Genomic DNA, 144179 nt, shown 5'->3' on the forward strand with positions numbered 1-144179 from the left:
TTTTTGCTATGATTGAGGCTGTTGAGCAAGATTTATTGGCTAAAGTATACATGTTGAACCAAGCCATTTTTGTCACACCCCTAACTTAACAATACATAATATATATCTATTACAATATTTAAAAGAAAGTAAATACAACTGAATCCAAGATCTTACAGTTTAGGTTTGGAACAGCCCAACACTACTAACTATTACAACTGGTTTTAATATCGAGTCATCACACAAAATTATCTCTTATTCTACCTGAGCTCGGACATACGCATCGGCATCACAAGTCTTACGTGCTGTCTGCTTGAATCTAACCATAGCTGTCAGCTGTAATATCAGGGTTAAAGCAAGTAGTGAGCCAAATGCTCAACAAGTGCTAAACAATACGATACAAAACATAAATCGAGATATATATTAAAGAATGACAAAGTGAAGATATAACTAATAATAACCAGAGATGAACTTTTTGGTGATGGCATAATTTGCTTGTATCAAAAACTTTTTCAAAATCATATCTTCATCAAATACCATTTTATGACGCTACGGATTACAGCCGGTGATCAGCCGCGAAGTAATCCCGAACCTCGCTGGGTTCTAAAACATCAATGGGATCCCTAGGCAACTTTTAAGCCTACAATATCAGTGTGGAAAGGACTTGTATCTCAGTCCAGATCCACTATTTAAAGAAAACATTTATCCCCCTTTGGGACTGAAAATCAAAATTTTAATCATTTCAAAAACTGATGCCGATTGATAATAAAATTTCTTAAACAGTAAACATCTTTATCAAGGGATTATAGATTGACTTGAAATACTGGAATTATGTTCACTAAATCTTAGGGCCATGATCCACTAGACTTTACTCTATCAGGGTAATTGAAAGGTTTCCATTTACAAGAATTTTGACAAGGAGATTTAGTAGGGTTATTGAATAATATGAAAGAGTAATGCCAAACTAGGCTTAAAGCAATGGTTTTAGACAAGGTATAGGTATTAGAACATCAAGAAGATAAGCATTACTGGTTACAAGTATGATAGAGGTGTTAAGATATAAAGAAAGTGATCATTAGCTTAAGGTATATCAAGATGTCAAGCTTTAGGGTAAGGATAGGGTTATCAAACAATCGTGAACGACTTTAAAGAATATCTGGCTTTTAGGTATCAAGATAAAGTTTCTATCGGGTTCTTACAAGAGTTAAATCAAGCATCAGGGTGTAAAATCAAGATTTCTCAGTAATCAATAGCATGTTAATCAAAAGGATCAATCAGGTATTATAACAATTCTCTATTTTATCATGGCATCCCGATTACTTTGGTATACTAGCATGGTATGATTTTTGATCTACTTGTAATAAGTACTTGAGGGTTCATGGCATTTCTATATAATAAGAAGATAGATTTGAGAATCACTTGGTTCGGGTATAACAAGGTAAATCAGGATACTCGCATCATATATATAAGAACTAGTTATCACATATTCGCAGTGTAAACTAAAAAGTAGGTTGAATCACTTGCCTTGAGAAGGCTGGACTGGACTGGACTGGAAAGTAGGAGCAACTGGAAGCTTTACTCGACCTTTATGGCAAGTTTACCCTTGTCTCGAGATCCTACACAATTAATAATAACCTCATTATAATATATTCTCACCAACACAACCTATTTACAACCCGAAATTAAACATAAATGGCACTTAGGCCTATATGCACGCAATTTATAATCACCTTATAAACATAATAGTACACATAGCCACATATACTCACATACCATATTTTAAATACCAAACAATATCACACACACACACCATATTGCAACACTAGGCTTGGATGATCTCGTTCCATAACTTAAGTCACTTGATCGCTAAACTAGACAAAATCTCCAAATTTTGGCCTCCTAACTCGATGTGCCTTTACTAAACTATCCAAAACCTATTGACCCTCACTTGGGCCTTTCACTCTACTGGCTTTATGCTATCTTGAAACTATAGTGGTCAACCTAGGTCTCACTCATAAATACTCTATAACTATGTGATAAGTGAAGGTGCTTACTAAGGTAAATTTTAGAATGACATCTATGGTTTCTTGAGTGCATTAGACACTCTTACCCTACAAGTTTACCTCCAAATCTTCTACACTAGACTCTTCTGATCATAAGGCAACTCCCAAACTTGATGTGGCTCAAGGGCCTAGCTTGGGCCTCCCTAGGCCTAAGCTTAAAGTCCATGGTTCCCCTATTTTTCTGGGCAGAAAAGGTCCTGACTTGAACTAACTTGTGACACATTATTCTAACTTAAATCCTATGAACTATGGCTGGAAAAACTCCTCTGACACTCCCTCTAACTAAGGCCCAACAGGGCCTAATGAGGGCATACCTATGACATGGTCAAAACTTCATATTTCTAAGTTGCAACAAAACTGTCCCCTGCTGGACAGATTTTGTGATTCCACTCGTACACCTAACCAAACGTCTTACATCTTACAAACCTCCAAAAAACACCTAAAACCTATTATATACTCCTAGTGCTAGATTCTGATGGCTTGGGCCTCAAAGTTCACAACAAATGCTCATTCAAAACTTTCCCATAAACTAGTGCATCAAATCTGGAAAAATGCAAACACTAACTAATCCCTTTCCACCTTGACTCCCACTTATTAACCAAACATCCAACCTTTACCAAAGCAAACCTAGTGCATCAACATCCTAAAATAGTGCCTCAACAGGAATGGAGATCATCCATGCCCTAGAACACCAACATGCAAATAAAAATATAACATGCAACTCATGGAAAACACTTAACAAGATTTCAGCTAAAACATAGAGTTTAAATTCTTGTAAATTCGACTTGTACCTATTACTCAACCTTAATAATCATGAAATATATTTTCTCTTAACTATTATTAAGAAATATATCATAGAAACAATCTATTTCAAGCACAAATAATTCGAATTTATAGATTTTTAAACATGAAAACATGATTTCGAGAAGAGTAGCATACACAACATGGTTGATCATCATATTAACATCTTAAAACTAGCATGCATGGCTAAACATGATTATATAGTGAAATTTCAGTAGCATGCAAAGGTTCTTAAAGCATGGTTTCTCTATAAAACACTTAGTTAAAATATATATAAAATGTATCTCATAGAGAGCTCTTGAATTCATAAGAATCAAAAGTTTCTCTTTGGAGATCACACAAAAGCTACACATGCAACCATGAAACTTCATCTCCCAAATCACAAAACTCTTGGGAAGTATATAAAATAAATGTAGGTGGAAGAATTACACTAGGGAAGATGAGAAATGGGATGGAAAAATGGAAGGGAGTGGGGGAGGGGGTTCTCGGCCGAGAGCAATGAGAGGGAGGGGGAGGAGAGAAAAAGAGAGGTGAGTTGGAGTGTGGAGTGAGTGAAATGATTTCTCACATTTTGTTTTTGGTTTTGTTCCTTTGATTGACTAAAAGAAATGAGTGGAAATGAGAATGTAGAAGAATACCCTCTAGCTAAAGTTAGGCCATTTTGCATGCAAGGTTAATGTGGTAATTTGGTTAACAACAAGTGAGTTAGAGGGGTTGGAAAGGTCTCCTTTGCCCTTTAATAGAATGGAAGAGTGATTTGCATGCAAGGGTTTCCATGTAATTTTCTAATTATAACAAATAAATTTTTAAAGATTTATTTTTATAAAATAAAATACAAGTTTAAAAATTATAAAATTTATACCATAAAATAACTTGGATTTTTAGAAATTTTATAAGATCACTTTTGAAATTTGTGAATGAAATAACTTTTAAAAGAAAATTTTTCCAAGGTTTAGAATATTCCTTATAAATCAAAAATAAGGGAAATAAATAAACTTTTGCTTTGAAAAAAATCATATTCTACATAAAGCAATTTATAATGCAGAAATTTTCATTCACACAACGTACAATCATTAAGTATATTTACATTCGGCTCTAATATTATACAAAGTTCACAAATAATATTACACAAAATGCCGGTCATAACATCCTCTCCCCCTTAAGGGATTTTGTCCCCAGAATCTAAGAGAACAGATGAGGATACCGGGAACGTATATCAGACTCTAACTCCCAAGTTGATTCTTCGACCTTGAGGTTCCTCCAAAGTACCTTCACTAACTTTACCGACTTATTCTTAAGACTCTTTACTTGCCAGTCGAGTAATTTGACAGGTTGCTCCATAAATGACAGGTCTGCCTGAATTTCTACAGGTTCATATTCTATCACAAGGTTGACATCAGGATTGTACTTCTTAATTAATGACACATGGAACACATTATGCACATGCTGATACTGAGGTGGTAAGGCTAACTTGTAGGCCACTTTCCCCACTTGACTCAAAATTTCAAAAGGACCTATATATCTATGTGCTAACTTCCCTTTCTTGCCAAATCTAGACAACCCTTTCCTTGGTGACACCTTCAGCAAAACGGCTTCGCCTACTTGGAATCTAACATCCTTACGCGCTGGATCCGCATACTTTCTTTGTCTATCTTGAGCAGCAAGCAACCTTTTCTGAATTAACTTGACTGTCTCATGCAGCTGTTGTACCAATTCCGAGCCTAGAATCTTTCCTTCTCCTACTTCATCCCAACTTGTCGGTGATCTACATTTTCGTCCGTACAAAGCTTCGTATGGTGGCATGCCAATACTGGAGTGATAGCTGTTATTATAGGAGAATTCTACTAATGGGAAGTGGTCGTCCCAACTTCCTGCAAAATCGATTGCACAACTGCGTAACATGTCTTCGATTGTTTGAATTGTCCTTTCGCTCTGACCATCAATCTGTGGGTGATACCCCGTACTCATGTTCAACTTTATGCCAAGACTCTCTTGAAATTGCTTCCAGAATCTCGAGTTAAATCGGGGATCTCTGTCTGAAACTATCGATACGGGTACTCCATGTCTTACTACGATTTCACGCACATACAGATGAACCAATTTGTCCAATGACGACTTCTCATTAATTGGAAGGAAATGCACCGACTTCGTAAGGCGATCAACTATAACCCATATAGTGTCATGTCCGGATTTCGTTCGCGGTAGTGCCACTATAAAGTCCATAGCAATATTTTCCCATTTCTATTCTGGAATCTTTAGGGGCTGAATTAATCCGCTTGGTCGTTGATGTTTTGCCTTCACTTTCTGACAAGTATAACACTTCGTAACTCATTCTGCCACCTCTCGCTTCATATTTGGCCACCAAAAGTTCTGCTTCAAGTCCCGATACATCTTGGTGCTTCCCGGATGGATTGAAAATCTTGAATTATGGACTTCTTACAAAATCTCATCCTTCAATTCAGGTACATGAGGAATCCAAATTCTTGAGGAAAACCTTAGTATACCTTGCTCATCCTTTTGAGTACCAATCTCTTCTCTAGTTAGCTGATTCTTATCTTTCTCCAGTACTTCTTCCTGACATTTCCTTATCTTTTCCACTAGTGTTGGTTGAAAAGTCATTGCACGACAAACTTCTTCAACTATTCCACAATCACAAAATTCCAATCCAAATATCTTAATCTCTTCAGACATTTCTTTTGGTGTTACTATCATATTCAATCTTTCATTCCTACTCAAAGCATCGGCTACAACGTTCGCCTTTCCAGGATGATAATTTATCGAGCAATCATAGTCCTTAATCAATTCCAAGGTACGATCATCACAAGGTACGATGTGTTTTATGTGTTAATATAAATGCACCTTTTGCACATATAGATTCTTGAAACTACAGATGACTGAAATTACTTAGCTGAGAGGCAAGTAAATTGAAGGTTATATTCTACTATATTTTATAAATCTTTGCAGGATTTTTTTTTTGTAATTGTGTTTTCCAAGAGCATTTTAGTGACATTACTTGATTCAGTAATATGTTAATTTTGTATAAATAGTCTGGTTGACGTATTTTCTATCTAAATATATATTTTCTGGATTTACTTGTTTATGTTTTTAATAAATATGATGATCGGTAACATTGAATATATTCTTGAGCATCTATCTATTATCTATCTATTATATTATTAATAGCCCAACATGGGGCAATTGCTGAGATAATTAAATCCATGTAAATAATTCGTGAGACAGTTAAATCCAGCCAAGCAGCCACGTCGGCATCCATGTAAGACCTTTATTGTTGCTTAACTGTATATACAAATGTATATATCAATCGGGTGCAACCTTTCCTCTACTTCTAACCCCTCCCCCTTCTGTGAGCCAGTACCGCATTAAGCATCTACTGAATTCTTGGGTATTTATCTTCTTCTTCAGTAGCTAATAATTCAATTTTGTACACAACTATCATCATTATTGTTCGATTGCTTATGATTTAAGAGTTATACCTGATTATTTATTTCTTATCTTTATTTTATTATAGTAATTTGGTTTTTGTGTTTGCCTCAATTTAATAGATACACTTTCGTTGAATTTGGATTTGGGCTGAAAGGGTACATATAATCGCCACTGATTCGAGAATCGGAGCAGCTGCTTCAAGTTGAGTTCACAAACATTTCATGCCTTCTGACTTGGAAATTCTAATGATGTTTTCATTGAAATAACATACATAAAATAAACAAGAAGACCATTATATGATTTTTTTATACATTTTAAGAAAAGTGTGGTCCTTTAAATTTATGTCTTAAAGTAAACCCTTACCCAAATTGAAATACTTGAAGGTTGTTCTACTTTAGGAGTTCTTTCTCCTATATTGATTGTTTTGATGGTACTACATCTTACATTATTGACTCGCGTTAGAGTACAAGTCTATGTAAGTTCAACTTAGGTTGGTTGTTCTTCCAAGTAATATTTGGTATGTACAAATAATGAATGAGCACCCTATAAGAAGGGGGTGTCATGCACTCATTGTAATCAAAGAAATTTTTAAAAGTAGGTAGTCTCGACAAATACATAATTTTCCCAGGAGCGTAGGTAACTGGAGCGTAGGCAATTGAAACAAAATAGTGGCGGTAACACATTACATAGCTTGCAAATTGTTAATTATAGTCGAAGTTAATGTTGTCTCGGATTATGTCATTTAGGCAAAAGTATATTTGTGAGTTATTATTTAAATTAACGTAAATTTAAATTGAAGTTGATTTTTGTGCATTTATATTGCAGTAAGAAGATGGGTCCCTTATGAAAGGAGCAGATGTCCTATCATATCCTCTCAAGACAGACCACCAACGTTTTTTGCCAAAGGTATGCATAAGTTCATATATATTTCATCATTTAAGAGTGATGGATGTTGAATTTTTAAAAATGGCATACTACTATATATTCATAACACTCTGACAGTCCTTCATAAGTGATTGTTGTATAAAAACTTGCCTTTGGACTGCAAATGGTTTTAAATTTTCATCTTGCGAAAATCTTTGATACAGTGTGATACTTAATATAAGCTTCTTACACCTTTAAAAATTTATTATTTTATAATGGAATAATATAAATTTTAGTGTTTAATCCAAAACAAAATTTGTATGCTTTTAAGAGTTTCCTTATTGAATTTGCGAGCTTCAACAATAGCATCATTGATGTTTGTATGATAATATTTGTTTGATTCCAAAGACACAAAATATATTTGTTAAAGTTCATGCTTATTGAGCATAATGAATAACAAAATAGGAAATAGTAAAAATATACTCAATGATAACCATCTAAATTTTGTTAAAGATATGAATTTGAATATTTATCTTACTGTATATCAGTATCTTATGGCTTAATCAGTCCACTATCAGGTAATGTACTGCATATATTTTCAAGGTTGTGCAAATAATGAGTCGTCATTATAATTAGAAACACAGAAAATTATCATCAAGTAAGATTCATGGAATGAAAGTCTTTTATAAAGGTCCATATGTAATATTTTTGTTATTTTCCTGTTATTTTTCCTTTAAAAAAATTAAATTATTTTTTCAAAGCTAGCAATTTTCCAGTACATTGATTTTGTCGATTTTCCCAGGAATTTTCTTGTGTTAATCTATATATGTGTATATGAGTTCTTCATGAGTTTTTATTGTATCACTTGCCAACCCTTTGTTAGTTTTTCAGTTTCCGGTTTGTTTAGGTTATGTTATGAAATCAAAGTTCTAGATCAACTGAATGACTACTTGTCATCATTAAAGTTGTTTCTTTGAACTTTTTAGAATTAGAATATTAGTCAGCTATATTGTTTATAGATTAGCTATATTATATATTTTTTGAGTTTGCTGAAGAGGAATTGCTATAAACTCATGCCAATAATTTTAGGAACGGCAATAAAATCAGATGTTTTAACTTTATTAAGCTTAATATATCATGCCTCCGACTACTGGTACAAAGAGCCTAAATTACCAAAGTAAGCATGTCCATGTTAATCACACCTGGATTTAGTGCAATAATTGCCATACCACGTGGCAACTCCTTTGCAACTGATCTACTCAGACCTTCTACTACCCATTCGGGAAGCACAATAAGGGGCCACTTGTTATATTCAATCCAAATTAATCAATATAAGTAATAGATTAGACCTAATGACAGTAATTTCATACAAATAAATATTTAGAAAAATTAATATTGAATTACTTGCCTATAGATACAGTGCATTACCTGCAGAGACACCACGTATGTTACCCTAGACTTTATTGGACACTTTGACACTTAGAGGGTCTAAACACACTCTAAACTTTATTTTGGGCTAAGAACATGCAATTATTTCAATATACTGCTAGGTCTGACACTTGGCCACATACCTAAATAGAAACTTCCATCCAACTCCAATTAACATAGTCCACAAGATTACTATTCTATTGTTTATCAACAAAAGTAAATAGTTATAATCTATTTCTATAGTAAAAGATTTTGAAATTTCATTAAATTATTCATTGAAATTCTGTTGTATAAAAAAATGTTTTCCTTTTTCTAAAGCCAAAGAGGCGGGGATTGCCAAAACAACTAGTAATGATACGGGACAGTTTCTTCCGTGCTAGATCAGCCTCAACTGCACTATTGGTATGATTTTACTTGTGTTATATATTAGGTTATTCTTAATTGATAGTTTCATGTATAAAAAGCATGATATGTATGTGACATTTCGATAATTAAATTTGAACTTGCTCTCAGTGCCCATTATGTATTCTTTTTCTGATCAAACTATATTTTTTTGTGCTAGTTGTTCCGTAAACACGATGAAATATTGTACAAAATTTGTACTTAAAAACATAAATGAAATATTTGTATACAAACATGAATACATGATGACTATTAGTTTTCTGAGTAATACGGATATATTAGTTTTAAATAATGTTCATACTTTAAATTCATAATAATAGTCTAGATAAATATTATTAAATATGAACAAATTATTTATTTTATAGCACAATTTTCTAATAAAACACAAAATATTAGAAATATTGAAATTTTTGTTTAAATTTTCCACAAACAATTTTAATTTAGAGTTAAGTAACAGAATAATGTTGTTTTACTTCTTATATCTATAAGTACAAGTATTATTGTTTTTTCCAAAAAAAAGTACATCAATAGTAATAAATTGGACCGGGTTAAATGTTACAACTACTAGCATAATGATCAAAGAAATAAGCACTAATTGCTACACTTGTAAATTACCTATGTCAAATATCTTGTAACTAATAGACATTCCAGGAGGAAGTTAAAAAATTAATATGAAAAATATATATTAAAGTTATTTTTGTGTCCGACCCTGTTTGTAAATCCGCGGAGAATCGAGGGAATTGGAGGAATCCCAACTTCTGAAATACCTTGTAGACTCTAATCATAAGCCCCATTCTTGGCCTTCTCTCTCGTACTCTTGAATACAACAATAGCTTATTTTGTAATCTCTCATCACTTTAATTCAGTTTGCTTTATGCTTCATTTTTTGATAGGAAAAAGGGCATTGTTTTTCCAAAAAGATAGTGCTTGGAGCATGGCAACTTCTGGAACATCTCAATGTTCCTCATACTCCAGTTACTCCAGTATTTTGGAGCTTGTAGATGAACATAAACCCATAATCTTGGAAAATAAAGCACTCATGAACTCCTAAATGCTTTTATATCTTTACCATTAACGTAACATCTCATTCTTTTGAGATATTATACAACATCTTGACATGTACTCAAATTATTTTACAGCAAAATATTTCATTCAGACAATTGTTGATCCAAGTTTTTCTTGTGCTGCTTGAAGTAGCCATTTAGATTACGGGAGCCTAGGTACAATTTCTCAAAAAAGAAGCAAACGATCTGGAAAGCACATCACTATGCTTAGTAGACTATGACATTCTAATTGCTAAGTATTTTGATCAGATTCACAATATTATTTTGCAGTTCTTATCTTAATATTAGGAAATGAATAACATACAGAAGGGGGTGAATGTGTTTTACTTTTTTGAGCTTTTCTTGAATGTTTATGGTTGAACAAAGTAAATTGATTATTGTAGTGAATTGTGATCATGCAGAATTTAAACTTGCAGAAAAGTAAAGAACACAAATCTTCAAAACTCACTTAATTTCTAGGCTCTTTGTTGATAAAGATCTTAGCTTCTTCTTGAGAGTGTTACAAGAAATCTGATCTAAAATTGTTACACCTGACTAAGGACTAGTGTTAACTTAATAACTCAGTTAACTGCTGGTTTACACAGTAAATAATAAAACATGCTATTAGCTTTTATAAACTATCACTTGTCATTTCTATTTATAGAAAATCAGATCTTCCATTTCTGGCTTAGCATATCTTTAGCATCCCGTGTTCACTTTAATCTTCCTCTATCAGTTAATCTTTGCCATTGATCTCGCACACTCTTCAAGCTGCTTTTTATAGACTTGTCCATCCATCTGTTGGATTGTTTGTTGATTATTTATTTTGGATATTGAACTGGTCTACAACCTTATACTTTGAGCCTGTACATCGAGATCTCCAGTTTAGGTTTATAGAACACTTGACATCTCGATAAGTATATATGCTTATCGAGATCTCTAGTACTCCATATTTAATTTGGCTTGTAGAGGTCTTCAGCTTGTCGAGAGCTCTAGTCTTCACATCTACACTTTGACTTATCGATAACTCTTAGTTCTCGAGTGGCTTCTTGACTTGTTTATATCTCAGAATTCTTTAGTCAAAAGTTACCTTGTCGATATCTCAGAATTCTCTAGTGAATTTTGACTTATCGATATCTCTGAGTTCTCTAGTGGAACTTGACTTATCGATAACTCAGAGTTATCTACTGAATGTAGACTTGTCGATAACTCTGAGTTCTCTAGTGAAGGAATGACTTGTCAATATCTCCAATCTTCAGTTCTTCAATTTGGCTTGTCGATATCTTCTGGAGTTCTCGAGTAGCTATCCTGACTTCTTGATAAGCCATTCTGGAGTTCTTGAATGACTTCTCTATAACATTAAATCTGTGACTTGTAGATATCTTGACTTAGAACATTTTTCTCCAAACAGATTTATTCAACTCCAAGCTTCTTCAAAATTCTTCTGAGGCATGATCTTCTTGATCTTCTTCCAGATAGAATCCTTAGGCTTGATACTATTTCAGGAAAAAGACTCCAATATGCTCCTTTGCATTTTTACAGACTTTAAGTGTTACAAGTACAAAATACAAATTAAGATAACAATACAACTTACTTAGGGTTGGCCCCAAGTTTAACTGATTACCAAAAATAACATATCATTAATCTCCTCCTTAGATCAGATGTCCATCTGGCTTTCTTCATACTTTGATCAGAGACACTAATGATATTGTTATCCCCAGTGATCTTTCACATCATCACTTATGTATTACAATCTCCCCCAACTTGTTCATTATGAAATTATGCACAAGTTCTCTCATTGATGATGTCAAAACTCTGGCTAAATGCATAATTCAATCTCCCCATCTGGTCTTCTTTTGTGAGTTACATTTAGATCTGTTATTCTCTCCCCCTTTGAAGAATAGAATTTTATTATCTGGCAGCATCTCTCAGCTATTTTGGCATTTATACATATTTCCCCTTTTTGACATTATCTTCAGGTAAAAAGATCCAACTATATGTACACTGTTCAAGCTGCTGTCATTATTCATTTAGAGCACTGTCTGTAGCTTCAAGCTTCAGTTAGATCTGTGATGATGAGTTTATCAAGTAGAATGGGAGTTTCACTTAGATCTGCAGAAGAAGTCTATCAGTAACAAAAGTCCTAAACTCTCTATTCTTTTAAATAAGTAGTCTCACTACTTTCTCACTACACTAGTCTCATGACTTTTGAGAGTAAGAGTTTCCTCACAAGAATTACTAAATCCAGACACTCATCTACCTCTCCTTTTTCCAGGAAGGATCCTACCTCTCTGACTTTCTATTTTTCTCTCAATCTTTTCTCTCATTCTCACATGAAAGGCTCAATTGTTGTTTGTCTTACAGAAATACGAGATGTCTGAGAAGAGTTGTCTGTGATCATATGATTAGGGGTAATCCATATAGGTCTAACCATACTCATTTTATCAGAAGAGTAAATTCCAGTTTGAGATTGTAAGATGAATGAATCATCAGAAATACATGTGACTAGGGTCACAGTTTGACTCACAAATTGCTCTGTGGTTTTGACAGTGTGTTGTTCCTCACTTGAAGTGGAATCTCCAACTGAGTTGGAGGGGATTTGACTGGGTTACTAACATGTACACCAGCCTCAAACCCTTGTGTGTCTTGCAACACACTGGAACATAAATGTGCTATACTTGCCCTTCTCATAACATTGTCATAGGAAATTGTACTTTTAGCTTTGACTGCTAAAGCAGCTTTTGCTAGAGTTATGAGGGGAATTGTTCCTTCATGAGGAACCTCCAATTAAATTGGAGAGGATTTAGATAGCTCCCCCTCAGGATTACTACCCTCAAACCTTTCAGTATATGAATATTATTTTGCACATGAAGGTGCATTAGAGGTGTTCATGGGATATTCAGTAGGAACTGATGAATTTCCCATGTTAGTGATGGTTTCTTTTCTCAAACAATAAAACAATCTGAAGAACATGGTGAAATTGCTGTCCTTTTATAAAACAGGTTTCTTTTGAGAGTCACCTGAGTGGGATTGTGTTTGAGTTTGTGTTTGTGTTGCTGTGCCTGGGTGAACTGCAGTTTGGTTTAAAAATGTTTTAGCTACAGTTTAGCACAAATACCTGTTGATTGATTATTTGAATTTCCTGTTGTTTTCCAGAGTAGATTGTGTAGGACCTGTAATGCATTAAACATACTTGTCTTTTTGGAAATTTAATTAGGCATAAGCATTGAGATATACAGATGAAAGCACTATGACAAGAAAGATAATAATCAATTAAGTTGTAAACACAAGGCAATCATGACATAAACAACAAGCAACAAAAAAAACTGATAGAGAAGAAGATAATTTTTCATTGATAATAAACACAGATTATATTAAGATTTAGATTACATCAAGTAAATCCTAATCCTAACTACTCTAGTTTTGGCTTCTTCTTCTCGGCCTCTATTCTCCTTGCCCGGCGCTGGTAAGCTCTGGACATGGAGTATGCAAGAGAGATGATCCACTCCTGCAACTCCAGAGCAGCAAGGCGCTGCTGCTCAGCCACCCTTGCACGTCTCTCTTGCTCTAGAGAGACTTCTCCCTCAAAGAAAAGGAAGTTGATCTGATCGTCCCACGAGAGTTATCAAAGACCTCAAGTGGAACATCAAAGGGGCTGCAAACAACCCCCTTGATACGGACACGAAGTACGATAGGATCAAAGTAAATTTGGCCGTCATCCAAATGATGAACTGATTGACAAACTCTATTTAAAAGCCTGTAGAAGACTGGGGCATCCATTGGAGAGAGAGATGAACAAGAGGTGAGTTTTGAAATTAGGATGTTTATTGAGAATGAGAGTAGTGATGGATACAGAGGAGTGAAGGGTTTGAATTTATAAAGGGAGAAAAGAAAGAGACCAAGAGACTCTTGAAATACCCGGTTAATAAGTGTAATAATCACACAAGCATACTTTACGAGAAACTAGACAGTTAGAAATGACTAGTTACTATTCCTCATGCAAGTACCCAAGAATCTTAGTTCACTTTCTAGGATAACTATTCCCATGCAAATAAACAAGTACTCCCTACACAAAAAGTTGAAGGGTTTTTAGCACATAAACGCAACGAAAACATAAATTTAAATCTTAAAAAAACCGAAACCCTCCGCAGGATCCATGCGAAAAATAATATTTAATTCGTAGTTCAGTATGTTTACCTTAAGAAGCTTTACGTTAATGGAAAGATGGAGATCTTTAATAGCGATCCAAAAACGATGAACAGAAATCCCTAGTAGCTGCTCCTCAAGTGTGAAGCACTCCACCGGTATCCACCAAGAGTACAATGTGATGGAGGAGGAAGAGGTTGAGAGAATTAGTTGCCTCCCTCTTGTTCTACTTTAGAATTAGGGTTAATTTATTTGGGTTGAGGCAAATAGGGTTTATAATAGTATATTTATAGGCAAAATTTCCAGCTGAAATTTTTCCATAAAATATTATTATTATTAACCCTTTAATTGATTATTCTTATTAACCAATTAACTAATAATTAAAACACCTTTTAATCATTAATCCCTATCTAAACACTTTAGAAAAATAATTCTCTCACTTGATTTAATTTCCAAAATTAAATTCTTAATTAATAATATTAAGAATTAATTAAATCTTATTTAATCAATTATTAAATCTAATAATTAATTATTTATTTCACAAATAAATAATTACGAGCCATTATTAATTAATTCCTCCACCATTAAATCATTCTCTTTTATGGTGTGACCCTATAGGTTCAATATTAAGCCGGTAGTAGAAATAAATAATAATAAAACTATTTTATCATTATTTATATAAATTCTCTAATTCATTAAATATGATTAATTAATAAATTAATCATATTTATTCTACATCGTGAGGGATACTTCTCAGCATATCGCGACTATTCGGATAATACGAATTCACTGCTTAGAATACCAAGAACCTATTCAGTGAGTAGTTACCGTACAATCAATTCCTTCTACCCTGCAATGTCCCGATTAAATACAAGGCATGGAACTTGTGTCAAGCCTATCTTATTTAATCATTTGCTTTCCCATTCACTATGCTTAGTTCTATTTAATGTAAATTAGAAACTCCTTTCTAATTTCATTCACTCTGTCCAGAGATTCCTGAACTAGCATAAGTGGATCAGCATTGAACATTCTCTTCCTTCACTGGAAGGGGTAGATCCTTTATTGATCATACACTATCTTCGTGTACAAATTCCTATACCCAGTAGAGCCCTTATAATTGTCCCTAGAGACTAAGAACTAAACCAAAGCATAGTTCAGTGTACACAAGATGACTATGATGACCTCAAGTCTAAGGATACTTGTACAACTATCACTATGTGAACAACTGCTGACACGTGAGTGAACTCCATCAGTTGTTCAGCTGTGTGAGTCATGTTCAGTGAACTTATTCTATAATAAGCACCTACATACTAGCTATAGTGTCACCACACAAATGTCTATGAGAACAGACATCCTTCATAATGAAGCAATCATAGTATGTACCGATCTTTGCGGATTACTAATTACCAGTTAGTAATCCTACGACCAGGAAATATTTAAGTTTAGAGTTATCATCTTTTAGGTCTCATTATTATGATCTCATTATAATCCATAAAAAGCTTTACTCTAAACTATGGTATATCTTATTTAAACACTTAAATAGATAAAGCCCGTAATTAAACCAAAACAAGTCTTTTATTAATATCAATGAAATCAAAACAGATTACATAAAAGTTATTTCTAAATCATCATACATGATTGGACTTAGGACACATCTCTTTCAATCTCCCACTTGTACTAAAGTCAATCACTCTGGTATCTAATACCCATCTTGTCTTTATGACGATCAAAGTGACTTTGAGGAAGTGGCTTTGTGAGTGGGTCTGCTACGTTGTTATGTGTGTTAACTCTCTTGACGTCTCCTCTTTCAATACAATACAAGAAATGTTATCGCGCTCCCACTAACCTTTTTGTAGATACATGGTTCATCTATGTTTTTGATAAAACCAAACTCTTTGATTATCTCATCAAAACGGATGTTCCATCTATGAGAAGCTTGCTTTAAACCATATATGGTTTGCAACAGCTTACGCACTAGGTGTTCATTTCCCTTCGAAAGAAAACCCTCTGGTTGTGTCATATACACTTCCTCTTCAAGTTTCCCATTGAGGAAGGCCGTTTTCACGTCCATTTGCCAGATCTCATAGTCGTAGTAAGCAGCAATCGCAAGCAAAATCCGAATTGATTTTAACAGGGCTACAGGCAAAAAAGTTTCATCAAAGTCAATCCCTTGCCTTTGTCTGAATCCTTTTGCCACGAGCCTGGCCTTATAGGTCTCCACCTGCCCATCTGCTCCAATCTTTCTTTTATATACCCACTTGCACCCAATAGGCTTAACACCTTCAGGCGCCTCAACCATAGTCCATACTTGGTTGGTATACATAGATTCCATTTCGGATTTCATGGCACTATGCCATTTCTCTGAGTCAACACTACTCATAGCCTCATTATAGGTCACAGGGTCGTCATCATCAATGATTGACAACTCATTGTCATTCTCAATGACAAGGCCATAATACCTCTCAGGTTGGCGAGACACTCTCCCTGACCTACGAATGGGCTGTTCCATAGAAGGTTGTTCAGTCTGAACAGGTGTTTCCACTTGATCCGTAGTAGTTTGTGCTTCTTGAACTTCATCAAGTTCAATTTTGCTCCCACTGTTTCCTTCAAAGATAAACTGCTTTTCCAAGAAGGTAGCATGTCTGGAGACAAACACCCGATGATCGGTGTAAAAATAATACCCTAAAGTCTCTTTAGGATATCCCACAAGATTACATTTTACGGATCGAGATTCCAGCTTATCTGGGTCAACTTTCTTGACATAAGCTGGACATCCCCAAATCTTAACGTGTTTAAGACTCAGTTTCCTTTCTTTCCATATCTCATATGGAGTTTGAGGAACAGATTTGGAAGGCACTTTATTCAGTAAATATGCTGAGGTTTCCAATGCATAACCCCACAGGAATACTGGAAGATTCGCGTAGCTCATCATGAACCAAACCATGTCTAACAAAGTTTGATTTCTCCTTTTAGATACCCCATTCAACTGTGGAGTATATGGAGGAGTCCACTGGGAGACTATACCATTTTCTTTGAGATAAGCTAGAAAATCTCCATTCAAGTATTCACCACCTCGATCTGATCGAAGAGTTATAATACTATGTTTGGTTTGTTTCTCCACTTCATACTTATATGCTTTGAACTTTTCAAAGGCTTCAGACTTGTGTTTCATCAAATACACATATCTGAATCTAGATCGATCATCTATGAAAGCAATGAAGTATGAAAATCCACCCATGGCTTGTGTAGACATTGGTCCACATACATCTGTGTGTACCAATCCTAGCAAATCTGCAGCCCTCTCTCCATGTCCACTAAATGGAGATTTGGTCATTTTACCCAATAGACAAGACTCGCATGTAGGATATGATTCAAAATCAAAGGGGTCAAGTAACCCTTCCTTATGCAATGTCCGCAGTATATTTTCACTAATATGACCAAGTCCGCAGTTCCACAAGAAAGTGAGATTTTCATCATCCCTTTTTCTTTTATTAGTATGTTCAATTTGTAGTAAATTATGCTCTACGTCACATACATACAGACCATTGTTTAAAATACCACTTCTATAAAGAACATTATCTCTAAGAATTGAACATTTATTATTCTGAATAATAAATGAAAATCCAGCTAAGTTTAACATGGAATAGAAATAATATTCCTCACAATCGAGGGAACAAAATAACAATTATTTAGAACAATAGTCTTGCCCGTAGGCATATGTAAATGAAATAATCCTACAGCTTCAACAGCAACTCTTGCTCCATTTCCCATCCGTAGAATCACATCCTCTTCTTTAAGAGTCCTACTTCTCCTTAGTCCCTGCAACGAATTACAAATATGAGAACCACAGGCGGTATCTAATACCCAAGTAGAAATTTGACTTAGTGACATATTAACTTCGATCATGATCATACCTGAATCAGAAGTGGTAGTCTCACTACCCTTCTTCTTCTTCAATTCTACAAGGTAAACCTTGCAGTTTCTCTTCCAGTGCCCCACCTTGTTACAGTGAAAGCAAACAGCTTTGCTCTTGGAGTCTTCAGCTTTTGGTGGAACTGGCTTTTTCTCACCTACTTTCTTCTTCTTGGAAGGGTTCTTCTTCCTTTTCTTAGGATTGGAACCTTCACCAATTAGAAGAATAGAACTCTTCTTAGGTGGAAAATTTGATTCCGCAGTCTTCAACATGTTGTGGAGTTCAGGCAGGCTGACATCCAGCTTTTCATGTGAAAGTTCACAACAAACTGCGAGAACGAACTCAGAAGTGATTGCAAGACCAAGTCTTGGCCCAGCTCCCCATCCATGGCAAAACCAAGTTGTCCAAGACGTTCATTCAAATTGATCATCTTAAGTACATGGTCATTCACTGATGATCCCTCAGACATCCTACAACCGAACAGTTCCTTCGATATCTCATATCGAGCTATCCTCCCTGCCACATCATACAACTCTTGTAGATGCATAAGGATAGTCTGAGCATCCATATGCTCATGTTGCTTCTTTAGCTCAATGTTCATGGAAGCTAGCATGATGTATTGAGCAACATTTGCATCATCTATCCACTTACGATACACAATATGTTCATCATTATGTGCATCGCTAGCAGGTTCAGTAGGCTTAAGTGAGTCAAGCACATATTCCAGCATCTCAACCCTGAGAACAATTCTCAAGTTTCGAAGCTAGTCAGTAAAATTAGGACCAGTCAACTTGTGAGCATCTAGTATACTCTGGAGTGATAGTGCAGAAGACATAACGAATATAGTAAATCTGTAAATGATGAACACATAACAACACTTAGCAAATATTTAATTTCATTTCAAAACACTATATGAATCTGGTCTTTATTCATAAGTGGCTCCCACTAGTTTATCTAATTTATACAACCCCTAAGTGAAAATTAAGCATTCATAATGCTAGTGGGAATAGGGATCCTACATTCCATCACACAACCTCGGCTGTAGCACGAAACGTCATGTGATGTTCAATAGGCGGACAACTCTTGTCAGTTACATCTTATGTTATTCCCTAATAAAAATTTAGCCTATTGAATAATTGAGTCACGGATATAGCATGACAAACTCAATATTCTAAGTCAAGTCTAACCCAACATTTCGTACAATTGAATCAGTCTCGAATGGCCCACGGCTGTAGCACGTAACGACCTTTAGATTCTAATTCAATGTACACATCTCTATGTAATAGACAAGTATTTCTTATTTCGAAATCAAAGCCCTCGGCTGTAGCACGAAACGACAATGATTTAAAAATAAGAACCACTTTCTACCATGTTGGAAGGCTATGACCGACACAAGCCCGTTATGTCATTGGCCAATTACTACTTGATATTATTTAATTTTAGAGGGATTATATTATGTTACAATCATAATCATATTATAAAGAGATTCTTCCTTTTAAATTAAATATTTCAAATCAATAATCGATAATCAGATGATTCCCAGATCGGGGGGAGCATTGTCATGAGGCGTCACTTAATACCCCTTTCTTACAGATAGAAATCTGCTTTTGATAGAATCATCCTTTCTCTCAATATTGAAAATTCATATTTAATTACGTGTTTCATAAACACAAGAATCTCATGATTGTTTTCATAATATTATTGTTAAGGCAAGAAACGATTCTTATTCTAGATTTTCTAGAGCACGCCTTATATTGATTTAAATTCACCTAAATCTATCATCGCATGGTAAACATAGGCATATATCTCATATATAAAATTAAATAAACAAGTAAATATCAAGTGCAATAAAGTAAATATGTTTGGTTATGGCCTCATCCTATGTGATCTTTATCAAGCTAATGATAAAGATCAAGGTCAATCTAATATGGTGATGGAAATAAATACAGCTACTTATTACATAAGTCTTCTTCTTTGTTTAGACTTCTTGTATGCCTCGTCTTCTTCTTTGTATCACCTCCATTGCATAGCCTTCTTGAGTCTTCAATTACATTACATAGATTGAAAGTAAAACTAATCTAATGAACTTACAAGAATAACTCGAGTTACATTCGAGATTTATGATTATAAAGATTGATGACATGCAAGTCGTATTTAAAACCAAAACCAAAACCATTACACTAAGGTCGAAAGGCGATAACCATCCACCATACTCATACAACACATAAAAGCAAGTTAAAACACATAATCTGATCTTAACATATCATATTATCCATGATCTAATCATAAAAAAATATGACAAAAATCAGAAAAATCAGAATCAAATCAGAAAAACAAGAATCACTGTTTACGGGCAGTAAACGACATCAAACGCCTTATAGACGAGTCGTTTATAGCTTTGGCTATCAGTTTTGTTCAGACGCTCGTTTACCTATGAAGTAGGGTATTCGTTTGCGTAAATCGGACACCAGACCCAGATTTGAGCAAATCTGCAGCAGCCAATTCAGAATCCGTATCTAATATGATTCTCATAATTAGAACAAACATAAATCATGTATATATCAGTATATATACATATTACATAATCATCTTAGGATTATACAACTCACATGAATATCATATATTCAAAACCATACATATATAAGCATATTATATCAACATCAAATCATGGCGAATCACGTACATGCTCATATATCGAAAACAGTTAAACACATAAACGAATTAAAAACTTTTCGCAAGAAGCTCTGATGCCATTGAAGGGTTTTTAGCACATAAACGCAACGAAAACGTAAATTTAAATCTTAAAAAACCGAAACCCTCCGCAGGATCCATGCGAAAAATAATATTTAATTCATAGTTCAGTATGTTTACCTTAAGAAGCTTTACGTTAATGGAAAGATGGAGGTCTTTAATATCGATCCAAGAACGATGAACGGAAATCCCTAGCAGCTGCTCCTCAAGTGTGAAGCACTCCACCAGTATCCACCAAGAGTACAATGTGATGGAGGAGGAAGAGGTTGAGAGAATTAGTTGCCTCCCTCTTGTTTTACTTCAGAATTTGGGTTAATTATTTGGGTTGAGGAAAATAGGGCTTATAATAGTATATTTATAGGCAAAATTTTCAGCTGAAAATTTTTCATAAAATATTATCATTATTAACCCTTTAATTGATTATTCTTATTAACCAATTAACTAATAATTAAAACACCTTTTAATCATTAATCCTTTTTCTAAACACTTTAGAAAAATAATTCTCTCACTTGACTTAATTTCCAAACTTAAATTCTTAGTTAATAATATTAAGAATTAATTAAATCTCATTTTATCAATTATTAAATCTGCAAATTAATTATTTATTTCACAAATAAATAATTACCAGCCATTATTAATTAATTCCACCACCATTAAATTATTCTCTTTTATGGTGTGACCCTGTAGGTTCAATATTAAGCCGGTAGTAGAAATAAATAATAATAAAACTATTTTATCATTATTTATATAAATTCTCTAATTCATTAAATATGATTAATTAATAAATTAATCATATTTATTCTACATCGTGAGGGATACTTCTCAGCATATCGCGACTATCCGGATAATACGAATTCACTGCTTAGAATACCAAGAACCTATTCAGTGAATAGTTACCGTACAATCAATTCCTCCTACCCTGCAATGTCCCGATTAAATACAAGGCATGGAACTTGTGTCAAGCCTATATTATTTAATCATTTGCTTTCCTATTCACTATGCTTAGTTCTATTTAATGTAAATTAGAAACTCCTTTCTAATTTCATTCACTCTGGCCAGAGATTCCTGAACTAGCATAAGTGGATCAGCATTGAACATTTTCTTCCTTCACTGGAAGGGGTAGATCTTTTATTGATCATACACTATCTTCGTGTACAAATTCCTATACCCAGTAGAGCCCTTATAATTGTCCCAAGAGACTAAGAACTAAACCAAAGCATAAATCAGTGTACACAAGATGACTATGATGACCTCAAGTCTAAGGATACTTGTACTACTATCACTATGTGAACAACTGCTGACACGTGAGTAAACTCCATCAGTTGTTCAGCTGTGTGAGTCATGTTCAGTGAACTTATTCTATAATAAGCACCTACATACTAGCTATAGTGTCACCACACAAATGTCTATGAGAACAGACATCCTTCATAATGAAGCAAGCATAGTATGTACCGATCTTTGCGGATTACTAACTACCAGTTAGTAATCCTATGACCAGGAAATATTTAAGTTTAGAGTTATCATCTTTTAGGTCTCATTATTATGATCTCATCATAATCCATAAAAAGCTTTACTCTAAACTATGGTATATCTTATTTAAATACTTAAATAGATAAAGCCCGCAATAAAATCAAAACAAGTCTTTTATTAATATCAATGAAATCAAAACAGATTACATAAAAGTTATTCCTAAATCATCATACATGATTGGACTTAGGACACATCTCTTTCAAAAGTAACCCCTCCTATCAGCAAAATATTTTACTAGCTAACTCATTAAAACAAATATGGATAAGAAATTTTATTTTGAATAAATTCAAAACACATAATTAGCACATAGTCAAATAAATTTAACTATTATCAGCATTCGAAAAACATCACATATAATGCACTAGTCTACTCACATCGGACAAACATGTTCAATATTTAAAAAAAAATACACGTAAGCACGTAAGTGTGTCAATAATTCTAAGTAATTATAGACAAAGTGTGTCAAAAGTATTTTGCTGAACATAATTTATGAATTAAATTATTTCAGTTTTTCATACTTTTTGCTTCTTTTGATATGTTATTTATTAACTTCGTATATTTAGAATATGAATAATAAATATTCAGTTTTCTTAGAATTGTGAGAAATTCCAAGAAAAAAAATATATTCGAGAAGTTTTGGTATTTATAGTAAAAGTAAATGACTTGTCGAGAACTCAAAAATAGACATTTGAAGTTAGTTTATTGAGAAGTCATTTTGAGAAATAAAGTACAAATCGAGAAGTCATTTTAAATTACTCTTTTAGAGAACTCAAACTTGACTTATCGAGATGTTAATTAAATACCCAGTTTGTCCAAAAAGTGGACTGAATTAATTCCAACTTTAATTTGAATAAATTAAAAATAAAATTAGAATAAATTTTCCAAAAGTATTTTACCAAAATAATTTATTAATTTAATTTATCTCAATTCTGACTTATAGATAAGTCAAAAATTGTACTTGTAGAGAACTCTGTGAATAAACACTATTAGAGAACTCTACAAGGACTTATCGATAAGTCACTTTTAAGCCTATCGAGAAGTCACCCGAGAAGTCAGTAAATTGACTTGTCGAGGACTCACTCGAGAAGTCCTAAAATGACTTGTCGAGAAGTTAATTTATACTTATCGAGAATTCAATTCTCTATATACTTTTGGGTTCTTGTAATTCTGCCTTGTGTTAATTTTACATATTAAGAATGTAAATTAGCAATTGAGCAGTTTACTTAGAATTTGAAAAATTCCAAGTTAATTTAATTTGAAAAAAACAAATATGCAGAGATTTCTAAAATATTCATAATTCATATTTCAGTTAATTTCCAATTTAATCAATTTGATTTTGATTTACTAGAGATTAATCTGCTGCAAAACATTAACTGAGTTCTTACCTTAGGATGAAGAGTTAAGCATTCCAATTTCACCTACAAGTCTAGTGAAAGTTGCTTCATCCAAAGGTTTAGTAAAATTGTCAGCTAATTGTTTTTCTGTTGGTACAAAAATGAGTTCAATGGTACCATTTGTAGCATGTTCTCTGATGAAATAATACCTTACATCAATGTGCTTTGTCCTAGAATAATTAACTGGATTAGCTACTATAGATATAGCAGTAGTATTGTCACACTTAATAGGAGTTTTGTGTAACACTTGGCCATAATCCATTAGCTGATTTCTAATCTAAAGCACTTGAGCACAACAACTTCCTGCAACTATGTATTTAGCTTCAGCTATAGAAGTTGATACAGATTGTTGTTTCTTGCTATACCAGGATATAAGTCTTTGTCCAAGAAATTGACAGCTTCCACTAGTACTTTTTCTGTCAACTCTGCATCCAGCAAAATCTGCATATGTGTAACCAATAGCTTCAAAACCAGTTCCCTTAGGATACCATAATCCCAAATTTAGAGTTCCCTTCAAGTATCTAAAAATCCTCTTTACAGCCATCAAATGTGATTTTTTTGGATTGGCTTGAAATCTTGCACATAGACATGTGGCAAACATGATATTTGGTCTACTTGTTGTTAGGTAAAGCAATGATCCAATCATCCCTCTATAGCTTGAGATATCTACACTCTTGCCCTTTTTATCTCCATCCAACTTTGTTGCAGTAGACATAGGTGTAGATGCAGGTGAATAATCAACCATTCCAAACTTTTTAATAGATCCTTGACATATTTAGTTTGGCTGATGAAGATACCATCACTTATTTGGCTGACTCAAAGTCCAAGAAAGTAACTCAGTTCCCCCATCATACTCATTTCATATTCACTTTGCATAAGCTTAGAGAATCTTTGACAAAACTTTTCATTAGTAGAACCAAAGATGATATCATCCACATAGATCTGAACTAGGATCATATCTTCACCTTGTTTCTTATAAAAGAGAGTCTTGTCTATTGTACCTCTAGTAAAACCATGCTTCAGGAGGAATACTGACAGTGTGTCATACCAAGCTCTAGGTGTCTGTTTTAGTCCATATAGAGCCTTGAGTAACTTGTACACAAAATTTGGAAATTCTGGATCTTCAAAGCCAGGTGACTGTTGCACATAAACTTCTTCTTCTAGCTCACCATTCAGAAAGACACTCTTGACATCCATTTGATACACTTTGAAATTTGAGTGTGCAGCAAATGCTAGAAAAATCCTTATTGCTTCAAGTCTTGCAACTGGAGCAAAAGTTTCATCATAATTAATTCCTTCTTCTTGTGAGTAGCCTTTTGCAACAAACCTTGCTTTGTTTCTGGTGACTATACCATTTTCATCCATCTTGTTCATGAACACCCATTTTGTTCCAATAATGCTTACGTTCTTTGGTGCAGGAACAAATTCCCCAAACCTTGTTCCTTTCAAACTGATTCAGCTCTTCTTACATGGCAGATATCCAATTAGGATCAAGTAGAGCTTCATCAATTTTCTTAGACTCTACTTGAGATAGAAAACATGCATGTAGGCACTCATTAGAAGTTGCACTTCTAGTCCTCACACCAGCAGTAGGATCATCAATAATTTCTTTTCTAGTGTGACTTCTAGGATCATGTCTTCACCATGTTTCTTGTAGAACAGAGTCTTGTCTATGGTTCCTCTAGTAAAATCATGCTTTAGTAGGAAATCTGATAGTTTTCCAAACCAAGCTCTAGGTGCCTGTTTTAGTCCATATAGAGCTTTGAGTAACTTGTACACAAAATTTGAAAATTTTAGATCTTCAAAGACAGGTGGTTGTTGCATATAAACTTTAACAACCCAAATCTGGGGTCAAGATTTGGTGTCACTAAATATTCTTTACATAAAATAAAGAAATAAATAATTAACCCCTTTAATTCGGATTGTTTACAGGTTACGGTATGAAACAAGAATATAACTTTTTACAATTCACACAACTACAATACAAGTTTAAATACCTTTGTACTAATTTCCATGTCTTATCTTTCTAACATCTTCATCATCTCGCGTGGCGATTTCTCTAACTTCTACCGTCTAACGAAAGCTATTCACTTTTATCCTTATTTTCTTCTGAAAGAAATAAGAATTTACAAAGCAAGAGTGAGCCAAAAATGCCCAGCAAGTATATAATTTGAGTTTCAAGCATTAATATCAACGGAAAATTCTCGGACAAAATCTTTAAATAATTTTAAATAATTCTATTTATTTGAGGGAGTTGAGCGAATAAATATTGGCTGTTACCAGCCTTTAATTATAAATCCAAAAGTGACAAGCGATTCTCAGATCCATCTCCTGAATCAGAGGTTTGTCCGGTTTTGGAATCGTAAAACTTTTCGAGAGAGAATGTCGTTAATGGCGATCAACAACAAATTAGACTAGACACTAGTTCGCACCTATATCCTGCTGATCAGCTAGGATACAATGCAGATCTATATCTCACTATATAGATCCAGTCGGGTACCACATGCACTATCGCCCAAGGGTCCGGTCCATCCCCGACCCATAGGGTACAGCTCATCGCTGGCCCTCACAATAACCATCCAGCCCGTAGAGTATTTTGATGTCAAATCATTTTGATTTCAAAACATCCCAACTCAGGTTTCGCAAATAACCCGAAAGAATGGGTATTTGCTAAAGAGAGCAATCGATAATATATGAACATAATGAAAGGAACTTGCATAATTAAGAGTAATTACAGTGAAATATTAAACAGTTAACTATTCTGAACTTAGAATAGGGAATGAAGAGATATTTGCAATATTTTATGAGAAAAGTAAGGAATACTTGCCTTCACACGCTTTAACTACCATTACTGATTGACTTTGGTTCGACTTAAATGTTCCGCTTTATCATCCAACCACTAGCCTATTCTGGATACGATTCTATCCTTCATGTCCCTCGATTGGAATCTCATCGAGTCTGACGATTAACCACTAGACTATTCTTAGTTCAACGTCACTCCTCGGTCTTCCGATTAGGACCTACAGAGTTGAAATACCCTAATTCAGTTAATCGTCTCGCTTAACATAATACCACTATCACTTCTACCCATACGATTTCATAATCCGATTCGTATTTATATGTATTATTTAAATACACATAGCAGTTATGGTCCACATCTTTGAAACTCGGTTCGGTATTTATTTTCGGAAAGTATGTATACTCACTGTTTTGATAAAATAGGGTAATCGGTTATTTATAAAATATTTTATCACGACTCGTAATTTAGTTCGTATAATATAATTATATATAGTTATTTTACGTCTCCGATAATTATAGGTTATGTTCCCGTATTTTCGGAATTATTTTCCCGAAAATCGGGCAGCGTCTCCTTTGTTTATCGGCCTACCCGTCGACACAATTCGACGTCAACAATTCAACAATTCAACAATTAATCCAATTTCAGAACTACAATCCCAATATTCAAGAATCCCAATCACCAACACAAATTCAATTATTAATTATTATTATTCATTTTTATTTCAAAATTTATTTTACAACTAATTTTATTTATTTATAATTTAGGACTCAGAATTAATTCATCACGGTCCACCGTCAGCTCATCGAAAGTCATCGCTGACGGCAGCAAAATTTGTCGGTGCCCGAACAATTTCGAGTTTCCAAACAAATTTCACCGATACGTTTTAGTACAATCAAAATTTAGAAATTCGAAATTCACAGGGTTCTTCGAATTTCTGCTACAAAATCATATGACAATTCGAACCGAAAAATAAGGCTCGAATTAATCATAACAAGCACAACCGAAATAAACAGCAGCAACCGGAAAAAGAAGCCAGAAGTTACAAATGGAAAAGAACACAGACGACAACACAGCTACATGCACACACGCGCAGCTCGAAAGTACGGCCGCCTCGCCAGAAGAAGACCAGCAGCAACCGGAAAAACGAGTGGCGTACACACACGCTTCGCACACACATACACATACATAATTATATACACATAACAGACACACATATAAATTAACACAAAGGCTATACCGGAGTTTCTCCGGGAACAACCAGAATAAGGGCGGCGATGGGGAAGTACCAGAGGCAGAAATCGATGAAAAGAAACATGGGGAGGAGAGGAAGGAGAAGAGAAATGAGGAGAAAGACTTCAGATGAGAGATTAAACCGAGAGATTAACAGGGGAGAGAGAGAGACGAGAGATTGAGGATGAGATCGGAGGAAAGGCGGTGGGGGGGTGGGGGGTGCAGGGATGAGTTTGGGGGTTTTTATTTCTTTCTTTTTTTTTCTTCGTTAATATCCTGATTTGCACCGTAATTATCGACTTCAACAAATAATTTATGGGTAACATCCATCCGGAAATTTATCAGAAAAAATTTAAAATTCCCGAGATAATTAAAACTAATTATCATAAAAAAATTTATAATTTTACAATCATTTTTGAAACGCGCATCCGACCCGTATTTTACAACTTTAACGAATACACGTGCGGTTAAATGAAAGCTAGAAAATTTCTAAAATAATTTTAAAATTCTTGAAATATTCCAAACTTAATAAAATAAAATTTTTATAATTTTTGAAGCATTCTGGAATTAAATACTGGTTTTACCATTAAATGAAATCAGAAAATTATTTAAAGATAAATATTCAATGAAATATTGATTTCTAAATTTTATAAACTCCTAAAAATAATAAGTGAACTTATAAAGCAACAAAATAATTTTAGAGATAATTTTAGCATTTATAAGATTAAATATTCAATAAAATCATTTTAAAACAAAATAATACCATATCGTTCAATAATTAATTATACAAATAAGGTTCGTATCCAACAGTTATCCAAAATTAACAATATGGTAACACACAGTTATCAGACCCATCACATATTTTATTTATTAATAATTTGATAATTACATTTACAGATTGGATCCGAAAATAGGTTACTTAGCCGCTAAGTAACTATATAACGATATAATTTTAATACCAGATTTGGATAATTATCAAAACAGAGCTTCCTATAAAACACTTTATATGAAAATAAGGTGTAAGAATACGGATTTTTATCGATCTATAAAAGGATTAACGTATCGAAAATTTCATGTCGGGACTCGTACGGGTCAAACTGTATCCCGGATCAAAAAAGTCAAAACACCGAAAATGTTCAGAATTATCATATTAGGTTAGGAAGGAGTTTTCGGAAGAGTTTCGGGTTTTAAAAACGCAAAAACGGTTGAAGTGGGACGATTTCTAATTCTAAAAAGTAATTTTATAATTACGTAAAAATAATCATTATTAATTCTATAAATTCTTATAAAATCATATAATAATCCAAAAATTACCAGAAAAATACCAAAAAATATCTATATTTAATTCTGGATAATTAGAAATTAAAACATCCTAATTTTATTAGATATCAACACCCAAATATTAATATCAACCATCAAATAATTCACCAAAATTCACATAATAATCACATAATAATTATTTATTGATAAAAAAAATTACATAATATTTCTCGGACGTTACATACTTCCCCCTTAAAAGGATTATGTCCTCAGAATCATACTAAGGAACAGACTACTAATATCACATCTATCAGTTGTCTATATAACTTGACTAAAACCTCCATTTTATACTTATGGAGCTAAATTATTCTTCCTAGTCATATACATTTGAACATCTTATGAACTCATTATACCTGTAACAACAAGGCCAACTCATTCACAATCGCTCTATATATCTCATTGTCTCAAAAGAGTAACTTAATTTATACTAATCTGCTTTTCTCTCTAATTCCAATAATTTGTGTTCATGAACTTCCTATTTTCACTGACTATTCTACTTTACTTTTTATGTCTCCTTCCGTTCGGTTAGTCTAGCCCATGATCATTTTTCAATCGTATTCGAGAATCTTTAATCGATCTCTTATACTTTTCATTCATCTGCGCCCGATATACTAAGCTCATGGCGTCTTATGCTTTGAAATGTCCTACATCTATTCAAAAGTTTAAACTTAAAGAAAAAATTCCAAAAATTGCATTTAATTTACCACTTAACAGTATATACCGATTTCTTTTCAATCACTATCAACTCTATTCACCGCGAGAATCTTTTACTCTCTGAAAGAAAATATATTAATTTGGAATGGGATGAATCATAACTTTATTCAAAACCGAACTTTTGGTAATAATACTCATTTTGTCGTCATATCAAATTAGATATCAATATGAACTTTGATGCTCACAACATTTCATACTGAAGTCAACATCAATCATCTATATTAATACCACCTTTGATATCTAACAACAAAGTAAGTATAAACCAGAACTGAGTCAAAACCAAATCTTCAATTTGTAACTTTTCAAATTCTTTTACTTATTCCCCAGTAATCCTAACGATATTCACTCTTTCTTTTCTACTCAAGACATCTGTCCTTAAATGGACCTTTCCTGTTGGGTAGTTAACCGAACAACCATAGCTCATAATCAATTATAACCAGAATTCATACCTTTGAAGCTGAGAATGCAGTTGCTACTTTTCAATCCTTCGCGGGCATATCTTCAGGCGTTCAACTTGGTCTTTCTTAGTCCTTGAATGGGCGAGGATGTTAACAATAAATATAATTACACTACCTAATTAATCATTATACACTATGTTCATTCAATCTTCAGACCTACAAGTTCTGATAATTAATGTGTAACCTCATATCTTTATTCTTTCCTTTTCCCATGACCACTTTTGTGCATAGCGCAAAACACTTCTTATTTTATTATTCCTTCATTCCACACTCATGAAGTTTTCTTAATTCATTACTTCATCTCTACTGGACCATACGATACTCGGCTATTGACACAAGCTCGACTTTGTGCAGTAACCAATGAGAAATTTAACCGTATGTTTCGAGGTAACCTTGGTAAATCATCCGTTAAAACCTTCGGGGCTTCATTTTAATTATGGAGAATCCCCATATGAGATTCATTGTAACGTTCTTCTCTAACAATTCGCCACTAATACCTTTGTTTAATCTTCCCTGTTTACACGCATTCTTGGAACGAATTCCTATCTCCAATTATCGACGTTTCATTGTGTTCCCCTATCATTTCTGGCACCACTGACGTTCACAACTTTATCCTGGATTATTTTATAAAATTTCTTTATCATCCTTTTGATTCCACTTCTTGTCTTAATTAGTTCTCCATTTTCGTTGTTCATTATCTCATTTAAACATAAGGAATTTCTTTTTCCTTGATAATACTTATCTGTTTAGTGTTAGATAGGTCATTTCTAGAGTTAACAATGGAATGAGGGCCTTTATTTATAATATTTAAATTCTTACTAACAGAATTATTAAAATTTATCAGTAGCTATTCTCTTAGCCTTGCTTAAATCAACACGGATCGCGTATTTGACTTTCTCTCATTGATCAACATTTCTTTCTCCTGAGTTCATATGCAGACTTCATCAGTCTCCGCCTTACATTAGATGCTTGAATTTACGAGCTTTTTGCTATTGTACAGCAACTTCCATTCAATCACCATTCAACATGAGTATACATTCAAGTCCTTCCTGGAATGTTATTACAGATGATAAAATCTCTTTATTTTGTCTTACACCTTCAGTTCTTGAAAATGCTCCTCTTGTTTATCGCAAAGGCCCATTCATCTAGATAAAACCTCGCACATGTCTGCAGTAACATCACGCTAATTCTACTAAACTTTCAATTCCTGCTAATGCCATCACTTCCTCCAAATTCCTAACTGCTTTGATTTCGGAACTGAAAATCATGTCAGAGTTTGACTTAATCTAATTGGAATCAACCTCCATTTAACTAACCATTAGTTGGTAAAGTTAATCAATTAACTCTTTTAATTGATCAATTAAACCAATTGCTGACTAGCTAACTGGAATCAAAGACCAATTATATAAAGTCGGTTTGGCCATAACATATTTTTCAAGAACCGAGATCGCAATCGCTTGGAGTACAACTGGGAATGAGAACATACTTCTTTATTCTTAAAAGTAGGATAATTTCTGAAAATTTGGGCAACACTTTCCCTATACCATCGACTACCCACTACGCCATAGATGGCCTACAGCAACACCTAAAAAATGTTACAACAGGCCAAAAAAATGTTACCATAGCCACCCAAAAGACCTAAGGTAACATAAAATTTAAGTTGCTTTTTTTTTAGTTACCTTTGGCCCCTAATGTAACATTTCCTTTGCCCTGGTGCAACATAGACTTTTGTGTTACAATAGACACCAAAGGTAATATCAATATATGTCTATAGTATCACACTATGTATGTTACCTTTGAACTTTGAATTTGCAAAAAAAAAATGGGGCCCACTTGTGGGCCAATATTAGGGACCACAAGTTGGCCCCATTTTTTTATAATGATTTGTATTATATTAATTTGACAGAATTTGTTTGTAAATAGAACATATATACCATTAACATGTTTTTCATATGTAAAAAGCAATACTACATGAAATTGTGCTATTCGAAATCGACAATCCCAAAATATCATTAAATACCATAAAATGTATTACATCCAAACCAACTCAAATATTCAAACCATCACATGTCTAAAACTACGACAACAATAATTATTTTAACTAAACAAAATAGTTCAAGTTCTTTATCAAACATTAGAAAAAAAAGATAAACTTAATAAAATAGTAACACTAGAAACTTTTCACATTCTCCTACAAGATCTGGAGCTTTAAAATTTAAGAACTGGTGTTGGTTTCATTTCTGAATGTTAATCTGACGCCTTCTTCAAATTTCATAGGAGAAAAGCCTAGCATTTGAATTAGTTTGCTGATGTCCATTGATATGTCAGCAGGGGACTTGACACCGCGATCAATCTGAAAAGTAAAGATTTAAATATCATATTTGTGGGAAGCAGAGGAAATCGATATCCAATTAGGTGAGTGTGATTGATTAAATGTTGCGTACTTTCTGGAAAGGGCACAACTCGCACAAATGATTATACATAAGTGTAAACAATGATAAGATGACTGGGAAAGTAACTTTTGATTCAGGGTTCAGTGTTTATGGTAGACTTACTAATGATGCCGATATTGGTTTGAGTAATGAGCTTTTATAAACTCTAACAGCTGCCACTGTCTATGCCATTTGGAGCCGTGATAGTCTGTCTGGCCCCCCAACATTCAGAACCAGTTGCATTTCATTACATCCTGGACATAACACAAACATAGTGTTATAACAAACATAAAGATAATAAAAGAATGAAACAATGGAAAATGGACCAATTGAATCATATGCACGAAGGTAAATCAGTGATGTTTTAGTGAATTGTGACTAAAATTCAATGCAAGTTATCCAGTAATCATGTGATACAACAGATTAGATTTATCATATGATGAACAGCATGGCCGATTCAATCTCTGATTATGAATAATTTATAATATAGTTTTTACTTTTATAACATGTGAAGGTAGAATATTTTCTCCTGGAAAGGTATATCTAAGTGTCCTCTTGCTGCAGCTAAAGGATATCGCAATCCAAATGGTATTTTGCAGAAATAACTTGAGCATGATATATTCATCAGCAAAACCTGATGCACTGAGATGATACTAGTGGGGTGTATATATTCCAGCTAAGCTTAATAAAATTGAACATAATTGATGAAATAATTAACTGATCTCATGATAATGATTGAAGAGAGCAGTACATTTTTTAAAGGAAAACGTCACAGCAAACAAGTGCTGGAATTTTCTTTCATGAATAAAACACAGCAAAAATTGTATCAAAGGGAATGGTACAAGTGTAAATACATGATTGAAGAAGACTGGATTTCAGAAATCGAAATAACACTTCCTTCTGATATTTATGTCAGTATATTTGACTGTTAGTTTATCGACAATCCTAGTTAGCATTTTGCAGTTTTAGACTAAGAATGTTGAGATGTTGATCTGTAAAAGCAGATGGATTGAGCTGATGATATTAATAGGTTGCATATAGCATTAAGGTAAGATTTCAACAGTTAAAACTTATATTGTAAAGGGATCACTACTAAAGAACTTCTGAATCGTCCGAATATATGGAAAAGACTATTTATGATAACTCCCAATTATGCTTATCTTAGTTATTACACAATTAATTAATATCAAATGTTAAGGAAACGGGTCAGACTTTGTTTAAGGTATAATGGGTCAGACTTTCAATTTGGCACGACAGAAATACCTGGGGACTACCAATATTGATTGATTAACAAACTAGAGAAACTGGAGCATAACAGCAAGGAAAGTCATGTGAGGAGTTATATGTAAATGTACCTGGTATCATTTGTTTCATTTGGCATTGGACAGAAGGAAATGAGATAGTTGGCAGCACTGTCACATATGAAAGCGCCAACCTTATTATCATAGACATAACTGTACACCGTGGGACACGCCTTTTTGAACACGTTAGCGTAGTTTGAAGCCTTACACTTATCAGGTGAACTGTAGTTGCCGGTACAACAATACTGAGGATCACCAAAAGCCATGCAAGCACTCTTACAAGCCACCCCTTCCCCGTCCGAACTTATCTTTAGCTCGGATTGACACACGCTGTTGATGTCCATACTACACTCTGTCCTTGAATAGTTGAGTCCACCTAATGGGGAGATCATGATCGGCAAGTTATAACCATCAACCATGCTAATGTCAAAGAAATCCCTTCCACCAGAACCATCGATCAAGAACTCAGCTAGAGTTGCTCCCCCTACAGATCTACTGCCCGTACATTCCAGCCTACAGGAGCCACAATCGCCCGTGAGGCAAGTGAAGTTTCCAAAAGAGTCTTGGACACATTGAGTCCTACCATAGAACCAACCGGTCCAAGAGGATGGTATATTGATGGTTGTAGTTTCGCCTTTCCGAAGTTTAACTAGTGGTTGGAACATGAGTAGCGGTGTTGGATTTAATGTCAGGCCAGACTGTCTGGTTACATCTGTTAAGTAATGTTACTGTTGCGGATGAAACTACTCCTGTAAAATCAAATTATATACACCAGGTTATACACATGATGTATAGAACAACTTGTAAAGTTGATCAAATACAAATTTGTTACCTGAAATTAGTAGATGTGGAATCAAGAAAGCCAAAAGGGAGATTGATGAGCAGACTACTCCGGACATTTGGTTTTGTATTAATAATATGTCAGATTTTTCAGTCATACAAAAGAAAGGGACTAAGATTATCCAAAAGATTTGTTACAATCATTATGTAATTGGTTCGAATTCTCAGTTGATTATGAATAATTTATCATATTGTAAAAGTGATGGCTATATTGAGACAAGGTTGAAAACAATCAATACACATGAAGACACTAAGTTGAACTATGTAATAGCAACAATTCAATATTTCAACAGAATACAAATAATATCAAGCTATGATCATTATCCCCGACGTGAAGGGCTATCATTTAGAAATAATATCTAGCTATGATCATTATCCCTGAACTGAAGCTTAGATTCAAATCGCAACTGATCAAACTTCAAGAAAGGCAATTTTAAAAGAACAAGAAGCCCATGATATATAACAAATAGAAGTACTGTGATCATTAAATTAACAATAAAACAAACACACTAAAAGCTTCGAACAACATTATGGTACAAGAAGACTGTAAAGAAATTACCATGGTTGAATCCTACGTGATATGCCCTTGGAAAAGTGATTACAAAATCGCCTGGGTTCTGAACTAACCTAAGAATTAAAATCATAATATATTAAAATCATTAATTTCCTTATTAGATTTTGTAGTCTTACTTGCCGAATGTGACATATCTGCGGCTGATTTTGAGGGGAACATGATAGCCCAATTTAGTTTATATAACATAAACTTGATATATAAACATAAGTTCACACAAGCACAAGTTCACTTACAATATTCAATTCAAGCTCACACACTGAGAAACTACATAAAACATATAAAAAGAGATGGAATACCTTGATGTAGAATCGTAAATTAAGCCCAAGCTCTGAATTAGACCCAAATCAAACCAAACTAACCCTGGAATAAAAAGATAAACCAATTAATTTGAGAATTTAACCAAAAAAAACAAATCACAAAAACCCCTAATTCAAATAAAAACCCTAGTTTTCTTTAAAACTTGAACCCGCAGACCCATACGCATCGATTTGTAAAAGTTTAACTCTGAATTGAATAAAATCGACTTTATTATACCCTTAATGTAGAGAATGGCGGAGAGAGAGCAGGAGGGAACTAGATGAGTGAGAGAGAGAAGAGTAGTGAGAGAGAGATCCAGAAGAGAAATAGAGTATATTGACTTTTCGAAATTTTTTAATGTATCGCCTGTTTGACAAAAATTGCCGCTTCCCCAAATTTTAGCCGCCTTGTTCAATTTACCTCATATTTTGTTTTTAACTTTTTTTAAATAAATTATTATCATAATGAATTGTAACTAAATTATTTAAAAATAATGTCACTACCTACAATTTATAAACTCAAACAGCAAATTAATTTATATCAAAATTAGTTAAATTTAAAATTAAATAATATGATTAATTTATTTTATATTTTTTTAAAGATAAATTTTTATATATTAATAATATAATGTTAATTTAATATTTAAAAAAATAATCATTATTCACTTATTTCAAAAAAGTAACATTTTTAAATTATTACTTAAATATAATGTAAAATTAAATAATTTAAATTCACATATTTTAAATATATCTTATTATTTTGTAAAATGATAATATTTTATTCATTAATACCCTATGGTAACACATCTTAAAATATGTTGCAGTGTGTAACACTTTCTATCTATGGTAACATGTTGAAAAGGCTATGGTAACATCAAATGTGCGATGTTGCAGTAGACAAAAATAAGCATAGCTAATGTAACATTAAATTATAACACTCATGATCAAACTATTGCGATAGGCCATCTATGGCGTAGTGACCAGTCGGACTCAAGCCGATACCATCAATCAAATAAATCGTCCACAATCATATCCGTCCACTTCCATCAACAAAATTCATCCATTCACCATAATTCAAACTATATCATTTTGATCAGCATAGGTATGATTAACTGGCATAACATATATCTTTTTGAAATGGGACTAAGGTCTTAAACCAACAATGATTAATATAACCATACCTTCCTCAGTTCTTTCAAAATATTACAAAATGTTATTAATGAACTTAAAGTTTATCTCATTGTTTCTCAAAATTTTATTCCGCGAGCATTTTAACTTATTTCTTGTCATTACTAATTGTGTACCATTACTTTTAAGAATTATACCGCATCCTTCAACTGATCACATCAATCCTCTATTGTTGACGATACACACTTAATTTCGTCAACTAATCTATTTATCTTTTAATAACCACGCATGGTTTTTATTATTATCGTCACCATCTGGTGGAAACTCAATTGTTAGATCATTATTTCTTAAAAGATTTCACAGTCGAATCACCATTCCTTCATCTTTACTTATGTTCCTGTATCGAACTATCGTTACTGATCCGGTTATGGGTATTAAATTCACCATAACTTATTTACTCAGGTTAGGGAGCCTCACAATTTCTCGAAGAACATGTTCAAAATTTGGTTGCAATTAAGATTTCTTTTATCTTGAATCTTCACGATGAATACCTTCCCATGATGAAGAGATGCTTCACGTATTAATTTCCTATCTGAGTTATTGTTCGGAATTCCCTTGATCTTCGATTATCGTCCCGGCACTCGTTCGCTTTGTCTAATGCATACATCCTTACTTTCTTATTTTGTAATTAATTTATTTATTATGGTTCATTAATCATTATTTCACGTCAAAATCTTCTGATTTGAAGTGCATCGCGTTAACGCAATCTACTGTACTGACGAGATCCCCGTAACAAGAACAAATGTCTGACTTGATGTCTTCGCCATGTCCACGTTATCGGTGAATTCCTTCTTCCTTGCCTGCAGATGTCCATCATTTATTGGCTTGCAATCATATCTATATTCAACATGTAATTCTACCTGTTACACGGGACTATTCCATTTCTTTTGAAATCGTCGCAAGAGGAGAGTTTGTGACTATAATTTTGATTGAAAAACTAAATAAGGAAGAACAATGCAATAAATGATTGGGAGAATCTGTAAATTAGTGAATTGAAGGAGGAAGAATGAGTGAAGAATGAGACAACCATATTCATACTCAAGATGGCCAGTCTTTCATACTATATGGCATACAGCACATGATTAGGTGGCGTCCCACCGGACTCTTCGTGATTTCGACAAAGCGTCACATCACAACACTGTTTGTCTCAATCAGGAAACAATATTTTGAGAAGAGATATAATTTGGAAGGATTACAATAAATTTCTGTTCATTCTCGCCTCATCTAATTTATCGATAAAAGAAGCTCATACGTATTTGAAAAAGAATGACATTATTGATCACCCACGCTTCACTTACGTATGCCTTCAGAATCATTTGAATGAGAGATTCACAATTTAGGTCACATTATAACTTCGAAATGTCATCTGGAAATGCCTTCACCTTAAATGCTTTAATAATTTGATCATAATCGCGTCCTTACGAAATTTATAATCACTGCTTCCTATTTCATCTATGCCGCATAGAATAACCATCGACCACGCAACGCCTCAATTTTGTTGATAGAAACACAATTCTTCTCCAATCATTTGGAAGATTCCTCCATTTCCTTCCATCATCCTCTGTCCATTCGAATCATAAATCTCGTTAAATTTTAATAATTTCATGAATTAGGTAAATAATGTTTTAACATGTTGATTCAATTATTGATATTAATAAACAAAGTTTACTTTCATCTTTCACGGAAAACTTTAAACTTTCTCCCTGCTGGTGGGTCTACTTGGTCCTTCGAACTAACAATGCTGAGTCTAGATCCATTATCCTTTTAGGTCATTTTCTAGTCTTAATAACAAGAACTTAAGTAGTAATTCAACAACCAAATTGTGAAACTCATTTTATGCAGAGATCTTTTAAAAGTTTATTAAGAAAGTCTTTTTCGAAAACTCGTTTTAAAATTTTTGAAAATCAGACATTCGGTCGTCATTACCATATAAGTTACTTACTATTCTTATAATCTGCTAATTGAAATATCTATTTGAAGGAATGCCTATATAAGGGTATCTCCACTTTGATACATCTTCCATTTCTCCTTGGATTCTGTTCGTATTCATTAGTCGACGAAATTTTCTCTACCGTCGTATACCATTTTATTCATAACTCCAATCTGATGCTGACGTTTGCCACTTTCTTTGATATTCTCGATATCGTCCTTGACGTTGTACTTAAAACCAACCAATGCAATTCCACGTCCCGTCTGTAGATAAGGTCGCATCTTCTTGCTAGTTTTACCTATACCTAATAAGGTAGATATCATTCCTCACGCAGCGCCCGGTATGCGATAAGAATCTTCTCGCAACGGTGGTGCCTCTGAAACGTACCGCTTTGGTCCTTCATCAGCTTCCATCAACTTGTTGCCTCCGGCGTAGAGCTCATCCTACTACCTAATTCTAAGTTAAATAATACTAAAACTCACTTAGCTTTTCTTATACGAAGTTCTCAAAAGAATCAATCGCATTTTTCTTTAAATCCATCTGAAAAGTAGGGCAACATACCCAGTCTCGATTGAGCTGTCAACTCCTCATTACTATAGGATCTGAGAACTCAATATATCTATAGCGTTGCTGTTTTCGCCTTACATTTTTCTCAACAATCCTATTTACTAATTCCATATCGGATCTGCTAACCCTAATTTGCACTCAACTCAACTTAACATGAGCATGCCTAGCCCTTTCCTATCTTATATGGCCTACCACTCCTATCTTACCCTCACCTATTCTTATTTCAGTGACCAATAACATGTAGCTCTGATGTCAACTTGTAACAACCCAAATCCGGGGTCAAGTTTTTGAAAGAGATATGTCCTAAGTCCAATCATGTATGAGGATTTAGGAATAACTTTTATGTAATCTGTTTTGATTTCATTGATATTAATAAAAGGCTTGTTTTGTTTTTATTGCGGGCTCTATCTATTTAAATGTTTAAATAAGATATACCACAGTTTAGAGTAAAGCTTTTTATGGATTGTGATGAGATCATAATAATGAGACCTAAAAGATGATAACTCTAAACTTAAACAGTTCCTGGTCATAGGATTACTAACTGGTAATTAATAATTCGCAAAGATCAGTACATACTATGCTTGCTTCATTATGAAGGATGTCTGTTCTCAAAGACATTTGTGTGGTGACACTATAGCTAGTATGTAGGTGCTTATTATAGAATAAGTTCACTAAACATGACTCACACAGCTGAACAACTGATGGAGTTCACTCACGTGTGAGCAGTTGTTCACATAGTGATAGTTGTACAAGTATCCTTAGACTTGAGATCATCTTGTGTACACTGAACTATGCTTTGGTTTAGTTCTTAGTCTCAAGGGACAATTATAAGGGCTCTACTGGGTATAGGAATTTGTACACGAAGATAGTGTATGATCAATAAAGGATCTACCCCTTCCAGTGTAGGAAGAGAATGTTCAATGCTGATCCACTTATGTTAGTTCAGGAATCTCTGGCCAGAGTGAATGAAATTAGAAAGGAGTTTCTAATTTATATTAAATAGAACTAAGCATAGTGAATGGGAAAGCAAGTGATTAAATAAGATAGGCTTGACACAAGTTCCATGCCTTGTATTTAATCGTGACATTGCAGGGTAGAAGGAATTAATTGTACGATAACTACTCACTGAATAGGTTCTTGGTATTCTAAGCAGTGAATTCGTATTATCCGGATAGTCGCGATATGCTGAGAAGTATCCCTCACGATGTAGAATAAATATGATTAATTAATTAATCATATTTAATGAATTAGAGAATTTATATAAATAATGATAAAATAGTTTTATTATTATTTATTTCTACTACCGGCTTAATATTGAACCTACAGGGTCACACCATAAAAGAGAATGATTTAATGGTGGAGGAATTAATTAATAACGGCTGGTAATTATTTATTTATGAAATAAATAATTAATTGGCAAACATTAATAATTGATTAAATGAGATTTAATTGATTATAAATTAATTAAGAAAAGGTTCTTAATATTATTAATTAAGAATTTAATTTTTGGAAATTAAATCAAGTGAGAGAATTATTTCTAAAGAGTTTAGAAAAAGGATTAATAATTAAAAGGTGTTTTAATTGTTAGTGAGAATAATAAAGGGTTAATAATAAAAATATTTTATGGGAAAATTTTCAGCTGAAAATTTTGCCTATAAATATACTATTATAAACCCTATTTTTGGCTCAACCAAAAAGATTTACAAAACCCTAATTCTCTCCATCTCCTCATCCTTCATTACATCATTTTCTTGGTGGATACCGGTAGAGTGCTTCACACTTGAGGAGCAGCTGCTAAGGATCTCCGTTCATCATTTTTGGATCGCCATTAAAGACCTCCATATTTCCATTAATGTAAAGCTTCTTCAGGTAAACATACTGAACTACGAATTAAATATTATTTTTCGCATGGATCCTGCGGAGGGTTTTGTTTTTTTTAAGATTTAAATTTACGTTTTCGCTGCATTTATGTGCTAAAACCCCTTTAATGGCATCAGAACTGCTTGCGAAAAGTTTTTAATTCGTTTATGTGTTTAACTGTTTTCGATATATGAGCATGTACGTGAATCGCCATGATTTGATGTTGATATAATATGCTTATATATGTATGGTTTTGAATATATGATATTCATGTGAGTTGTATAATCCTAAGATGATTATGTAATATGTATATATACTGATATATACATGATTTATGTTTGTTCTAATTATGAGAATCATATTAGATACGGATTCTGAATTGGCTGCTGCAGATTTGCTGAAATCTAGGTCTGGTGTCCGATTTACGCAAACGAATACCCTATTCCATAGGTAAACGAGCGTCTGAACAAAACTGAAAGCTAAAGCTATCAATGACTCGTCTTAAGGCGTTTGACGTCGTTTACTGCCCGTAAACAGTGATTCTTGTTTTTTTGATTTGATTCTGATTTTTCTGATTTTTGTCATATTTCTTTTTATGATTAGATCATGGATAATATGATACGTTAAGATCAGATTATGTGTTTTAACATGCTTTTATGTGTTGTATGAGCATGGTGGATGGTTATTGCCTTTCGGCCTTAGTGTAATAGTTTTGGTTTTAAATACGACTTGCATGTCGTCAATCTTTGTAATCATAAATCTCGAATGTAACTCGAGTTATTCTTGTAAGTTCATTAGATTAGTTTTACTTTCAATCGTGTAATATAATTAAAGACTCAAGAAGGTTATCCAATGGAGGTGATACAAAGAAGAAGACGAGGCATACAAGAAGTCTAAACAAAGAAGAAGACTTATGTAATAAGTAGTTGTATTTATTTCCATCACCATATTAGATTGACCTTGATCTTTATCATGAGCTTGATAAAGATCACATAGGATGGGGCCATAACCAAACACATTTACTTTATTGCTCTTTACATTTACATGTTTATTTAATTTTATATATGAGATATATGCCTATGTTTACCATGTGATGATAGATTTAGGTGAACTTAAATCAATATAAGGCGTGCTCTAGAAAATCTAGAATAGGAATCGTTTCTTGCCTTAATAATAAATATTATGAATACGATCATGAGATTCTTGTGTTTATGAAACACGTAATTGAATATGAATTTTCAATATTGAGAGAAAGGATGATTCTATCAACAACAGATTTCTATCTGTAAGAAAGGGTTATTAAGTGACGCCTCTTGACAATGCTCCACCCGATCTGGGAATCATCTGATTATCGATTATTGATTTGAAATATTTAATTTAAAAGGAAGAATCTCTTTATAATATGATTATGATTGTAACGTAATATAATCCCTCTAAAATTAAATAATATCAAGTAGTAATTGGCCAATGACACAACGGGCTTGTGTCGGTCATAGCCTTCCAACATGGTAGAAAGTGGTTCTTATTTTTAAATCATTTTTGTTTCGTGCTACAGCCGAGGGCTTTAATTTCGAAATAAGAAATACTTGTCTATTACATAGAGATGTGTATATTGAATTAGAATCTAAAGGTCGGTACGTGCTACATCCGTGGGCCGTTGGAGACTGATTCAATTGTACGAAATGTTGGTTTAGACTTGACTTAGAATATTGAGTTTGTCGTGCCACAGCCGTGACTCAATTATTCAAGAGGCTAAACTTATATTAGGGAACAACATAAGATGTAATTGACAAGAGTTGTCTGCCTATTGAACATCACATGACGTTTCGTGCCACAGCCGAGGTTGTGTGATGGAATGTAGGATCCCTATTCCCACTAGCATTATGAATGCTTAATTTTCACTTAAGGGGTTGAAAAAATTAGATAAACTAGTGAGAGACACTTATGAATAAAGACCCGATTCATATAGTGTTTTGAAATGATATTGAATATTAGCTAAGTGTTGTTATGTGTTTATCATTTACAGATTTACTATATTCGTCATGTCTTCTGCACTATCACTCTGGAGCATACTAGATGCTCACAAGTTGACCAGTCCTAATATAGCTGTTTGTTTTCATTGTAACAAGTTGGGGCAATGGAAGAGGAACTGCAAGGTTTACCTTGCAGAATTGAAGAAGAAGGGTAGTGAGACTACCGCTTCTGATTCAGGCATGTTCATGATCGAAGTTAATATGTCACTAGGTCAAATTTCTACATGGGTATTAGATACCGCCTGTGGTTCTCATATTGGCAATTCGTTGCAAGGACTGAAGGGAAGTAGGACTCTTGAAAAAGATGAGGTGATTCTACGTATGGGCAATGGAGCAAGGGTTGCGGCAATATCTGTAGGATCATTTAGTTTACATATGCCTATGGGCAAGACTATTATTTTAAATAATTGTTATTACGTTCCCTCTATTGTGAGGAATATTGTTTCTATTCCTATGTTGAATGTGGATGGTTTTTCATTTATTATTAAGAATAATGAATGTTCTATCCTTAGAAATAATGTTCTTTTTGGACGTGGCATTTTAAATAATGGTTTGTATGTATGTGACGTAGAGCATGATTTACTTCAGATTGAACAAACTAATAAAAGAAAATGAGATGATGAAAATCTGACCTATTTATGGCACCGTAGGCTAGGTCATATTAGTGAAAATAGACTGCGGACATTGCATAAGGAAGGGTTACTAGACCCCTTTGATTTTGAATCATATCCTACATGCGAGTCTTGTCTATTGGGTAAAATGACCAAATCTCCATTTAGTGGACATGGAGAGAGGGCTGCAGATTTGCTAGAATTGGTACACACAGATGTATATGGACCAATGTCTACGCAAGCCATGGGTGGATTTTCATAGTTCATTACTTTCATAGATGATAGATCTAGATTCGGATATGTGTATTTGATGAAACACAAGTCTGAAGCCTTTGAAAAGTTCAAAGAATATAAACATGAAGTGAAGAAACAAACCAAACACAGTATTATAACTTTTCGATCAGATCGAGGTGGTGAATACTTGAATGGAGAGTTTCTACATTATCTCAAAGAAAATGGTATAGTCTCCCAGTGGACTCCTCCATATACTCCACAGTTAAATGGGGCATCTGAAAGGAGAAGTCGAACTTTGTTAGACATGGTTCGGTCCATGATGAGCTACGCGAATCTTCCAGTATTCCTATGGGGTTATGCATTGGAAACCTCAGCATATATACTGAATAAGGTGCCTTCCAAATATGTTCCTCAAACACCATATGAGATATGGAAAGAAAGGAAACCGAGTCTTAAACACGTTAAGATTTGGGGATGTCCAGCTTATGTCAAGAAAGTTGACCCAGATAAGCTGGAATCTCGATCTGTAAAATGTAATTTTGTGGGATATCCTAAAAAGACTTTAGGGTATTACTTTTACACCGATCATCGGGTGTTTGTCTCCAGACATGCTACCTTCTTGGAAAAGCAGTTTATTCTTGAAGGAAACAGTGGGAGCAAAATTGAACTTGATGAAGTTTAAGAAGCACAAACTACTACGGATCAAGTGGAAACACCTGTTCAGACTGAACAACCTTCTGTGGAACAGCCCATTCGTAGGTCAGGGAGAGTGTCTCGCCAACCTGAGAGGTATTATGGCCTTGTCATTGAGAATGATGATGAATTGTCAATCATTGATGATGACGACCCTGTGACCTATAATGAGGCTATAAGTAGTGTTGACTCAGAGAAATAGCATAGTGCCATGAAATCCGAAATGGAATTTATGTATACCAACCAAGTATGGACTCTGGTTGAGGCGCCTGAAGGTGTTAAGCCTATTGGGTGCAAGTGGGTATACAAAAGAAAGATTAGAGCAGATGGCCAGGTGGAGACCTATAAGGCCAGGCTCGTGGCAAAAGGATTCAAACAAAGGCAAGGGATTGACTATGATGAAACTTTTTCGCCTGTAGCCCTCTTAAAATCAATTCGGATTTTTCTTACGATTGCTGCTTACTACGACTATGAGATCTGGCAAATGGACGTGAAAACGGCCTTCCTCAATGGGGAACTTGAGGAGGAAGTGTATATGACACAGCCAGAGGGTTTTCTTTCCAAGGGAAATGAACACCTAGTGTGTAAGATGCTGCAAACCATATATGGTTTAAGGCAAGCTTCTCGTAGATGGAACATCCATTTTGATGAGACAATCAAAGAGTTTGGTTTTATCAAAAACATAGATGAACCATGTATCTACAAGAAGGTTAGTGGGAGCGTGGTAACATTTCTTGTATTGTATGTGGATGACATACTTCTTATAGGAAATGATATACCGATGCTACAATCAGTCAAAGTATGGCTATCAAAGAACTTCACCATGAAGGACTTGGGAAAAGCATCCTACATTCTCGGTATGAAGATCTATAGAGATAGATCTAGAAGAATGATAGGTCTTACCCAGGGTACATGCATCCAGAAAATGCTTAAAAGGTTTAGCATGGAAAACTCCAAAAGAGGTCTCATACCGATGAGCCATGGAGTGTCCCTTTCCGAAAAAATGTCTCCTAAGACACCTGAGGAAAGAGAGCATATGAGTAAGATTCTTATGCTTCAGCAATAGGATCTATCATGTACGCGATGTTGTGTACAAGGCCTAATGTTGCTTATTCAATTAGAGTGACGAGCAGATATCAGTCCAATCCAGGTGAAGACCACTGGAAAATAATGAAAAACATCCTTAAGTACTTGCGAAGGACTCATGATATTTTTCTTGTTTTTGGTGGCAAATCTGGGTTGAAAATAGAGGAGATGTCAACGTCGAGAGAGTTGACACACATAACAACATAGCAGACCCACTCACAAAGCCACTTTCTCAGAGTCACTTTGATCGTCATAAAGACACGATGGGTATTAGATACCAGAGTGATTGGCTTTAGTACAAGTGGGAGATTGAAAGAGATATGTCCTAAGTTCAATCATGTATGAGGATTTAGGAATAACTTTTATGTAATTTGTTTTGATTTCATTGATATTAATAAAAGGCTTGTTTTGTTTTTATTGCGGGCTCTATCTATTTAAATGTTTAAATAAGATATACCACAGTTTAGAGTAAAGTTTTTTATGGATTGTGATGAGATCATAATAATGAGACCTAAAAGATGATAACTCTAAACTTAAATAGTTCTTGGTTGTAGGATTACTAACTGGTAATTAATAATCTGCAAAGATCGGTACATACTATGCTTGCTTTATTATGAAGGATGTCTGTTCTCATAGACATTTGTGTGGTGACACTATAGCTAGTATGTAGGTGCTTATTATAGAATAAGTTCACTAAACATGACTCACACAGCTGAACAACTGATGGAGTTCACTCACGTGTCAGCAGTTGTTCACATAGTGATAGTTGTACAAGTATCCTTAGACTTGAGGTCATCATAGTCATCTTGTGTACACTGAACTATGCTTTGGTTTAGTTCTTAGTCTCAAGGGACAATTATAAGGGCTCTACTGGGTATAGGAATTTGTGCACGAAGATAGTGTATGATCAATAAAGGATCTACCCCTTCCAGTGTAGGAAGAGAATGTTCAATGCTGATCCACTTATGTTAGTTCAGGAATCTCTGGCCAGAGTGAATGAAATTAGAAAGGAGTTTCTAATTTACATTAAATAGAACTAAGTATAGTGAATGGGAAAACAAGTGATTAAATAAGATAGGCTTGACACAAATTCCATGCCTTGTATTTAATCGTGACATTGCAGGGTAGAAGGAATTAATTGTACGATAACTACTCACTGAATAGGTTCTTGGTATTCTAAGCAGTGAATTCGTATTATCCGGATAGTCGCGATATGCTGAGAAGTATCCCTCACGATGTAGAATAAATATAATTAATTAATTAATCATATTTAATGAATTAGAGAATTTATATAAATAATGATAAAATAGTTTTATTATTATTTATTTCTACTACCGGCTTAATATTGAACCTACAGGGTCACACCATAAAAGTGAATGATTTACTGGTGGAGGAATTAATTAATAATGGCTGATAATTATTTATTTATGAAATAAATAATTAATTAGCAAATTTAATAATTGATTAAATGAGATTTAATTGATTATAAATTAATTAAGAAAAGGTTCTTAATATTATTAATTAAGAATTTAATTTTTGGAAATTAAATCAAGTGAGAGAATTATTTCTAAAGAGTTTAGAAAAAGGATTAATAATTAAAAGGTGTTTTAATTATTAGTGAGAATAATAAAGGGTTAATAATAATAATATTTAAATTTACGTTTTTGCTGCGTTTATATGCTAAAAACCCTTCAGTTTTGGTGTCAATAAATAATCTTTACATAAAATAAAGAAATAAATAATTAAGCCCTTTAATCCGGATCGTTTACAGGTTATGGTATGAAACAAGAATCTAACTTTTTATAATTCACACAACTCAAGTTTAAATACCTTTGTACTAATTTCCTTGTCTTATCTTTCTAACATCTTCGTCCTCTCGCAACGGCGATTTCTCTAACTTCTGCCGTCTAACGAAAGCTATTCACTTTTATCCTTATCTACTTCTAAAAAGAAATAAGAATTTACAAAGCAAGAGTGAGCCAAAAATGCCCAGCAAGTATATAATTTGAGTTTCAAGCATTAATATCAACGGAAAATTCCCGGACAAAATCGTTAAACAATTTTAAACAATTCTATTTATTTGAGGAAGTTGAGCGAATAAACATTGGTTGTTACCAGCCTGTAATTATAAATCCAAAAGTGACAAGCGATTCCCAGATCCATCTCCTGAATCAGGGTTTTGTCCGATTTTGGAACCGCAAAATTTTTCGAGAGAGAATGTCGTTAATGGCGATCAACAACAAATTAGATTGGACACTAGTTCGCACCTATATCCCGCTGATCAACCAGGATATAATGCAGATCTATATCTCACTATATAGATCCAGTCGGACACCACAGGCACTATCGCCCAAGGGTCCGGTCCATCCCCGACCCATAGGGTATAGGGTACCGCTCATCACTGGCCCTCACAATAACCATCCAGCCCGTAAAGTATTTTGATATCAAATCATTTTGATTTTAAAACATCCCAAATCAGGGTTCGCAAATAACCCAGAAGAATGGGTATTTGCTCAAGAGAGCAATCGATAATATATGAACATAATGAAAGGAACTTGCATAATTAAGAGTAATTGCAATGAAATATAATACAGTTAACTATTCTGAAATTAGAATAGGAATGAGGAGATATTTGCAGTATTTTATGAGAAAAGTAGGAATACTTTCCTTTATACGCTTTAACTACCATTACTGATTGACTTTGGTTCGACATAAATGTTCCGCTTTATCATCCAACCACTAGCCTATTCTGGATATGATTTTATCCTTCATGTACCTCGATTGGAATCTCATCGAGTCTGACGATTGACCACTAGACTATTCTTAGTTCAACGTCACTCTTCGGTCTTCCGATTAGGACCTACAGGGTTGAAATACCTTAATTCAGTTAATCGTCTCGCTTAACATAATACCACTATCACTTCTACCCATACGATTTCATAACCCGATTTGTATTTATATGTATTATTGAAATACACATAGCAATTATGGTCCACATCTTTGAAACTCGGTTCGGTATTTATTTTCGGAAAGTATGTATACTCATTATTTTGATGAAATAGGGTAATCTGTTATTTATAAAATATTTTGTCACGACTCGTAATTTGGTTCGTATAATATAATTATATATAGTTGTTCGACATCTCCGATAATTATAGGTTACATTCCCGTATTTTCAGAATTATTTTCCCGAAAATCGGGCAGCGTCTCCTTTATTTATCGGCCTACTCGTCGAAACAATTCGACGTCAATAATTCAACAATTAATCCAACTTCACAACTACAATCCCAATATTCAAGAATCCCAATCACCAACACGAATTCAATTATTAATTATTATCATTCGTTTTTATTTTGAAATTTATTTTACAACTAATTTTATTTATTTATAATTTAGGACTCATAATTAATTCATCACGGTCCACCGTCAGCTCATCGAAAGTCATCGCTAACGGTAGCAAAATTTGTCGGTGCCCGAACAGTTTCGAGTTTCCAAACAAATTTCACCGATATGTTTTTAGTACAATATAAATTTAGAAATTCGAAATTCACAGGGGTTCTTTTAATTTCTGCTACAAAATCACAGGACAATTCGAACCGAAAAATAAGGCTCGAATTAATCATAACAAGCACAACCGAAACAAACAGCAGCAACCGGAAAAAGAAGCCGGAAGTTACAAATGGAAAAGAACACATACGACAACACAGCTACACGCGCAAACGCGCAGCTCGAAACTCCGGCCGCCTCGCCGGAAGAAGACAGCCGACAACCGAAAAAACGAGTGGCGTGCATACATGCTTCACACACACACATACAGAATTATATACACACAACAGACACACATATAAATTAACACAGAGGCTATACCGGAGTTTGGCTGGGAAAAACCAGAATAAGGGCGGTGATGGGGAAGTACCAGAGGCAGAAATCGAAGAAAAGAAACATGGGGAGGAGAGGAAGGAGAAGAGAAACGAGGAGAGAGTCTTCAGATGAGAGACTAAACCGAGAGATTAACAGGGGAGAGAGAGACGAGAGATTGAGGATGAGGTCGAGGGAAAGGCGGTGGGGGTGCAGGTGTAATAACCCCAAAATTTTGAACTTTTTTTGTAACCCTTATGAATAGTGTTTTTGCTGCTTTTGCTGAATAAGAAAACTTTTCATGCCACCCTATATAGCAGTTCTTTTATGGATATTCTGAGATCTTATTAGTACTCTGTATGATATATAAGTGTATGTAAAGATCGTCAGAATCCAAATTCGAACATTTTGATATTTCCCGAAAATCCACCAAATACCGAAAGAATTGAGTATAAGGTAACAGGATAAAAAGGATTTAAATTAAAGGATTATAAGAGAGGATCATAAAAAGGAATTTAATGTATTGAGAAAGGTTAAGGGAACCCAAGTAATAAGATCCCGGTCATGATCCCTTAAACGATAAACGAAAATAAAAGTTAAGCGAACCGTATAACAGATCAGCGGTCATTAACCAAGTAATTAGGAGTTAATCAAAGGGTTAGTGGAGAGTGATGTCATCTCATTAACAAGAAGAGGACAAATGTGGGAGGATGACATAACATGATGACCTAAGCATGACCAAAGAGAAGTGTGTTGTTGGTTGATTAAGAACCACACCAAAATCACCATGGTTAAAAGGTAAATAATTAAAATAAAAGCCAAAAACAACCAACCAACAATTCATTTCACCAAAACACAAAGTTGACTTCACTTTTCTTCAAGAAAGCTCTCGGCCCTTTTCATATTTCAAGAAAGAAAAATCCAAAATCCAAGATCCAAGCCTTGTTAATTAGTGAGGTAATTATCTAATACTCCTTATGCATAGATATAGCTATCCTATAAGTTTGAGCTTCAAATTCCTTCACAATCTCTTCCTAAAATTCATGGAAGAAGAGGGTGAATAGTGTTTTTCAAGAACTTAAAATTTTGTTCTTGAGTTTTTGTTTAGATTAAGCTTGGGTAAGGACTTTCAAGGGTGATTCCAAGCTAATTAGTTACTCCTACTCACCAAGGAAGGTATAATATCAAACCCTAGCGCTACTTTTTTATATTTAGAGCTTTTGTGTTTAGTATGGTTCATGAGAAGATTGATTATTGAGTATTTAGAGATGTGTTGGTTTTGTGATATGTTTGGAGTTGTAAATCTTGTTGATTAGTTAAAGAACTTAAGTAAAGCTTTTAGTTCATGATGGGAAGTAGTATAAATTTGGAAATATTGAGTTGTTGGGGCTGTTGTAGCATTGTAAGTATGGAGTTTGGATGTATGGTTGAATTCTGGTTGATTGGTGGTTGATTTAGAGTAGGATAAAAATTGGTAATCGCGTAAACATAGCCGTCGTAATGTCCGATTTACTTTAGACTGTTTTGTTCTTAACAATAAGAACCCGAGAACTCACTGTTAGGTTTTGACCATTTCCATGATTAGATAGTTCATGTTACGATCTTCGTTTTGATATGTGGTTCGTTTGAATCCGATGTACGGTTTAGGAGAAACGACCGTTTTAAGTAACGGCGTTTCGCGAACGAACCATTACCCCTCGCCTTACTTTGAAACATAGGTTAAAGACCTTAAAGGACTAATTGGAGTATGAATCATTTATGTAGAGTGTATTAGGAAGTTGGTAAGACACTCGCAAAAGAATCGCCTTAAAACCCTTAATGGTTAATTTATTAAAAATGGTGGAGCCGAGGGTACTCGAGCGACTTAAGAGAATCGTTGAGCGCAAAGCGAGTGTTAGAGTTTAATTGGTTAAAGTATAGATTCATAAGCGACTTTGGTTTAATTCCAACTTATATGTTATTTCTAGGTTACCAGACTCGTCCCAAGCCATTTATCACCCCCAGTCGCTCATGCAAGTTTTCTACCCGTTATACTGTTGTTGTGATGTATACATATGTATATGCATTATCTTGTGATAGATGCATGATGGTTAATTAGCAAATCTTGCGATATATTGGAGCATGTGATATGGTATATATGCATGTCTGTTTCGTAATCTTAATATATATCTGTTGATTCAATTGCTTATAAGTTGCATAATACCTATGCTAGAGATAAGCAGTAGTTGCGTATACCCTTAGTATAGGGGACCCAAGGGTGAACATTTTCTAAAACCGGTAGTCGATGTTCCCGAGTATATTATATATATATTTATTTATATATATATATTGATATAGTTTTCAAAACTATTAATCGAATAAGTTTTATTCGATAACTTTATTTTATTTAATGAATATTAGTTGAATATTCATTCGAGGACTTATGACTCCGTTTATTTTATTTAATGAATATTATTTTGAATATTTATTCGAGAACTTAAGACTCCGTTTATTTTATTTAATGAATATTATTTTGAATATTCATTTGAGGACTTATGACTCCGCTTATTTATTAAATAATATTCTTTATTTTATTAAAGAATAATGTTTCGATAATCAAACTTATTTTCGATTATTCAAATAGAGATCGTACTTTCGTATAAGTATATCTTTGGTTATTTATTATTCATTTCAAGTATAAGTTTTAAAACTTCTACTTCAATTATTTTTATAAAGATTATTCTTTATGGGAATATTATTTAAATAATAATATTCAGATATTCTCCAACATATCGGGACTGATTTATTTTATTAAATCGGCATTACTCCAAACATTCTCAAAAATGTTTTCGAGTCTTCAAAATGATTTTAAAAGTTAGAGCGGATCCCGAAACTCGTTTTCAAATTTAAGATCTTCCTTGCAAAGGGGACTTGAATACTCGCTCAAAAATCTAAGGGATTCGGCTCTGTGGTGTATTTTATATTCGCAACTTGGTTGCTGTTTTGAGAAAACAATTTGATTACTTTCCCAATGTTCGGGAAGTAAGTCCACATAATTGAGTCGGCATAAGCGACAGGCCGGGGTACGGTCTATGAAAGTGTAAGAGGTTGGGTGACAGTCCATCCACGCGTGAGTGGCCGGGTAACGGTCTAGCGCGAGGTCCTAATGCGGGCAGGGTGATGACCTGCGAGGAATTCATCCATCTACAGTAGAAAAGGTTACTTATTGGTATCTTTGCCTGATCAGCAAGATATCGGGTTTATGCCAAAATTCTTTTCCTTTCCGAAAATTCATTGGATGTTACAAACTCTGTTCATACTTTACATGACAGAGGTCTCCAGGAAATGTATAAGAGATATATATGTGGATATATATATCTGGACTTAATGAAGTATCTCTTAACTTTATTTCATTCAATAATATTTCAAATATTTAATCTATTCAAGTCTTAACTTGTGTCTCATCTATGGGATGACCTTTTGAAACCTATAATACTTTGAACAGTGGTAGTTCAAGTAGCTTTATAAAATGGTATAAGTATAAAGAAGTAATTGGTAACTTCATCTTCCTTTAAGCTTATATCCAGTAAGTACCTACCTTACACTTGATAAAGGATTCTAGTAAGTTATCCATTTAGATACATGCATTATTGTTTACGCTATATATTATCTTGCGAGCTGTAATGCTCACTCTTGCTTTATTTCTTTATCACACAACAACAGTTAGGAAAGATGGCCAGACTCAAGCAGACCCAGCGCAAGCGCGTGGGAAGCGTCCCGCGTCTCCCCATTGATGTTGTAGCTGCTATAGCTGCAGAGGTAGATCTATTGGTAGATCAGGCATTCTACTTTTGGGAACCGAATATTGTATAATTATAACTTGTGGCAGATAATGGAAATTAACTGTAAACTTATCAAGTAATCATTTTGGGTTGTAATAACTTTTAAATTGTGGATTCAAGAACTTGTACTTATTTCAATTTCATCTCTAAGACTATAACGGGTTGTGGTGTATGTTAGTGTGGGGTCACAGCATGAGGTTATTTATTATTAATTAAGTTAAGTGATATTGTGGAAAGAAAGACCGTGACGACCCGGATCCCCGACCCCGGATCTGGGGGTGTTACAGAAATGGTATCAGAGCCAAGCGTTATAAACCTCAGAGATGATGCGACGATATAATAATAAACTCACAAAGATAATAAGAACTTTTGCCAAGTTCATAGTCGGACTACTTAAAGTAGCACTGACAGTTAAAACCCTTACGGGAACCCTTATAAGTATCTTGATAATAACTTAGCTCGTTTAATGTGTAGGCACATGAGATAGAGGACCCAGAGATTTCGAGCGTGAGCATGATGAGGCACTGCTAGATGCTGAGGATCAGGAGGAGCCTGAGATGGAGGAGGATGAGGAGGACCCCTCAGAGGAGTCAGAGACAGAGGTTGTGGCGATTTCAGATGAGGAGGACCCGGATGAGGTCATAGTAGCAGAGGAGCATGTCGGAGCTATGGTAGAGTACACTGGTACCCCTTTACCCTCACTCCCGGTGGTCAGAGCTCCTACCCCTCCACCACTATCTTGGAGCCCCTATGATGACAACTCAGAGACCCATACTCCCGAGCCTAGGCAGACCGAGGAGGTACCCCCAGCGGCTGCGGATTCACCACATCTCGACCCTGCCCATAGGCAGTCGTTGTTAGCTCACGGCTATGTTCAGGATGTACTGAGGACCCGAGTGGCTGTTGCTGAGACCCGGCTGGATGAGGTCAGGAGGGAGTTGGATGCGGAGAGGGCAGGCAGGCGTGCCCGAGCTTATGAGACTAGGGCTACTATACCCCGATCGTTGAGGAGGGAGCTGACGGGGAGAGAGCTCACATCCTGAGTGAGACTCCGATCGCTCCAGGGGGACAGGCATGGTAGGATCTCCAGGCGGCAGGCCGACTATATCTTCCGTCATGCGATGGAAATGGTATGGGAGCTGACCCGCTCCGGTGTGTGATTCAGGATCGACGATGGGATAGTCTAGTTGTCTAGTTAGTCGAGGCCATAGTAAGAGCCAATTTTCCGGGATAGTTGACTTGTATATAGCATCCCTTTTTCTGACTAGACAGATAGACTCTTGTGTATCACTTTTGGGCAGATGGCTGTAGCACTGTTGTACTTTTGACCAAGATCAAACTATGTATTTCTCGCATTATGTATATATTTGTTTCCTTTCAGTTCAGTTCCTTAGTGAAGAGATCACTGTTTTTATCATTATTATTACTGCACTTCTTATTAGAACTGTCATAAAATAATAGAATTGCGAGATACATTCTCCCCATTATAGAACTGTGCAAGGCACAATGTTGTGTATGGTTGTGACCTAACATTGAATTTCCCAAATATTTATCAGTATCATGCCGCCAAGAAAGATTGGAACTAGGGCGAACCCTCGATCTGAGGACCAGGGAAGCCATAACCAGGACGGTAGGAACCAAGAACACAGTGGAGGAAGACGAGGATTATGTTAAACAGGACGACTCCCTGTATAAAGAGGAGGAGGAAACATATGATGTTGAAGGATTTGAGATAGAGGCTGAAGAAGGAGAAACTGAGGTTGAGCAACCAGTACCAAACCCAGGCATGGATCCCATGGGTCAGTTCATGCAACTACTAAGGCAGAACTTGGAACGTCAACCCAACCCACCCCCTCAAGGAAATAACAATGATGTGGCAAACTCTTTCAAGGCTTTCAAGTCCCTTAAGCCCCCTGAGTTCCACGGATCAGCCGACCAAGTTGAGGCAAGGGCATGGTTAAAGGAAATGAAGAAATCCTTTGAGATTCTGAGTACCGATGAGGCACAGAAGATTGTATTTTCTACCTACCTTCTGAAATGAGAGGCTAACTACTGGTGGAAGGCCAAGAAAAACATGGAGACAGATGCTATCATAACCTGGGAGAGGTTCAGTCAGTTGTTTTTGGGAAAGTATTTCCCGAGGTTTACGGAGAACCAGATGGAGCTCAAGTTCTTGGAGCTAAAGCAGAATAACTTATCCGTAGAAGAGTATGAAGTAAAATTTACTGAGTTATCAAGGTTTGTGCCGGAGTTTGTGAGCACCGAGGAAAAGAAAGCTAGGAGGTTTCAGCAGGGACTGAAACCGTGGATTCAGAATAGGGTGGCAATCCTTGAGCTTAAGGATTATGCCACTCTGGTGCAAAAGGCAACAATTGTAGAAGCCGGAAGTGAACAGATGCAGAAGGAAAGAGAGAAGAAGGGAATAAAGAGGAAAAGTATGAGCATGGGTGGAGGTTCCGCAGGGGGGAGCTTCCCAACTAGATTTAATCGAGGAGCAGTGTCCCTACCAGGAAAGAGTACTGGGTTTAAGCGGCCAATGGGTGTGAATGTGAGCCAGAGCGGCCAGAAGTCAGGAAGGTCCTATTCCAACCAGTCTCGACCCCCATTACCATCCTGTAACACTTGTGGTAGGATGCATTCTGGGGAGTGTAAGGGGAAGCCAGTAACCTGCTTTAAGTGCGGTCGAGAGGGTCACTATTCTAACAAGTGTACTTCGCAACCCCCTAGTGTCAGCCCGACCACCATCTGTTATCAGTGTGGAAGACCAGGCCACATGAGGAGGGAATGCCCAGGGAATAAACCAGCAGCTTCAGGAGCAAGCAGGGCTGCTTCTAATAAGCCACCTACTGCGAGGACTTTCAACATGACAGTCCAGGATGCTATGAAAGACTCAGATGTCATAGCAGGTACCATTTCTCTAAATTCAGCTAGTGCAAATGTTTTATTTGATTGGGGAGCAACTAAATCTTTTATATCAAGAGACTTTGCGCATAAATTAAGACTTAAGGCTGAACCCTTGATAGAACCCTTACAAGTAGAAATAGCCAATCATGAAGTTATTCCTGTTAACCAGATTCACCCCGCCTGTGAGTTAGGCATAGGAGAACAATCTTTTAGTTTGATATAGTTTTCAAAACAATTAATCGGATAAGTTTTATTCGATAACTTTATTTTATTTAATGAATATTAGTTGAATATTCATTCGAGGACTTATGACTCCGTTTATTTTATTTAATGAATATTATTTTGAATATTCATTCGAGAACTTAAGACTCCGTTTATTTTATTTAATGAATATTATTTTGAATATTCATTTGAGGACTTATGACTCCGCTTATTTATTAAATAATATTCTTTATTTTATTAAAGAATAATGTTTCAATAATCAAACTTATTTTCGATTATTCAAATAAAGATCATACTTTCGTATAAGTATATCCTTGGTTATTTATTATTAATTTCAAGTATAAGTTTTAAAACTTCTACTTCAATTATTTTTATAAAGATTATCCTTTATGGGAATATTATTTAAATAATAATATTCAGATATTCTCCAACATATCGGGACTGATTTATTTTATTAAATCGGCATTACTCCAAACATTCTCAAAAATGTTTTCGAGTCTTCAAAATGATTTTAAAAGTTAGAGCGGATCCCGGAACTCGTTTTCAAATTTAAGATCTTCCTTTCAAAGGGGACTTAAATACTCGCTCAAAAATCTAAGGGATTCGGCTCTGTGGTGTATTTTATATTCGCAACTTGGTTACTGTTTTGAGAAAACAATTTGATTACTTTCCCAATGTTCGGGAAGTAAGTCCACATAATTGAGTCGGCATAAGCGACAGGCCGGGGTACGGTCTATGAAAGTGTAAGAGGTTGGGTGACAGTCCATCCACGCGTGAGTGGCCGGGTAACGGTCTAGCGCGAGGTCCTAATGCGGCCAGGGTGATGACCTGCGAGGAATTCATCCATCTACAGTAGAAAAGGTTACTTATTGCTATCTTTGCCTGATCAGCAAGATATCGGGTTTATGCCAAAATTCTTTTCCTTTCCGAAAATTCATTGGATGTTACAAACTCTGTTCATACTTTACATGACAGAGGTCTCCAGGAAATGTATAAGAGATATATATATGGATATATATATCGGGACTTAATGAAGTATCTCTTAACTTTATTTCATTCAATAATATTTCAAATATTTAATCTATTCAAGTCTTAACTTGTGGTCTCATCTATGGGATGACCTTTTGAAACCTATAATACTTTGAACAGTGGTAGTTCAAGTAGCTTTATAAAATGGTATAAGTATAAAGAAGTAATTGGTAGCTTCATCTTCCTTTAAGCTTATATCCAGTAAGTACCTACCTTACACTTGATAAAGGATTCTAGTAAGTTATCCATTTAGATACATGCATTATTGTTTACGCTATATATTATCTTGCGAGCTGTAATGCTCACTCTTGCTTTATTTCTTTATCACACAACAACAGTTAGGAAAGATGGCCAGACTCAAGCAGACCCAGCGCAAGCGCGTGGGAAGCGTCCCGCGTCTCCCCATTGATGTTGTAGCTGCTATAGCTGCAGAGGTAGATCTATTGGTAGATCAGGCATTCTACTTTTGGGAACCGAATATTGTATAATTATAACTTGTGGCAGATAATGGAAATTAACTGTAAACTTATCAAGTAATCATTTTGGGTTGTAATAACTTTTAAATTGTGGATTCAAGAACTTGTACTTATTTCAATTTCATCTCTGAGACTATAACGGGTTGTGGTGTATGTTAGTGTGGGGTCACAGCATGAGGTTATTTATTATTAATTAAGTTAAGTGATATTGTGGAAAGAAAGACCGTGACGACCCGGATCCCCGACCCCGGATCTGGGGGTGTTACAGAAATGGTATCAGAGCCAAGCGTTATAAACCTCAGAGATGATGCGACGATATAATAATAAACTCACAAAGATAATAAGAACTTTTGCCAAGTTCATAGTCGGACTACTTAAAGTAGCACTGACAGTTAAAACCCTTACGGGAACCTTTATAAGTATCTTGATAATAACTTAGCTCGTTTAATGTGTAGGCACATGAGATAGAGGACCCAGAGATTTCGAGCGTGAGCATGATGAGGCACTGCTAGATGCCGAGGATCAGGAGGAGCCTGAGATGGAGGAGGATGAGGAGGACCCCTCAGAGGAGTCAGAGACAGAGGTTGTGGCGATTTCAGATGAGGAGGACCCGGATGAGGTCATAGTAGCAGAGGAGCATGTCGGAGCTATGGTAGAGTACACTGGTACCCCTTTACCCTCACTCCCGGTGGTCAGAGCTCCTACCCCTCCACCACTATCTTGGAGCCCCTATGATGACAGCTCAGAGACCCATACTCCCGAGCCAAGGCAGACCGAGGAGGTACCCCCAGCGGCTGCGGATTCACCACCTCTCGACCCTGCCCATAGGCAGTCGTTGTTAGCTCACGGCTATGTTCAGGATGTACTGAGGACCCGAGTGGCTGTTGCTGAGACCCGGCTGGATGAGGTCAGGAGGGAGTTGGATGCGGAGAGGGCAGGCAGGCGTGCCCGAGCTTATGAGACTAGGGCTACTATACACCGATCGTTGAGGAGGGAGCTGACGGGGAGAGAGCTCACGTCCTGAGTGAGACTCCGATCACTCCAGGGGGACAGGCATGGTAGGATCTCCAGGCGGCAGGCCGACTATATCTTCCATCGTGCGATGGAAATGGTATGGGAGCTGACCCGCTCCGGTGTGTGATTCAGGATCGACGATGGGATAGTCTAGTTGTCTAGTTAGTCGAGGCCATAGTAAGAGCCAATTTTCCGGGATAGTTGACTTGTATATAGCATCCCTTTTTCTGACTAGACAGATAGACTCTTGTGTATCACTTTTGGGCAGATGGCTGTAGCACTGTTGTACTTTTGACCAAGATCAAACTATGTATTTCTCGCATTATGTATATATTTGTTTCCTTTCAGTTCAGTTCCTTAGTGATGAGATCACTGTTTTTATCATTATTATTACTGCACTTCTTATTAGAACTGTCATAAAATAATAGAATTGCGATATACATTCTCCCCATTATAGAACTGTGCAAGGCACAATGTTGTGTATGGTTGTGACCTAACATTGAATTTCCCAAATATTTATCAGTATCATGCCGCCAAGAAAGATTGGAACTAGGGCGAACCCTCGATCTGAGGACCAGGGAAGCCATAACCAGGACGGTAGGAACCAAGAACACAGTGGAGGAAGACGAGGATTATGTTAAACAGGATGACTCCCTGTATGAAGAGGAGGAGGAAACATATGATGTTGAAGGATTTGAGATATAGGTTGAAGAAGGAGAAACTGAGGTTGAGAAACCAGTACCAAACCCAGGCATGGATCCCATGGGTCAGTTCATGCAACTACTAAGGCAGAACTTGGAATGTCAACCCAACCCACCCCCTCAAGGAAATAACAATGATGTGGCAAACTCTTTCAAGGTTTTCAAGTCCCTTAAGCCCCCTGAGTTCCACGGATCAGCCGACCCAGTTGAGGCAAGGGCATGGTTAAAGGAAATGAAGAAATCCTTTGAGATTCTGAGTACCGATGAGGCACAGAAGATTGTATTTTCTACCTACCTTCTGAAATGAGAGGCTAACTACTGGTGGAAGGCCAAGAAAAACATGGAGACAGATGCTATCATAACCTGGGAGAGGTTCAGTCAGTTGCTTTTGGGAAAGTATTTCCCGAGGTTTACGGAGAACCAGATGGAGCTCAAGTTCTTGGAGCTAAAGCAGAATAACTTATCCGTAGAAGAGTATGAAGCAAAATTTACTGAGTTATCAAGGTTTGTGCCGGAGTTTGTGAGCACCGAGGAAAAGAAAGCTAGGAGGTTTCAGCAGGGACTGAAACCGTGGATTCAGAATAGGGTGGCAATCCTTGAGCTTAAGGATTATGCCACTCTGGTGCAAAAGGCAACAATTGTAGAAGCCGGAAGTGAACAGATGCAGAAGGAAAGAGAGAAGAAGGGAATAAAGAGGAAAAGTATGAGCATGGGTGGAGGTTCCGCAGGGGGGAGCTTCCCAACTAGATTTAATCGAGGAGCAGTGTCCCTACCAGGAAACAGTACTGGGTTTAAGCGGCCAATGGGTGTGAATGTGAGCCAGAGCGGCCAGAAGTCAGGAAGGTCCTATTCCAACCAGTCTCGACTCCCATTACCATCCTGTAACACTTGTGGTAGGATGCATTCTGGGGAGTGTAAGGGGAAGCCATTAACCTGCTTTAAGTGTGGTCGAGAGGGTCACTATTCTAACAAGTGTACTTCGCAACCCCCTAGTGTCAGCCCGACCACCATCTGTTATCAGTGTGGAAGACCAGGCCACATGAGGAGGGAATGCCCAGGGAATAAACCAGCAGCTTCAGGAGCAAGCAGGGCTGCTTCTAATAAGCCACCTACTGCGAGGACTTTCAACATGACAGTCCGGGATGCTATGAAAGACTCAGATGTCATAGCAGGTACCATTTCTCTAAATTCAGCTAGTGCAAATGTTTTATTTGATTCAGGAGCAACTAAATCTTTTATATCAAGAGACTTTGTGCATAAATTAAGACTTAAGGCTGAACCCTTGATAGAACCCTTACAAGTAGAAATAGCCAATCATGAAGTTATTCCTGTTAACCAGATTCACCCCGCCTGTGAGTTAGGCATAGGAGAACAATCTTTTAGTTTGATATAGTTTTCAAAACAATTAATCGGATAAGTTTTATTCGATAACTTTATTTTATTTAATGAATATTAGTTGAATATTCATTCGAGGACTTATGACTCCGTTTATTTTATTTAATGAATATTATTTTGAATATTCATTCGAGAACTTAAGACTCTGTTTATTTTATTTAATGAATATTATTTTGAATATTCATTTGAGGACTTATGACTCCGCTTATTTATTAAATAATATTCTTTATTTTATTAAAGAATAATATTTCAATAATCAAACTTATTTTCGATTATTCAAATAAAGATCATACTTTCGTATAAGTATATCCTTGGTTATTTATTATTAATTTCAAGTATAAGTTTTAAAACTTCTACTTCAATTATTTTTATAAAGATTATCCTTTATGGGAATATTATTTAAATAATAATATTCAGATATTCTCCAACATATCGGGACTGATTTATTTTATTAAATCGGCATTACTCCAAATATTCTCAAAAATGTTTTCGAGTCTTCAAAATGATTTTAAAAGTTAGAGCGGATCCCAAAACTCGTTTTCAAATTTAAAATCTTCCTTTCGAAGGGGACTTGAATACTCGCTCAAAAATCTAAGGGATTCGACTCTGTGGTGTATTTTATATTCGCAACTTGGTTGATGTTTTGAGAAAACAATTTGATTACTTTCCCAATGTTCGGGAAGTAAGTCCATCTAATTGAGTCGGCATAAGCGACAGGCCGGGGTACGGTCTATGAAGGTGTAAGAGGCTGGGTGACAGTCCATCCATGCGTGAGTGGCCGGGTAACGGTCTAGCGCGAGGTCTTAATGCGGCCAGGGTGATGACCGGTGAGGAATTCATCCGTCTACAGTAGAAAAGGTTACTTATTGGTATCTTTGCCTAATCAGCAAGATATCGGGTTTATGCCAAAATTCTTTTCCTTTCCAAAAATTCATTGGATGTTACAAACTCTGTTCATACTTTACATGACAGAGGTCTCGAGGAAACGTATAAGAGATATATATGTGGATATATATATCGGGACTTAATGAAGTATCTCTTAACTTCATTTCATTCAATAATATTTCAAAGATTTAATCTATTCAAGTCTTAACTTGTGGTCTCATCTATGGGATGACCTTTTGAAACCTATAATACTTTGAACAATGGTAGTTCAAGTAGCTTTATAAAATGGTATAAGTATAAAGAAGTAATTGGTAACTTCATCTTCCTTTAAGCTTATATCCAGTAAGTACCTACCTTACACTTGATAAAGGATTCTAGTAAGTTATCCATTTAGATACTTGCATTATTGTTTACGCTATATATTATCTTGCGAGCTGTAATGCTCACTCTTGCTTTATTTCTTCATCACACAATAACAGTTAGGAAAGATAGCCAGACTCAAGCAGACCCAGCGCAAGCACGTGGGAAGCGTCCCGCGTCTCCCCGTTGATGTTGTAGCTGCTATAGCTACAGAGGTAGATCTATTGGTAGATCAGGCATTATACTTTTGGGAACCAAATATTGTATAATTATAACTTGTGGCAGATAATGGAAATTAACTGTAAACTTATCAAGTAATCATTTTGGGTTGTAATAACTTTTAAATTGTGGATTCAAGAACTTGTACTTATTTCAATTTCATCTCTGAGACTATAACGGGTTGTGGTGTGTGTTAGTGTGGGGTCACAGCATGAGATTATTTATTATTAATTAAGTTAAGTGATATTGTGGAAAGAAAGACCGTGACGACCCGGATCCCCGACCCCGGATCTGGGGGTGTTACAGCAGGGATGAGTTTGGGGGTTTTTATTTCTTTCTTTTTTTTTCTTCGTTAATATCCTGATTTGCACCGTAATTATCGACTTCAACAAATAATTTATGGGTAACATCCATTCGGAAATTTATCAGAACAAATTTAAAATTCCCGAGATAATTAAAACTAATTATCATAAAAATTCTATAATTTTAAAATCATTTTTAAAACGCGCATCCGACCCGTATTTTACAATTTTAACGAATACACGTGCGGTTAAATAAAAGCCAGAAAATTTCCGAAATAATTTTAAAATTCTTGAAATATTCCAAACTTAATAAAATAAAATTTTCATAATTTTTGAAGTATTATGGAATTAAATACTGATTTTACCATTAAATGAAATCAAAAAATTATTTAAAGATAAATAATCAATGAAATATTGATTTCTAAATTTTATAAACTCCTAAAAATAATAAACGAAATTATAAAGCAACAAAATAATTTTAGAGATAATTTTAGAATTTATAAGAATAAATATTCAATAAAATCATTTTAAAACAAAATAATACCATATCGTTCAATAATTAATTATACAAATAAGGTTCGTATCCCACAGTTACCCAAAATTAACAATATGGTAACACACAGCTAACAAACCCATCACATATTTTATTTATTAATAATTCGATAATTACATTTACAGATTGGATCCGAAAATAGGTTACTTAGCCGTTAAGTAACTATATAACGATACAATTTTAATACCATATTTGGATAATTATCAAAACAGAGCTTCCTATAAAACACTTTATACGAAAATAAGGTGATAATATCTCGCTTTTTAAGAAAACGGATTTTTATCAATCTATAAAAGGATTAACGTATCGAAAATTTCTGGGTCAAACCGTATCCCAGATCGAAAAAGTCAAAACAAGGAAAATGTTCAGAATTTTCATATTAGGTTAGGAAGGAGTTTTCGGAAGAGTTCCGGGTTGTAAAAACACAAAAATGGTTGAAGTGGGACGATTTCTCATTCGAAAAAGTAATTTTATAATTACGTAAAAATAATCATTATTAATTCTATAAATTCTTATAAAATCATATAATAATCCATAAATTACCAGAAAAATACCAAAAATTATCTATATTTAATTCTGGATAATTAGAAATTAAAACATCCTAATTTTATCAGATATCAACACCCAAATATTAATATCAATCATCAAATAATTCACTAAAATTCACATAATAATCACATAATAATTATTTATTGATAAAAATAATTACATAATATTTCTCGGACGTTACATAAACTTCTTCTTCTAGATCACCATTCAGAAATGCACTTTTGACATCCATTTGATACACTTTGAAGTTTGAATGTGCAACAAATGCTAAGAAAATTCTTATAGCTTCAAGTCTTGCAACTGGAGCAAAATTTTCATCATAATCAATTCCTTCTTCTTGTGAGTAGCCTTTTGCAGCTGACCTTGCTTTGTTTCTAATAACTATACCATTTTCATCCATCTTGTTCTCTGAACACCCATTTTGTTCCAATGATGCTTCTATTCTTTGGCGCAGGAACTAATTTCCAGACTTTACTTATTTCAAACTGATTCAATTCTTCCTCCATGGCATATATCCATTCAGGATCCAGAAGAGCTTCATCAATTTTCTTAGGTTCTACTTGAGACAGAAAACATGCATGTAGGAACTCATTAGCAGTTGCACTCCTGGTCCTCACACCAGCAGTAGGATCACCAATAACTGCATCTCTAGTGTGACTCCTATCCCACTTCCTTGTATGAGTTTGTTGACTGGTGCCTTCATTATTTTCGTCATTGTTGGTATGACTGTTGGACTCTTCTTCTCTTTCTCCCCCTGAGTTTGTGCTCTCAAATTCAGGTGTTTGAGATGATTTTCCATTCTCATGATTTTCCTTTTGAGTAGTCTCTTCATTTAATGTCTGATGTGCATCAATTTCTTCTCCATCAGAGTCACTATCAATGTTAAGGTTTTCAAATGTCAGGGCTTCAAATTCATTATCATCAAGGCATTTGAAGCCTGGACATTTGTCAACATCAAAGATCACATATGTGCTTTCCATAATCTTCTTTTGATTAGTCACATAAACTTTGTAGGCTGTTCTTTCCGGTGAATATCCCAGAAAAATTGCTTCAAAAACTTTTGAGTCAAATTTTCCCACATATTCAGAGTTGTCTTTCAAAATATAACACTTGCTTCCAAACACATGAAGATGCTTTATAGTAGGCTTCCTCTTAGATATGATTGAGTAAGGTGACTTGCCATATTACTTATTAATGAGATATCTGTTCTGAGTGTAACAAGCAGTGTTAACAGCCTCTTCCCAGAAACTTGTTGGCAACTTGGCATCTTTCAGCATTGTTCTGGCAGCTTCAACCAAAGTTCTGTTCTTTCTCTCAACTACTCCATTTTGTTGAAGTGTCCAGGCAGCTGAGAATTCTTGAACAATGCCTTTGCCTTTGCCTTTGCAGAATTTACTTAATGTAACATTTCTGAATTCTGTTACATTGTCACTTCTCAGTCTTTTCACATAATTGTAATCTTCAGCCTACTTTTATATCTTCTTGATGTGCTCAATTATGATGTGTGTGGTTTCATCTTTAGAGTACATGAACTGTACCCAAGTGTAACTTGAGAAATCATCCACCATCACAAGTGCATATATGTTCCTTGAAATTGATAAGACATTCACTGGCCCAAATAAGTCCATGTGAATAAGTTGCAAGGGTGCACTTATAGAATTCACAGTTTTGGACTTGTGACTAGATCTTTTCATCTTTCCTTTCTGAAAAGCTTCACAAACTTCAATTTGAGCAAATTCCAGTTTGGGAATGTCTCTCACTAACTCCTTTTTGACTAAGTTGTTAATTGCCTTGAAATTAAGTAAGACAGCTTCTTATGCCATAAAATGCTTTGTTCTTTTGATGCCTTGGTATAGAAGCAGCAAATACCATCCTTGTTTGTTGAGTCCAAATCTACAACAAACAAGCTTCCTTTCCTTGCTCCTTTTAAAGCAACTTCACCAGTTTTCTTGTTGATAAAAGTGCATTCTTCTTTGTTGAATAAAACTTCAAATCTTTTGTCTACAAATTGGCTCACTGAGAAGATTCACTTCAAAACCAGCTACTAGTGCTACATCATCAATGACAATATTTTCAGAAGCAATCTTGTCATATCCCATTGTGAATCCTTTGTTGTTGTCTCCAAAGGTCACCAATGGGCCAACTTTCTCCTCCAACTGTGATAGCAGGGCCTTATCACCTGTCATATGTCTGGAGCATCCAATGTCAATGATCCATATGACTTTCTTCACTTTGCCTTTCACACAATGAGATTCAGGTATGTTTAGTGACCTAAGCAGTGTTGGGTACTTTCTTCTTGTTAACTGATTTAGCAGAAGTAGAGTGAGTTGTTTCAGATAAAATAGAGTTCAATGATTGTTGTGCATTTTCCCTTTCTGATGTAGACTCAATTTTTGTTTCTTTAAGGTCTACTCTCAGTTTGTGGCAACTCTTCATCACTTTCAAGTTGCAAGGGATGCAGTCAAACTTATCACAGAATGAGTAGGGATCATTTAAATCTGCTTCATTGTATTTGCAAACTCCTTCAGTTGGCTTACTAAGAACCTCTTTACAAAGGTGAGTTAGATGATTTGCAGAGCCATATTTTTCACACTTCTTTGTAGGAGCATCTGCAATATAGTCCAGATTATTGTTTTTGTTTATCCCTATTCTCCCATTTCTATTTTTCTTCTTCTTTCTTGCATCTTCAATCTTGGTTTCTTTGACAGGAGTCTTGGTGCTTTGATTGTTCATGAGATTATCTTCACCCTTGGAAGATTGAGTTGAGTTTGCATTTTTCTTTTCATTATCCTCATCTACAATTACTTTCTTGATAATCAATTCTTCTTCACTGAAGTCTACTTCACAAGCCTTGAACATAGGTGACCCAACCTTTTAAGCATTGCTGGAACATTTTCATTCTCTGTTGCTTTTTCTTTGTCCCTTATGTTCTTCTTTTTGTTGTTCAAAGCATCATAATCAAGACCAATAGCAATGTTTGCACATGGTTTGATTTTCTCATGGTACTGACCAACCAATTCAGATACATTATTGAAAGACTTCAACCTTACTTCATTTTTCTTGAGTTTTTCCCTTAGCACAGCCTCAATCTCATTTGCACACTTGAGCTTGTTCTTCAAATAACTATTTTCTTGTTTCAAAGCTTCAAGCTCCATTGTCAACAATTTAGTTCCTTTTTTTCATTCTCAAGCTTCTCATTTAACTTTGTTAATCTGCTAACTTCTTCATTAGCAGCAACCATGCTTGTGTGGATGTGAAACATTTATGGGCTCATCTTCTCAACAGTTTCCTTATATTGATTCACATTTAAATCAGTAGTGGTAAGAGTTGGTACCTGTGATTTAGATGAGGATGATTCTCCTTGCTCCAAATCCATGAGTGCATAGTTTCCAAATTCTTCATCTTCATCAATTTCATAGTCATCCCTACTTTTACCTTCTGCAATATAAGCTTTGCTTTGCTGTTTCTTCAGAAGAGCTTCATACTTTGATTCAAGTTCAAGATAAGCTTTATCTTTTGTTACCTTCTTGGGATTCCTGCACTCTATAGAAAAGTGACCCAGTTCATCACAATTGAAGCACCTTATATTAGATCTGTCAACATATCCAGTTTTGTAGCCATTCTTGCTATCAGAATTGTACTTCCCTTTTTCCTTCCAACTGCTGTCTTTGTTAAAAGACTATCCTTTATTCTTGAAGTATCTTGGCCTCTTTACTCTAATATTAGAGAATTTCCTAGCCAAATAAGCCATTGACTGATCTAGCTCATCCAGTTCTTCAAGAGTATATAACTCATCTTTTTCCAATTCCAGAATGACTTGTTCATGTGAATCATTTGTTCTTTGCCCTCTTGCTGAGGAAACTGGAGTTCTGAACTAATTCTGCTTGTATGTTGCTTTGGTTTCTGTAGTATAACCAGATATTCACTTTTCTTTCAGGCTGTAAAGAGGAGTGAATCTGGATGTGTGGATTAAACCTCGTAGTTATGAGCCACTTGGCCAGCAGTTTCTGTTATATTGTTTACACACCAAGTCAAACAGATAGTGTGACCGCTAATGTTTTTCCTCATAATACTTTCTAGGAGTGAATCTGTATGTGGATTAGACTCGGTAATTTTGAGCCACTTGGCGAGCAATTTTTGTTCTTGTTTGCACACCAGGTGAAATATAATGTAATTACTTATGATTTTAACCACATGGCTAGCAATTTTTGTTCCTATTAATAGGGGACAGAACCATAAAGGCGAGCTCCACCTGAACTGACCATAATATGACCTTGAAAAAATTTACCAAAAAATTTATTACTATTATTCGATATTGTCCTTTGGAGAGAGTGTTTTTTTTTCTTTTTCTATAATTAATTTTGAGCCATTGATCTTGCACACTCTTCAAGCTGCTTTTTGTAGACTTGTCAATCCAGCTGTTGGATTATTTGTTGATTGTTTATCTTGAATATGAACTGATCTGCAACCTTGTACTTTAAGACTGTACATCGAGATCTCCAGTTTAGGTATATAGAACACTTGACATCTCTATAATTATATAGGCTTATCGATATCTCTAGTACTCCATATTTAGTTTGGCTTGTAGAGGTCTTCAGCTTGTCGAGATCCCTAGTCTTCACATCTACACTTTGACTTATCGATAACTCTTAGTTCTCGAGTGGCTTCTTAACTTATCAATATCTCAGAGTTCTTTAGTCAAAAGTTACCTTGTCGATATCTCAGAATTCTCTAGTGAATTTTGACTTATCGATGTCTCTGAGTTCTCAGTGGAACTTGACTTATCGATAACTCAGAGTTCTCTACTGAATGTAGACATGTCGATAACTCTGAGTTCTCTAGTGAAAGAATGACTTGTCGATATCTCCAATCTTCAGTTCTTCAATTTGGCTTGTCGATATCTTCCTGAGTTCTCTAGTAGCTATCCGGACTTCTCGATAAGCCATTATGGAGTTCTCGAATGACTTCTCTATAACATTAAATTTGTGACTTGTAGAGATCTTGACTTAGAACATTTTTCTCCAAACATATTTATTCAACTCCAAGCTTCTTCAAAATTCTTCTTAGGCATGATCTTCTTGATCTTCTTCCAGATAGAATCCTTAGGCTTGATACTGTTTCAGGAAAAAGACTCTAGTATGCTCCTTTGTATTTTTACAGACTTTAAGTGTTACAAGTACAAAATAGGAATTAAGATAACAATACAAATTACTTAGGGTTGGCCCCAAGTTTAACTGATTGCCAAAAATAACAGTTCATTAATCTCCTCCTTAGATCAGATGTCCATCTGGCTTGCTTCATACTTTGATCAGAACCACTAATAATATTGTTATCTCCAATGATCTTTGACATCATCACTTATGTATTACACTTAACTTCAAAAAGAACTTAGTTTCTTTATCATTTAGATATAGTACGGGAATATAACTATTGTAAATTTCTTTATTTTGTTTGAATTATTAACTACCCATAATCTAATCTACTCCTAATTTTATTTTTTTCTAAATTAATCTGCTCCCAATTAGTTGCCCACGATCTTAAATCCTATAACTTTCAGTCAAATTTGATTGCTATATATATGTTTTCCAAACGGAAATTTTTTGTTATTAATTTTGCTAAAATAGACTATATATATGCGTATAGATAGATGAACTTCTGATGAACATGTGTATAGTGCTGGTATGGGTTGGTATATACTATAAGTCTATAAGTGTAATAGGGGAGGGGATGGAGGATTTTTAACTAAATTGTCCTTTATAATTTGAATGATATACCTCATTCTTCTATTCTCTTTTTTTCTTGGCCTTTGCTAAAATAGAGTAGCTAATTGAACATATACAAATATGTCCACTCCAACTACTGGATGAAGTTGGTACAGTGGATGTTTACGCTTATAATTATGCACATGTTCTCAAGAAATATGGATATTTTCTGCTTCTTTAATATTTTGTCAACAGATTGTAGAAGATAACCCAACTCCATAGCAGATTTACACCGGAAGTCGGTGTTCTTTTTAAATGGTTTTGTTCCACATACATCATAATTCATACGAGGCATAATTGAATCCTTAAAACTATCCAAGAAAGGGAAGGCCGAAAATTATACATCATAACATGTTACGCAAACCAACACTTTACACTCTCCTAGCATAATTCAATAGACAACCACTGCATCGGAGGAAATTAAAATTTATTAACTGACCATTTACTTGGTTATTTAGCTGCAGATAGTAGGAAGTGATTCAAATTCAAAGCAGGTGTAATATTGGCGCAATTTCACATTTCACACGCATCGAGTCACTCATTTTAACCTGCAAACAATTGCAGTGATTTTGTAAACTCCCCAGCTTTTTATTAATCTATTCTTTAACTTGAGTTCTATTTGGTCACACATTTTAATTATATTTTGTCGAATACAATCTAATTTGAAACAAAAATGTTAATCTTTTCATCTCAATACCATAACGAGAGATATTTAAATATTATTCTAGAACGCACGGTCTATTATGCTAGTTATTCCTAAAACTTAAGAATTATATATGTGTAAACTAGCGCCTTCCTTTTTGCAGGTGATCCACCAGGTGATGATATTGACTAATAATTCAGTGCAGCTTTTAGAGAATGATGAGCAATTTTCTCAGTTCTCTTCTATATATTCAAGCCTATGTATGTAATGTCACCTGAATTAAAACATAAATTGAGAATAGCATATAGCCAAACAGTACCTTATAGTTCTAACTGATTTGGTCATTTTCTATTAAGTTAACGTGTTGACAATTAGGACTATATAATACATTTCTATCTTGTAAATTCATTTCAATTCTAATAATAATATAATAATTCTCCCCCCCCCCCTCTCTCACTCTCACTCATTTATATCTCTCATCTTATCAGTTTATAACAGATTACCTAGTATAGTTGATTCTTTATGGTATTAGAGCATATATATTGGAAGAATCTTCATTTTGCGTTGATTCGATTCTTCGTGCATTCATAAAATTCGTATATTTCTTTAATTATAATAGAATTCTGAATAGATTTTGTGATTAGAATTTTGGTTTGTTTCAGAAATATGTTTTTGGAGATGATTTGATGAACATATGTGATAGGGATCATGATTAACTAGGAAATTGCTTAGATTACTTGATTTTTAATTCGATGACTTCATATCTATGAAGATCTTCTATTCTAGTGTTTACTAGTGTCACTTGCTTTTGTTAATCTGTCTGAAAGTATTTTTTTTGAGTAGTTTTAGAAAAGCTTGTTATTCTGAACACTTGAACGAGTTTTAATTGTCTGTTAAAATGTCTCGGCCAACATATGCACATATGTTTAGACGTACAACTGAAGTTGGAAATTCTTCTGGTGGAAACATTGAAGATTTTGGAGATCATACCACTGAGACTGCAGATAATTCAATGAATTTTAATCTGCATCCTTTGTATTTTAAAAATATTGATCATCCTGGTTTAATTCCTATCACTAAAAAATTAGCAGGTTCTGAAAATTTTGGTCTTTGGAAAAGGTCATTAACAATAGCTTTGTCAGCTAAGAACAAACTAGGTATAGTAGATGGAACTATGCCTAAGCCTGAAGAAACTTCTTTACTTAGATCTCAACGAGATAGAGTTAATGACATGGTTTTGAGTTGGATTCTCAATATTATTTTTGATGAAATCAGTAATGGAATGGTTTTTTTAGTTCTGCAAAAGAAGTTTGGGATGAACTCACAGACCATTTTTCAAGTATTAATGGCCAAAGAGTTTATTAAGTTTTGAACGACATACATGCCTTAGAATAGGGAGAATTGTCTATTGAAATCTATTATCACAAGTTAAAGAACTTATGGGATGAATACAGTGTAATAGAGCCTGTCATTGTTTGTAAATACACTACTACCTGTGAAGCTAGTAGGCAGTAAGAAGAGAGAGACCAGAGAAGGAAGTTACTACAGTTCCTTATGGGTCTAAATGATGGTTTTGCACAAGCCAGGATTCAAATACTCATGATGAATCCACTTCTTGTACTTTTACAAGCTTATTTTCTGGTTAAGCGGGAAGAGAAACAAAGACACACTGGTTTAAACTCTGGTTCTTTCCTTGCTTCAGCAAAATATGCTGGGAAATTTAGTTCTGATCATAGTTTTCCAGACAATCCTTCTGTTAATAAATCTACTTTAAAATGTTCTTATTGTCATAAAGAAGGACGTTTTAAGGAGAATTATTTCAAACTTGTTGGTTATCCACCTAAGGAAAGAGGCAGAGGCAAATTTCCTACATCTACACCTGTGAACTCCACTTCTTATACTGGTTTAAGTCAAAAGCAATGCAGGTTCATTATGTTCCAACAACATAATTGGGATCCACTATTGTTCCTAAATCTGCATCTCAGCACAATTCCATGGAACAGTTGCAACAATAGGTCAATTTACTAATGTAGTTGTTGCCAGAAGGTTCCAACATAACTCCATCCTTCCATTCACATTCCACTGCAGAGGACCATGTTATCACTATAGCAGGTTTGGCTTGTACCATATTATCTTATGCACCTCAGAAATTAATTCATGTCAGGATAGTAGACACATGAGTTTTTTAACACATTTGTTGTGCTGAAACACTCTTGAATGACGTTTATACCATTTCTAAACCTTATCATGTGGCTTTGAAAAATAATCATATTATTTCAGTCAATCGACTTCGAAATGTCATATTATCTCCTGACATTATTCTGAAAAATATTTTGTTAGTACCTCAGTTTAATTGTAATATTTTGTCAGTGAGTAAGTTTTCTGCTGAGCCTAAATGTGTTGTCACTTTCTTTGCTGACAAATGTTTGTTTCAGGATCAGAACCAGGTGAAAACACTGGTAGCTGGTACCGAACAATGGGGCATAGACTATTACACGCATTCTAGTGTAATAACTCAAGTTTTGAGACTTTGTAAAAATATTTGATGAATAGTAACCCTGACAATTAGAGAAATCCTTTTAGCTCACACTATGTTGTGCATGGGAAAATTTGTTTCCAAGTTGATAACATGATTATACGTACCAAATAAGTGTATGTAAACGTTATTAGTTTTTGAAGAAAACAAACTTTGAAAAACCGTCGTATCTACAAACCGTTAAGGAATACGAGAATCACGATATAATTAAAAATCTAAAATCCTAAAAATTTAAACCCAGGTACGAGGCTTCAAAACGTAAAGGATGTATAAGAAATGATTTACCCCTCGAACCGCTTACAAAGATTTATTATGAAAATGAATAAGCGACCGAGCGAACGCGTAAACGAATAAATAAACATATCAAGCCAAGCTAACTATACAAGCTAAGCAGGATAAGAAATAAACCATGGTTAATAAACAAATAGTAGTCTAGCTAGAGAATATGATTGCCTAGCTAGTGAATAGTGGCTTGAATAGTAACTAAGGTACTTAAGCTAGTATTATAGCTTGGAAAATAGGATAGCTACCATAACGATTGTGTTACGATGTATATATCGTAGAATATTTTAGCGCTACCATAAGCGTGATGTATAAATCATAAGACCGGGAGTCGGTCGGAGTTATAAAAGGAAAACCCGAGAACTGTCCCGGTGATGTTTTGGACGATCAAAAGTCCGTACTTATTTTATTCCAAGGGACTCGATGTCCACTTGCGAAGTAATAAATACCTCAAATTTATTTAAAACGATTCCAAAGATCGTATTCCCTCAACTATATATTACTCAAACAATGAATATTATTTCAATTATTCATTCAATATATGAGAAGTGCTCTCCAACGATTATTTGTTTCAAACTCGATTAATTATATTATTGAAGATTACTTTAATTATTAAAACATATATTAGTTGAGGAATAATATTTCAAATATTCTTTTAAAATATAATTATTCAAGGTTTAATTATTTAATAATTATTATTTAATTACTAAATATTTATTAAATGATTTAATATGATTTAAAATTCATAAAACATATTTTTAAATATTTTCTGAAGATTCTAAAAATCATTCTAACTATTTCGGATCGTCGAAAATATTATCTCGACATATTTTTAAATATTTTACCTATAGCTTCAAAAAGAAACTCCCCCTTAAATACTAATTAGTTGACTCACATTATCTTAGTGCTTTCTCCAAAATTCCTGGAAGTACATATATATATAAAAACGAGATGAGATTTGCCTATCAACAAGCAAAACGCTTGGAGAACTTCGATGTGGTTCGAGTTCTTGAGATATGATAGGATTTACTAAAGGACAAGGGAGGGGTAGAAATCCAGTACTTCGTGTACTGGGGAGACTTCCAATACCGTGGGAGATAGTACCATGTGTACCTAAGGACCTGCGAAGTGTGTGTATACCCAAAATGGGACACATAGCTCGTATGCGGCCAAGGTGATAACAAGGAGTTTGGAAGTCATCCACCTACTAGTAGAAAAGGTTACTAATTTTCGTCTTATGACTGATCATCATAAGCGATGGCTCCAGTGAATGTCCTATATTCATCCAATTGAAATTGTGATACAATACCGTAACCCAAGCCTAGGTGTTGGGTTTACCATTAAAGTATTTGCAGGCTAATAAGTCAAAAAAGAATTATTTTCGAAAGAAAGTGTGTATCAACGTGAACAACTATTTTAAATAAACATATTTATCGTATATGGAATCATACATGAATTTCTCATACAGTCTTTTCATACTGTACATTATTATGCTAGGCATTATAGCTCACACTTGTTTTCTTAAATTGACACAACACAACAGTGAATCAAGATGCCTATCATGAAACTCACGTCCAGGAAACGGGTAGGAAATGACCAGCTATTCCGTAGGATGTTTGGTGTAGTACCCCAGGTAGATTGAATAAGCTGGATTGGTTTTCAGTTATTTTTTAGTCCGGATTATTTATAAGTATGACTTATGTAAGGTAATAACTAAGAAATGAATATATGGCCGCCGGTCTAACCTTACATAAAGGTTACACCCGTGGTAAGACTTAATCACTTCTGGGATTGTAATAATTATCACTTTGTGGATTGATACACTCTACTAATGCATTGTTTATTTCCAAGACTATAACCTGTAAGTGTGTGTGTTGGGATAAGTGTGGGGTCATAAAGGCGTGAGTATTTAGATATTGTTGTATGAGATAAGTGTTATACAAGATTCAAGATGGCGTGGCCTCCTAGATCCCTGAGCCCGAATTTTTGGGTGCCACATAAATGGTATCAGAGCCTTAGGATATCAAATCTTGGAAATGATATGAAATAAAACACGTAGACATAAGAATAATAATAATAATAATCAATTAGAACTCATGTCGAGTTTGTCATCAGACTGCATGGGTAGTCTTGACAGTTATACCCTCAAGGGAATTCCGACTCTAAGTTAGTAACACCTTGCTTATTGTGTCAGGTACCATTGGAGCCTATGGAGGAGGTTGACCCTGTTGAGGATGTTATAGCCCCTGAACGCGACCCTACTCCCGAGCCGGAGGACCCACCTATTGATGACTCGGATGTGACCCTACCGAGGATCCCCAGGGAAGGAGACTAACTTCCCTACCCCTATAGCTGATGATGTTGAGATGCCTTAGGGTGATGGCGTGGAATGGACAGACATAGAGATGTAGCCTCTCCTGACCGTTCACCCTCCAACACCTTACCCAGGGATGCCCCTATACTGACGAGGACGAGGATGATGATATGGAGGTACCGACTTACGAGATTCATGACATATCCTCCAGTGACCCAGACTCACCTCTACCACCCCAGCGACCATACATGTAGCCATGCATGATTGGATAGTGGCTCAGCTTAATGCTGAGATCACCACGGCATATGCCCGTATTGTGGAGCTATGACAGGCGCTGACCGCCAAGAGAGCTATCAGGTTAGGCTAGCCAGGGGACTTCAGAGCTGCATCCCCGATTATAGCCCACCGGGAGATTGATGGGATTGAGCTTCATACTCGAGTGCAAATGAGGATGACGGTGAAGGGAGGATACATTCCAGTACTTGACGTTGAGGTGATGCTAGCAGGAGCGATGAGGAGGGTTCGAGATCTCACGCATAGTGACATTGACTGAGAGACCATTGACCACATATGGACCTTCTAAAGGGCTGGGTGACTTGTCACCAATTTTGTTAGGATAGTTAGTAGTAGATAACATTTCTAGCCCTTCAAGGTACCCGGTGTATGTTTGTAGATCAGTATTCAGGATTATGTAATCGATGTATTGTATTCAGGAAAATGTACAGATGGTTGTTATTGTCCCCAGGATATATTCTGGGAGACCCTATGATATATTATCTAGTTATTAAGAAATTGTCTTACCATATTATTGCACTTTGATAAAAGCATGCTAAATATTTAAATAACATGCTTACCTACAAATGAATTAATCCAAATGTAAAAATATGCAACTGTATTAACATCATTTTTATTAATCAGAGTGATGCCATTCCATAGAAGAGGAACCAGGACACACCCCGAAGAGTCTGTCAATCAAATGAGTTTGATGAAGAAGGATATGTAAAAGAAGAAGCTGAAGATACCCATCAGGGGGGAACCTTATGAATGAATTCATGGACCTTTTAAGAGCCAATCTAAACCAACATCCCCTTCCACCACAGCCACACGTTGTCCAACCAACTACCGTTATTGCCTTTAAGGCATTCAAGTCTCTCAAACCCCCTGAGTTTTTAGGATCTTCCGACCCCGTTGAGGCACGGGCTTGGCTTAAGGAAATAGAAAAGTCCTTCGAGATACTAGGTGTTGAAGAGCGACACAAGACCATCGTCGCCTCTTACATGCTGAAGGGGGGAGCTAACTACTGGTGGGAGTCTAAACGTAACCTTGAGACTGATGCTGTGATCCCATTGGATAGATTTACCCAATTTTTCTTAGACAAGTACTTCCCTAAGTTTATGGAGACTCGTATAGAGATTAAGTTTCTATTGCTGAAACAGGATAGAATGACTGTGGTGGAGTACGAGGCCATGTTTACTGAGCTGTCACGATTTGTACCAGAGTTTGTGAATACAGAAAAGAAGAAGGCATGAAGTTTTAGCTTGGTCTGAAATAGTGGATCCAGAATCGCGTGCCAATGCTAGAACTGACGGACTATGCCACCTTAGTGCAGAAAACCTCGATTGTTGAAGCAGGTAGTGAGCAGAGGTTGAAAGAAAAGCAAAGTATGAAAAGGAAGATAGGAAGTCAAGGAGTATGGGAATCCGGAAACAAGAGCCTTCCGAGCAGGTTTTTCAGGGGAGTGGTGTCCCAACTTATGAGAGGCCCCAGATTTAGAAAGGCTCCAAGTGAGAGCGTTGGCCAGGGCGGCGGACCATCTAGGGTGACATTTCACAGCCAAGCCCACACCCCTATACCAGAGTGTCAAACATGCGAAAAGAGGCACCATGGAGTGTATATCCAGGAAAGCGTCCCTCTGATGTGCTTCAGATGCAACCAACCAGAACACCTTGCCCCGAATTTCCCACGGCCAGGATTGACATATTTCCAGTGTGGAAATATAGGGCACATGAAGAAAGATTGCCCCACGCTAAGGCCTCAAGATTCACGAATGAGCATAGCCACTTCCAATCGGCCCCCAGCTGCTAGGACTTTTAACATGACCGTTCAGGACGCTATCCGGAACATTGGCGTGATAGCAGGTACCCTTCTGTTAAACTCTGAATGTGCAAATATCTTATTTGATTCTGGAGCGGCCAAGTCTTTTATATCTCGAAATTTTGCTAAAAAGTTAAATCTTAATGTACCCTTACGTGAGGTATTACAAGTAGAATAGCAAACCGAGAAATCATTTCTGTAAATCAAGTATACCCTAGATGCAAGTTGAAACTAAAAGGGGAAGTCTTTGAGGTTGACTTAATCTTATTTGTGTTAGGAGAATTTGATGTGATTCTAGGAATGGACTAGTTATCCAGTAATGGAGCGCATAAAGACTGTGAGCGAAAGAAGGTATGGATAAGAGTGCAAAATGGAAAAGGGATAGTGTTTAATAGACAATGACAGACCCGAAAATTTCTGACCAAAATTCAGGCTAAGAGATTGTTAAAGAAAGGTAACGAGGCCTACTTGGCTTATGTGATGGATATTAAGAAGGAAGTTCCCAACATACAGGACATACCCGTAGTAAATGAATTTGAGGATGTATTTCCAGAGAACTTACCAAGATTGCCCAAAAATAGAATTATCTATAGAATTAGCACCAGGGGAGGCACCAGTATATAAGGCCCTTATAGACTGGCCCCGGTTGAGATGAAGGAACTAGCTTCTTAACTGAAAGAGTTGTTAGACAACAGAATGATAAGACCTAGTGTGTCACCGTGGGGTGCACCAGTACTATTTGTAAAGAAAAAGGATGGTAGTATGAGATTATGCATAGACTACCAAGAGTTAAACAAACTGACCATTAAGAATAGGTACCCTCTCCCTAGGATTGACGACCTATTCGATCAGCTCAAAGGTGATGTGCACTTTTCCAAAATAGATTTGAGGACAGGATATCACCAGTTGAAAATCAAACCTGAAGATATACCAAAGGATGCCTTTTACACTAGGTATGGACATTATGAGTTCTTAGTCATGTCATTCGGGTTAACCAATGCACCCGCAGCCTTTATAGATTTGATGAACAAAGTGTTCAAGAAGTACCTAGACATATTTTTGATAGTTTTCATAGATGATATTCTAATCTACTCAAAGACAGAGCAAGGACACGCAGAACATTTGAGGATAGTCTTAGAAATGTTGAGGAATGAGAAGTTGTATGCCAAGTTCTCAAAATGTGAGTTTTGGTTAAAGGAAGTTTAGTTCTTAGGGCATGTAGTGAGTAAAAAAGGAGTTTTAATCGACCCCGCCAAGATAGAGGCGGTATCCAATTGGGAAAGACCAACTACCCCAACTGAGGTTAGGAGTTTCGTGGGTTTAGCAAGATATACCGGAGATTCATGCAAGACTTTTCCAAGATAGTTGGCCCATTGACTAGGCTTACCCGGAAAACGGAAAAGTTTGTGTGGACAGAGAAATGTGAGGAAAGCTTTCAAGAGCTAAAAAGGTGACTGGTGTCAGCACCAGTACTCTCTCTTCCTGATGGAAAGGGAAAGTTTGTGTTATACAGCGATGCCTCGCACAAGGGGCTGGGATGCGTGCTTATGCAGCATGGAAAGGTTATTGCGTATGCCTCTCGGCAGTTGAAAGAATATGAGGCAAGGTACCCTACTCACGATCTAGAATTAGCAGCTATAGTGTTTGCCCTGAAAATTTGGAAGCACTACCTGTATGGGGAAAAATGCAAGATTTACACAGACCATAAGAGCCTCAAGTATATTTTTACTCAGAAAGAATTAAACATAAGACAAAGGAGATGGTTAGAGCTGATTAAGGACTATGATTGTGAAATCTTGTATCACCCGGGTAAAGCCAATGTGGTGGTTGACGCCCTCAGTAGGAAAGAGAGACTCAAGATGATAATGACATTTGAGGAGTTAGTTAAGGATTTTGAGAAGATGGAGATCGATGTGAGAATTACCGAAAGGGATCAAAGGACTAATTGAAATCAGGTTAGTACCGAAACTAGCTGAGAAGATACGACTGTGTCAGGAAAGGAAGGTGAATGAAGAAAGAGAAATATTGACCGATGAGGAGATCAGATGCGAGAAAGATGAGAAAGGGATCATGAGGTATGCATCCCAAATTTGGATTCCGAATGTGAAAGAACTAAGAGACGAGCTGTTGCACAAAGGGCACAACTCCAGCTATTCAATCCACCCAGGAAGTACGAAAATATACCGTGACTTTAAGGAATATTATTAGTGACCTAACATGAAGAGAGTGAGTCAGCAAATGCTTGACATGCTAGAGAGTGAAGGCTGAACATCAGCGACCGAGTGGACTATTACAGCCCCTGGAAATTTCGGAATGGAAATGGGAGCATATAGCCATGGATTTTGTGACAGGCCTACCAAGAACTAAAACCAATCACGATGCCATATGGGTTATCATAGATAGACTTACCAAGTATGCACACTTCCTATCAATTAATGAAAGGTACATTGTAGACAAGTTAGTGGATATTTACCTGAGAGAGATCGTAGTGAGGCACGGGGTTCCCATTACCATAATGTCGGATAGGGTCCCAAGGTTTAACTCCCGATTTTGGAGAAGCTTCCAAGAGTGTGTAGCCACCAGATTGAGTATGAGTACCGCTTACCACCCCCAAACATATGGGTAAAGTGAAAGGACTATCCAGACCCTAGAAGATATGCTGCATGTATGTGCCATTGACTTTAAAGGAAACTGGAATAACCACTTACCCCTGATCGATTTTGCCTACAATAATAGCTATCACGCTAGAATAGGAAAGACCCCGTATGAAACTCTTTAGAGAAAAAGATGTCGATCTCCCTTATGTTGGGATGAAGTTGGAGAACATAAGATAATAGGACCTGAGTTGGTCCAGCAGACCCGAGAGATGGTGGGACCCATCAGAAAGAGACTGGTAGCGGCTTAAGATAAACAGAAGAAGTACTCCGACTAGACCAGGAAAGATAGAGAGTCTGAAGTGGGAGATTCAGTGTTGTTGAAAGTATCTCCATGGAAAGGAGTGATGAGGTTTGGAAAGAAAGGGAAACTGAGTCCCTGATTCATATGATCTTTTGAGATCTTAAGGAGGATAGGACCTCTAGCTTATGAGCTCGCCTTGCCTCCTAACCTACAACAAGTTCACAACATTTTCCATGTGTCAATGTTAAGGAAGTACCATACCGATGCGCGACATGTGATAGAGTATGAACATGTAGATTTACAACCAGACCTGACGTATGTGTAGCAACCAGTAAGAGTGATGGACCAGAAAGAACAAGTGTTGAGGAAAAAGACTGTAAAGCTGGTCAGAATCTTATGGAGAAACCAGAATATCGAAGAGTCAACTTGGGAAATAGAGGACGCGATGAAGGAAAGATATCCCCGCCTTTTTTCTATTTGATTCCGAGACGGAATCCTTTTTAGAGAATTTTTGAGACTTGTAAAAATGTTTGATGAATAGTAACCCTAACAATCAGGGGAAACCTTTTAGCACACACTATATTGTGTATGGGAAAATTTGTTTCATAGTCGATAACATGATTATACGTACCAAATAAGTGTATGTAAACACTATTAGTTTTCGAAGAAAACGATCTTTGAAAAATGGTCGTATCTACGAACCGTCAAGGAATACGAGAATCACGATATAATTACAAATCTAAAATCCTACAGATTCAAACCCAAGTACGAGGCTTCAAAATGTAAAGGACGTATAAGAAAGGATTTACCCCTCGAATCGCTTACGAAGATTTATTACGAAAATGAATAAGCGATCGAGTGAACGCGTAAGCGAATAAATAAATGTATCGAGCCAAGATATCCATAAAAGCCAATTAGGGTAAGAAATTAACCATGGTTAATAACCAAATAGTAGCCTAACTAGAGAATATGATTGCCTAGCTAGTGAATAGTGGCTTAAATAGTAACTAAGGTACTTAAGCTAGTATTATAGCTTGGAAAATTGGATAGCTAGCTAAATTGGATGAGATAAGCCAAGATTTGACAAATCCTAGGAGATATATAAAAAGATTACATAGCATTACTTTCACAAGAAGCATCCAAGAAACAAAAAATTTCTCTCTTCTCTCACTTAAAGCTTCCATTCGTCTATTTCTAAAAAAGGGAGGAATTTCAAAATCAAAACGTCAACTTCAAGCCATGGAAAAAATCTACAATTAATTCCTAATCTTACTACATCCTAAACTAAGGTAAGATAAATTTTTTAGAGCATTTCATTCAGGTTTGGATGGTGAAATAAATTCATTAAAATGATGATGAATAGTGAAGAATATTAACTTTTCTTGGTTTCTTGATTTTTATGGCATGATCTAGGTTCCTTAAGCACAACCAAGCCCTCCCAAGGTTCAACCATCAAGAAGAACACATCCCGAAATTTCAAGAAAGGTATAAGTTCTTGACCAACTTTGTTTAGGGTTTAACTTTCAAGATACTTTAAGATCTTAGTTATAAACCTAGTTTTGGTAGTTATTTTGTAATTTTTTTGATGTTTAGTTAGTTAGCTATTAAGATTGTTGTTGTTGCCTCAATAACATGATTTTTTTGAGATTATTTAGTGTTGAGATGATGGGTATGGTGATTGTTGATGGTTGGTTAGAGATTAGAGTGTAAACAAAACTCGGATCGTAATCGTAACGCCATTAAAATGAACGAAACGTAACAATAAGTTTTCTGCAGAGTTACAAAAATTATAAACTATAGTTTCTTGAAAAATAAGACTTGATTATGATATACAATGTTTTGAGGATCGTTTAGGCCCTTGAATCGCTTAATTTTGATTTACGGATAAAAAGTTATGACCGTTTTAGTAAAAACGAATTACGTGATAAAAACTGCAACGAATTATGAACTTTGAAAATAGAAATGATCGACTTAAGAATATTTAAAAATCATGAAATTTTTACAAAGAATAAGAAATAGAGTTTATTAACTTCCATAAAATTTCAAGTGAAAATATGGATTTTTTAATTTTATAAAAATGTCGGAGCCGAGACCGCGCGAATAGAAACCCTTAAGAATCGTGAGCGGAGCCGATGGTCGAAGCGTAAAATCCATTAAGGGACATAAGGGATTTAGAAAAGAAAGAGAATATGACGAGTACTTGTACTTATTAGAATAATAAGAGTAAGTGAGTTTCGTGAACAATTAATAAGTATCACGTATGTACAAGTAGCAATAAATACGAACGGGATCTAACAAAACAAATTTGTTTATAATCATAGATTTTCGGGCGGACCCTAGAGCACCCTCCACTTCAAAGTACCCAGAAAAGTTTACAAACCTGGCTTCATATACTGTTGTGTTTTGGAAAGTTATTTTACTGTCTTTCGTACAAATGTCATGTTTGTCATGATAATGGCATTTTCAGTTTTTACGCATCAATAATTATTGTGTTACGATGTATATATCATAGAATATTTTAGTGCTACCATAAGCGTGATGTATAAATTATAAGACCGAGAGTCGGTCTGAGTTATAAAACGAAAACCCGAGAACTATCCTGGTAATGTTTTGGACGATCAAAAGTCCGTACTTATTTAATTCCAAGGGACTCAATGTCCACTTGCGAAGTATTAAACACCTCAAATTTATTTAGAACGACTCCAAAGATCGTATTCCCTCATCTATATTTAATTACTCAAAGAAAGAATATTATTTCAATTATTCATTTAATAAATGAGAAGTATTCTCCAACGATTATTTATTTCAAACTCGATTAATTATATTACTAAAGATTACTTTAATTATTTAAACATAAATTAGCTGAGAAATATTATTTCAAATATTCTTTTAAAATATAATTATTCAAGGTTTAATTATTTATTAATTATTATTTAACTATTAAATATTTATTAAATGATTCAATATGATTAAAAATTTATTAAACATATTTTAAAGTATTTTCTGAAGATTCTGAAAATCATTCTAACTATTTTGGATCGTCGAAAATATTATCTCGACGTATTTTTAAATATTTTGACTATAGCTTCAAAAAGAAAATGCCCTTTAAATACTTATCTGTTGAAAACAGTCAACCCAAACCCATGTTATCTTAGTGCTTCCTCCGAAATTTCCAGAAGTACATATATATATATATAAACGAGATGAGTTGTGCCTATCAACAAGCAAAACGCTTGGAGAACTTCGATGTGGTCCGAGTTCTTGAGATATGATAGGATTTCTTAAAGGACAAAGGAGGGGTAGAGGTCCCATACTTCGTGTACTGGGGAGACTGCTAGTACCTTGGGAGACGGTACCATTTGTACCTAAGGACCTGCGTAGTGTGTGTATACCCAAAATGGGATACATAGCCCGTATGCGGCCAAGGTGATAGCAAGGAGTTTGGAAGTCATCCTCCTACTAGTAGAAAAGGTTACTAATTTCCGTCTTATGACTGATCATCATAAGCGGTGGCTCTAGTGAATGTCCTATTTTCTTCCAATTGGCATTGTGATGCAATACCGTAATCCAAGCCTAGGTGTTGGGTTTACCATTAAGGTATTTTTAGGCTAATAAGTCAACAAAAGAATTATTTTTGAAAGAAGGTGTGTATTACCGAGAAGAACTATTTTAAATAAAAATATTTATCGTCTATGGAATCATACATGAAATTCTCATACAGTCTTTTCATATTGTACGTTATTATGCTGGGCATTATAGCCCACACTTATTTTCTTAAATTGACACAATACAACAGTGAATCAAGATGCCTATCATGAAACTCACGGACAAAAAATGGGTAGGAAATGGCCAGCTGTTCCGTAGGATGTTTGGTGTAGTACCCCAGGTAGATCGAATAAGCTGGATTGGTTTTCAGTTGTTTTTTAGTCCGGGTTATTTATAAGTATGACTTATGTAAGATAATAACTAAGAAATGTACATTTGGCCACCGTTCTAACCTTACATAAAGCTTACACGGTGGTAAGACTTAATCACTTTTGGGATTGTAATAATTATCACTTTGTGGATTGATACACTGTAGTAATGCATTGTTCGTTTCCAAGATAATAACCTGTCAGTGTGTGTGCGTGGGTAAGTGTGGGGTCATAAAAGCGTGAGTATTCATATATTATTGTACGAGATAAGTGTTATACATGATTCAAGATGGCGTGGCCTCCTAGATCCCTGACCCCGGATTTTGGGGCGTCACACCAGTCTCCTTTCCTTACCTCACGCTTCTTTTATCAATTCAGCAACAAATTATGCACTCACTGCTTCAACAGTTTCAACTTCCAATCTTAATATAAAACTTTGGCATTAAAATTAGGTCATGCTCCTTTTCATGTAATAGAACATATTCCTTGCATTGGAAAAATTCTTGCTTTTAATATAAGTCAAGATATTTGTCCTGTATGTCCTCATGCTAAACAATGTATGTTACCTTTTTCTAAATACAGTGCTTCTTATGCTACTGCTATTTTAATCTTGTTCATATGGATATGTGGGGACTATATCATGTTTCTACTATATCTAGTGGTTAATACTTCTTAACCTTGGTTGATGATCACAGTAGAGCTACTTGGACAATGCTCATGAATAGTAAACAAAGTGTTTTTCATATTTTTAGGAGTTTTGTGGCTTATGTCACAAATCAATTACATACTACTATCAAGTCTATTAGAACCGATAATGGAACTGAGTTCATTAATCATTATTTTACTACCTTTCTTTCTCAATCTGGCATTCTTCATCATAAATCTTGTGCTTATACTCCCCAACAAAATGCAAGGGTTGAGAGAAAATATAGGCATTTATTGGAGTTAGCACGGTCTTTAAGATTTCAATCTGGACTTCCTTTCAACTACTGGGGTGATTGTCTTTTGACAACTACTTATATTTTGAATCTCTTACCGACTCCTGTTTTAAAATATAAAACTCTATATGAGCTTTTGTATAAAGCCAAGCCTGATTATACCATTCTTAAACCTTTTGGTTGCTTGTCATATGCTTCATATCATTCCACTGATAAATTTCATTCAAGGGCAATAAATGTGTTTTTTGGGATATCCACATTTGACAAAAGGATATAAACTTCTTCGACTTGATACTCATGCCATTATAATTAGTAGACGTTAAATTTGTAGAAACTCTTTTTCCATATCTTCAACTCAATCATTCAATAGTTCTGAATATTCTTTGTCTCATTCTTTTGAGAATATTGATGATCAGCCTACTTCCCCTGATGTTCAAACACTTTATCATATCATATCAAATAATGATGAGTCTGGAGAAATTTCTTTTTTTTTAATTCTTCTTATATTATTCATGAACACTCTGCTTATTCTTCACACAATGATGATTCATCCATTGATACTTCACAACATGTTAGAGATTTCATGGGGATAGGGTAAGACCTCTTTGGTGGACTTATTATCAACTTGAAAATTTCTAAGCCTGTTCACATAATTACTACAAACTCTTAGGATATGGATTCTAGTGCTTTGGTTGTTTCTCATTCTGGATTTATTCCTGATCATCAGGTTTTTCAGGAAATAAAATTTTCCATTATTGAACCAAACTACTATGATTAAGCTGTTAAGAATCCTTTAAGGAAAGAGAGAAAGAGAGTAAAAAGATGATTAAAATGGAAGAAAATGCATATTTTATTCATAAAAATGAAATAAGAGATGAGATATGGTTCCGTAAAAATAAGGGAGAAAATGAGTTTTTAAGGAATGAATATCTAGTCTCTTGGAGTGATATTATGTCAAATTCCAAGTGTTCTAAAATCTCTGATTCAATCGATTAATCCCCTAAAAAGTACTTGATCGATTCGATTTTTGAAATTTGATTAATTATTACAAATTTTTCTTTGGAGTATATATAACTTAAAATTCCTTATATTTTAGATTTAATATTTCATATGGCTGATCTATTTGAGATGCTCCTTACTTGATACTCTTTGTCTGCTCTAAATTATATGAAATTTTATTTTATGGATGTGACTATCAATTCTTTACATTATAAAAGTTTCCGTAAGTAATAAAAAAATTATTATAAAAATCAACTACATTCACTATTTTTCTCCACTTTATAAATAAAATATTGTTATAACCACCTAACTTACTTTCTTAATTTTCACTATTAATTTACGATTCTTAACCTCGGTCCATAAAATTCAAATGGTGAGGGACGGAGGGAGTAATCCATAAAAAAGAAACCAGTTCTAACTATCAATTAAGCAATCATGAGTTTGTCAAAGCTGGCCACCTAGGACTTACCTGAAGAAATCTTGTCGGATCTATTCAAAAGACTTCTTATCAAGTATCTCTTACATTGCGGCTGCTTTCAAAAATCATGGTATCATCTCATAAAAACTCCACTATTTATGTCTCTCTACTACAATTACCAAAAAATGACAGCCCATATTAATCCTATATATCTTCCTTTTCATGATATTAATAATGATGTAATGATGGTACATTTTGATGATGCACAATGTCGAGAATATTGTACCTTTAATTATCCACTTGGCTTGCCTTTTAGTTCGTGGTATGCACAATCAAACGATTTAATTTAAGTGTCTATTATGTTTGATAAGAACTTTGTTTATAATCCCGATATTTATATATGGGATCCTCTCGTTCAAAAATTTAATATTATTCCTAACTCGCCTCTTTCTACATCTGAATTTAACGAGATTAAGTGGAGTGCTTTGGCTTTCGGGTTTTTTCTGGAAGTTAATGATTATGTTATACACGTTGCCAAACCTAGTGTGACCTGTGCACTTGATAGTGGTCCTTATGATGAAGAATATAAACAATTCTTTCATTTAGTCATAATTGGTGTTTATATTCTAAACACTAATCTTGGAAGAAAATTTGCCAAGATATGGTTTTTGTTGATTATATGAGTAATGATCAGTCGTATTTGTTAATGGCACTACGTTTTGGATAGGATATAACTCCAATGATTTATGTCAGTTTTTTATGTACTTTAATACCAAGACAAATATACTGCAGAAAATTGAGGTGCCTGAATGGTTTGCAATTCACAGGCATCAAATTGAGAATCCTGTTATTTTTCTATTTGGTCCATTGATTGCTTAATTTGTTTAGGTCGAACAAGAGGATGCAAATGAAAATTATGATGAATATGATTCTCCTTACTTAGATATTTGGGTATTGAAAGTTGATATTATTGGTGGGTTTTCTTGGCAGATAAAGGTGAGTGTTGGTCCAAGTGAGAATGTTCTGGCTGAAGTTTTGGGTACAAGAAACAATGGTGATCCAATACTAGAAAAATCAAACAATTTAATTTCATATAATCTTGTTACTCGTAAACCATATGATTTTCTTAAATCGACTTCATATTCCACCACAAGAAATTTCAGTTTTACCAATGAAATATTCTGTTGGAAAATCAAGGAAAACCGTTGGTAAGAGCACTTCGTAACGGAATGCCAACAGAACTAGAAGGTTAGTGTAAACGCCGTTGGGAAGGTCCGTAGCTAAGTTAGTAATGAAATACTAACAAACTAATAACTAAACTCTTGTACTGTAAAGTGACAAACTACCAACGAATAATTTGTTGTTAAATTTAGTAACCAAATTCTAATAGAATTTTGGTTGTAGATCTAGAACGACAATGGTTAGTTTAAAAACTGCTATTAAAAAAATCCGATATCATTTCATTGTTAAAAATATGAAATTCGACATAATTTCGTTGTTAAAATTCGAACAATTATGATGGCATTCTGTTGGCAAGCATGCTTAAATTAATATTGTGGAAATTTTTCAATTATCAGAATTGTTGATATTTCTATATCAATAAATATACAATTAAATTAAAAGTTAACAAAATCCAATTTCTTTCATATCATAACGCTTTATTAATATCCAAAATAGGGTATGAGCTCACACAAGTCCTGCACACTGTCTAAAATGGGGTAAGAGTTGTACTACACTCAAACCCGGTACACAATATAGTAAGTTGTCTTATATCCAAAAGCACCATTGCAATACTGGTCATGAATAAATGTTAGTAGCATTATTAGTGTCATACAGCATTACCATTAACATACTAAATTCACCATCAATATACAAAACTAGTTACTTTACTCGTCACCGCCATTCTCACTATCCGCATTGTCAATCTCACTATCCTCACCACCATTCGCACTATCTAAATCAGTGGAAGGGGTTTGAGCAAGTACATGGGCAGAAGTAACCTCCAGAATTTTGGCTATTTGATCCTTCATTTCTTTCATCTTATCCTTTATAATTTTTAGTTCTTCCTGCAACTTCTTATTTTCTGCATCAGCTGATGAACTGCTAAGAATAGTCTCTGGCCTATAAAAGAGAGTTTGTGATGAATCAACGCCACACACCCCCTTTCTCTTGTCAACCCCTCCTTCTGCCTCAAGAAATATAGCATTTTTGTCAATTGGCTCTTCAGCTTTCTCATATAACTCATAAAGCTTCAAGAATGTTTCCTGTACACACCAACAATAATTACCAACCAAATTTATAACAACATTAACCCCACCAAATTTATAATAGTAACAAAAATAGGCAGAGGATAAAATGAGCCATCAACCTTTTACAAAATAAGCCTATGCACATATTCAGTACAAAATGAGTCATCAATGTCCAATGCTACTGCTATCTTGTTAGAGTTTATTGGGCGATATATGCTTGTTATTTGGTGTCATATTTTTGGCTTTATCAAGTGTTTAGTTTTGAGGTAGAAAAACTGTAACGACCGAGAAATTACGCTTGTATTATTGTTAGGTCACACACACACTGTAGAGGGGGTGAATACAGTGTATAGTACACTTAAATCGAACTTTAAGAACTTAAGTAACAGAAAACAAACTTTATTGAAACAAAAAACTCTGTTACAGTATGGAACTGTTACCTCTCAGTGATGAACAAATATCACGAGAGCTGCTAGGGTTACAATGAATAATCTTTTCTAATAATGATAACACTTATAGTGTAAACCCTATGTCTGTGTTTATATACTACACATTTACAAGATAATCGCTAATTGATATGGAATATAATTCTGCTTCCTAAAATATATCAATCAGATATCTTTTCTTCCAAGTATTCCATTCTTCACGGAATTCCTTCTTCATGCATATCTCTTCTTATATTTATCTCGATCTTCTTTCCTTTAATCAGCTACTGTCCTTATCTGATTGTCCTTCAGCACTTAAGTTCTGATATCTATCTTCTGATGATTATCTCCTGATAATATAAGTACTGATATCCTTAAGTCCTGACTTCCAGTATAAGTACTGATCAACAGTTAAGTACTGATTTATCCTGTTCACGTAAGATCTGAAAGCTAAACATAAAATATATTAGCCATGACATTATCAAATATATCTAACAATCTCCCCTAACTTGTAAATTAACAAAATATACAAGTTTAACAGATATTTGATGATGTCAAAAACATTAAGTATAAATGCATGAGAAATAGACTAGATAACTACAACTTACAGTCCTCAAAGTTTTTACCAATTTCAACTTCTGATAACAACTTCAATCTGTATAAATATCAGAATTTAAGCAGTTGTAGATCTTCGACTTGGCTTCTTCATTTTCTGATCTCTCTGATGTCAGGAGTTGTTCTGAGATAGTTCTTCAACAAACATTTCTCAGCATATCTTAGTTCATCAATCATTCTCCTTTTAACACCTTTAAGCTCTGCAGTATCTTCACCAGTTTAAAAGATTGCAGCTCTGAGATCATTAATCTTTGCTTTTCTCAACTCCTGATCTAGTCTTATGACATAAGCTTTGTCAGACTCAAGATTGAATTCAAGTCCCTTAATACCAAGATACGTTCTGATCTGTGCAGTATTAGGCTTCATATCAACAATATCACCATTGTGATCTCTGTACTTTGGAACATATATGCTGTCAGACTTAACAGAATAAAGCCTTTTCTGTCTCTGAATCTGTTCTTTTAAGTAGTTTGCAGCAGTCTCTGTTATTCTGTCATCCACTTGAAGTAAGAAAAGTACATGCTCCAATTCTTCAAAATACTTCAAAGGAATGGCATTTTGTCTTATATGATAAACCCTACCATCTGTCATGAAATACAACATGATGTATTCTTTCAAGTAGGTATGGTAAACCATCTGTACAGATTCCAGTTGATTCAATCTCTCAGGAGTTGCTCCAATACCTGGTTCACTCAAGGAAGTTAGATCATTGGTAGTGTTGTGTACTCTTCTTTCATCAGCACTTCCCAATCCAGTTTTATCTCTAGCTTCCTTTCCAGTTACTACTCTTGCTTCAAAACTACTTGCAGTAGTCTTCAAAGATTGAGTCTGTTTTGCTTTAGTGAATCCTGGTAGGAGTGTCTTTGATCTATTTTCTGATATCAAGTTAACTTGAGCTCTGTCAGAGGTTACTTGCTTCTTCTGAATATCAGAACTTACAATTTCTTGACTCTGAACAACTTGAGCCATGTCAGAGGTTGTTTTAAGAAGTTTTCTTGAAGTCAGAGCAAGATCATCTTTTCCATCAGTAATTTCTTCTTCCTCAGGAGGTACATAAGCCTTGATAGGTTCACCAACCTTTTCTTTACCCTTGGATCTTGGATCTATCTGTGGTTGTGATCTAGCCAATGTTGCTTCAGTATGTGTCATTTCTTTGATCACAATGCCTTTAAGTTTTGGAAGTAACTTTTTACCAGAATCTTCAGATTTAGATGTGACTTTCTCTGATTTAAGTCTGGCTTCTTCTTCCTTTAAACTTTCCAAGTCCATCCCTGGATTTTCTTGAAGAAATAACTGTCTTGACATTTCCTCATCAAGATCTAGAAGTTCATCAGAACTTATCCTTTTACCAGCAGCAGAACTTATTCTTTTCCCAGTATCAGAACTTGTTCTGTGACTAGCTTGTCTTGATGTAAACCTTCTACCTTGACTATGACCACTACCCATTCCAGAGTTTCCTTGGTCATCTTTTCCATCATCCTTTCCTTGCAGTGTCTTGTTGGTTTTGTATTTGGACTTAATTACCTTCTCCCCCTTTTTGGCATCAGCAGGTAATAAAAGAGAGATAAGTAGTTCCACTGAGGTCTGGATTTCAGTAAGTTGCGATTGCTGAGAAGCTTGATTTGTCAGAATTTGATCAATCTGAGCTTGTTGTTTCTCTTGAGTTTTCTCAATATAAGTAATCCTGTCAATGGTAGGTTGAAAGAACTTTTTCTTATCAATTTTCCAAACTTGTTCCTGTTTGATAAAGTTCTCTTAAAATCTTGTGTAGCTCTGCATGAGTATTGGAATGAAGACCTTGTAGATGTTTAGTACTCAATGCAGTGACTCTAAGCTGGGTTTTAAAATCATCAAAATTTAACATTTCATCAGCTTTAGTCAAGTGCTCAGCAAGATGTAAAGCATTTGGAACACATGAAACTGAGTTCCATTCCTTAGTCCACTCCTGACCTGCAGGAGTTTCACTCCAAGGCACTGGTGCATCCCTGATAACAAACTCCTTTACCAGTTCAGACTTAGGATGAGTCGATGGAGGAGTATATCCTGAAGGACCTGCTTCATCAGCATCTACAGTTGTAGCAGCTTCACCAGTATCTCCAACATTTGCAGCATCAGAACTTAAAGAATCAGTATATTCTGATAAGACAACAGTGTGAGTAGTAATGGAGGCTTCAGCATCCTCTAATTGCTGATCTGATACTAAGTTCTGATCAACATCCATATCCTGATGCTCACCTAAAATCTGATCATCAGCATCTTGATGCAGAGAAGGTGTTATTGAGAACTCTGGAGTTTGAACAACATCAGTAACAGGTGTTGTGGAAGGATTATTTGCTGTTGGAGCTTCCAAGAAAAGTATTGTAGGCACAACCAGGTTCTGAATATCAATTTCAGCACTTGTGCCTGGATCAACAAGAGACACAGATGGTGAGTTAGCCTTGTCAGATACAGCTTCCTGAGATGGAGTTGATGGAGAAGAAGTGATTGGAGCAAATTCCTTGTCTTGTGAGATCAGAGATTCCTGATCCCCTTCCTTAGCTGCTTCCTCCTCATCATCTAAAACTGGCCTTTGTGCCCTCTGTTTCTTGTACTTCCTTGTTGATTTGGATTCCTTGGGAGTTTCAGGAACTATCATACGTCTAAGCCTTTTGAGAAGCCTAGAACCCCCAATTTCAGAATCCTTCTGAGAAGTTGCTTTCTCAGCTTCAACCACCACAGGTTCTGAAGAAGGAATCTGTTCCTCAGAATCTGATTCATCTCTCAAAGTAATTCTCCTCCTCTTTTGAGGTGTTTGAGGAACAGTCTTTGTTCTCTTTGGCTTAGAGGATGTAGGCTTCACAGTAGGTGCTGAAGAAGAAGGTTGAGCAGTCTGTGAAGTGGAGAGATAGGATTTTGGGTGGTTGGAGAAGGTAGGTACTGAGGTTGATGGATTTTGGGTGGTTGGAGGTGGTTGGACATCAGAGTAAACAGATCTATAAGTATCAGGATCAGCATTTACCAGGATCTGTTTCACAGACTTAGGAATCTGTAATGGTCTAACCACTTTCTTCTTAGTATCAGCATTTACCAGGTCATTAAAGTATCGTTTTGCAACCTTAAAAGGTGGGGTTTGAGTGCTGACTAAATGAGGTTCATCAGTACAGTAAGTGTAAATAAGTTGACAGAATCTAGCAAAATAAACAACATCTCGATCCTCTGTCATCCTATCCCCAATAAAACCAATTATTCCAGTTGCAAAATCAAAATGAGTTTGATGGATAATAGCATACCCTATGTGTTGACTCAGAATTGGGATATCATCAAAATTTGAACATTTGTTCCCAAAAGCTTTGGTGATGCAATCAAAGAAGAAACTCCATTCTCTTCTGATATTAGCCCGTTTCAACTGTCCAAGTTTCGTCAGACTCTTTTCATATCCCAATTCAGCCATTAACTCCCGAAGGGCTGAGTCCTCTGGAACTGAGAAAGTACAATCCTCTGGAAGATGTAAAGCCCTGCGTACTATACCAGGAGTGACTACAAAGGATGAATCACCCACTTGGAAGATAATACTGGGAGTTCCACGGTTACCACCATCATCAAAAACTCCAGTCCTCCAGAACCTCAGAACTTGTTGACTTGAAAATAATTCAGGCTGAGTTAAGGCGTACCCAACCTCACTATGTGCAAGAAGATCTTGCACAAAGTGCAATTCAGATGGAGCGTCAGCATGATCAAGAATTGCAGCATAGTTGTTTGGAACAAACTTTGCTCCATCAATGATTAAATCCTTTGGTGCCATGTGAAAAAAAATATTGAGTTTCAAGGATGCCTGTGAGGTGTTTGAGATAATGTCTGTATGAAAAACCAACGTGAGAAAGAAGAGAAGGAGAGTAAAAGTAAGGAGAGAGATAAAGTATAAAGAAAATAAAAGATTAAAGAAATCTTCTCTCTGTTGTACTTATACTCTGAACAAAAATGTTACCGTTGGACACCTGTCAGACATGCAGTAATAACGGACAGTTACTGGGCTCGAGAAAACAGGAATCATTACTTACCCAGTTGCCTAGTTTCAAGGAAAAACCGTTCCATTTATCAAGAGAAACAGTTTTAATTCAAAATTTAAACCGTTAGCACTGATTGAATTATTTTTTTCATTGCATCATTGAAATTCTGAAAATACATCACATGAAAATGACCAAGATAAATTAGATATATAAGTGCTGAAAATGAATCAGAACTTAATATAAAACAAAAGTTATATGGTCATCAGAATATCAATCAGGATTTATCAACACAAGATAAAATAACTCAGAGGCAAAATCTTGAAGTAAAAACAATTTTCATTAATATATCAAGACAATACATTTATGAAATGGAAATTACATCAATACTTATACAAGATTTTCCCTAAGCTCCTAATCCTAACATCAACAGCTTTAGTCCTAGCTAAGAAGCCTGACAAAGTTGAGGATGAAGAAGAACAGGAAGAAGACAAGATTAAGTCATCTTCCTCTTCCTATCTTCGACGAACAAGATGGCGAGTCGTATGATTCGCTCTTGCTGATGGATAGCTTCCCTCCTTTCCTCCTCCAATCGCTCCAGATGGCAATGGTAATCCATACAGAAGAATAGAAGGTGAGTTAGCACCTCCTGTGGGACAGAATCCCAGATCTCCTCAGGAATGGCTGTTACATGCCACTCCTGCTGCCACTCGGCACAACTTAGCTCCATAGTGAAGGTTTGGTTGTTCAAAAACATGTTGTATCGAACCATTGTGATTTTGATAGAAGAAGGAGGATAAGTGTGTGAGAAGAATGTGATGGAAAGACTGATGTGAAGTGGTTGCTTATATAGGCAAGAGAATGCCAAGAGACGCAAAGATATTTAATGCTGACAGGTAGAATTAATTCTACCTCATCTCCCTAGACTTTGAAAAAGAATAACAGTCATTGGAAAGGGGAATCATGGTCTAGACCGCACAAGACACAAGAAACAGTGGACTGTTCAAGTACAAATACCATTAATCCTTAGCATAGTGACTATTAATCTTCCACTTCAACATATTCGAGTTCGAACTGAGACTGTTATCAAATTTTATTCACAGATAAGCCAAGTAAAGGATTAGACTAAGAAATCAGAACTTAGACCTATACCAGAACTTAACAGTCATCAGAACATAATTTCTTAACTCAAAAAAGGAATGCCCATCTTAGTAAATACTCATACAAGTTCTGAGTTATGGACGTCAGAACTTAATCATCAGAACGTGTAACTTAGAACTTGTCCTCAGAATTTGTGCAATAATGACACAATGACTGTTTATCTAAAATAATATAGACCACCACAGAAATTTTCATCATTCAGATGGAGTGATTAGTGTGTGCATTAAGCTAAAAACAGACAAAGAGTAAAGTCTGATTTACTTCAGTACATCTTAGAAATAAGGCATAACTAAAATTTTGCTAAAGATCTGTCATTGTCCTGAAACCTACTGATGAATGAGTTCATGCTAGAGTCCATCTCAACTGTTTTGTGCTAATTTTATGCATCTTTTGCAATTCTGTTTTACAGTGGCTTCTCAGTGTAAGTGAGTCACGACTGTTTATCAGAATTTATGCTATTTTCAGAGTATTTCTCCAGTAATCATAGAGTGTGAAAAGTCACCAAGAAAATATTTTGCTTTTCTGATGCATATTTACTTAATACCAGCAATGCACTTGGGTCGTCCCTTCCACATTTTTACTCTAGATCTCAAAGGAGTACCTGATTTTAATCTTTGATCTTTTTGCTTTTTCTTTTGATAAGAGAAGTTTATCAGCACTTAGTACATTCAGCAGTTTTACTAGTATCAGAACTTAACAGATGAGTAGCATTATTCTAATTTGTGACTTAGTAATAAGATATACAAAGTAAACTTAACTAAGCTCAGTTATCAGAATTTGCTAGTGTCATAAGATTTCCACTGAAATAATTACTTCTTCCATGGAATCATTTGTTTATTGAAGACTACTAGGTCAGTATCTAGCACAGTTATCCTCATAGGAATGAATAGGTACTAGAACAAACATATCACTTATCATAGTTTAGAAACATATATCAGACAACAGTCAGTACTTAAAGACATTTATCAATTAAGCACAGAATATACAATGAGATTAATTCTGTAAATACTGAGCATAAAGTCTGATTCATAGAACAAGTCTAAGCAGATTTAGAGAAAGAACCTGAAACCATTCCAAGTTCATTTACCAATCTTGTAAAAGTAGCTTCACATAATGGTTTTGTAAAGATATCTGCCAATTGTTGATCTGTGGGAACAAAATACAATTCCACTGTACCTTCATCCACATGTTCCCTGATGAAGTGGTACCTGATGCTGATGTGCTTTGTCATTGAGTGTTGAACTGGATTACCTGTCATAGCAATAGCACTTTGATTATCACAGTAAATAGGGATTTTGAAATATGTTAACCCATAATCCAGTAACTGATTCTTCATCCAAAGAATCTGTGCACAACAGCTTCCTGCAGCAATATACTCTGCTTCTGCAGTTGATGTGGAAATTGACTTTTGTTTCTTGCTGTACCAAGAAACCAATCTGCCTCCAAGAAATTGACAGCTTCCACTTGTGCTTTTCCTGTCAATTTTGCAACCTGCAAAATCTGCATCTGAGTAACCTATTAGTTTAAAATCTGATTCTCTAGGATACCATAATCCCAGAGCAGCTGTTCCTTTAAGATACTTAAAGATTCTTTTTACAGCTGTTAAGTGAGGTTCTCTTGGATTTGCTTGAAATCTTGCACAAAGATAGGTAGCATACATGATATCAGGTCTACTAGCAGTTAGATAGAGTAGAGAGCCAATCATACCTCTGTAGTCAGTAATATCTACTGATTTACCGGTATCCTTATCCAGTTTTGTTGCAGTGGCCACTGGAGTGGATGCACTTGAACAATCTTGCATTCCAAATTTCTTTAGCAAGTTTCTGGTGTACCTGGTTTGACAAATAAAAGTGCCTTCCTCATTCTGCTTGACTTGAAGGCCCAGAAAATAGCTAAGTTCCCCCATCATACTCATCTGATATCTTGACTGCATTAGTTTGGCAAACTTCTTGCAAAGTTTGTCATTTGTAGATCCAAAAATGATATCATCAACATAAATCTGGACCAGAAGTAATTCCTTTCCATGGTTGAGGTAGAACAGTGTTTTGTCTATTGTCCCTCTGTGGAATCCACTTTCCAGAAGAAACTGAGCTAAAGTCTCATACCATGCTCTAGGAGCTTGCTTAAGTCCATAAAGTGCTTTGTCAAGTCTGTAGACATAGTCTGGATGTTTGGTATCTACAAAACCTGGAGGTTGTTCAACATATACCTCTTCCTCCAATTCTCCATTGAGAAAAGCACTTTTCACATCCATTTGAAAGACAGTAAACTTTTTGTGAGCAGCATAAGCCAAAAATATCCTTATGGCTTCTAACCTAGCAACTGGTGCAAATGTTTCATCATAATCAATTCCCTCCTGTTGAGAATATCCTTTTGCAACCAGCCTTGCCTTATTCCTTGTAATTATGCCATCACTGTCAGTTTTGTTTCTGAATACCCACTTTGTACCAACAACAGATCTATTCTTTGGTCTTGGTACTAGGGTCCAGACTTTGTTTCTTTCAAATTCATTCAACTCTTCCTGCATTGCTTGCACCCAATCAGCATCTTGAAGAGCTTCTTCCACTTTCTTTGGCTCAGTCTGAGAGAGAAAAGAATTGTAAAGACACTCATTTGAAGTACCTGTTCTAGTTCTGACACCTGCATCAGGATTTCCAATTATCAAATCAGGTGTATGTGATTTTGTCCACTTCCTTGCAGATGGAAGGTTTTCTCTAGAACTGGATGCTCCCCCATGATCCATGCTATCTTCATTTTCATTTTCTGATGCTCCCCCTGAAACTATGCTCTCTGAGTTGGATTCTTCAGTATTTAGATTTTCAGCACTATCAGAGCTTGGCTTATCAGAACTTGACGAATCAGAACTTGAAGAGCCAGATGCATGTTCGGATGTTTCTTGAGATGTGGTAGGATCTTGAGTATGCTCCCCCTGCATAGGTGCATCTTCCTTTAATTTAGTCACCACAGTTTCAATAACATCAGAGTTTAATCCATCAGAGTTTGCAGTATCAGGACTTAGACTGTCAGGATTTTCAGTATCAGAATATGAGTCTTCATTTTCAAATCTCAGCTGATCATGGTCAATGAAATCTTTAAGACCAGTGATCTTCTTGTCATCAAAAGAGACATTGATAGATTCCATGACCACTTTTGTTCTCAAATTATAGACTCTGAAGGCTTTTGTGGAAAGTGGATATCCAACAAAGATTCCTTCATCAGCTTTTAGATCAAACTTTGATAGCTGTTCAGGATGAGTCTTGAGAACAAAACACTTGCATCCAAATACATGAAAATATTTCAGATTTGGCTTCTTTTTCTTCACCATCTCATATGGTGTTTTTCCATGCTTGTTAATGAGTGTTGCATTTTGAGTAAAACAAGCAGTCTACACAGCTTCAGCCCAGAAATAGGTTAGAAGCTTTGCTTCTTCAAGCATTGTACGTGCAGCTTCAATGAGAGTTCTATTCTTCCTTTCAACAACTCCATTTTGCTGTGGAGTTCCAGGAGCAGAAAATTCCTGCTTTATTCCATGGCTTTTGCAGAACTCTTCCATTATCAAATTCTTGAACTCAGTGCCATTATCACTCCTTAAAATTTTCACAGAATCTTTGACCATTTTATCCAGCTGTTTGACATGATCAATCAAGATAGATGCAGTTTCACTTTTTGTGTGCAAGAAATACACCCATGTGTATCTGGTGAACTCATCCACTATGACCAACGCATACTTCTTCTTTGCAATAGACATGACATTTACTGGACCAAATAGATCAACATGTATAAGATGATAAGGCTCAAGAATTGATGAATCAGTCTTGCTCTTGAATGAAGATTTTCTTTGTTTGGCTTTCTGATATGAATCACAAAGACCATCAGGAGCAAATACTGTGTTTGGCAATCCTCTCACAAGATCTTTCTTGACCAGTTCATTTATATTGTTGAAATTTAAATGAGAGAGTTTCTTATACCAATTCCAGCTTTCTTCAATTGATGCTCTACTTAACAGACAGATTGCAGAGCCATCAGTACTTGTTGAAAGCTTAGCTTCATAAATGTTACCACGTCTGTATCCTTTCAGAACAACTTTGCCTTTAGATTTACTCACAATTTCACAGTGTTCTTCAAAGAAATCAACATGATAACCTCTGTCACAGATTTGACTTATACTCAGTAGGTTGTGTTTAAGTCCTGAGACCAGAGCTACTTGTTTAATTATGACATTTCCAAGATTGATATTGCCATATCCCAATGTTTTTCCAATGTTGCCATCTCCATAAGAAACACTTGGGCCAGCTTTCTCCACAAAGTCTGATAGCAGGGCCTTATTTCCAGTCATATGTCCTGAACATCCACTGTCCAGAACTAGAATATTTTTCCTGTTGCCCTGCAATCACAAAGACCACTAATTATTAGTTTTAAGGACCCAGACTTGCTTGGATCCTTTGGCCTTATTAAGTTTGTTAACATTTGCAGCGGATTTAGCATCAGAGTTTATGTTAACATTTTTCTTATCAGAATTTACACTATCAGACTTTGAATCAGAATTTACACTAGAAGGAACAATGGAAACTTTCTTCAAAGAAGGTTTTATTTGATAATAATCATAGTACAAACTATGATATTCCTTACAAGTATAAATGGAATGCCATAAACTACCATAATGAAAACAAGGATTTTGTGGTTTGTATCTAACAGACTGACTCTTAACTCCTGATTTTGAAGGTAAGGAGTTAATATTCTTATTCTTCCTGCAAAAAGAAGCCAGATGGTTAGAACTTCCACAGTTATGACATGTTTTCCTAGGAGCATCAGGAACAGGTTTATAATCATTGCTTTTATTCACACCTTCCTTTCCATTCCTATTTTTCCTAGGTGATTTTACCTTATTTGCATTCTTGACATCTTTCAGCTTATGCTTAAGCTGCTTCTTTGTCATTAAGCCTATGTTCACTTCAGCTGTCTTTTCCTGTTTTAGTTTGTCAGAAGTTAATTCCTCTTTATCTTCTGATTTCTCATTTTCAGACTTTACAGTTACAAACTTAATAGGTTTAAACTTTGGCTTTTGCTTAACAACAGGCTTAATTTCTTCAGTTCCTTTATCATTCTTATCTTCTCCATAACCTAAGCCCTCTTTCTAGTTTCCACTACTTAGCAAATTTTGAGTTGTTTTGCCAGAGTTAGTCCAAGTCCTGATAATCTCTCTTTCCTTTTCTAACTCAGTTTTCAGAGATTCATTTAATTTTAGCACTTCATTCCTAACATAAAACGCATCATCTCTATCCTTCTGAGTTTGATGGAACATGACTAACTCTTTTTCTAAGAAATCATTCCTTTTCTTAAATGCAAGATTTTCAGAAGTTAATCTTTCACATGTTAAAGTTTGGTCTCTATAGCTAACAAACATGGTTTTAAGATATCTTCTCAACTCATTAATATCATCAGTATGAAAAGCATAAGTAGTCTGAGGTACCTTTGTTTCAGCAGCTTCAGAACTGCTCTCAGCACTTTCTTTATCAGCATTTGCCATCAATGCATAGTTCTCATCACTTTCAGAGTCTGAGGTGTCTGTCCAGCTTTTCTGCTTTGTGACAAGAGCCTTGCCTCTGTCACCCTTTACCTTCTTGCAGTCAGGATATATGTGGCCTTTCTCACCACAGTTATAGCATTTAACATTGGTGTAATCTCCTTTGTCAGACTTTCCTCCTCTGCCTTCAGATCTTCTGAAATTCTTCTTATCAGAACTTATGCTTTTCCTGGAAAACTTCTTTCCCTTCCTGAACTTCCTGTATGCAATCTTTGTGATTCCTTTCACCATAAGAGCACACAGCTTCATCATCTCCTCATCAGCATCAGTCTCAGGCAAGCTTTCAGAATCTGAGTCATCATCACTCTCAGCACTTGATGACTCAGTATCAGACTTTATGAAAAGAGCTTTACCCTTGTCTTTCTTTGAGGAAGCTGCTTTGGGGAATTCTTCTTCAGCCTTAAGAGCAACTGTCCTTGACTTTCCTCCTTTCCTCTTGCTTCTTTGTTCCATCTCCAGCTCATGAGTCTTGAGCATTCCATAGATTTCGTCAAGAGTTGTTTCATCAAGATTATAGTTGTCTCTTATTGTCGTTGCCTTCAAATCCCAGCATTCTGGAAGAGCTAACAGGAACTTAAGGTTTGAATCTTCAAGATCATACTCTTTATCAACCAATGACAAATCATTCAAAAGTTTGACAAATATATCATATAAATCATTCAATGACTCATTAGTCTTTGAGTCAAAGTGTTCATACTCTTGAGTGAGTATTGTCTTCCTGTTCTTCTTAATTGTGTCAGTTCCCTGACACCTTGTTTCCAGAGCATCCCATATCTCCTTAGCAGTCTTGCAGTTGATTACCCTGTTTGACATTACATTATCAATGGCACTATGCAGTAAGTGTCGTACCTTAGCATCCTTAGCAATTGATGCTATGTCCTCAGCAGTATTATCACTCTTCTCCTTTGGTACGGTCTTTGCTGCTTCACCTGCAACTGCAACAACGAGTTTGGTTGGTTTGTGAGGACCTTCCTTGATTCTATCCAGGTATTCTGGATCTGTTGCTTCCAGGAACATGGTCATCCTTACCTTCCATATGGAATATTCAGATGGTCTCAGTATGGGGACTCTGATGGTCTCATACCGACTCTGAATTTGTGTCTTTGGTGGTTCCTCAGTTGTGGTAGGCTTAGTTGGAGTTTCTGTGTCCGACATGATTGTTTTTGGATCTTTAACTGTATGTAAGTTAACACATAGGCTCTGATACCAATTGTTAGGTCACACACACACTGTAGAGGGGGTGAATACAGTGTATAGTACACTTAAATCGAACTTTAAGAACTTAAGTAACAGAAAACAAACTTTATTGAAACAATAAACTCTGTTACAGTATGGAACTGTTACCTCTCAGTGATGAACAAATATCACGAGAGCTGCTAGGGTTACAATGAATAATCTTTTCTAATAATGATAACACTTATAGTGTAAACCCTATGTCTGTGTTTATATACTACACAGTTACAAGATAATCGCTAATTGATATGGAATATAATTCTGCTTCCTAAAATATATCAATCAGATATCTTTTCTTCCAAGTATTCCATTCTTCACGGAATTCCTTCTTCATGCATATCTCTTCTTATGTTTATCTCGATCTTCTTTGCTTTAATCAGCTACTGTCCTTATCTGATTGTCCTTCAGCACTTAAGTTCTGATATCTATCTTCTGATGATTATCTCCTGATAATATAAGTACTGATATCCTTAAGTCCTGACTTCCAGTATAAGTATTGATCAACTTAACGTACTGATTTATCCTGTTCACGTAAGATCTGAAATCTAAACATAAAATATATTAGCCATGACATTATCAAATATATCTAACAATTATATTTTAATAAAGATAATTTATATGTATTATTATGTGATTAAGTATGTTGGGTCGTAAAATCCTAATTGCTATTTGCTACGTGTTGTCTGTTTTGATCGGAATGTGTTTCGGGTATTTATTGAGTGTTTTATTATCAGTTATATGTTTTATATCAAAATCCGTATAGTTCAAAGAGTGTTTTAAAAGACCATATTTCAAACAAAACCATTGGCCCTATTTAGCCAAGTATGGCCTATACCACATCGATATTCTGAACATCTAGACGTTTTACAAATTTACCTTTTTCACGAAAAACAACTTTTCCGGGCCCTTTCGGGTGTCAAAAATCCCACAAAATTACTTTTATATTTTAATATGATCATGAAATTATCAAACATCGTTTTTCTTTGCATTTGTGTATTATTCACAATTTTTGGGAATTTTTGGCATATATTTTGTATTTATTGGATATTTAAAAATTCATAATTAATACCCAAAAATTATAAAAATTGGGGCCAAATAATTTTATTAGATGTGTAATTTGACCCTTAATTTTATTTAGGGGTATTATTTTGGTGAATATAAATAGTTGCATTATTGTTAATTATTAGTTAATTAATTATTAAAAATAAAAAAAACCAAGAAATTGAGTTTGTTGGTGAAGAATAGGGCAGGAATTAAACCATCGATTTGGAAGTGATTTTGTTGCTCAAATCGTTCATGTGAGTAACCAAACTGATCCTCTTGATCTCCTCTATCTATTCCTGTAATCAATTTCATGTTTTAGTGCTTCGATTTTCAATTTATTTTTTTAAGGTTTATGCTCGAATTTAGGGGTTTCTAATCTAGGAATCGTTTGATTGTTTGGTTGATTCAGATAGCTTTATCATAGTTTTAGGAGTGATTTCATGTATTTAATTTGATTGTATAACCCCTGGAAGACTATGTCGAGTTCTTGGTTATTTTAGTTTTTTGATTTTGTTTTTATTGATTTATAGATATTTTTGGTTGATATGAACTGTTGGGATCGATTGTAAAATTCAATAGCTTCGATTTCTTATGTTACTCGATAAGTTTGGTTAACGTTTTCGGTGAAGAGCGATTTTCCGATGAAGTTCATCGGAGAACTTTGACCTTTGGCCAGAGATGGCGGAGGAGGAATGGAAGAACGGTGGTGACGTCGGGGAACGATGGATGAAGCTCAGGGGAATTGAAAGGCACCAAAAACCGGAAGAGACGACGTCCTGGGAGCTGGTTTTTACTCGCCAGAGAAGCCCCGCTGGCGCCGGCTGGCGACTGTTCTTGTTCAACCCGACTGTCGACCCGTTAACCCGGAAATATGACCCGGTTTCAATCCACTAAAACCCAATTCAAATTCCTGAAACATGTTTCTGTAATTTTATTTAATTACATTTATTTTCACAAATCAGAAAATCAGTTTTAATAATTCTAAAAATCAAATAAAAATCATATTTAAAATCTGAAAATTTTTATAAATTATTTATAAATTATTTTATTAATTTAGAAATTCAAAATTAATTAATTATTTATTTATTGAATGAATTATCTAATTATTTATTTAATTATTTATTATTTAATAATTAAGTAATTATTTAATAAATAAGAGTAAATAATAAGATCGAATAATTCAATTAGCGATTCAATAATTAATCAATTAATGCGAGTAACTCGTAATTATTCAAGTTGTGTTTCGATATATTGGAATGGGTGTTCGAGCATCGATCCGTTTATTTATGCGATCAGAGTCGTAATATTTATTTGTATTGGATAATTAATTATAGGTAGTCGAATGGATCATATAATTTGTAATAAATTGTAATTAATTCTAAAAATTATAGAATATTTATTTTAAAATATAATAATTCTTAATTATTTATTTAAAAATATGATTAAGTTTTAATTAATTATGATTAATTAATTATAATTGATTTATAATTAATTAAATCTTGTTTATTACATAATAATTAAACCGTTAATCCGATTTGAGTGAAACGAAGGCCCTTAGACTCAGAAAAATGACCTGATTCTAGTAAAAATAATTATAAATCATAATTTCTTTTGAAAGCGAGTCGTCTTATGATAATTAATTGTTTATAGACCCTACTAGTGATAGAAACGAGTCTAATAAATCTCGAAAAATTAGGAATCGAACCAGATAGCGTTTGTTAATGCGAGTGTAAGTCTAGTATCGACTCTAAAAATAATTATAAGTCTAAAATTAATTATGTGCCTTATGTGTTATATGATTTACGTGCTTATGTGAACTTTATGTGTTATATAATTATATGCTAGTCGAATAGAATCGTATGGGTAGATGATTAGGGCTTCGTGGTATGAACTTGAGGTTTACGTAAGAAGTAAGTCATTTAAACGAATATCTTTCCTTGATAGATTCAGTACCGATAAGGCGAATCAAGCAGGAGATAGACAGATGTGAATCATACGCGATAAAGTGCGCGCCAGGCAAGTTTTTCCCTTATTATAAGTTCAGAATAGTGAATTACATCAAACTTTCCAATATAATTACACTCCGATAATTCTTGTTCACATATACTAATACACAATTATTGATCCTTCATTTCTATTTCATTTCGATTCTTAATTTCTCCTAATTCATTAAATCCTCTGTTCATATTTCAATACTTATACCCTTATTTACATATACTATGATATATCATAATGTTGGGATACATCGAAAGTATACCGATTGTTCTGGATGCTAAGCTATGGACTGGATGGTTACGATACGGGCCGTGTATTAACCAGACCCTCAATTATTAGGTCATAGTTTCCTGGGTACCCCATATGTTGGTTGGGTCTATGCAGTTGGGTATAGATCCGCACTATATCCTGACTGATCAACAGATTATAGTGCATATGTTGGTTTTTATTTCTAGTCTCGTTCATTTGGCACTCGCCATTAATGGCATTTATTATTCTTTACAGAAATAGATGGTTGTTCAAACCAGCATATTACCGATTCATTTATCCTTCTCTCTTTATACTATATATCTATATTGTTACAGGATTGTTGAAAAATTTTGGCTCACCCCTTTTATTGTTGTTCACCTTGTTTTTTAGTTAAGGTTGAGAATGAAACTCATCGGAACCCGAATAGTCAGGAAGCGGGTCAAGCTGCGGGACCCACTAATTCCAAGAGTGTTTGTCCCTATCCCAGAAGAGAGCTTTGAGTTGCCAGAGCAGGTGTAGCAGGATAAGTGATAGTTGTGGTTTTGAATAAAAGATGTTCTGTTTAAAATTTGAATAAAATAATATTTTGTAATAAAGAGAGTTCTTGAGACAGTTGTTTAGAAAGGTTTGTAATAAAGTTGGTTTATCGTTTTTGTTTTCAATCCTTAACCTTGAAAAGATCATGAGTAGTAGTAGTTCGGGGTAATTATTTATTTATATTATGCTTGTATAGGTTTAGTAAGTAATTAGTATTAATAATGCCTCAAATCTATACCCCAGATTTGGAGGGTGTTATAGTTGGCATCAGAGCTTAGGTTTTGGCTCTTGAAAACAAGAACATTAGAGTTAAGATAAGATAGGAACATCACATGAGATAGGAATAAAGGTATTAGGGTTGTTAGTTTCTTAGAATAGGAAATTGTGAGATCTAGGAATGTGATTTGATTTTCTTGTGTTATGGCGTTTGTGTCAGATAACATCTTCAGCATCATCAGAGAGGACAGCATCAGATCCAGTACTACCTCCAGGATCAGCGCATGTATTACCACCACCACCCTTGCCTCAGGGACCCGTACCAGACCAGTTATCGGCACCAGAGGTACCTGATTTCATTGATTACTTTCCCTAATTTGAGCCAGAGTTACCTGAGCTGCCACCATTAGAGTTTCCAGTATTTCATATTCCTGATATAGATGACTTGCCTCAGTGGGAGGATTTAGATCCGCACATTCTAGTAGAGCAGCCCCAGATTCCACAGCCGCAGCTACAGCCAGATCCACAGATGTTCGCACCACCAGATCAGCCTGTACTGTTTCCAGCACCATTAGCTATTTATGCCCCTGTGCCTGGGGTATATTAGTTCCCGTAGCATGAGTTTATGGATGAGGTTATTGAGCAGCCAGTGCCATTTCCTACCAGAGGTTCTCATATGAATCTTCGCGAGCCCCGTATGGTACCTTATCAGCAGTATCAGAGTGAGAGAGAGGAGAGGCGGAGATGGAAGAATTAGTGCAGAGAGATACTGGGATTATTTAAGACTAAGGAATATGGACCAGTTAAGGTGTTGTAGCCAGATTATATATTGAGGGAGAGACTCCTCCAGATACATAGGGCAGGTTCCCAAGAGATTGTCGATTTGAGGCGGGAGGATATTCGTACCGATGCAGTTTACTGCAGAGCGATGAGACTGACTGAGGCCGTGTTAGAGGCACTCCAGCAGGAGTTAGGCCGAGTGCCACCCAGATTTTGAGTTTAGCTGACTGTAGGATGTTGTATTATATGTAGATAGATGCAGCATAGTATAGTATGACTGGGTTATATGTGTGTAGCCGCTAGTTTTGACTGGTAATAGTAGTAGGATGACTGATCAGATGTAGACTCTTTTTGTATCAAGCACTGACACCTGTAGCTGGTGTCATATCTATATATATAAAATGAACCTTTCCACTTTTTCTTTTATTTTCCAATCTTTCAAGCATTTAGATTTATTTTATTATTTTACCGTTACATATTTTAAAAATGCTGTTTTTATTGACAACCATGTTATACTATTTATTTTTCCAAAATTTTCAATTATTTCCAAACGATTTACTTAAACATTGAATTGTTTTTAATTACTTATTTTAGATACTTTGTAAACTGTTTTCTTTTCAATATCAACTGTTTAAATTTTATTTTAATACCATATAAAATTGTTTCTTTATTCATATCACCTGTTTAATAAACTGTTATTAAAAGGACCAATTATTTTATTATCAGAACCATGGCACCAAAAAGAAAAATAAGAACCAAGTCGTCTAATGGCAATACTAAGGATCAGAACAACAATAACCAGATGGACTAAATGTTCCACCTTATGCAACAACAAATGATAATGATGCAACAGCAGATGCTGCAACAGCAACAACAATTTCAGCAACAAATATTACAGCAAGCAGTTCGTCTAGAACAACAAGCACCACCAGTGTTACCTATAGTTACTTTTAAACAGTTCCAGTTGGTGAAGCCTTCGAAATTCGACGGGTCAGCGGATCCTACTAAGGCAAGAGCTTGGTTAAAAGAAATGGAGAAGGCCTTTGCATTGGTTAAAGTTGAAGAAGACCAAAAGACGGATTTTGCTAGTTACTTCTTGAAGGGAGAGGCCAATTACTGGTGGGAATCTAAGAAAGCACTGGAAGGCGAAGGTGTAGTGAATTGGGATAGATTTACCGATCTTTTTATGGAGAAGTATTTTCCTCGTTACATGAAGAATCAAATGGAAATCAAGTTTTTGGAGTTAAAGCAGGGAAATTTGTCGGTCACGGACTATGAAGCCAAGTTCACTGAATTGGCTAGGTTTGTTCCTGAGCAGGTAGATATTGATTAGAAGCGAGCCAAGAGGTTTCAGCAGGGATTGAATTCGTGGATTCGTAGTAGGGTAGCAGTATTCAAACTAATGACCTATATAGTCGTAGTTTAGAAGGCCATAATTATCGAGGGAGAAATTGAAGCGTCTCAAAAGGAAAAGAGAACAGGAAGTTTTCAGAACCGCTCTAATAGAAGGCCTGTGTTTCAAGCCCGGGGAAATGTGAATTTCAAAAGGATAGAGCAGGGCAACCAGAGGACGGGTAACTAACTCCCAGCCCCAAATCAACAAAGACTTATCAGACCACCAATACCTGACTGCAGAACTTGTGGGAAGAAGCATACTGGAATTTGTAACAAGCCAAACATCATGTGCTTCAAGTGCAAGCAGAAGGGACACTACTCTGGGGAATGACCGATAGGGAAGGCAGAAGTCGCTTGTTTCCAATGTGGAAGAAAAGAACACATCGCCAAAGACTGTAGAGGAGCAGCAATGGCCGCCAGCATTCCAAGGGTTTTGTCATTACCTCAACCACCACAGCAGAATCAGCCCAGGGCAAGGACTTTTAACATGTCAATGAAAGAAGCCGTGTAGAGTCCGAATGTGGTTGCAGGTACGCTTCCTATGAATTCTGTAAATGCTCAAGTATTGATTGATTCTGGAGCTACAAGGTCTTTTATTTCTGAAAAATTTATTTCTAAGGTATATTATAAGATCCAGCGGTTAGACGAGACATTAATTATGAAGTTAGCAAATGATGATCAGATTGCGGTAAATCGAGTGTGTCCAGGTTGCGATATTGAAATAGCGGGTCATCATTTCTCAGTTGACTTGATACCTTTCAAGTTAGGAGAATTTGATGTTATTTTAGGAATGGATTGGTTAGCCAAAAAATAATGCTCATATCGATTATGCGAATAAGAAAGTGAATATACGAACCGAGGAGAATGCAACAGTAACGCTTAAAGGTGAAAAGCAGATGCAGAGATTCTTAACGATGATGCAAATGAGGCGATTATTACGTCAAGGATGTCAAGCTTATTTAGCCTATGTATTGGATACGGAAAAAGAAAGTCCAAAGATTGAAGATATTCCCGTAGTTTGTAAGTTTCTCGATGTCTTTCCAGATGAACTTCCAGGACTAACTCTGGATCGAGAAATTGAATTCACTATTGATTTAGCACCAGAAACTGAACCAATTTCAAAAGGTCTGTATCGAATTGTGCCTGTTGAAATGAAAGAGTTAGCAAAGCAATTGCAGGATCTTCGAGAGAGAGGAATCATAAGGCCCAGTGTATCCCCATGAGGTGCACCGATGTTGTTTATGAAGAAGAAGGATGGTAGCATGCGATTATGTATCGATTATCGTGAGCTGAACAAGTTAACTATCAAGAATAAATACCCTTTTCCCCGAATCGATGACTTATTTAATCAACTGAAAGAAGCGGCATGGTTTTTGAAAATTGACTTAAGATCAGGCTATCATCAGTTAAAGATCAAGGCGGAAGATATTCCAAAGACTATGTTCTGAATGAGGTACGGACACTATGAATTTCTTGTAATGGCGTTTGGATTGACTAATACACCAACATCATTTATGAATTTGATGAACCGAGTGTTCAAGAAATACTTGGATAAATTTATCATTGTATTTATTGATGACATATTGATATACTTGAAGACTGAAGAAGAACATGCAGAGCACCTGAGAATGAAATTGGAGACATTAAGGAAGGAACAACTTTATGTGAAATTTTTGAAATGCGAATTTTGGTTAAAGGAAGTGCAATTTTTAGGACATATCATCAGTATTGAAGGAATCCAAGTCGATCCAGCAAAGATTGAAGCTATTTTAAACTGGGAGAGACCAAAGACTCCGACAAAAGTCAGAAGTTTCTTGGGATTAGCAGGTTATTATAGAAGATTTGTTAAATATTTTGCAAAGATAGACACGCCATTGACCAAGTTGACTCGGAAGAATGAAAAGTTTGAATGGAATGAGAAATATGAAGAGAGTTTCCAAGAATTGAAGAATCGACTAGTAACCGTATCTCTACTTGTGTTACCTGATGATCAAGGAGATTTTGTAATTTATAGCGACGCTTCCTTTCAAGGACTTGGATGTGTTTTGATGCAGCATGGCAACGTAATCGCATACGCTTCTAGACAACTAAAGCCTCATGAGCAAAAGTATCCGACGCATGACCAGGAACTAGCAGCAATTGTATTCGCACTGAAACTTTGGAGACATTACCTTTACGGTGAAAGATATAAAATTTACATGGATCATAAAAGTTTGAAGTACATTTTCACACAGAAAGAACCCAACATGAGACATCCACGTTGGCTAGAGCTAATAAAAGATTACGATATATCAATCAATTATCATCCAGGCAAAGCAAATGTCGTAGCAGATGTGTTGAGTCGAAAGGAAAGATTGAATCTGTTAACATTTTCGGAGGAATTGATCAGAGAATTCGATAAATTGGAGATTGAAGTTCGTATTCCAGAAAGCTCCACTTAAATGATTTACGCAATGACTTTTCAACCAGAATTATTGGAAAAGATAAGAAGATGTCAAGAGGAAGTAATGAATCGCGAAATCGACAATTTGTCAGGAGAGGAAATTACCATCCAAAAAGATGACAAGGGACTTTTTCGAGTTGCTTCGAGAATCTGGATACCTAATTTACCGGAATTGAAATCAGAAATTTTGTAAGACGCACACATCTCAAGATATTCAATTCATCCCGGAAGCACCAAGATGTATAGAGATTTGAAGGAAAGCTTTTGGTGGCCAGATATGAAGAAAGAGATAACAGAATGGGTCGGCAAGTGTTATACGTGCCAACGAGTCAAGGCTGAACACCAACGCCCGAGCAGATTATTACAACCACTAGATATTCCAGAATAGAAATGGGAGCACTTAGCGATGGATTTCGTAGTGGGACTTCCAAGGACCAGAGCAAATCACGATGCGATTTGGGTTATCATCGACAGATTAACGAAGTCAGCACATTTCCTTCCAATCAACAACAGGTTTTTGTTTGACAAGTTAGTACACCTATATCTTAAGGAAATAGTGATGCGTCATGGAGTACCTGTGTTCATTGTATCGGATCGAGATCCACGATTTAATTCGAGATTTTGGAGACAATTCCAGGAATGTCTAGGGACCAAGCTAAATATGAGCATTGCTTATCATCCTCAGACGGAAGGGCAAAGTGAAAGGACTATTTAGACAATTGAAGATATGTTACGTGTATGTGCGATAGATTTTGAAAGCAGTTGGGATGAACATTTACCACTAATGGAATTCTCTTATAACAACAGCTACCATGCGAGCATCGGAATGCCACCTTATGAAGCCTTATATGGAAGAAAATACAGATCACCTACATGTTGGGATGAAGTTGGAGAGCGCAAAATTCTAGGTCCCGAACTGATTCAGCAAACTAAGGAAAAAGTAGAACTTATTCGAAAGTGACTCAAACTAGCGCAGAATCGACAACGTAAATATGCAGATCTAACCAGAAGGGATGCGGACTATCAAGAAGGTGAACATGTACTGCTAAAGATATCACCATGGAAGGGATTGACTAGGTTTGGCAACAAGGGCAAGCTAAAGCCTCGATACGTCGGTCCATTTGAAATTCTGAAGAGAGTCGGAAAAATTGCATACGAGTTAGTTTTACCGCCCCATATGCAGCATATTCATAATGTATTTCATGTGTCAATGCTTAAGAAGTATAACCCTGATACAAGGCATATAATAGAGTATGAGCCGATAGAGCTTCAAGCAGATTTGTCATATATAGAACAACCGGTAAGAATTTTAGATCGGCAAGAAAGAGTTTTAAGAAACAAGTTTGTACTATTAGTAAGAGTCTTGTGGAGGAATCCCGTGGTTGAAGAATCAACCTGGTGCTTGAGAGCGATATGTTAGAAAAGTACCCTCAGTTATTTTCGTAGCGTGATTCTGAGGACAGAATCCTATTAGGGGGAGAATATAACGACCGAGAAATTATGCTTGTATTATATTTTAATAAAGATAATTTATGTGTATTATTATGTGATTAAGTGTGTTGGGTCGTAAAACCCTAATTGCTATGTGCTACGTGTTGTCTGTTTTGATCAGAATATGTTTAGGGTGTTTATTGAGTGTTTTATTATCAGTTATATGTTTTATATCAAAATCCGTACAGCTCAAACAGTGTTTTAAAAGCCCATATTTCAAATAAAACCATTGGCCCTATTTTTCCAAGTATGGCCTATACCACATCGATATTCTGAACATCTAGATGTTTTACATATTTACCTTTTTCGTAAAAAATGACTTTTTCGGGACCCTTTGGGTGTCAAAACCTCCCACAAAAATCATATTTTTATTTTTATATGATCATGAAATTATCAAACATCATTTTTTTTGCATTTTTGTATTATTCACAATTTTTGGGAATTTTTGGCGTATATTTTATATTTATTGGATATTAAAAATTCATAATTAATACCCAAAAATTATAAAAATTGAGGCCAAATATTTTTATTAGATGTGTAGTTGACCCTTAATTTTATTTAGGGGTATTATTTTGGTAAATATAAATAGCTGCATTATTGTTAATAGTAGTTAATTAATTATTAAAAATTACGAAAAATCAAGAAATTGAGTTTGTTGGTGAAGAACAGGGCAGGAATTAAACCATCGATTTGGAAGTGATTTTGTTGCTCAAATCGTTCATGTGAGTAACCAAACTGATCCTCTTGATCTCCTCTATCTATTCCTGTAATCAATTTCATGTTTTAGTGCTTCGATTTTCAATTTATTTTTTTAGGGTTTATGCTCGAATTTAGGGGTTTCTAATCTAGGAATCGTTTGATTGTTTGGTTGATTCAGATAGCTTTATCATAGTTTTAGGAGTGATTTCATGTATTTAATTTGATTATATAACCCCTGAAAGACTATGTCGAGTTCTTGGTTATTTTAGTTTTTTTGATTTCATTTTTATTGATTTATAGATGTTTTTGGTTGATATGAACTGTTGGGATCAATTGTAGAACTCGGTAGCTTCGATTTCGTATGTTAATCAATAAGTTTGGTTAACGTTTTCGGTGAGGAGCATTTTTCCGATGAAGTTCATCGGAGAACTTCGACCTTTGGCCGGAGATGGCGGAGAAGGAATGGTAGAACGGTGGTGACGCCGGGGATCGATGACTGAAGCTCAGGGGAATTGAAAGGCACCAAAAACCGGAATAAACATCCTGGGAGCTGGGTTTTACTCGCTGGAAAAGCCCCGTCGATGCCGGATTTTGGGTCAGCCGGCGGCTGTTCTTGTTCACCCCGACTGTCGACCCGTTAACCCGGAAATATGATCCGGTTTCAATCCACTAAAACATAATTTAAATTCCTGAAACATGTTTCTGTAATTTTAATTAATTACTTTTATTTTCATAAATTAGAAAATCAGTTTTAATAATTCTAAAAATTAAATAAAAATCAAATTTAAAATCTGAAATTTTTTATAAATAATTTCTAAATTATTTTATTAATTTAGAAATTCGAAATTAATTAATTATTTATTTATTTAATTAATTATCTAATTATTTATTTAATTATTTATTATTTAATAATTAAGTAATTATTTAATAAATAAGAGTAAATAATAAGATCGAATAATTCGATTAGCGATTCAATAATTAATCAATTAATGCGAGTAACTCGTAATTATTCGAGTTGTGTTTCGATAATTTGGAATGGGTGTTCGAGCGTCGATTCGTTTATTTATATGATCAGAGTCGTAATAACTATTCGTATTGGATAATTAATTATAAGTAATCGATTGGATCATATAATTTGTAATAAATTGTAATTAATTCTAAAAATTAGGGAATAATTATTTTAAAATATAATAATTCTTGATTAATTATTTAAAAATATGATTAAGGTTTAATTAATTATGATTAATTAATTATAATTGATTTATAATTAGTTAAATCTTGTTTATTGCATAATAATTAAACCGTTAATCCGATTTGAGTGAAACGAAAACCCCTAGACTAAGAAAAATGACCTGATTCTATTAAAAATAATTATAAATCATAATTTCTTTTGAAAGCGAGTCGTCTTATTATAATTAATTATTTATAGACCCTATTGGTGATAGAAACGAGTCTAATAAATCTCGAAAAATTAGGAATCGAACCAAATAGCGTTTGTTAATGCACGTGTAAGTCTAGTATCGATTCTAAAAATAATTATAAGTCTAAAATTAATTATGTGCCTTATGTGCTATGTGATTTATGTGCTTATGTCAACCTTATGTGTTATATAATTATATGCGAGTCGGATAGAATCGTATGGGTAGACGATTAGGGCTTCTTGGTATCAATTTGAGGTTTATGTAAGAAATAAGTCATTTAAACGATTATCTTTTCTTGATAGATTCAGTACCAATAAGGCGAATCAAGCAGGAGACAGACGGCTGTGAATCTTACGCGGTAAAGTGCGCTATATGCAAGTTTTTCCCCTATTCTAAGTTCAGAATAGTGAATTACATCCAACTTTCCATTATAATTACACTCTAATAATTCTTGTTCATATATACTCATACACAATTATTGATCCTTTGTTTCTATTTCATTTTGATTCTTGATTTCTCCTAATTCATTGAATCCTCTATTCATATTCCAATACTTATACCCTTATTTACATATACTCTGATATATCCTGATGTTGAAATACATCGAAAACATACCGACTGTTCTGGATGCTAAGCTATGGACTGGATGGTTACGATACGGGCCGGGTATTAACCGGACCCTTGATTATTAGGCCATAGTTTCCTGGGTACCCCATATATTGGTTGGGTCTATGCAGTTTGGTATAGATCTGCACTGTATCCTGACTGATAAGCAGGTTATAGTGTATATGTTGGTTCTTGTTTCCAGTCTCATTCATTTGGGACTCGCCAGCAATGGCATTTATTATTCTTTACAAAAATAGATGGTTGTTCAAACCAACAGATTATCGGTTCATTTATCCTTCTCTCTTTACACTATATATCTATATTGTTACAGGCTTGTTTAGCAATTTTGATTCACTCTCTTTTATTGTTGTTTACCTTGTTTTTCAGTTAAGGTTGAGAATGAAACCCATCAGAACCCGAATAGTCAAGAAGCGGGTCAAGCTGCGGGGCCCTCTAATTTCAAGAGTGTTTGTCCCTATCCCTGAAGAGAACTTTAAGTTTCCAGAGCAGGTGTAATAGGATATGTGATAGTTGTGGTTTGAATAAAAGATGTTTAGTTAAAATTTAAATAAAATAATGTTTTGTAATAAAGAGAGTTCTTGAGACAGTTGTTTAGAAAGGTTTGTAATAAAGTTGGTTTGACGTTCTTGTTTTCAATATTTAACCTTGAAAAGATCCTGAGTGGTAGTAGTTCGGGGTAATTATTTATTTATATTATGCTTGTACAGGTTTAGTAAGTAATTAGTGTTAATAATGCCCCAAATCTATACCCCAGATTTGGAGGGTGTTATAAAAACTAAGACAACTCATTATCTTTCTGAGTTATTGCTGCATGCTTTTTATTATCATGTATTTTTATAAAATAAAACTAGTAGCAGGCTTGTTGTGTTGTTGCTCTGCTTGTTGCTTGTTCATATTATTTCCGTTTATCCTTCCACTCAGTTTGCTATATAGGGATGTATCTCGCTTTATTTATATCTAGATAACAATAAAAAATTTAAGAGTTCCTCTAGATTCCTTTTGTTCATATGGCAAGTGCACTAAAAGATGTTCCATGGAGTTGAACAATGCCGGTGGAAATATGCGCTCTAACTTGCAAAGTATAATAGGAATTTGTTCTTCAAGTTTACGCATATCACTTACCCTCAAAGTTATTGAATTGAGATCTCTGGAGAAAAGGCTTAATTCTGTCACAGACTCCCCAACATTATTGACAAGAAATTCTCGAAAAGCAATCGAAAGAAGTCATTGCACAAACACGTGACAATCATGACTTTTCATTCCAAATAACTTGTATTTCTTCATGTTAATGCAATGCCCCATATTTGACACATATCAATCAGGATATTTAATATCTTTCAACCATTCACATACTTTTTGTTTTTTGCTCTTTGTCCAAACTATAACATGCTCCTGGATACTTTCGTGTCAATATATCAAATGCTAACTCAGGTCTCCGGCAAATCATTAAAATATCATTTCTTTCTTTGGAATTATATTTGATTTTACCTTCAATATCCATAATGGTGTTGCAAATATTTTCAAAGACATTTTTCTCAACATGCATAACGTCAAGATTATGCCTAATAGACAATGTCCTCCAATATGGTAAATACCAAAAGATGCTTCTTTTTTCCATCCACAGTTGTAAGTTTTAATGACTATAGCATTGTGCTCCTCACTTCCTAATTCAGTAACTTTCATTAAACTAAGTGACCCAATTTCTTGAAACACATCTTCACCTGTTCGGACTGATGAGGCAGATTTGGTCACTGTCTTTTACTTTGTAAATCAGTTTTTATTCTTCTAAAATGGATGATTGGTGGGTAAAAACTTACGATGATTATTAAACCATGTGGTATTTCCACCATAGGAATGATTATATGCATCATGATCGTGAGCACAATGAGGAAAAGCTAAATGGCCAGCAGTTTTCCATCCAGACAACATTGAATAAGCAGGGAAGTCACTTATAGTCCACATCAATGCAGCTCGCATACGGAATTTTTATTTCAAAGAAATATCCCATGTCTCCACGCCAGCATCCCACAAGATTTTCAACTCAGCAATCAACGGTTAAAGAAACATATCTCTCTTATGTTTTAGATTTTTTTGTGACAGGCACAAGTATAGGCAGAAACAAGTACTATTCTTTTGAACACATCCACCGAGGTAAATTGTATGGAGTCAATATAATTGACCAAGAAGAATATGATTTAGCCGTTGCACCAAATGGTTAAAACCCTTCAGCAGAAAGTCCCAGTCTAACATTTCTCATCTCTGAGGAAAATAGGGACATGCCACTCCTCCGAGTTTAAACAATGACGCATCACACATTCTTCTTGATTATGTTCAGCATTCCATCTCAAATGGATTGTTGTCATAGGTGAAGCATACAATCTTTATAATCTGGGCGCTAATGGAAAATAGATCATCCTTCAAACATGCACTTTTCTTCATTCCTTCTTGGATCTGTTAAGTCTTGTTTAGTATCTCTCCTGTGAACAAAATTTACACGACCCCATGTTGACATCTTCGCCACAGTATATCATGCATCCATTAACACAACAACAATCTGCTCAGAAGGAAGCTCCAATTCTTCCATATAATTTTTCATGCTATAAAAGCTATCAAGAAATGTATTATTTTGAGGCAAGATACCTTTGAAAAATGGAGATGTCTGATCATAGCATGTCTCTGACCAATGATGATCAGATTTCAAACTAAACATCTGAGCCATGGCAGACAACTGAGAAGTCTCACAACCTTCATATAACTCTCTCGGATGACTTTAAAATATCTTACAACTTTTGTGCCTCTGCATTTGGAATCTCTGGATCAAAACTTGGACCAGCAGCATCCATCACCATGTTGTACATTAGGTTGTCATCTCGTCCACCTTGGGTATCGGAGTAATGTGTGGAAGATTGTTCTCCACTTTGTCTAGCAACATATGATTCTTCATGTCGATCCCACACATAATAATCTCTTACAAATCCTTTTTTCAATAAGTGTAATTTCACTATCTCCGCATTCCAGTATTGGCGATTCTCACACTTGAAACATGGACACTGAATATTTGTCCCATTCATGGACTATTCTCGAGATATAACATATTGCATTAAATTTTCCAACCCATTTATAAAATTTTGAGTTAAAAATCCCCGACTATCTTTTCTTTGATACATCCAAGCCCGATCATTATTCATACTAAATGTTTTACTAACCTGAAAAAAATATCAAATATTTATACGTTCATATATAGTTTTAAGAAGAGCGTATGTTAATTAAAACCCATATTTACCGAATATTAAGCTTAAAGTATATTTCTATATTTCAACAACATTTAACAGACTCACTGTACTTGGTAATTAGCAAGATAAATGCAATATCTTGAATAAAAATTGAAATTGACACTAATAAAAAATTACGAAATTCCTAAATGAGCAGATTAATTGACATATACGGTATTTTAATGCATAAAATTAACAAAAACTATAATATATTTCATTATTTCCAACAACCTATTCCGTTTGTGAGTAAAAAAAATGGTTGGTAAAACATATTCATAATAGAATGATCACAGAATTGCCACCGAAACATCGGGTGTAAACTTTGCCAAGAGATTTGCAAGCTAATAATTATAATGCATAATATATAGCAACATCAATAAAAATTTGCAAACCAGCTACTGAAAAAACTAATTAATAACGCAAAACATAGTTTAATTAGTGAAGTTAAAGAAAAACATTAACCTTAATATATTGCAAATAAATCATCCTTTGATCCTTAATTTGATTTTTTGAGAATATTGATAGAGAGATGCCGTTTATATTTCAGATGAGAAGAAGAAAATGAATAAACTTAAGTAAATCTGAATACAAAATTTGGGAAGTAAGGTTGGTTGAGAAGGTAGGTGCCAACATTAAATTTAAATATTACATTTACTAAGGGAACAATAACGGATAGCTTTTATTACTAATTAGTTGCTATTACGTTATTAGTTCATAGACAAAATTCTGATTTCGCGGGATTGTTTAACGCCTATTTTTCCAACGAAAAATTCCGTCAGTAAATATTTGTTGGTGTTCAATTGGGCTTCCGTTATTATTCTATTGGCTTTTTAAAATCTTAAATTCCATTGGCAATTGTTAGTAACTTCCAACGGAATGTTATCCATTGTTATTTTTTATTAGCATTATCGATAATTCTTTTAGTGTTCATATCACGAGGAGCGCTCTAGATCACCTTATGTCATTAGCCCTTTTGTGGAAACTCTAGTTTTGCTTGATTTAGATTGAAAAAATTGACAAAATGATCGGAAGTCGCCATAGGAACTTGCTATATTCTTCAACTCTACATTTTCTAATGTCAGGTGTGAACCATGATAATTGAAAGATTTTAACATCTGATTGCTATTGAGGTAAGTGATTCTTGGTAATGAAGTTATCTGCACAGTATTATCTTGTGAGGTATTTGGTCTTTTGTATCGCAAAGTTATGTTGTCTTTCATATAGTTTATCCTTTCTTTTTCTTTTTGTTGGAAGTTATAAAGTCATGGGAATGAAGTTTGCGTAATATTTACATTTGTATAGGCGGATCGTTAAAAATATTCATTAAATATCATTCTTTAGATTCTCTTTTTACTTATGTGAAAATTTATGTATGCTATGTGATAACTCCAGTGGGCGGGGCTGCTCCTTCAATGCCGCGCATGGATTCTTGTAGCGGTGGTGGTGTAGATGTTGTGGGGTTTCTGTAAAACAATACCGGAAGAGGGGTTTGAGTCCCACGATGCCTCTGGTCTGAGAGTAAGAACTCTCTTTGGGGAAGATGAAGATAGATAGGAATGCAAGGTGGTTGTGTGTGTATATGGGTTTGTGAGAGTGACTCACCCCAAAACCTCTCTTCCTTGGGCTATTTATAGCCCAAGTATAGGGTTTAGGGGTTGGTACCTTTGAATTGTAGTCGTTGGTTCTGGGAGCGGAGGACACCTGGCGGGGCGGATGCCTTACACGTGTCTCGATGGGAATGGCAGATGAATGTTCTAAGAATCCTCTAACATGTGCCCCATTTATTCTCATGATTGGTCAATGACAACTGTCTCTATCATGCCCTTGGACATGTGCCTCACGTACTGGGGCTCTAAAGGATTGGGCCACGTGGAACCACTAGTTTGGACTAAGGGAGAGCGGGACTGGATGGTATTGCGTTGGGTCGGACTATGACCCGGAGCCGGACCCAGTTCTTCTAGGAGCCATATATACAATCATGTGCCCCTCACTTCCTTATGCAGATTTTCTGGATGGGGGAGTAAGATGAATAGTATTTGGAGTAGGATGCTAATATGACAAATTTGAGGTTTCCTTTCCCCCTGTCTGGGTTGTGTTAAGGTAGACCAAGCCGAACTAGCTGGATATATAGTAGATTGCTTGTAGGAAAAAATTGAGCGTTTCTTGCCCCCCAGTCCGGGTTGTGTTGAGACTAGTTGGATATATAGAAGATTGCTTGTAGGAAAATTTAATCTTTAATTGCCCCCAATCCGGGATACGTTGAGGTAGACCAAGCCAGACTAGTTGGATATAGAGTAGAATGCTTGTAGAAAAAAATCAGCTTTTCTAGCCCCCACAGTCCGGGTTGTATTGATATAGACCAAGTCGGACTAGATGGATGTATAGTAAATGGCTTGTAGGGAAAATTTGAGGTTTCCTTGCCCCCCAATCCGGGTTGTGTTGAGGTAGACCAATTCCGACTAGAATATGAATCAATTGGTGGTTTTCCTATTATAATTTGAATTATTACAGTTGTCTTTTTTGAAAAGATGTGCCCCAATCATGATTGTTATTAATTACTGTGTATATATATATAATTTTATATAGACAGAGATCTTTAAAATCAACGGCTGGGATGTGACCACGTCTCCTGGTCTTTTAATATTCACCGTGCACATAAAATCCACCCTTTTGACTCTTTTTTTTGTTTTTACTCTCCATAATTTTCATTTTCTTTCTTCTTTCTCTCTGAGTTTCTATTACTGTGGTGTTTGGGTTCGCCAAGGATCTTCGTGTGCTTTGATGTGTTGCCTCTTTCCTTCTTGTGGTCTTCTCATCCATGAGTTATCTTCCTCCTCTCCACTTTCTTTTTCTTATCGACTATTTTGTTCGTGCTATTGTTTATGCTTGTTTTTGCATTTTTATGTCTGGTTGGTTTATTCCATATGTTCTTTGTATAGTGTATGTATATGTTGTTTTGGTTATATTTTGGTATTTGATTCTTAGAATAATGTGTTCTTAGGTTTGGGGTTTTTTTGCCTGGGTTTGGACTTGTGGGATGTAGTTCGGGCCTACATGCTCTAGTATTACCTGTTTGATTTTATGTGGTTTCGCTTGGTATGTGGATTTTGGGTTAGAGTACTTGAGGTAATGTAGAGGACCGGGTCTAACGTTTATATTTGGTTAGGGGTGAATCTGCCCCGGACTAGTAGAAATTAATTAAAATTGAATGTGGCATACTCCAGACCATAGTAGCTTATAAGTAAAGAATTTGTAGGGATTTAGACTAACCCATCTCATTGCTTTTAGGTTTATGGTTCGGATTAAAGTTCGCGCTATGGTTTACTTCTCCTGCTATCCGGGCCTTTCCGATTCTTAATCTGATTCTAACTCAGACCGGGTATAGATGGGAAAGAAGTCCTCCACTTCAGACTCTGAGGTTATTAGGAAGCTGACCATTAGAAAAATATCTCCTAGGAAGGTTTCATGCAATCCTAAGGGTTATTGGGTAGATGTCCCGAACAAATTTATTACCAAGAGTGAAGAGATCGAGAGCAGCTAGTATTACAGGAGTATTACCTCCGGCTATGCTAGACAGCGATAGCGGTCTCGGGAGGTATGATGAGGCTGAGTTCGATCAGAAGATTATGGGGATGATTGTTGCAAAGGATCCATACCCTTTGAAGGATGAATATGCCACTTTAGACCATGCTGCCTAAGATTCGTCGATTCGGGCTACCTTCTAGCTAGACTCTCGGATTGAGTGGAGGTGGTCGTTTCCCGGGGAGAGGATTTAACACTGTGCGGCTGATGGGTTTGTTCCTGTTCGGTTAGAACACCTGAGGTCCGGGTGGAACACCTGAGGTCCGGGTGGAATCCCTACTAGCATATTTTTTTAAAACATCTATATAAGCATGTATATAAGTTGTCCCCTGATGCAGATAACCCCTAATGGGATCAAATGGATGTCCTGGTTCATAGCTTATTGCAACAAGTTCGGAGTCCATCCTTCCTTCAACCTCTGGCATCTTGTCTTTAGTTTGGTTAAGTCCAGTCAACTGTCGTTGTATGAGATACGCTTTCGGGCTGCGGAGTGTGGCTATGGGTCCGGGTTCAGGCCTATTATTCAGTAGTCATCTTTAAAATACTGGAACAGGGAGTTGATATTTTTGAAGGGTTTGGATTTGTCTTATCTGCCTTTCATAACTTTGGAAGGGGTTCTGACTAGGTTCAAGCGCTCCATTATTAGGGGTGAAGCTCTTCAGTTAGTTATTGGGTTTTGTGAGTGTCTCAGATTCCAGTTGACCCGGGACACCTTTATAAATCATAAAACTATGAATAAACTTGGATGTAAGTATATTTTGCTTCTTTCGGACTTGTTAACACTGTATGTGCCCGGAGTAATATATTTTTATGTCACTGCCCCGGACTAATGTGTTTGTTTTTATTTTCTTCAACAGTTCTTCCATACTATAATCCAAAGATGTCTGCTTCAGCATACGGTGACACTCTTCTCGGGTTGGGGACTGCTTTTAAACAGAGAAAGAAAGCCTTTGTGGTCGGTTTTCAGCCTTATCCGGAGAAATAATCTCAGAGCAATACTGTTTTTAAGCCGGACTCTGCTGAGGAGAACCATATATCTGACCCTGCTGTTAACGTCGAAGACGATGATGAGTTTGAGAACTTAGAGGAGATTGAGCCTCTAGGTGAAGTTCCTGAGGTTGAGGAGGTTAGGAAGAACAAGCGTCTCCGGACTCAAGGCTCCAAACCACCCTAGGCGTGTAAATCATAAACTTTCCCGTGTGCTGAATCGGTCCAATATAAGGGAAAATGTCTGGATCAGGGGGGTCCGGGTAGAAGTGGTCCGGGGCTTGAGGAGAGGGTAACCCGATTCATGGCCGAGATCCTATCTGAATCTAAGTGGCGGGAGATGAACAGGGTTGTATTTGATGCTGTAGTGAAGGATGCACTAGTCTCTGGGGTCAGGTATGGTGTTTTTATATATCTTGTTTTTGCCTTATCTTTTTTTTTACCTTTCCTTGAAATCGTTTACTTTGCTTGTAGCATGGGGCTTCTATGGTCGGGGCAGCTGCTATCTCCTACTCCAAGCTCAAGCATCTCCAGGAGGTTGTTGTTAAAAAGAATAAGGAGCTCATGGAGTTGAAGGATGATATCTCTCCTAAGATCTTTCCCTCTCCGGGTTGAACAAACATCTAAATGATATGACGACCCGGGCTGAGACTGCTGAGAAGGACGCTGGGGAACTGAGGTCTGAATTAGCTGAGCTCCGGAAGCAGCTGGTTGCGGTGAAGCCAGAGTCCGTGGTCATAGAAGCTTATAAAAAATCTGAGGATTATGATAGGGCCATCTCCAAAGCTGGTGCTCTGGAGGTTTCCCGTTGCTGTGTTACTGCTGAAAGGCATATTAAGACTGATCCGGAAGCTGACTTTGGGAGCTTCTGTCAAATATTCATAAAGGCCAAGCAGAACATTGAGGTAGACTCGGAGAGCCGGAACCCTTTGACAGTCCGTGCCCGAGCTTCCTTTCCGAAAATGCTCCAGATTCTTAGGCTGATCATTATAACCCTGAACTATTTGTATTTGACTTATTCGTTTTGGTTGTAAACTTAATATTGCAGTTATGTACTCTTTAACACTCTTTATCCGAATTTGGTTGCTTAATTGATTTGCTTTTTTGTTTATATTTTGCTTTTTGCCATAGTAAATATTTCTAAGTTTGATTTTGCCTTAATTATTGTGCCAGTCCGGGTTCATGCATGGCCCCGGACTGGTGTAGATTTTTTACCTTAAAAAAAATATTTTTAAGTGTTAACTGTGCTTCTAGTCCAGGTTCAATAATGATTCTGGACTAGGTTCATTTTGCCTTAGAAAATATTTTTAAGTAAAAACTTATTGTGCTAGTTCGGGTTCAAGCATAGACCCGGACTGTTATTGCTTTTTGTCTTAGAAAAAATATTTCTAAGTTAAAAATGATTGTGTTAGTCCGGATTCATGTACGGCCCTGCACTGGTATTGCTTTTTACTTTAGAAAAAATATTTCTAAGTAAAAAATGATTTTTCTAGTCCGGGTTCAAGCATGGCCCCATACTGGAATTGCTTGTAGAAAATTTCTAAGTAGAATAAGAAATATTTTTCATTGATTTCAAATTTGCTTTATAAAAGATTTAGAGTAATAAAGTGGTTGTTTGGCATAGGCTACAAGTTTTTGGTTTTTGTGGTTTCTTTTTCTTTGTTATTGGTAAAGCTTTTGGAGCCTGAGTCCATGCCAGGTGTTGGGAACCTCGGAGTCATCCACATTCGTTAGCTTGTAAGTTCCTAGTCTTAAGACTTCTTTCACCATATATGGCCCTCCTCACTTAGGCATTAGCTTTCCAGTGTTGGTAGGATTTGAGGCCTCTATATCTCGAAGTACCAGGTCTCCAATTTGAAAGTTTTTTAATCCTGGACTTCTTGCTGAAATGCTCCTTTATTTTCTCCTTGTATTTTTTCATCCTTGTTATGGCTTGGTCCTGGAATTCATCGATTAGCTCAATATTTGTTCTGAGTCCCCCCTCGTTAGCTATTTCATCATAGTTTATTGCTATGTGGGAAGGGGGATCCCTCCTCGATTGGCAGTATTGCCTCTGTTCAGTAAGCTAGCTTGAAAGGAGTTTCTCATGTGCTTATCTGGGGACTAGTCCTGTAGGACCATAACACATTTGGCAACTTTTCTGGCCATTTGCTCTTGCTTTCTCTAAGTCTCTTCTCGATGCCTCGGAGCCGGATTCTGTTTGTGACTTCTACTTGTCCATTCCCTTGGGAATATGGTACTGATGATTTTTTGTGTTTGATCCCGCACTCTTGGAGGTAGGATTCGAATTCTGATCCGACAAACTGTGGTCCATTATCTGATACTAGAACTCTTGGAATCCCGAACCTCGTCAAAATATTATCCATGAACTTTATACAATCTTGCTGGTTGATGGTCCTCATTGCCTTCGCTTCTACCCATTTAGTCATGTAGTCGATTGAAACCAATAGGTATCTCAGATCTCCTCTAACCCGGGAAAAGGGTCCCATGATATCTATACTCCAAACAGCAAAGGGTATTGGAGATAAGACTGAGAAGGGTAGGACTAGGCTGATCCGGGAAATATTGTTAAAGCGTTGATATTGATTGTATTTTGTCACGAACTCTACTTCATCTTGGTGAATTATGGGCCAGTAATAGCCTTGTCTTATGATCTTGTGAGCCAGAGCCTTCGCATATATATGATCTCCGTATATTCCTTCATGAATCTCCTTTAAACAATAATTAGCTTCTAGCGGGCCGACACACTTCAGGATAGGGGAGGAGAAGGTTTGGCGATAAATTAGTCCTTCCTCAAGAAAAAACTTAGATTCCTTAGCTTTTAACCTTTGAGCTCTTCCTTTATCTTCTGGAAGTTCCCCCTTTTCTGAGTAGTTGATGAAAGGAGTCATGCAGTTCGGGGTGTTGTCTATCTCCGGAACTTCTTCAGTTTCTATGGATGGCCTTTACAATTATTCAAAATAAATAGACCAGTCCAGGGCTGATGAGTTCTGTATTAGTTTGGATAAAGTGTCAGCCTCTGCATTCTCCTATTGACATATTTGTAGAACTTAGTGTCGTGGTATTAATGTGAGGTAGCTTTGAACCAAGGCTTGATACTTGGCTAGTATGGTATCCTTTGCTATGTACTCTCCATTTATTTGCTTGACAATGATCTGGGAGTCGCTATAGATGTTTAAGTCCTGAACCCTTAGAGTCCTGGAGAGTTTTAGTCCCGCAACTAGTGCTTTGTACTCTGCCTGGTTATTTTTTGATGGGAAGCCGAAAGATATAGCAGTTTAGATCGTGAAGTCGTCAGGGCTCTTAATGATGAGTCCGATTCCTGACCTTTCATTTGTTGAAGATCCGTCGATGTTTAGAGTCCAGGTTCTCGGGTTCAGAGTCTGATTGCTTTGTGAGTCAATGTTCATAGTCTTTGGCTCTGTTTCAGGAAAGCTACATTCAATGATGAAATCAGCAAGTGCAAGAGTTTTGGTAGCAGCCCTAGGAATGAAACTTAGGTTGAACTGACTTAGTTCCAAAGCCCAATTAACAAGCTATTCCGAGATGTCTGGTTTATGTATTATTTTTCTCAAGGGCTGGTTTGTGACGAACCGGATCTCTCTTCCTTGAAAGTAGTGTCTGAGTTTTCTAGATATTGTGACCAAGGCGAAGGCGAATTTTTCCAAACTTGGGTACCTTGTCTCTGCATCCTTGAGTACCTGGCTTACATAGTAAACTAGTTGTTGTCTTTAATTTTCTTCCCAGATTAAGGCTGCTCTAACTGTTAAGGTTCCGGCTGACAAGTAGAGGTATAAAGGTTCTCCGGGTTGTGCCTTCGTTAGGACTAGTGGTTGCGAGAGATATCCCTTATTTTTTCAAATGCTCTCTCTCTGGCACTTCGGACTCCAATTCACTTCTTTCTTGTTACTTGATCCTGTCAGTAAATTAAAGAAAGGTAAGCATCTTTCTGCTAGCTTTGACACAAACCTCCCGAGTGTTCTAGTGATCCTGCTAGCTTTTACACATCCTTCTGGGTCTGGGGAGCTTTCTTTTCTTGGATTGTCTTTATTTTCTCAGGGTTGGCTTCAATCCCTCGACTGTTTATCATGAATCCTAGTATCTTTCCTACTTCAACTCCGAAGGTACATTTCTATGGGTTCATCTTGAGTTCATGTTTACTTAAGTTATTAAAATATTCTTTAAAATCTTCAATGTGTCCCGGGATGGTTGTTGACTTTCCAATCATATCAACACCATAGGACTCCAAATTTCTTTCAATCTGGGACTTGAAAATTTTGTTCATTGCACTTTGGTAAATGGATCCTGCATTCGTCAATTTGAATGGTAACATTACGTAAACATAGACTGCTCTGTGGGTAATGAATGTTGTTTTTGGGATGTCCTTTGGATTTAACTTGATTTTTTTGGACCTGGAGAAGGCGTCCATGAAATTTAGCATGATGTGTCTGGAGGTGGCATCTATCAGTTGGTCAATATTTGGCAAGCGTAAGGATCCTTTGGGCATGTATCATTCAGGTTGGTGTAGTCCACACACATTCTCCATTTTCTGCTTGACTTCTTCACCATGACCACAGTTTCCAACCACTACGGGTATTTGATTTCACGTATGGTCCCTGTTGTGATCAACTTTTCTACTTCTTCATCTACTGCCCTTTGCCTCTCCGGGGCAAAGTTCCTTCTTTTTTGCTTGACCGGCTTTCTGATCGGGCTGACATCCAAGCTGTGCATTGTTATGGATCCGTGCAACCCGGGCATGTCTCTTGGGCTCCAGGAGAATATATCGGCATACTCCCGGGGTAGTGTTATTAGTTATTCTCTAAAAACTATTTTAAGTCCGGACCCTATTTTCACCATCTTGGTATGACTGCTTTCATCAATTGGAATTGCTTATGTCTCTACCACGGACTCAATTTTTGCTTGGTCCTGGGTCAAGACCATTTGATGGATCCGGGCTTCATCATTCTTTTTCAAGTAGGAGTGGGCCTGGGCTGATTCTCCTTCTTCGTTGTTTTTCCTTAGTTTAATTGTCTCAATATTGGTTTCTTGTAGGGGTGATCGCGGTGCGGGCGGTGCGGTTTATTACTCAAACCGCAAACCAAACCGCACATGCGGTTTGATCAAATTTCCAAACCGCACCCGCACCACGTAACCTCAAAAACCGCATAAACCACACCATGAAAATGTGGTGCGGTGTGGTGCGGTTTGTGCGGTTTAGTTAATCAAAAAAATTAATATTTACATACAAATATAATAATAATTTAGCTAAGAAGAAAGCTAAAAAATATTTCGGTAATTTGTAATATATAAGCTAGTATTTATAACAAAAAATAATAGTAAACAAGAATGTACATTATATATATTTTATAAATTATGAATAAATTTATATGTATATTGTAACACCCCCAAATCCGGGGTCGGGGATCCGGGTTGTCACGAGTTCCATTTCCCTTAATAACACCCAATCTTAATAAATAATCAAATACTCTGTACTGTGACCCCACAATAAACACACACACCACAAGTTATAGTCTCAGAGATGAATATCCAAAAATAATCACAAGTCGTTTTATTCCACCAATATATGCCAATACACCTTAAAAGGGTTTTCTAAATAAATTTACATTTCTTTGCCATTATTACAATTCATAAATATACATAAATCTGGTACATCAAAAGTTGAAAGCCTAGCCTATTGGTAGCTCCTACCTCAGCTACAGCGACATCAACGCCTATAGGAAACTGCGGAACGTTTCCTATCCGCTTGCGAATTGGGAGCTTGGTCCTGTTCATCTTGTCTATCTGATGTTGTGTGATGAAAGAAGAAAGCAAGGGTGAGCAACAAGCCCACCAAAATAATATGTATAATGATTAACAATATATGAGCCTTCTCATAGTACTCATGAAAGTCTTGGTCAAAAGAAATGAACCAAGTTGATATCTTAATGCGATGAAGTCACAAAATATTCAGTATATATATACATATATACTTTTCAAAATATGGGAAGTCCTCTTCCATGCATAATACACACAGAGTTCCAGTGTATAACTGTATAAAAATATCGTTGCAAGGTGATCTCATATATCTAACCTTGTCTCAACATTTTTCTGAAAATCTTTATCACGCATAAGATAATCATTTACTAGATATAAGTTTAAAAGATGAAGTTACAAGATACTCCAATATACTTATATCTTTTCCAAATACTACTTGAACTGCCACCGTTCAAGTTATAATTAGTTTCAAAAGTTCATCACACTGATGAGACTACAAGATAAGACTTGAATAGATTCAATCTTTGAAATATTTTGAAGGAAATGAAGTTATGATATACTTCATTAAGTCCCGATATATATATACACCTATATATACATACGTTTCCTGAAAACCTCTGTCATGTAAAGTATGAACAGAATTGCAATATCCAATAAATTTGGAAAGGAAAGAATTTTGGCATAAACCTGATATCTTGCTGATCAGGCAAAGATACCAATAAGTAACCTTTTCTACTAGTAGATGGATGAATCCCCCACCGGTCATCACCCTGGCCACATAAGGACCTTGTGCTGGACCGCCACCCGGCCTCTTACGCGTTGATGGACTGCCACCCAGCCACTTACACTTTGATAGACTGTACCCCGACCTGTCGCTTATGCCGACTCAATTAGATGGGCTTACTTCCCGAACGTTGGGTAAGTAATCAATTCATTTGTTTTCTCAAAACAGCAACCACGTTGCGAATGTAAAATGCACCACAGAGCTGGATTCCCCAGGTTTTGAGAGAGTATTTAAATCCCCTTTGAAAGGAAGATCTTAAATATAAAAATGAGTTTTGGGGTCCACTCTAACTTTAAAAATCATTTTGAAGACTCAAAAACATTTTTAAGAATGTTTGGAGTACTGCTGATTTATTAAAATAAATCAGTCCCGATATATTAGAAAATATCTGAATATTATTATTTAAATAATATTCTCATAAAGATAATCCTTATAAAAATAATCGAAGTAGAAGTTTTAAAACTTATACTTGAAATGGATATTAAATAACCAAAGATATACTTATATGAAAGTACTATCTTTATTTGAATAATCGAAAATAAGTTTGATTATCGACACCTTATTCTTTAATAAAATAAAGAATATATCTCAGCAAATAATCGGAGTCATAGGTCCTCAAATGAATATTCAAATAATATTCAATAAATAAAATAAGCTGAGTCATAAGCCCTCGAATGAATATTAGAAATAATATTCAATAAATAAATAAGCTGAGTCATAATACCTCGAATGAATATTATAAATAATATTCAGTAAATAAAATAAAGGAGTCATACATCCTCAAATGAATATCCAAGTAATATTCAATAAATAATATAAAGGAGTCATAAGTCCTCGAATGAATATTCAAGATAATATTCATTAATAAAATAAAGTTATCGAATAAACCTTATTCGATTAATAGTTTTGAAAACTATAACCATATATATATATATATAAATATATATATAAAAAATCTACTCGGGATCCTCGACTCCCGGTTTTAGAAAATGTTTTCACCTTTGGGTCCCTATACTAAGGGTATATGCAAATTACTGTTATTCTCTAGCATAGGTATTATCAACTGAACCAACAGATATATATGGCAAGAATACAAAACAGGCATGCATATATATACCATATCAGCATGCTTCAATATATCACAACATTTGCTAATTAACCAACATGCATCTATCGCAAGATAATGCATATATATATACATCACAACAACAGTCTAATGGGTAGAAAACTTGCCTGAGTGCTCCCGGATAGACTTAAGCTTAGAGTGGGTCCCGATAACCTATGAACAACAACATACATCGGAATTAGACCCCGGTCACTAAAGAAACTAGACTTTAACCATTTAGAGTCCTAATGTTCGCTTTCGCGCTTAACGATTTACTTAAGTCGCTCGAGTACCATCGGCTCCACCATTTTTAACAAATTAACCATTACGAGTTTTAAGGCGATTCTTTTGCGAGCACCTGACCAACTGCCTAATCCACTTTACATAAATGATTCATACTCCAATTAGTCCTTTAAGGTCTTTAACCTATGTTTCAAAGTAAGGGGAGGGGTAAGGGTTCGTTCGCGAAACGTCGTTACTTAAAACGGCCGTTTCTCCTAAACCGTTCATCGGAATCAAACGAACCACATATCAAAATGAAGCTCGTAACATGAACTATCTAAACATGGCAATGGTCAAAACCTAGCAGTGAGTTCAACGGTTCTGATGTTATGAACAAAAGCAATCTAAAGTAAATCGGACATTACGACGGCTATGTTTACGCGATTTCCCAAATTTAAACCATTCCAAAACAACCACCAATCAATCCCAATTCACAACCCAATCAAGAATCCATCCATCCTACATCCTAACAGCCCCAACAACTCCACATTAACAATTTATACTTATTCCCCGTATGAAGTAAAAGCTTTACTTAGGTTCCTTAACTAATAATCAAGATTTACAACCCCAAAAATACCACAAAACCAACTAATCTCTACAAACTCAACCAAACTTTAAACAATCAAGCATCATGCTTCACATATGCTATATCAATCATATTCATTCCTAATTACTCAAAACTAAAGCTAGGGTTTGGAGTTTATACCTTCCTTGGAGAGTGGAGAATCAAGAGAATGGCTTGGAATCACCCTTAAAGTCCTTATCCAAGCTTAAACTAAACAAAACTTCAAGAACAAAAATTTTAGTTCTTGAAAAACACTATTCACCATCTTCTTCCATAATTTATTGGAAGAGATTGTGAAGGAATTAGAAGCTTAAACTCATGGGATAGCTATATCTATGTATAAGGAACACTAGGGAATTATCTTACCAATTTAGGAAGCCTTGAACTTGAATTTTGAAAATTGCTTTCTTTGAAATAGTAAAAAGCCGAGAGTAAAGCTTGGAGAAGATGAAATGTTTTGTGTTTTTGCTTTGATTTGATTCTTTGGTTGGTTGATTTTCATTTGTTTTTGGGTAATTACCTTTCTAACCTTGACTTTGTGTGGTTATAAACCAACCACATCTCCTTCCTCCCTATGTCATGCTTAGGTCATCCTCATGATGTCATCCTCCCCTCCTTGTCCTCTTCTCATTGGTTGGGTGACATCATCCTCTCTAATCCCTTTGATTAACTTCCTAATTGTTTGCCTAATGACCGCTGATCTGTTATACGGTTCGCTTAACTTTCGTTTTCGTTTATCGTTTGAGGGATCATACTCGGGATCTTATTACTTAGGTTCCCTTAACCTTTCTCAATATATTATATTCCTTTTATGACCCTCTCTTATAATCCTTTAATTTAAATCCTTTTTATCCTGTTACCTTATACTTAATTCTTTCCGTATCTAGTGGATTTCCGGGAAAAATCAAAGTGTTCGGAATTGGATTCTGACGATCTTTACATACACTTATATACCACATAGAGTACCAATAATATCCCAGAAGACCAATAACAGAACCCCTACATAGTGTGGCATGAAAAGTTTTCTCATTCAGCAAAACACTATTCATAAGGGTTTCAAAAATTTCCAAAAATTGGGGTTATTACAGTCTCCCCTCCTTAAAAGGATTCCATCCCGGAATCAGATAGAAAATGAATAGGGATACTCTCTTAGCATTGCACTTTCTAACTCTCGAGTAAATTTTCCCACATTGTGGTCCCACCACCAAACTCTGCCTAGTTTGATAATCCTTCTCCTAAGCACTTGTTCCTTTTCACTCTCTAACCCTTCCTGGTTGCTCCATATAGGTTGCGTCTGGTCGCATGCCTATGCGCTCATATGCCCCTATTTATCTGGCATCCTAATTACACTTCCTTAACATTGATACGTGAAACACGTTATGACTTGCTACATGTTCTGGGGTAAGGCTAGCTCATATGCTAACCTCCCAATACTTCTTAATATATCCAAGGGTCCAACAATTGGTGGACTTAGCTTTCCTTTCTTTCTGAATCTCATTAACCCCTTCCAAGGGAATACCTATAACAACATTAGGTCCCCTACTTCCCATTCCTTGTCCTTTCGTGTCAAATCAACATACTTCTTATGTCCATCTTGGGCTACTACCAGCCGTCCTCTGATTAAATCTATTAAATCCTTGGTCCTTTGGACCACTGCTGGTCCGAGTATCTTGCGCTCTACAACTTCATCCTAACATAAGGGGGATCGACATGGTCTTCCCTCAAAAATCTCATAAGACGACATCTCGATACCTGACATACGATCTATTGTTGTAAGAAACTCAATCCGTGTTAAGTGATCATTCCAATTTCTTTCAAGTCTATTGCACAGACTCTCATTATAACTTTTAGCATTAGAGCTTTTGCTTCTCAATACCCATTCTTTTCCAGTTCGTAATCGCTACTACCTTCCATTCCTAATATTATACTGGTTATACTTCTGCTCGTTAGCGTTCTATAACCTTTTAATAACCACGTCAACCTTAGTATCATGAATGTGTTTCCATTCCGAATACTACCACAACTTTATTACTCCTTTTTCAGCTGTTTCTATTTTCTAAAATTTGATCAATCATATAGAAGTAAAGGAATTTTTTGAGAGATCACTATGATCATGAACACTTGTTATATCGCATAGTTAGTACAGAAGGTGGCCAACCTTTAGTACTTGACAAGCAATTAAACAACATGTGGTATCCTACTAGGCTTCTATCATAAAGATAGATAGTCATTCGGCAATACCTCCCCTTCTAGAAGGGTTGTTCTTCTCAGCTTACATGAAATGAAAAGAAGAGAAAAGAACGAACTGAAGAGAATTGTATATATGTAAAAAAAATTATTGCTATAAAATATCTGGCTTGGAATCTACCTCTGAACTATAGAGGTTTGTCATAGGAGAACAAATCATATACGTATATATATCAACATCAAGTATTATCGCATCGCATTTCACATGCTTAAATATTTTTGCTATTCCGTCCATCATTCTATGGACCCATGCTCTTCCTCGAGCTTATACACAATCACCTTTGAAACTCCCTCGACATTGAAAATTGAATCTGGGATCTCATTCTAGACATCATCGTTACTAGAATTCTATGCTTGCACCGCAATCTTCCTCATATAGTCATACGACCCTCTATTGATAAGGAGGAATAAATATTCAATAGGTTAATAATCTACTTAATTAGTCTATTCAATGATAACTTATACATCACCACGACCCGATTAGTGGTACTTAATCTCAACATCCATTCCAATACAACTCTCATGGTTGTAACCAGCTCATTACTCGCAGAATCATTGCTGCATTACTATGGTCCACCACTGACCTACTGTCGTCATTCACTTTCCATGAAATCTTAATATCTAACCATACGGAGTCCATATATGTCGTATAAAATTCTTCTAAGGAGGTAACCTAATCACCATTCATGATTCATGAAGAACACTCCTGATCCTGACATACATACATGACATGAAGTAGATAAAATTGCAGAAGAGTTTCAGTCAAAGCAACGATAGCAGGTGAATACCATTCTTAATCATATGCCTTCAATAGAAGACTTAACTCAAAGGTTCGTTTAGTCCTTTTTGAAACATGGTCCTGGATTATTCTCAAGATAGTAACTTCTGAGATTGATAGCCCGCTCATGGCGATTACACGAATTAAACCTTTACCAAACTACTATTACGGTTGGGTATTGCACAGTCATCAGAAGGAATGTCAATCTTCCAAACCATAATACAATGTGCATAACTTTAACCATCATCACTGTATTCCTTTGGCACAAGCGCCTATAATTATCCTCTTACTTTTAAAGTGTCGGCCACCTCTTTGGCCTTTCCTGATAGTAAAATTTCCTTACAGTCAATGTCATTTTAACTACCTCCAAATAAATTTTCTACCTCATTTCAATCACTGCTTATGTGAAGATGTTTTCCTTAAAATCTGGCGAGTAAAAAAAAATATCACCATTTTTCCATAAGTTATTGCCTCAGTCCTTAGAGGTTAATCACTGTCATGACTGACTCTCAATCATAATTAGAACATCTTTTATCTTAAGTCCTAATTGCCCTGAACAATTTCGACCAATACTGGTTCGATCCATACCTTCTCGTGGTTTAACACGTGCCTCACTTGGCATCATTATAATTACGTCATATTTCCTTTATCAACATTTCTATTCTTGAGAATTTTAAATTTTACCTTTCTCCTTGTAAAACCTCTAAGGTTATCCTTGAATCGTTCCTCCTGTATTCCCTAGATACAGGGCATATCAAAACACCATTTACTAATACCAGAATCATTGTCTATATACTTATGAAAAAAAAATTCTCCACTGATTCTTAAAGGTTGTTATTACCTTAATCCTTTCCAATTCATACTGTCAAAACTCATACTATCCTTATTAAGGGTGAAATGCCAGCCTTTATGCATTCCCCTAGGATTCGTTTTAAGTTACCGATGTTCTATCCTTAATTCCACCTTTAAAAAAAGTACATGCATCCTTCCATGGATAAATCAAGTCATATATCCCTGATAAGGGTTTCTTATTCAATCATTCCCACCTCGATAGTATATGCCTAATTTTCACAATAACATCTGTATTCAAAATGAGGTCAATCAATATGGCCTCTAAAAGATAACAACGGTTATCCGCTTTTCTTGCCTAATTTGGTAACGATAACAAGGATGTTCTGGAAGATATTGGTCGTGTTCAACGCGGACTTCTTCTTAATAATTCCTTATTTACCTTTGTTGTTTACCTCAACAGTCATCTCAATGTTGGGATATCTTTCATACCTGGCGTCTCCCTTTCTGGGAATCATGCCACCGGTCTTACACTTCACATTCTTGAAGGTCCTTCCTTCATCCAATTTTCCTAATTTCTTACTTTCTTGTCTCTTCAGTCTATCCGCGTCTCATTATTTATCCTTCGAATTATCTCAAGGTTTCCTCGAATCCTCCCAACTTACAGGGGATAAAATATATGTATCTCTTATGCCCTCAACCATCAATTTTAACTCATGGTGAATCACCCTCATCCTGACGAATGCATACTTTTCTATTTCTATTGCTACGAGTCTTTAGGGTTTCCTCATACCCAACTCCCTTATCATTCCTCAAACTCTATTGCCTTTATATTCCTTTCCACTTCAATTTCTTTTTATTTTCCTTTCTCTTATCATTATTTCATGAACCAACACAACATAAGCATTGATTTCAAACATCCCGTCATTCTGGATTCGTGTCCTTAGAACGAATCTTGACAAATTTTATAACTTAGATTCATAATTCATCATACTCGTCTGCCTTTGTTCTGGCTCTAAAGCTTTTACTCTATCTCTATCACGTTGGGAAGTACTTTCCTGAAAACAATTGACTGAACTTAAATCAGTTTATTATAATCTCTTGCTCCGTGCCTTCCTTGGTCTTTCACCAGCGGGTGGTCTCTCTCTTAGGAGGGTAAGTGATAAAAACAGTCTTTTGTGATTCGTCAATCATTTAGAATCTCAAATGATTCCAATATTTCCTTTAGCCAGGCTCTTGCCTCGACTGGGTTAGCTTGTTCCTTGGAACTCTGAGAGCTTAGCGACTTAAAGAACCTGAAAGAATTTCTCACTGCATTGTTTCCTCAGGGTGGTGGTTGGGGATAATAGTATAAGTTCTGTTTAGGCAGGTCCATGAATTGCCCAATAGGAGTACCATCCTGATTCTCCCTATCTTGTTCAACTTCTGTTTTCTCAGTATGAAATGTTCCAACTTCTCCCATAATCGGGGTTATCTTATACGTTAAAAATCCTTATTTTCCACTTCATTATGTTATGGGTTCCTTCTATCTTGATGTCGACCTCCCTGACTATCACGTTCAGGGTTTGCTCTAAATCTTATTCCTCAAACTAGCTTTCATCTAAGATCTCATCTTTAAGTTCTTGAACATTTGGAACCCAAATTCTGTAGGAATGCCTCATTATTTCCTTATCATCTTTCTCGGTATTAATCTCTTATCTATTTGTTGGCTTTCTGCCTTCATTCATCACTTTTTCTGGCACAATATGTTCTTTTCCAATAATTCGGGCTGTATTGCTATCTCAAACAGCTTTTCGGTACCGGCTCCGGTTACCTTCACTTCTATTTCCATTTTCTCAAAATCTCTTATAACTCTCCCAAAGACATTATAATCTTGAGTCTCTCCTTTTTACTAAGGGCATCAGCCACCATATTGGCTTTCCCCGAATGATAAAGAATCTCCCAATCATAATTCTTGATTAGCTCTAACCGCCTCCTCTGGCATATATTGAGCTCTTTCTACGTGAAAATGTACTAGAGCACTGATGGCTTAGGTAATTCTCGCACTTCTCTCCATAAAAGTAGTGCCTCCAATCTTTAGGGCAAAACTATTGCCATGAGCCCAAGCTCATAGGTGGGGATATCGAATTTTATATTCCCTTAATTTTCTTGACGCGTACGCGATTACCTTGTTGTGCTGTATAAGAAGCACCCTAATTCCTTATGCGAAGCGTCAATACAAATCACAAAATCTCCTTTTTCCATCCGGCAATGCCAATATAGGGGCCATCACCAATCTTTGCTTCAGTTCTTGAAAGCTGTTCTCGCATTTCTCTGTCCATTCAAACTTCTTAGTCTTACGAGTAAGCCGCGTTAAAGGGGCTACTATCTTTACAAACTTGAACGAACCTCCGGTAGTGACCAGCCAATCCTACCTCTGGTAATTCCCCTAACCATGGTCATCAATTCCTCAGTGGTCCTTTATTCATTCTTGTCAGGATCCTCCACAGGATTCTTCTCAGCAACAATCCCTTCTAGGACAACATCCTCAACCGCTTCGTCCTCAATATGAACATCATCCGGTCCCTCATTAGGGTGTTCCATTGGATCCAAAATCTGATCTCCAATAACTAATAAAACATCATCGCGTTGTTGCTCCTCAACCTCAGGGTTCGGAGTCCCGCTACCATATATGATAACGAACTACGCTTCTATCACGATATTTATAAGGGTTCCCATAAGGGTTTTAACTGTCAGTACTACGTTAGGTAGCCCGACTATGAACTTGGCAAGAGTTCTTATTATCTTTGTGAACTTATTATCTTAATGTCACATCATCTCTGAGGTTTATAACGCTTAGCTCTGATACCACTTCTGTAACACCCCCAAATCCGGGGTCGGGGATCCGGGTTGTCACGAGTTCCATTTCCCTTAATAACACCCAATCTTAATAAATAATCAACTACTCTGTACTGTGACCCCACAATAAACACACACACCACAAGTTATAGTCTCAGAGATGAATATCCAAAAATAATCACAAGTCGTTTTATTCCACCAATATATGCCAATACACCTTAAAAGGGTTTTCTGAATAAATTTACATTTCTTTGCCATTATTACAATTCATAAATATACATAAATCTGGTACATCAAAAGTTGAAAGCCTAGCCTATTGGTAGCTCCTACCTCAGCTACAGCGACATCAACGCCTATAGGAAACTGCGGAACGTTTCCTATCCGCTTGCGAATTGGGAGCTTGGTCATGTTCATCTTGTCTATCTGATGTTGTGTGATGAAAGAAGAAAGCAAGGGTGAGCAACAAGCCCACCAAAATAATATGTATAATGATTAACAATATATGAGCCTTCTCATAGTACTCATGAAAGTCTTGGTCAAAAGAAATGAACCAAGTTGATATCTTAATGCGATGAAGTCGCAAAATATTCAGTATATATATACATATATACTTTTCAAAATATGGGAAGTCCTCTTCCATGCATAATACACACAGAGTTCCAGTGTATAACTGTATAAAAATATCGTTGCAAGGTGATCTCATATATCTAACTTTGTCTCAACGTTTTTCTGAAAATCTTTGTCATGCATAAGATAATCATTTACTAGATATAAGTTTAAAAGATGAAGTTATAAGATACTCCAATATACTTATATATTTTCCAAATACTACTTGAACTACCACCGTTCAAGTTATAATTAGTTTCAAAAGTTCATCACACTGATGAGACTACAAGATAAGACTTGAATAGATTCAATCTTTGAAATATTTTGAAGGAAATGAAGTTATGATATACTTCATTACATCCCGATATATATATACCTATATATATACATACGTTTCCTGAAAACCTCTGTCATGTAAAGTATGAACATAATTGCAATATCCAATAAATTTGGAAAGGAAAAATTTTTGGCATAAACCTGATATCTTGCTGATCAGGCAAAGATACCAATAAGTAACCTTTTCTACTAGTAGATGGATGAATCCCCCACCGTTCATCACCCTGGCCACATAAGGACCTTGTGCTGGACCGCCACCCGGCCTCTTACGCGTTGATGGACTGCCACCCAGCCACTTGCACTTTGATAGACCGTACCCCGGCCTGTCGCTTATGCCGACTCATTTAGATGGGCTTACTTCCCGAACGTTGGGTAAGTAATCAATTCATTTGTTTTCTCAAAACAGCAACCACGTTGCGAATGTAAAATGCACCACAGAGCTGGATCCCCCAGGTTTTGAGCGAGTATTTAAATCCCCTTTGAAAGGAAGATCTTAAATATAAAAATGAGTTTTGGGGTCCACTCTATCTTTAAAAATCATTTTGAAGACTCGAAAACATTTTTAAGAATGTTTGGAGTACTGCTGATTTATTAAAATAAATCAGTCCCGATATATTAGAAAATATCTGAATATTATTATTTAAATAATATTCTCATAAAGATAATCCTTATAAAAATAATCGAAGTAGAAGTTTTAAAACTTATACTTGAAATGGATATTAAATAACCAAAGATATACTTATATGAAAGTACTATATTTATTTGAATAATCGAAAATAAGTTTGATTATCGACACCTTATTCTTTAATAAAATAAAGAATATATCTCAGCAAATAATCGGAGTCATAGATCCTCAAATGAATATTCAAATAATATTCAATAAATAAAATAAGCTGAGTCATAAGCCCTCGAATGAATATTAGAAATAATATTCAATAAATAAATAAGCTGAGTCATAATACCTCGAATGAATAATATAAATAATATTCATTAAATAAAATAAAGGAGTCATACATCCTCAAATGAATATCCAAGTAATATTCAATAAATAATATAAAGGAGTCATAAGTCCTCGAATGAATATTCAAGATAATATTCATTAATAAAATAAAGTTATCGAATAAACCTTATTCGATTAATAGTTTTGAAAACTATAACCATATATATATATATATAAATATATATATATAAAATCTACTCGGGATCCTCGACTCCCGGTTTTAGAAAATGTTTTCACCTTTGGGTCCCTATACTAAAGGGTATATGCAAATTACTGCTATTCTCTAGCATAGGTATTATCAACTGAACCAACAGATATATATGGCAAGAATACGAAATAGACATGCATATATATACCATATCAGCATGCTTCAATATATCGCAACATTTGCTAATTAACCAACATGCATCTATCGCAAGATAATGCATATACATATATACATCACAACAACAGTATAACGGGTAGAAAACTTGCCTGAGTGCTCCCGGATAGACTTAAGCTTAGAGTGGGTCCCGATAACCTATGAACAACAACATAAGTCGGAATTAGACCCCGGTCAATTAAGAAACTAGACTTTAACCATTTAGAGTCCTAATGTTCGCTTTCGCGCTTAACGATTTACTTAAGTCGCTCGAGTACCCTCGGCTCCACCATTTTTAACAAATTAACCATTACGAGTTTTAAGGCAATTCTTTCGCGAGCACCTTACCAACTGCCGAATCCACTTTATATAAATGATTCATACTCCAATTAGTCCTTTAAGGTCTTTAACCTATGTTTCAAAGTAAGGCAAGGGGTAAGGGTTCGTTCGCGAAACATCGTTACTTAAAACGGTCGTTTCTCCTAAACCGTTCATCGGAATCAAACGAACCACATATCAAAATGAAGCTCGTAACATGAACTATCTAAACATGGCAATGGTCAAAACCTAGCAGTGAGTTCAAGGGTTCTGATGTTATGAACAAAAGCAATCTAAAGTAAATCGGACATTACGACGGCTATGTTTACGCGATTTCCCAAATTTAAACCATTCCAAAACAATCACCAATCAATCCCAATTCACAACCCAATCAAGAATCCATCCATCCTACATCCTAACAGCCCCAACAACTCCACATTAACAATTTATACTTATTCCCCGCATGAAGTAAAAGCTTTACTTAGGTTCCTTAACTAATTATCAAGATTTACAACCCCAAAAATACCACAAAACCAACTAATCTCTACAAACTCAACCAAACTTTAAACAATCAAGCATCATGCTTCACATATGCTATATCAATCATATTCATTCCTAATTACTCAAAACTAAAGCTAGGGTTTGGAGTTTATACCTTCCTTGGAGAGTGGAGAATCAAGAGAATGGCTTGGAATCACCCTTAAAGTCCTTATCCAAGCTTAAACTAAACAAAACTTCAAGAACAAAAATTTTAGTTCTTGAAAAACACTATTCACCATCTTCTTCCATGATTTATTGGAAGAGATTGTGAAGGAATTAGAAGCTTAAACTCATGGGATAGCTATATCTATATATAAGGAACACTAGGGAATTATCTTACCAATTTAGGAAGCCTTGAACTTGAATTTTGAAAATTGCTTTCTTTGAAATAGTAAAAAGCCGAGAGTAAAGCTTGGAGAAGATGAAATGTTTTGTGTTTTTGCTTTGATTTGATTCTTTGGTTGGTTGTTTTTGATTTGTTTTTGGGTAATTACCTTTCTAACCTTGACTTTGTGTGGTTATAAACCAACCACATCTCCTTTCTCCCTATGTCATGTTTAGGTCATCCTCATGATGTCATCCTCCCCTCCTTGTCCTCTTCTCATTGGTTGGGTGACATCATCCTCTCTAATCCCTTTGATTAACTTTCGTTTTCGTTTATCGTTTGAGGGATCATACCCGGGATCTTATTACTTAGGTTCCCTTAACCTTTCTCAATATATTATATTCCTTTTATGACCCTCTCTTATAATCCTTTAATTTAAATCCTTTTTATCCTGTTACCTTATACTTAATTCTTTCCGTATCTAGTGGATTTCCGGGAAAAATCAAAGTGTTCGGAATTGGATTCTGACGATCTTTACATACACTTATATACCACATAGAGTACCAATAATATCCCAGAAGACTAATAACAGAACCCCTACATAGTGTGGCATGAAAAGTTTTCTCATTCAGCAAAACACTATTCATAAGGGTTTCAAAAATTTCTAAAAATTGGGGTTATTACATATATAAAATTGTGGTGCGATGCGGTTTGAACTGCATTGTTAAAATATCAAACCATAAACTGCACCGCACCGCGCGGTTTGTCAAAAACTTAAACCGCAACCACACCACAAAATATTAAAAACTGCATTTTACGGTGCGGTGAGAGGTGGTGCGGGCGGTTTGTGCGGTTTGTGCTGTTTTGTGATCACCCAACTCTTTTATACTTAAGTTCCTACATAGTGGTATCATGAGCAAGTGGTATTATGAGCAAGTGGTATCATGAGCAAGGTTAAGTGATATTGCATGGTAGGACTGCCTTAGCCTAGGACCGTTTCTGCCTCAATAACTACCATGACTTGGTTGTTTTTTGGTTCTTCTGAACTTGGTTTGGTTACTTTTGGACCCGGGTTGGATTCAATGACTTGCGCTTCTTCCCTTGAGCGGGGGAGATGCTTTCTGTTGCTTTGCTGTTTTCGAAGGACTACGGCCTTTCTCTTATTGTCTTGGTGAGTTTCTGCCATTACCCAGGCCTGACTGTAGCACCTCTCAGCAACTTCATAATCTCCCTTGACTTCTCCGACTCCGGTCGGGGTTGGGCACTTGATTTTGAGGTTGGAGATCGAAGTTATTGCTTGCATCCTGGTTAGAGCCAGGCGCCCAATTATGCCATTGTAGGATGAGGGAGTATTGATGACATAGAATTTTATGACGTGGGTGACTTGGTTGGGAGCGCTTCCAAATTGGACAGGCAAATACAGGTCCCTTGGATCGGGACTAAGTTGTTCCCAAACCCATAGAGTGGGTCTTCCCGACACTCACTTGAACGAACACTCCCTAGCTGCTTTCTATTCATAGTATGTTTAAAGAGAATATTAACCGAAGAGTCGTCGTCAATTAGCATTCTTCTGACTTCATTGTTGAAAATATCCAAAGTCACAACTAAAGCCTCATTGTGATTAGGATTGACCCATTCATAGTCCTTGCTGTTGAAAGATAATATCATCTTCGGGAATTATTGAATCGAGAGAACCTTGTCCCCTGAGTCTGGGCTATGGGGAGGCGAGTGTGAGCTCCCCAAGACTACATTCACTACATTATTTCCTTTCTTTAATCTTTTCCTCTTTGGTTGTTGTCCCGGGCTATGTAATTGTTGAGGTTCCCTTTCTTGATTTGCTCCTCGATAAAGTAATTGAGAGATAGCCAATTCTCAGTCTTGTGTCCATGTGTTTCATGATAGTCGCACTGCCGATTGTAAGGTCTGCTCTTCGAAGGAGTTTGCATTGACTTCAGTGGATAATAGAATGGCTTATCTTTAATCTCCTTCAGGATTTCCTCCTGGGTCCGGTTTTAATAGAGTCAAATCCGGATCTTGCTTTAGCTTTCTGGCTTGCTTAGTTGGTCCTGGGTCACTCTTGGACTCTGTCCTAGGACCAAGCCTTTGAAATATAGTAGTAGTCTGCATTTCCTGATTTTGTTGGCCTTGTTTAAATTTTTGTCCTGATGGTAACCCTCTTTCGGTCAATCATCAGTGTTCTTGCTCCTACATCCCCCACTCTAGGTGATCCTCATAGCTTGGAGCACATCAGTTTCTTTGATGAATCTGGCAGCCATGAGATAGGCTGCAGCCAGACTCTGAGGCTCCTTATTGATTAGTTCTACAATGTATCTTTTGTTACGCTCCGGGTTTAAGTTTCTCCTGAAGATGCTCAGAGCCTCCCACTCATCCAAGTTGGAGATCTTGTTGATTTCTTCCTGGAAACGTCTCATATAGGCTGAAAGAGATTTGTTGTCATATTGGCGGATCGTTTCCAGGTGGCACATATGTAGCTCATGTGTCTTATTAGCTCGGATCCTTCTGAGAAAGGC

The 144179-nt window shown here is 35.7% G+C and overlaps 1 protein-coding gene across 1 annotated transcript; it reads right to left on the bottom strand.

Moving 5' to 3' along the window:
* Positions 1–32959: 32959 nt before the first annotated feature.
* LOC141685754 (thaumatin-like protein 1) lies at positions 32960–34678 on the bottom strand. The gene is made up of 2 exons (XM_074490840.1): positions 34068–34678; positions 32960–32966 (listed from the first exon to the last, which is right to left on the bottom strand). The coding sequence occupies exons 1-2, from the start codon at positions 34676–34678 to the stop codon at positions 32960–32962; spliced, it is 618 nt and encodes a 205-aa protein (XP_074346941.1).
* Positions 34679–144179: the final 109501 nt, after the last annotated feature.

The sequence above is a fragment of the Apium graveolens genome, chromosome 9 (genome assembly GCF_009905375.1).
Source record: "Apium graveolens cultivar Ventura chromosome 9, ASM990537v1, whole genome shotgun sequence".
Taxonomy (NCBI): domain Eukaryota; kingdom Viridiplantae; phylum Streptophyta; class Magnoliopsida; order Apiales; family Apiaceae; genus Apium; species Apium graveolens.

Coding starts and splice junctions, on each gene's coding strand:
- LOC141685754 (XM_074490840.1), bottom strand. CDS start 34,678: ATGTTCCAACCACTAGTTAAACTTCGGAAAGGCGAAACTACAACCATC.